Source organism: Coregonus clupeaformis, chromosome 1 (assembly GCF_020615455.1).
Source record: "Coregonus clupeaformis isolate EN_2021a chromosome 1, ASM2061545v1, whole genome shotgun sequence".
Lineage (NCBI taxonomy): Eukaryota > Metazoa > Chordata > Actinopteri > Salmoniformes > Salmonidae > Coregonus > Coregonus clupeaformis.
Genome location: NC_059192.1, coordinates 23,077,298 through 23,221,476, shown reverse-complemented (window position 1 = coordinate 23,221,476; position 144,179 = coordinate 23,077,298). Strand labels below are relative to the sequence as shown.

The 144,179-nt window shown below is 44.3% G+C and overlaps 3 protein-coding genes, 1 long non-coding RNA gene and 1 pseudogene across 5 annotated transcripts; 3 read left to right on the top strand and 2 right to left on the bottom strand.

Moving 5' to 3' along the window:
- Window positions 1–29,427: 29,427 nt before the first annotated feature.
- LOC121547951 (homeobox protein MOX-1-like) lies at window positions 29,428–37,301 on the top strand. Its single transcript, XM_041859382.2, is given in 4 exon segments — window positions 29,428–30,264; window positions 30,266–30,401; window positions 34,747–34,913; window positions 36,474–37,301. Coding segments are annotated over 4 exon segments (777 nt in total). The 5' UTR covers window positions 29,428–29,913; the 3' UTR covers window positions 36,597–37,301.
- A 45,662-nt stretch (window positions 37,302–82,963) lies between these two features.
- LOC121547703 (ETS translocation variant 4) lies at window positions 82,964–111,067 on the top strand. Of its 2 annotated transcripts, XM_041859138.2 has the most exons (13): window positions 82,964–83,113; window positions 83,682–83,789; window positions 84,533–84,623; window positions 84,846–84,893; window positions 89,849–89,902; window positions 102,424–102,553; window positions 103,033–103,233; window positions 103,362–103,747; window positions 105,945–106,013; window positions 107,369–107,416; window positions 108,627–108,799; window positions 110,247–110,348; window positions 110,574–111,067. In XM_041859138.2, exons 2-13 carry the CDS (start codon window positions 83,733–83,735, stop codon window positions 110,799–110,801), a joined length of 1,587 nt encoding a protein of 528 aa, XP_041715072.1. In that variant the 5' UTR covers window positions 82,964–83,113; window positions 83,682–83,732; the 3' UTR covers window positions 110,802–111,067. The 2 variants fall into 2 exon arrangements, with proteins under 2 accessions (XP_041715072.1, XP_045068019.1); XM_045212084.1 differs by lacking the exon at window positions 82,964–83,113 and having other exon boundaries at window positions 83,616–83,789.
- Window positions 111,068–114,140: 3,073 nt separating this feature from the next.
- Window positions 114,141–119,304, bottom strand: LOC121581579 (annotated as a pseudogene).
- A 2,060-nt stretch (window positions 119,305–121,364) lies between these two features.
- Window positions 121,365–130,676, bottom strand: LOC121547628 (ATP-dependent RNA helicase DHX8-like). The gene is made up of 22 exons (XM_041859022.1): window positions 130,507–130,676; window positions 130,029–130,114; window positions 128,859–128,931; window positions 128,071–128,162; window positions 127,846–127,949; window positions 127,370–127,738; window positions 127,095–127,239; window positions 126,656–126,859; window positions 126,493–126,580; window positions 126,297–126,394; window positions 126,036–126,183; window positions 125,295–125,476; window positions 124,986–125,180; window positions 124,672–124,857; window positions 124,368–124,578; window positions 123,869–124,191; window positions 123,581–123,736; window positions 123,315–123,452; window positions 123,096–123,224; window positions 122,694–122,890; window positions 122,405–122,584; window positions 121,365–122,289 (listed from the first exon to the last, which is right to left on the bottom strand). Exons 1-22 carry the CDS (start codon window positions 130,655–130,657, stop codon window positions 122,070–122,072), a joined length of 3,675 nt encoding a protein of 1,224 aa, XP_041714956.1. The 5' UTR covers window positions 130,658–130,676; the 3' UTR covers window positions 121,365–122,069.
- A 3,584-nt stretch (window positions 130,677–134,260) lies between these two features.
- LOC121548274 lies at window positions 134,261–135,547 on the top strand. The gene is made up of 3 exons (XR_005996641.1): window positions 134,261–134,388; window positions 135,033–135,129; window positions 135,365–135,547. It is a non-coding gene; the product is annotated as an uncharacterized LOC121548274 (long non-coding RNA).
- The last annotated feature ends 8,632 nt before the right edge of the window (window positions 135,548–144,179 follow it).

The following is a 144,179-nucleotide window of genomic DNA, read 5'->3' as shown; positions in this document are numbered from 1 at the left end:
CCTGGTAAAAGATTAGAAAGCATCTACAGTATAAGTTAAGTGGAGATAATATACCGTTATTGAGCTATTTTTAAGCAATAAGGCCCAAGGGGGTGTGTATGTTTGTGTGTATGTATTGACATGTAGGCTACGTGTGCCTTTAAAAATGTTTTATGCCGTTCTGCTTATGCAACAGCTAATGGGGATCCTAATAAAATACCAAATACCAATACCAATATACCACGGCTAAGGGCTGTTCTTAAGCACAACGCAACGCGGAGTGCCTGGATACAGCTCTTAGCCGTGGTATATTGGCCATATACCACAAACCCCCGAGGTGCCTTATTGCTATTATAAACTGGTTACCAATGTAATTAGAGCAGTAAAAATACATGCTTTGTCATACCCGTGGTATACGTTCTGATATACCACGGCTGTCAGCCAATCAGCATTCAGGGCTCGAACCTCCCAGTTTAAAATGTCTAATAAACCATAGCCTCATTGAACATTGGCTCATAGTACATTGACGTCAATATTTTCCCCTCACTGCTATTGGCACTAATGGCACTTCCTGTTTCATGTGACAGACCTGGGAGGTGAACACTCAACTCAGAATGAGGGACCTCCTGAGGACCATCATTGGTCTGATAATTAATGTAGTCTTCAAAGGCCACCTAGAGGAAGACGTCAGCCTTCATTACTGGCCCCTCACAGATGACACAATCCACCAGCTGTCACTGTGTTGGGTCAAAGTCACGAAGAAAAGGGGCATGGCCAACTGGCATCTGGGCTGGGAACATATCCTTGAGATGGTGACAAACATCCATACCCATCTTCACCACTACAGTGGCACGGGGCTGGTACTTAAGTTTGCAACATCTGCCAGGGCCACCATGCTAATGAAGTACATGGTTGACCGTGTGGTCGAGGAGCTGGTGAAGCTGAAGGACATGGATAAAGGGACACCAGCTTCAGGGAGCAGTGAGGTAACAGTGATTACAAGTGTTTATCTTTATGAAAGTCTGCTAATCAAAAATGTTTTCTTGTCGATGTTGGTAAAAATGAGATCTGCAATGTTGCAAATGTCATGTTAAATATTGTGTCCTTGTTGCTTTCAGTCAGTGGACTTGAACATGGCAATCACAGACCACTTTGTCCCTAACCCTGTCAAAGTGGTAGATATCACAACACCCCGCACAAAATACTATAGTACACTATGGTATAAATGCTATAGTATTCACTGTAGTGTTTTTGAGGACATTACTGTAGTATTTACCATAGGGTTTTTGTTTCATTATCTTTGACATAGAAGTGCAGGCTTTCTCCTTCAGGAAATACTAAAAGAGCACATTTTCCATAACCTGTCGGTAGGTAGGACTGGGGTCTGAACAGATAGTTAAACACTTTTGCTACTTTCTATAACCTGTAGGGAACACAATATATGGTCTAAACTAGGCGTGTAGGTTTCTCACTTATTGGTGGCATAAATTGCAGTATGTGGGAGGGGAATGGGCAAGTTATATGCAAATTAAATACTGTAGTTTTTAGTATAGTTTAAAAAGTGTAGTGTTTTTGCAGACTGTAGTGTTTTTTGTTGTTGCTGATAATACTGTATTTACTATAGCATTCTACAGTATACTACAACACTCTATAGTAATTACTACACATGATCGAGGGATACTACAGTGTGTAGTATAGCATTCTACAGTATACTACAGTTTACTATAGAATTCTATAGTAAGTACTGTAGTATTCTATAGTAAACTTTAGTATTTTTTCATGTGGGCCCTGACTACTAATCCAGTCAGGTGAGTTACAAAACATTATCACAGATCACTTTGACAGGTTATTTCTCACTGTAATGTAACTTATTGGCTAATGTTTTATAACTAGACAGTTTCATAATTAAGTAACGTTTTTATGTAAGACTGATCTTTGTATGCCACAACCAGGCTTTGCCCCGGCACCCTGCACCCCACCACCAGGCTTTGCCGCCAATGCCATGCCATCCTGAAACAAATGGTCCTGCTATTCTTGGAGAGGATCCCTCCTGCATCAGAGGACCTTGTGTCCTAGTGCCTCACTATCGCCGATCGTATCTGCACGCTGTTTCAGAGCATCACTGCCAGATTCCGCAATGGGATTAATGAGGAGCTGGAGAAGTGTACCGACTCTGACAGTAAACAGTACTGGGTTTAAACTTTTTACCGGGAGTACATGAAGAGGTACCCATCACCCCAGTGTCTAGGGATTGAAGCCTTTACATGTGATGAGGATGTGATGAGGAGAGATGTTTAGTGGTGGCCAACTTGTTTGGAAAGAAAATGTACCCCGATGTGTTCCTCTCAGACTTCGACGAGGATGAGGATTTAGGGAGTAGTGGAGTAAGCAATGATTTGAGGTGTTTATCTTTATGAAAGTTATCTCTGATTCAAAAATGTATTGTTGTCGATGTATTTTTTTTTTTAAAGTACATCTGCAACTTTGCATATGTTATGTTAAATAATACATATGTTAAATATGAAATATTGTGTCCTTTTTGCTTTGAACCTGGCAATCTCTGACGAATTTGTCCCTAACCCTGTCAACGTGTTAGAGTGGCTTCGACCCCTTTCACAGGCATCACAAAGCCCTTGACCACTACCCATGACAAGGTGGTGGACGACACCACAACACCCCTGACCACTAACCCAGTCAACTTCGAGGTTAAGGATGAACTAGTTGACCTCCAGTCAGATGAGTTACATTAAACACTGATCACGTAGACAGGTTAGCATTTAATACTGTAATATAATGTATTAGCTAATGTTTTATAACTAGACAGTTTTGTAACTAATTTAAGCTATTGTGTAAGATTGATCTTCTCCTTATAATTTCCAGAAAATGTTGTGATCATCAAACCGAAGAAAAGCAGAATCATGCGATTATTCTGTAGACTTTTCTGCTTCTGCTGCGTGTCCAAAGATGATTTCATGGTGTGAACCTGAACAGCTTTTCAGCTGATGACTTACACACAAACACACATGCACATGTACACCCGCACGCGCAGACAGACACTCACACTTATACACACACACTTACTTATGGTAGTCTATCATGTACGATGATGAACTTCCACTTCTGCCTCTATTTGTGAGTCTTTGTGTGACTTTAAAGTCCAGTCCTTGACCCACATCATCTGTTGCAGACAGGGCATGTGAAGTCTACGATTGGGGGTGTAGGTGCATTTCTGGCTTCATGTCTCTTGAGACGCATTATTTTCCTAGCTCACTCCTGTCTTCCTCGTGCTTCTGGACTCCTTGCTGGCAGAGCTGGCGCCAGATGGGGCATTCAGCAGCAGTGTCCTCCAGCTGGGTAGGGTTAAGGCTTCACTTTTTCATGACAGTCTTTAGTTAGTCCTTGTAACGCCTTTTCTGACCCCCTGCAGAACGGCGGCCCATGTGAAGCTGGCCATAGAGGATCTTACTCCTTCGGCATCCTGGTTTTGCAGAGTATATCAGTATGGGTCACTCGGGCATGCCAGATTATCCCCAGGATGCACTGGAGGCACCTGATGAGAAAGGCCTCAAGCATCCTGATGTGGCGACTGTACATGGTCTCGCAGCTGTAGAGGAGAGTTGTGATGATCACTGTCTGGTTAACTGATATTTTCGGGTGAATGTTGAGGTCTTTGTTCTGGAAGACCCAGAACAAAGCCTGCCAAATGAGGATGATGCTTGCGTTATCCGGTTTGTAGTTCTCTTTCGATACTGCAGTCATCAGAGAGGAAGCTGCCCAGGTATTTGATGGATTCCACTATTGTAAGTGTCTTGTCGGAGATGGTGAAGGTTGGTGGATGAGGTGGAATAGCAGATTCCACTGACATACTACCTCGGTCTTCACGGTGTTCACCGAGAGACCCAGTCTGCTATAGGCGCTTGCAGCAGCTGCAAGGGTAGCTTGCAGGGCCTCTGGTGTGTGGGCCACAAGCGCACAATCATCTGCACACTGCAGCTCCAGGACATGCTCAGAAGTTATTTTAGTGGCCGATTGAAGCTTCCTGACGTTAAACAGGTTTCCGTCCAGTCTGAAGACTTTGCCAGCAACAGCCAGTCGTAAAACGCCAAAGCTGTTGCCACAGGTGGACTTGTCACCCTTGCCTTTGTAGATGGTGATTACGTTAGCGTCCCTCCACTGCTGGGGGACAGTGTCATGCTCCCAGACTTGAGCGATGAACAGATGTGGTCCTCGGGTGCACAGGTAGCCTCCCTGTTTGAAGATCTCAGCAGGGATCCTGTCAGGGCCGGGGGTATTGTTCTTCTTCAGGGATTTGACAGAGGAATGGATCTCTGAAAAGGTTGGTGGGAGATCCAGGTCTTGAATGGTGGGACGGTCAAGTAGTTCTTCCAGGACTGAGGGGTCAGATGGGGAGGGCTAGTTCAGAAGGGCTTCGAAGTGTTTGGCCCATCTTTGTGTGATGTGCTTCTGGTCCTTTATGAGTGTCAAGTAGATTTCAGGGGGGAGACAGAGCAGTTTATTGTGACGTAGATGGTTTTCAATGCATCGTAAAAGTTCTGCATATCGTTCTTATTCACATACAGTGGGGAAAAAAAGTATTTAGTCAGGCACCAATTGTGCAAGTTCTCCCACTTAAAAAGATGAGAGAGGCCTGTAATTTTCATCATAGGTACACGTCAACTATGACAGACAAAATGAGAAAAAAAAATCCAGAAAATCACATTGTAGGATTTTTTATGAATTTATTGGCATATGATGGTGGAAAATAAGTATTTGGTCAATAACAAAAGTTTCTCAATACTTTGTTATATACCCTTTGTTGGCAATGACACAGGTCAAACGTTTTCTGTAAGTCCTCACAAGGTTTTCACACACTGTTGCTGGTATTTTGGCCCATTCCTCCATGCAGATCTCCTCTAGAGCAGTGATGTTTTGGGGCTGTCGCTGGGCAACATGGACTTTCAACTCCCGCCAAAGATTTTCTATGGGGTTGAGATCTGGAGACTGGCTAGGCCACTCCAGGACCTTGAAATGCTTCTTACGAAGCCATTCCTTCGTTGCCCGGGCGGTGTGTTTGGGATCATTGTCATGCTGAAAGACCCAGCCACGTTTCATCTTCAATGCCCTTGCTGATGGAAGGAGGGTTTCACTCAAAATCTCACGATACATGGCCCCATTCATTCTTTCCTTTACACGGATCAGTCGTCCTGGTCCCTTTGCAGAAAAACAGCCCCAAAGCATGATGTTTCCAACCCCATGCTTCACAGTAGGTATGGTGTTCTTTGGATGCAACTCAGCATTCTTTGTCCTCCAAACATGACGAGTTGAGTTTTTACCAAAAAGTTATATTTTGGTTTCATCTGACCATATGACATTCTCCCAATCCTCTTCTGGATCATCCAAATGCACTTCAGACGGGCCTGGACATGTACTGGCTTAAGCAGGGGGACACGTCTCGCACTGCAGGATTTGAGTCCCTGGCGGCGTAGTGTGTTACTGATGGTTGGCTTTGTTACTTTGGTCCCAGCTCTCTGCAGCTCATTCACTAGGTCCCCCCGTGTGGTTCTGGGATTTTTGCTCACCGTTCTTGTGATCATTTTGACCCCACGGGGTGAGATCTTGCGTGGAGCCCCAGATCGAGGGGAGATTATCAGTGGTCTTGTATGTCTTCCATTTCCTAATAATTGCTCCCACAGTTGATTTCTTCAAACCAAGCTGCTTACCTATTGCAGATTCAGTCTTCCCAGCCTGGTGCAGGTCTACAATTTTGTTTTTGGTGTCCTTTGACAGCTCTTTGGTCTTGGCCATTGTGAAGTTTGGAGTGTGACTGTATGAGGTTGTGGACAGGTGTCTTTTATACTGATAACAAGTTCAAACAGGTGCCATTAATACAGGTAACGAGTGGAGGACAGAGGAGCCTCTTAAAGAAGAAGTTACAGGTCTGTGAGAGCCAGAAATCTTGCTTGTTTGTAGGTGACCAAATACTTATTTTTCACCATAATTTGCAAATAAATTCATTAAAAATCCTACAATGGGATTTTCTGGATTTTTTTTTCTCAATTTGTCTGTCATAGTTGACGTGTACCTATGATGAAAATTACAGGCCTCTCTCATCTTTTTAAGTGGGAGAACTTGCACAATTGGTGGCTGGCTAAATACTTTTTTTCCCCACTGTATGACTGTATTTAATTTGCCTTTGATACCCACCACTTGTTCTGCAGGGTATGCAATGTGGATTGCACCCCTCTCTGTGATGCTCACCATCACTGCCGATGTATGTCTGGTGTAGGTTTGTTGAGTGTAGTGCTGTGTGTTTTGTGAATGTCTTTGAGTAAGGTTGATATTGCGACCCACACATGCACACACACACACACACACAGATACACACACACACACAAACACACCACAGGTGTTACTCTTTTTTTTGTTTCCAATGTTCAAAATGTATCATGATTTTTTAAAGTTATTTTGTCTTACTATTTTTACTATTTACTGTACAGTATCAATCAATCAGTATTGTTATTTTTTAAATATTTACAGTATCAATTTACATTACAAATTTAAATGACAGATTATTCAACAACAGTGGTGGATTGAATGTGTGTTTAGATTTAGTTGACCCATTTCCTAAAGCTTGTTAACTGTATTTCTTTAGTTTTCCAGAAGAGGGCAGTCATGTCTAATATCTGAAGTCATGTAATACCACTTCACAGTAATTCTGATGGCCTTGTGTCTTGGTAAATGTGTTTTTAGTCATTGTCGTGCACTGTAAATAATAATTATATATAAATTGACAACCATTACCACAGTACAAGGAAGAAAGGTGTGTACTTGTATAGCTAGTAAGCTATTAGTCTGAAAGAATGGACCACATCCAATAAAGTATTTGGCATGCAGAATGAGTCATAAACATATTTGTATATGTTGCCTCTTTGTGGTTGTCTCTCTTTCTGTGATTGTAAAATATCTGTATGGGAAATCCACAGGGGCCCCTGTTGGACTAGATAGATTAGAGAAACCATAGAAAGCCTTACGGTCTACTCCACAGCAGGGATCAGGTTCATTTCAGTTTAAAGTGACTATGATGACCATGTTCCAACTTGACGGGTGGGGGCTGTGGTGAGACTGGGAGCAAGACCATTGGAAGAACTAGAAGGAAAACGTTGAGACTCATCAACTACAGTAACATGCAGTACATCCTTCGAGAGTGGTGCCTTTAAAAAAAGAACTGATCGAAGATGCTGTACTGCATTTAGACTTCAGTCAGATTCCCACACCTTTCAGCAACAACAACAACAACACGCCCAAGACCCATGTAGGTGCAGATCAAGAGCTCCCGCCAATGCCCTCGGTCCAGGTTTCCCACTTCTACTCTGTGATACACACAAACTCTATCTCTCGCTCTCGCTATCTCTCTCGCTTTCTTGCGCTCTCTCGCGCTCTCTTGTGCTCTCTCTGCTCTCTCTCTCTCTCTGTCTCTCTCTCTCTCTCTCTCTCTCTCTCTCTCTCTCTCTCTCTCTCTCTCTCTCTCTCTCTCTCTCTCTCTCTCTCTCTCTCTCTCTCTCTCTCGCACCTCTCCCTGTCAAATTAGCAGTTGTTCGCAAGGCTGGGGGAGAGAAAGGGAGAAGGGAGAAGAAGCCTGGCACGGAGCTCCAGTGAGAGACAGCGGAAGGACTGATTGAAAGGCTTCCGAGAATTCTCTGGTTTTGTTGTGTGGTTCCCTCCACAGTGTACAGGAGACGGGTAATGGCTTTAGCAGGGCCAGGTACACAAAGCTCCTGTGGCCACAGACCGGAGCTGGACAAACTTTACTGTTGACATCTGGAATTTCTTTCCTCCCTTCACTTTTTTTTCTTTGCTCCTCTCACCTCTTTATTTTGATTGAAGGGTGACTCACTGGTGTTCCAGCTCGTACTGTATCCATCATCGTAAAGGCATCAGCGGGCTAAATGTAGAATATTTTTTTTTTGTACTGTACTGTATGGCTTTATCAAATCAAATCCAATTTGATTTGTCACATACACGTGTTTAGCAGATGTTATTGCGGGTGTAGCAAAATGCTATCATGTCCTCTTGTATGTTTGACTGAGGAGAACAAATTGCAGCTGACTGTGTGAAATTCCTTCATGCTAATCCACTATAACATGTCTCTCTGTATACATGTGACTGTTATGGATGCTCTCATCATACAGAAAATGACTATGACCATTTCTATGGCTCTCATCCACTTTTCAGATTCTAATGTCTTTCCCGTGCGAACAGTGCTGCTGTACTCGTTCCAGCTTCTGTAATAATCATGGCTACTATATCAATGTACAGGCTTATAGGCCTATCGTACACTCTAAAAAGAAAAGGTTCCTGGAGGATCGTTCAGGATAATTTGAGGTTAAAAACCTGTACTCCGCCATCAGTTCGTTTTTGAACCTTTGTAGACTTAAAGGGTGCTTTGAAAAACCCTTTTCAAAAGAGGGGTTAGCAGTACGCTAGTGAGTAAAGGGTGCTCGTGCGTATAATTCAAATTGAGAACATTGGTCAAAAGACAACTGGAAGCGGGAAGCGCACAGATGGTTGGAGAGACGCGACAGATAAGAGATGGCTTGCAACGGATCGACGTGAAAGGTGAGTGAACCTTAGCTATTCGCTAGCTAAGATAATAATTCATCAAACTACTATCAAATAACTAAAAAACGATACATAATGTTATATATATATTCGTTTTTCATCAGCTAGCCAGGCTACATAGCCTGTATTGTTAGCTGGTAATTGTTGTATAAGTGTTGGTATGTTATCAAATCAAATCAAAATCAAATCAAATCAAAATCAAATCAAATCAAATTTGATTCGTCACATCCGCCAAATACAACAGGTGTAGACCATACCGTGAAATGCTTACTTACAAGCCCTTAACCAACAATGCAGTTTTAAGAAAATAGAGTTTTAAAATATTTACTAAGAAAACTAAAGTAAAAATATATAAAATAAGTAACACAATAAAATAACAATAATGAGGCTATATACAGGGGGTACCGGTACCAAGTCAATGTAGCTAGCTAGTTAAAGTTATTGTAACATTAGCTAACTTTAGCTAACTAGCTAGATTCAATATTGAGAATTTTTTGTCCTTATTTAAACCCATGATACACTCTCTCACCATCTCCTTCCATCCTCATTTACATTTACATTTTAGTCATTTAGCAGACGCTCTTATCCAGAGCGACTTACAGTTAGTGAGTGCATAATTTTTTTTTCTTCATACTCCTCCCTTTAGTCCCTCCCTTTAGTACCTGGCTCATCCTGCCCCTGTCCAGTTAAGTGGTGGAAAGTTTGGGAGCTGTGAGCTCTGATAGAGAAATATATCAACCTCCATGAACAGGTAAGACACACACACGACCCAATTTAGGCTATGTTAAACTTGACAAAAAGAAGAATACATAAAACAGTTCAGATTAGTTAGATGCATTTGATATCGAATACTCTTGTTGTTTATGTTGTATTTGTGTCTAATTGATGTCTTTCAGGTTGGTGTATTGGGGCGGATTGTTCTGTCCTCTGTATTTCAGACCAAAGCAAGACAATGTTTAAAGCTCACTATGGATCTACAAACAGGTTAGCCTCTATAAAGTCTTTGGATGTATTTACAGTATGATTATAGTGTGTTCTGTGTTATTTTTTTTGTCTTTTCCAATACTAACTGAATGGTGAATGAATGTATTTACAGTCAATCAATCAATCAATCAATACGGTGTGATTATTGTGTGTTCTGTGTAATTGCTTTTTTCTTTTCCAATGCTAAATGAATGGTGAATGTCTGGTGTCATTTTGTCTTATTTTTGTAGGTGAGAAGATACGTTTCTTCTTAGGGGAAGGGAAGGGAAATGTTTATTTTCCATTCTGTATATTTGAAAAAAATTCAACTCCAGTTTAAGAACTGAGATAAGCTACAAATCTCATTGTGGGGTAGGCTACATGTTATAAAGATGGTTAAAGCTCCTAAACTGAATTATGTCATCAGCATGTTTCCACATAGACAAAATGATTAGTCAGTTTATTTGGACTATTAAAAGGGCAAGGATTAACCTAGCTAGATTACAGGCAAATACTTAGAAGGGAGGATTAAAGCTCCCTAACATGTAATTATAGCAAGAAGCCTTTATAACTGCCCAAATAGGCTCTCTTTATTGAGAACTCTAATAGGCCAATTTGGGTTGACATGGAAGAAGAACTTAATGCCCCATTTGGAGCATCATATTATCTGAGTCAACACTTAAATGTGGGACTGCAGAATCCCATCATGTCCCATACTAAGAAATATGGCATCAGATAAATAAGAGAGAGACATCTTCACCTTTCCTGACAAGCTCTGCTTCATTATGGAACAACAATACATACAAATTAGGAGGAAAGGTGGTTGTCTGGAAAGAGTGGTATAGGTTTTGTTTAAGCCTCAACATTTCATTTTTGCTTTTAGTGTCAACTTGAATTTGAGTGTGGCTGTAGAAGACTGGTCCCTTGATGATGTCTGCAAGTGGCTGAGTACCAATGTCAATTTTTTACTTAACATTTATTTTTCTTAAAACTGCATTGTTGGTTAAGGGCTTGTAAGTAAGCATTTCACTGTAAGGTCTAATACACCTGTTGTATTCGGCGCATGTGGCAAATAACATTTAGATTTGATTCGAAGGTTCACAATCTGTCTGAAGAATGCCAACTCTATTCAATTGTCCACATAGCAACAAACATACTTTCTCTGTGTCCAGACTACTCACACATATGGCCTCTATTACCAGCATGAACCACATTTTCTAATTACCTGTGGACTTAATGGGTGTGGGAAAACAAATAGATGTTTCAGCGCCTATCGGTCACACATCAACTGAAACCACAGAGAGCTTTTAAGCGACAACTTAGATGAGAATTGCCCTCATGTTGAATTTGAGACTGGGACTGATCCCATTGAAGATGGTGTGAGCGATGTAGAGAGTCTGCCAGAGGCTGAACATGTTCAAGCCACAGACATCAACACTGAGCAGCTAATTTAAGGTCTCCAAAATAATATCAGTTTTTTTTATTTTGAAAATCAGGGAAGAACACTGCAGCCCAGCTACAGTACAGATTAGCATTGTTGAGGACCTCAGAACCATTCTTGATGCATTTATGACACACTAAAGTGATGCCCTCAGGTTTCACCTTACAAATAAGCAAATAAATGTGGATGAAGATGACGATCTCAGGAACTTGCTGAACAACTCTGCAGTATTTGAGGAATGCATTAGATGTATAAGCTCTGAGTGGATGCTGGAGCATTACTGTGTGGAAGAATTGGGCAAGGTCAGGCCAAGTGAAGTACCCCTGAGCAACAAAGAAGGTAATAAAACAAGGTAATTTCAATACATCCCATTGGTCAGCAAAACCTTCCAAGGCACAATCAAAACAATCTCAGCCAATAATCTCTCCGCACAGGCAGTTGCAGGGTTGAGCAAAAAGTTTTCCTCTGGTCGCATTTGTCGCTTCTGCTTGGCTACAAAGGGGGACATTTGCTACAAAATCACTGAAGAGGAATTCACCATGCGTGACCCAGACAACTACAAGTACCATCTGCAGGCTGTGGAAGAAAATCCAGACAATGCATCAATGTATGGCATCAAAAAAGCCTGTTGCTTCTCTCAGCTGAATCATGTGCCATCTCCAATTACCTATCTGTTTCCACCAGACGTATTGCATGACCTTCATGAGGGCATCATACTCACAGTGATCAGACTAGTGCTGCAACAACTGGTTCAAGAGAGGCAAATTACTCTTGCCCAGATTAACTTTGAGATTGATAACTTGTTTAATGGCAAACGAGATGTGTCCTCTAAACCTGTGCCACTATCCGAGAGAGTCCTAAGGAAGAATGGCCATCTATCCGGAAGTGCATCAGAAAGATTTACACTTTTCCATTTACTTCCCTAAATGATTGGTAGTCAAATACAAAATGGCAGTGCTTGGGATCTCTACCTCCTGCTTCGAGAGATATCCGACATCATCTTGGCCCCATATCTTGGACATCATCTTGGCCCCATATCTGGCCGAAAAAATCACTGAATTTCAAGCTCCTCTTCCAGGAGCTGTTTCTAGGGAAGGCAATCCCAAAGATGCACTACCTCGTCCACTACCCTAGCCTGCTACTTGCCTATGGACGTTTGATCCACCAGTCCAACATGCGATTTGAAACGAAACACCAATATTTCAAGAGGCTCTCAGCAGTTGTGGGAAACTTAAAGATATATAAGACCCTGGCAAAAAAGACATCAGCTCAGACAATGCTGGGAACAATTACAACCTTAAAATTCCCTGGAATTGTCCTCAGCTGCCTTGGCAACACAATAACACACAGTGCGGACACAAGAGACGTCCCACTGCAAGCACTTCCAAACTCTGCCTGTGCAGAAGCCATCAAAGCAAAATGTGTCACCAAGACAAAGTCCATTACATAGAACAACGCGCATTAAAACGTAGAAGACTATCTGGTCATCGACACTGCTCATTCAGAAGAAATACCTGTGTTCATGGAAGTGTGTGGAATATACAGTTTCCTTGGTGCTTGTGTGGTAAAGTACTACTACTACCAGCTAGTTTCAACAGTCATATATGGCTCAACACAGTCAACAATACATTTCTATAAGGCCTGCTGAGGAGATCGATTTCCATAGGTTAGATGGATACAGGGACCAAGAGGGAAGAGTGTCCATTCCACTCCGCCACTGGATTACAGTTAGTGAATATTAATTGATTTATTAACTTATTAAGCACAACACACGTTTGTTTCTATTCTGATATGCACTGACCAGAACACTGACATGTCATTTTTATTTTGGGTCTTCCCACTGAACACCAAATTGATGGAGAGACATTGATGTCATTGGACCAAAGAATGGTGGAGCGACTCGTTCCAATAACCTAAGTTCGAATCAAATTCACAAAATTAATAGAGAATTTAAAAACTAAATAATGTATGACTGTTATCTGCATCATTGATTCTATCACATTGATCATATTCCAATTCTCAGCTCTTTTCTTTTGCTTTCTGAGCCTGAAAGCACAAAACAACTGTATTATTGTTAGTTCACAGCTGCCGCAAACAGCCCAGCACAATGACCCAGCATCTTTCCTGCAAAATGACAAACCAATTGGCCTTCAGAATGACATATCAACTGGCCAGCAACAGGACACATCAATCAGCCAAAGAGTCTAGCCATCTGTGTTTAGACTTCCAGAATTTCCAGCCGTATTAAAATAAAAACTTGTGATGATGATCTTCATCGCCCTACTGTGGACTCGAAGTGGAGGTCTCAGATTGTGCAGGTGTTGTTCAACTTCATGTGTACCTACACTTGGTGAGTATAGTTACAGTTGAAGTCGGAAGTTTACATACACCTTAGCCAAATACATTTAAACTCAGTTTTTCACAATTCCTGACATTTAATCCTAGTAAAAATTCCATGTCTTAGGTCAGTTAGGATCACCACTTTATTTTAAGAATGTGAAATGTCAGAATGATAGTAGAGAGAATGATTTATTTCAGCTTTTATTTCTTTCATCACATTCCCAGTGGGTCAGAAGCTTACATACAGTCAATTAGTATTTGGTAGCATTGCCTTTAAATTGTTTAACTTTGTGCAAATGTTTTGGGTAGCCTTCCACAAGCTTCCCACAATAAGTTGGGTGAATTTTGGCCCATTCCTCCTAACAGAGCTGGTGTAACTGAGTCAGGTTTGTAGGCCTCCTTGCTCGCACACACTTTTTCAGTTCTGCCCACAAATGTTCTTTAGGTTTGAGGTCAGGGCTTTGTGATGGCCACTCCAATACCTTGACTTTGTTGTCCTTAAGCCATTTTGCCACAACTTTGGAAGTATGCTTGGGGTCATTTTCCATTTGGAAGACCCATTTGTGACAAAGCTTTAACTTCCTGACTGATGTCTTGAGATGTTGCTTCAATATATCCACATAATTTTCCTCATGATGCCATCTATTTTGTGAAGTGCACCAGTCCCTCGTGCAGCAAAGCACCCCCACAGCATGATGCTGCCACCCCCGTGCTTCACGGTTGTGATGGTGTTCTTCGGCTTGCAAGCCTGCCCCTTTTTCCTCCAAACATAATGATGGTCATTATGGCCAAACAGTTCTATTTTTGTTTCATCAGACAAGAGGACATTTCTCCAAAAAGTACGATCTTTGTCCCCATGTGCAGTTGCAAACCGTAGTCTGGCTTTTTTATGGCGGTTTTGGAGCAGTGGCTTCTTCCTTGCTGAGCGGCCTTTCAGGTTATGTCGAAATAGGACTCATTTTACTGTGGATATAGATACTTTTGTACCTGTTTCCTCCAGCATCTTCACAAGGTCCTTAGCTGTTGTTCTGGGATTGATTTGCACTTTTCGCACCAAAGTACGTTCATCTCTAGGAGACAGAACGCGTCTCCTTCCTGAGCGGTATGACGGCTGGGTGGTCCCATGGTGTTTATACTTGCGTACTATTGTTTGTACAGATGAACGTGGTACCTTCAGGCGTTTGGAAATTGCTCCCAAGAATGAACCAGACTTGTGGAGGTCTACAATTTTATTTCTGAGGTCTTGGCTGATTTCTTTTGATTTCCCCATGATGTCAAGCAAAGAGGCACTGAGTTTGAAGGTAGGCCTTGAAATACATCCACAGGTACACCTCCAATTGACTCAAATGATGTCAATTAGCCTATCAGAAGCTTCTAAAGCCATGACATCATTTTCTGGAATTTTCCAAGCTGTTTAAAGACACAGTCAACTTAGTGTATGTAAACTTCTGACCCTCTGTCACGGTTCCCTCAGACAGAACCCAGAAGCAGACCAGGACAAGGAGAGTTGAACGAAGGTGAGGGTTTATTACAGATTCAAAAAGGTGCAGAATAATCCAGGGACAGAGCGGGCGGCGTGGATGTGTTGTTGAGGGTGCAGTTATTGGTCCAGTGATGGCTCGGCAGCCGCCGACCATCAGGCAGAGGTAGGGTGACGGCTCCGGACGAGTGACTGCAGATGGGACAAAAACGGAGGTAAGTAAACAATAACCCAACAAGGTACAAAACAACAAAACTAACGCTAGACGCTCTAGGACTGATACTCTGACAAAACCTACTGTTCATGGCTAACGATCCGGCAGGAACTGGATGTTCGGCCAGAGCCTAAGAAGGGTGATGATCAGGACCAGGTGTGCAGATTGCTGATGGGATGCAGGTGCGGAAAACAAGAGCGCTCCCGGAGCGTTCCCCGAACCCCTCGGGAAACTGGAGCTTACGAACAGGAAAAACTAGTCACCAGACAGGACCCGACTCAGACAGCCGGGATCGTTACAGTACCCCCCCTCCGACGAACGCCACCGGGCGGACTCCCGGAGCGCCAGGATGGAGGCGGTAGAAGTCACTGATGAGGTCCGCGATCTAGGACCTGTCGCCGCGAATCCAACTCCTCTCCTCAGGGCCCATACCCTCCCAGTCCACGAGATACTGGAAACCCCGGCCCCGCCGTCTGGAATCCATGATGCGACGCACCGTGTAGGCAGGACCACCTCCGATCATCCAGGAGGAGGAGGAGGAGGCGGAGGAGGCAACAGAGGACTGAGGAAGACAGGCTTGAGGCAGGAGACATGAAAGGTGGGATGGACTCTGAGCGTCCTCGGTAGTTTGAGTCGAACTGCCACTGGATTGATCACCTTCTCCACCACAAACGGACCAATGAACTCGGTAACAACTTCCTAGACTCAGTCCGTAACGGAAGATCCCGTGTGGCCAACCAAACCCTATCTCCGATGGTATAGGTGGGAGCGGGGATCCGGCGACGATTCGCCTGGAGCTGATACCGGTCCGAAACTCTAAGGAGTGCCTTTCTGGCCCGATGCCAGGTCCGGTGGCAACGACGAATATGGGCCTGAACAGAAGGCACTGAGAGCTCCTTCTCCTGAGAAGGAAACAGGGGAGGTTGGTAGCCATACAGGCACTGGAAGGGAGACATCCCAGTGGCAGATGTAGGAAGAGTATTGTGGGCATACTCAACCCAAGGCAACTGAGAGACCCAGGAGGTGGGGTTGGAAGAGACCAGACAGCGTAGCGTGGATTCCATCTTCTGGTTGGCTCTCTCCGCCTGACCATTGGATTGGGGGTGAAAACCAGATGTGAGACTGACTGTAGCTCCAATGGCCAAACAGAAGGACCTCCAGACAGCAGAGGTAAACTGGGGGCCACGGTCGGAAGCGATATCACTGGGCAAACCGTGGACCCTGAAAACCTCCTAACCAGGATCTCGGACGTCTCCGAGGCAGAGGGAAGCTTGGCAATTGGCACAAAGTGGGCGAACTTGCTGAATCTGTCCACGATAGTCAGAACGACCGTGTTCCCCTCAGACGCGGGCAACCCAGTGACGAAGTCCAGGGCCAGATGCGACCATGGTCGCCGGGGAATAGGAAGGGGGTGAAGTAGTCCAGAGCTGGGCCGATTGGTACTCTTATTCTGCGCACACACTGGACAGGCAGCAACAAACCCCCGAGTATCCTCGGCCATGGCGGGCCACCAAAAACGTCTGCGAAGAAACGCCATCGTCCGAGCCACGCCAGGGTGACAAGCCATCTTGCTGGCGTGGGACCATTTGAGGACAGCCGGACGAACCGACTCAGGCACAAACAACCGACCGGGTGGACCGTTACCGGGACCGGGCTGAGTCCGAAGGGCCGCCAGCACCTCCTCCTCAATCTTCCACATAACTGCTCCCACGACGCAGTTCCGGGGGAAGAATTGTCTCGGTCTTGGACCCACTCTCCTCCGTCTTGGAGAACATCCGGGACAAGGCGTCCGCCTTGCCGTTCTTAGATCCAGGTCGGAACGTCAGGGAAAACCTGAATCGTCCGAAAAACAACGCCCACCTGGCCTGACGGAGTTGAGACGTTTAGCCGATTGCACGTAAGCAAGATTCTTGTGGTCAGTCCAGACAATAAACGGTTGCTCCGCCCCCTCCAACCAGTGGCGCCACTCCTCCAAGGCAAGTTTCACCGCGAGAAGCTCCCGGTTACCCACATTGTAATTCCTCTCCGCAGGCGAAAGGCGACGAGAGTAGTAGGCGCAGGGATGAAGTTTACTGTCCGTGGAGCATCGCTGCGACAGGATGGCGCCAACTCCCATATCAGACGCGTCCACTTCAACGACGAACTGACGACCCGTGTCCGGTTGAGAGAGAATCGGTGCGTTGGTGAATCGCCTCTTCAAATCCAGAAACGCACGATCCGCCTCCGGATTCCACTTGAAGGTCCTGATACTGGAAGTCAAGGCAGTTAATGGAGCGGCCACACGGCTGTAATCCCGGATGAATCTGCGGTAGAAATTCGCAAACCCCAAAAATCTCTGGAGCTGCAATCTCGTACCGGGCTGGGCCCATTCCAGAACCGCTCTAACCTTCTCCTGGTCCATCCTAATCTCTCCCCTGGAGATGATGTACCCGAGAAAGGATGTCGTGTGGGCGTGAAACTCGCACTTCTCGGCCTTCACGAACAGGCGATTCTCCAACAATCGCTGCAGAACCTGCCGGACATGCTGGACGTGGTCGGAAGGCTCCTTCGAGAAGATCAGAATGTCATCCAGGTAAACAAACACAAAGAGACCGATCATATCTCTCAGGACGTCGTTCACCATACTCTGGAATACCGCTGGAGCATTGGTCAGTCCAAACGGCATCACCTGATACTCGAGTGACCCATCGGTGTATTGAAACCCGTCAACCACTCGTCCCCCTCTCTGATCCGGACCAGGTGATACGCATTGCGTAGGTCTAGCTTGGTGAACACCGTAGCACCCTGTAAGGAGTCGAAGGCAGAACTCATCAAGGGCAGGGGATACTTGTTCTTGACCGTGATGTCATTCAACCCCCGATAATCAATACACGGTCGAAGAGAGCCATCCTTCTTACCCACAAAGAAGAATCCTGCCCCCAGGGGTGATGACGAGGGACGAACGAGACCAGCAGCTAGGGAATCCTTGATGTAGGTCTCCAACGCCTCACGTTCAGGTCGGGAGATACTGTATAACCTTCCCTTGGGGTAGACAGCTCCAGGGACCAGGTTGATGGCACAATCATATGGTCGGTGGGGAGGGAGTGACAGAGCCTTCTGTTTACTGAAAACTTCCCCCAAATCGTGATATGTCTCGGGAACCAGGGACAAGTCTGGGGGTTCAGCCTCAATCACCTGACTGGGAACCGAATGGGGGCAGGCAGTCTTGAGACAGTTAGCATGACAATCCAGGCTCCAACTCGTTACCTTGCCCGTCACCCAATCGAACGTGGGATTGTGTTCCTTCAGCCAGGGGTATCCAAGGACCAGAGGAACATGGGAAGACGGCAGAATGAAGAATGAAATCATCTCAGAATGATTCCCCGACAACCGCATCTTAACCGGTTCAGTCCTCATCGTGATACGTGCCCAGACTACTGCCGTTCAGAGTGGTCGCTTCAATGGCTTCCGGCAATTGCTCCTTGAAAGCCCCAGCTGTTCCACCAACTCGGCATCAAGAAAGCTTCCACCGGCACCTGAATCGATAAAAGCGTTAAGCGCTAAGCTCTGATTCCTGTTCACAAGGGTAGCCGGAAAACGGGTCTGACAGAGGTACTGAGAGGTTGAAACTGGCTCGCTAAAAGTCCTCCCAACTTTAGCGAGCCGGGCAGTTTGACGACCGCCGGGAACAAGTGGAGATGTAATGTCCCGAGCGACCACAGTAGAGGCAGCAGTTGGTCTTACGTCTATGTTGACGCTCCTCCTTGGTTAACCGTGCCGCCCCACTTGCATGGGTTCAGAATCGGGAGAGAGGTCCTCTCCACTAATCCTTTGTGGTGGAGAATGATCGACGTGTTCTGGTCCACCACCCGACCCGACTGGGAACTGAGAAGCTGATCGATTGGACGGACCCCATTGCTTCTCCCTCCTTCGCTCTCGGACTCGATTATCCACCCGAATAGACAAGGCTACCAAGCTGTCCAGGTCACTAGGCTCCGGATAGGAGATCAACTCATCCTTGAGCTGCTCCGACAGACCCTGGTAAAAGGCCGCTTGCAAAGACTCCTCGTTCCACCCACTCTCCACAGCCAACGTCTTGAACTCGATCACGAAGTCGGCCACGCTGCGAAGTTCCTTGGTGAAGAGAAAACAGGCGCCTAGCTGCGTCCCTCCCTCGGACGGAATGGTCGAAGAGCTTCCTCATCTCGGCCGTGAACCCCTGGTATGAAGCCATGCAGGGATCCTGTCGTTCCCAAACGGCTGAAGCCCACTCAGCGCTCGACCACGCAGCAACTCAATCACAAAGGCTATCCTAGCCTTGTCTGTGGCGGCATAAGAGTAGGGCTGTAGATCGAACACTAATCCACACTGCATAAGGAAGGAACGGCATCTTCCCAGCTCCCCCTCATATTTATCCGGCGTCGCAACCTTGGGCTCACGGAGGGACACAACTTCAGAAGCGGCAGGCGAGATGGGTGAAACCGGTAGTGGGTCCTCCACCGGACACTGGCGTTGGTTCTGGACCTCCGTCAGACCGGAAGAAAGGTTCCGAACTGACAACGCCGATCTCCTGTAGTACCGTGCTATGATGGCCCAACATCTTCTCCTGCTGGGTAATGGCATGGCGAACAGAGTCCAGGTCCGCTGGGTTCATTACTGGCCGGATCGTTCTGTCACGGTTCCCTCAGACAGAACCCAGAAGCAGACCAGGACAAGGAGAGTTGAACGAAGGTGAGGGTTTATTACAGATTCAAAAAGGTGCAGAATAATCCAGGGACAGAGCGGGCGGCGTGGATGAGTTGTTGAGGGTGCAGTTATTGGTCCAGTGATGGCTCGGCAGCCGCCACCATCAGGCAGAGGTAGGGTGACGGCTCCGGACGAGTGACTGCAGATGGGACAAAAACGGAGGTAAGTAAACAATAACCCAACAAGGTACAAAACAACAAAACTAACGCTAGACGCTCTAGGACTGATACTCTGACAAAACCTACTGTTCATGGCTAACGATCCGGCAGGAACTGGATGTTCGGCCAGAGCCTAAGAAGGGTGATGATCAGGACCAGGTGTGCAGATTGCTGATGGGATGCAGGTGCGGAAAACAAGAGCGCTCCCCGGAGCGTTCCCGAACCCTCGGGAAACTGGAGCTTACGAACAGGAAAAACTAGTCACCAGACAGGACCCGACTCAGACAGCCGGGATCGTTACACCACTGGAATTGTGATACAGTGAATTATAAGTGAAATAATCTGTCTGTAAAGAATTGTTTGAAAAATTACCTTTGTCATGCACAAAGTAGATGTCCTGACCGACTTGCCAAAACTATAGTTTGTTAACAAGACATTTGTGGAGTGGTTGAAAAATGAGTTTTAATGACTCCAACCTAAGTGTATGTAAACTTCCGACTTCAACTGTATGTAGTATACTGATCTTAGCTTAATGTTAATGAAATAAGTTCCTCAAATATGAATCATAATGCTTGTGTGTATGTGTGTGTGTGTGTGTGTGTGTGTGTGTGTGTGTGTGTGTGTGTGTGTGTGTGTGTGTGTGTGTGTGTGTGTGTGTGTGTGTGTGTGTGTGTGTGTGTGTGTGTGTGTGTGTGTGTGTGCGCGTACTCTCCTCCATAGTGTTGTCATAATCGCTGCAGCTGATAGCATAGCACATATTCAACTTTTACATGATGATAATCAACGCCATCAATCAATGTGATTTGTATTACAAACAGAATTGTTAGTCTAAATGTAATGTTGTATGTTTCTCGTTTGCTTTAGGTACCCCACTGCCCGGCAATACATTGATGTGTGCACAGCGCTCATTCAAAAGTACCCGTCGTTGAGAGACCAGACAGTTTTCCTACTCACATTACTTCACACTAATAACCTTTTTCCAGACCATAATGTGCATGGATCTCTTCTTCTCACACTGTTAAACCATCACAGCAGCATAACAAGACCATCTCTGGTCTGCTCCTCTGACCTCGGTCCCAATAATCCATCATGACATTTCTCCTCTCTACATTTGTATCATGGCACGGCATGATAAAGAATAAATACAACAAAGAACGGCAGCATTTTGCTCACGTTGCACAAGTACAGGAAATGCAGAAGAGGTTTGGGAGGCAAGGGAAAAAAATAAGGCCAGATCACACCAAAAATGAAGACCCGTCTAAAATAGCTAAGGTAACTGCATACAAATAATGGCCCATATTCAGTGTGTCAAAGTCAAACCGCTGATCCCTGATCCGTTTTTAAGATCATAAATAAGATCGTATGGACAGGTGGGGACCTGACCCTAGATCAGCACTCTGATATGCTTCGTGAATACGGGACATTTTGCCTTTTCTATGGACCTTGATCGTGTTTGATGATGTATGTACCAATATTTGATCATATTTATATTTGATTTTCAGATTGAGATTGGTGAGGATTCCTTCAGTCAGAAGTTACATGTTGAAAAGATGTAGGTGTGATGCAGAGTGACAAAAAAAAGGGACCGAACGTAAGTTCCCTACAAGACAAAATGAAAAGGACTGAAAAAGAGAGATAACTTTTTATAAAACAACAAGGCACCAAGGACATCTTAAAACAGTACCCAGCACTCCGTTTGCCAGCCATTGTAAGTAGACAAAAAGTCTGATTGAGAGAAATGGTAAAAAGCACAACTAATGTAACATAGCCAAGTACTGTCATCTGAATCCAAGAGATATTGATGATGCATTATAAACAAATTGACTCAGATTTTCTCAGAGATGAAAAGCAAATTCGGTATGGATGTGTACTGAAACATTGTGGACTGAAACATTGTGGACTGAAACATTGTGGACTAAAACATTGTGGACTGAAACATTCACTACAGCCATTTTGTTCCTCCCCAAGTGGGCTGTACGTCACAGACAGGGTATGTATTTCCCAGCAGACAAATAAATAAATTCAAAGTTAGAAGTACTGTGTAAGGTGTACTGTGCTCAGTTGTTAACCTACTGTTTGAAATATGACTTAATTTTACATTTTTTTCCCCTTCTTACAGTGTGTAAAGTTCCCACCACCTACCATAAGAATAGAGGGGAATCCCTTTGCGGATAAGAGCCACATCCAGCTCTTCCTTAATGGAGAGGAGCTACTCACTGAAGAGCCGGAGGACATCTTCGTGGGATTGGGAGTGGTAATGGGGTCCATTTCCTTTTTAATATTGAGTATGCAGCATCAGTGAAAAGCACTATGCTATTCATTCAGAAATGTGTTCTGGGAATTAATGAGGGGGGTAAATTACCAACAAATGTTGTACGAATGGTAAACTTTTTGTTGTAGGGAGACCAGAAATAAGGGAGACCAGAAATAAGGGAGACCAGACATTTCTGTGATGTCTGTAAGTGAGATTTCTGTGACGTTTAAAGTGAATCAAATAAATGTGTGACTTTACAAGTTCACCACTCGATGTTATTTGTATAATTATTGTTAATATAATAATAATAATTGTTAATATTATTATTATTATTATTATTACAATACATGGGACATAAAATGTTCCTATAGGAACCTTAACACCCTAATAGGTTCCTCGGGGAAAAGGTTCCTGGAAGCACCTTTACGGGTTCCACCGGTGTTGCAATCTGAGGAACCCCTAAAGGTGCCTCCAAGAACCTATTATTTTTAGAGTGTAGGCTATCATGTCTCTGTGTCAGGGAGTATGTATGGCCAGAGTTGATCAGGACAGATAGAAGAATGAGAGGCACAGAGCCAGTCTTAGAACTGAGAGAGAGAGAAAGAATTGAGAGAGAGAGATTTGAGAGAGAGAGAATTTAGAGAGAGAGAATTGAGAGAGAGAGAATTGAGAGAGAGAGAATTGAGAGAGAGAGATTTGAGAGAGAGAGAATTTAGAGAGAGAGAATTGAGAGAGAATTGACAGAGAGAGAGAGAGAGAGAGAGAGAGAGAGAGAGAGAGAGAGAGAGAGAGAGAGAGAGAGAGAGAGAGAGAGATTTGGTTGGGAATTGAGAAAGAGAAAGTGAGAGCGAGAGAGAGAATTGAGAGAGATAATTTAGAGATTTGAGAGAGAGAAAGAATTTAGAAAATTGAGAGACAATTGAGAGATGAAGCGATCCAATGCATACTGTCTCAAATGATTTGATAGGTATTTGACACATGCAGGATTTTCAAACAGAAAATCACCTAGTGGCACGCAATAACCTAACGTCCAATCATGTAGAATAAATGCATATACAGTAATCTCCTTCCCTTCAGCTTCAAACACCTTCTAGACCTAAAGAAGGACTCTATCTCCACCCGAACTAGTGACCCTTCAAGAGAAGGCTTTTACAGACACTGTTCCTGTTTCAGTAGATATCAAAACTATACCACTAAAGTGAAGCACTGACTGTCTACACAGAGCAGGAGATGTATCCCCCTGGACAGACACACAGACACACAGACCCAAGTCCACAGAGACATCAACAGGATGTTGCAGCTCTGACACGGCAGCCTCTTTACACAGCACTCAGATGTGGAGATAAAAATATGACATGTGCTGTTGCTACAGTAAACAATGAAGGAGGGGATTATTGGGAGTGGGAGGAGAAGGAGAGAGAGAGAGAAAGAGAGAGAGAGAGAGAGAGAGAGAGAGAGAGAGAGAGAGAGAGAGAGAGAGAGAGAGAGAGAGAGAGAGAGAGAGAGAGAGAGAGAGAGAGAGAGAGAGAGTTTGTGTGTGTGTGTGTGTGTGTGTGTGTGTAATTCTGTGTGTGTGTAATTCTGAGTGTGTGTGTGTTATTCTCTCTCTCTCTTTCTCTTTCTCTGTGTGTGTGTGTGTGTGTGTGTGTGTGTGTGTGTGTGTGTGTGTGTGTGTGTGTGTGTGTGTGTGTGTGTGTGTGTGTGTGTGTGTGTGTGTGTGTGTGTGTGTGTAATTCCGTGTGTGTAATTCCGTGTGCGCACAGAATTACAGCATAGCAGGAAACCTGCACTGAGGGCATTGGCCTGGGAGCTAGGCCAGCTCTTCCCATGCATGGGTCTCGTGGGGTGTAAACCCAACCCCACGTGTTTGTTAGTGTTTAAATTAAAGAAGTGTTTGACCCAGTGAGGGTGTTCCCTTTTGGGCTATTTGTTGGCCCAGGCTGATCCTGAGAACTCTCTGGGGAGCACTCTCAGTCCACCTCTTCAAAGTGTCCGGCCCCCAAGCAGGAAGTCCAGCCCGGTGCTGTTTGGAACATGACGAGAACAGACAGACACAGAGACAGGAAGGAAGGAAGGTATTCCATGAACACGTAATGCTACTGTCCACAACACCCTCGCACCCCCGCCAGCCAGGCCAATGGGGGGATTCCAAAGGGCCCACAGCAATTTATTGTGATTTATTTAGCATTTCAAGCTGTCCTACAGTCAATGTGATCAGAACCAGCTGAGGTGGGATGGCTCTTGTTTCCTGTGAGTGCATCCCAAATGGCACCCTATTCCGTACAGTACAGTGCACTCTCTCTTCCTCCACTCTCTGTCCTCATACTGCTCTATGGGCCCTGGTCAAATGTAGTGCATTAAATAAGGAATGGGGTGCCATTTGGTACGTAGCCTGTGTGTTGGAGGCTGGATGAAAGAGGTAGCGGAAACCACTGAACAGATCTGAGATCAGACTGACACTGACACCTACCCACACCATGACATGAAATAGAGCCAGAAATGTAAATACTTTTTGGTGTAGGTTGTAAAGTTTGATAAATGTGATTGTATGTTTTTTTGTATTTTGGACGATTTGTTCCATCTGCTTTAGATACAGGAGTGAGTATAGACACGATACTGTACATCTATATGTTTCCATTAACTCTATGTACAGGGTACCAGTTTCACAGACTTACTTTACATCATCCACTTTCATGTAAAATATTTGCATTATGAATAATATGCTGTTCAAGAAACAGCATCAACACTCAGCACTGCACATCCAACCAAGGATAATTCCTCCTGCCTTGGTTTGGCAAAGGCGCCCTTCATATCAAAGCATCCTTCAACGAACATTCAATATTACTGAGCTAATCAAGTTGCCTGGAATTGTCCCCATTTAAAAAGAGTTGAACTGTCAGTCTGTCCGCTGTACCAGCTATGACCAGTAGAGGACACTGTTCATTTGCTTTGCTCTGTGACGCTCTAACTTCCAAAGACGAAGGCCCTGTCCATTAACAACTCCTATCCCACTATCCACTTGGCACATGTATATTTCTGGGCCAGGTGGAACTAACATAACCTCTCAGCTCGAAATTGTCATAATTTTATGTTGTTTGGATATCATATTTGTTTGATATTCTCTAGGGTGGTTTGTTCCACTAGTATGTTTCCTCACTTTTTATTTGTCTGTCCTGAAGTAGCCAACTGTAGCAATGTGCTTAGACTCTCAAAGATGTTGTGTTGAATTGCGGACATACTTCTTAACCATTCTGAACTCTCATGTTATTCATTGTGTATGGTTTAGGTGACCTGTAGCATACCTGCTGTGTTGGATCTCTCGGCATGCAACCTCTGCGCCCTCTGGTAAGTGATCCTCTGGGACGTCAGTCAGTGTTGTAGACAGTGATAGGCTAATCTACTGTGTGTACGCTGTGGCTACCGTGTGAGCTGGCTTCACAGTGACAGTTTGGGTCAATATTCGAATGAGTTACAGGGTATGACATTATTACAATCTGATTTGATCTGATGCCTAACTCCACCCACTACCCACTTCATGTAGATATCAGGTATAAACCTGATTGTATTAGCTGATTGGTGTGACCACTACCAGTAGCCTAGATAAGGCCTCTCTCAGAGGGCCAGCAGCAGAGATAAGGCCTTGGCTCCCACAGCAGGAAGCCCAGAGAACCTAGTGTAGCATGGGTCAGTATGGGTCATCCTGTCAGCCAGCAGGGACTGATGGAGGGACTAATCCCACTGTTGTCATGACGATGGGTCAGATGAAAACACAAAAACAACTGCTCCGCCCCTAACTGGTTTCATTTTACATACGCTCCTATCCAGAGCGACTTACAGGAGCAATTAGAGTTATGTGCCTTGCTCAAGGGCACATTGACAGATTTTTCACCTAGTTGGCTTGGGGATTCCAACCAGCAACCTTTTGGTTAATGGCCCAATGCTCTTAACCGCTAGGCTACCTCCTCGAGTGACTTGAGTGACTCAAGTGACTTAGACATGAACGCACACACACATACACACAGGCACACACACACACAATACATTTGCATCATGGGAATAGGAATTACGGGAATTAGGGTTGAAGCATAGTAGTTGGTTGATTTGATTAATCCAAATGGTACAGATTTAAATGGCTGCTATCTTTACACTCTATAAACAGTAACTAAAACCAATAGCTAAACGTACTTATTACACACTCACAGACAACACACACACACACACACACACACACACAGATGGCACCTGGTCTGACCACAAATGCCGTCTAACCCTTGCACCCTGCGGTTCGCTATGGCCCAGATTGCCAGTAAAAAAGGGGAGGCTTCATGGCTCAACTATTCGCTGGGTAAATGGAAAGGGGTTGTATATGACCTAAAACACTTCACGGTCCCACTGAGGTGTGTGTGTGTGTGTGTGTGTGTGTGTGTGTGTGTGTGTGTGTGTGTGTGTGTGTCAGATGGTGGTGAGGTCTGCTGAGAAAGGTTGGGTCAGTATGAAGAGGAGGAAGAGAGAAGTCTCATCTCAAAACTATGAACACGTCAGGTTTACTGAGAAACATTCAGTTCTCTTCTGTGGACATGTGGTTGTGTTAGTGGCTTATGGAGAAGGTGAAATTGAAAGTGCAAATATGGTAGTTTGAGGTTGATTTGTTTTTAAATTTGATTAAATTAGTATTTCAATTACAATAATAACTCAGGAGATACAATACCATGATCAAGGGATTTGAGTGGTTTATAGATCTGGTTGAACTGATATTTAAATTGACTTTATTGAAAACAAACATACAGTACCAGTCAAAGTTTGGACACACCTACTCATTCAAGGTTTTTTCTTTATTTTGACTATTTTCTACATTGTAGAATACATTTACATTTTAGTCAACGCTCTTATCCAGAGCGACTTACAGTTAGTGAGTGCATACATTTTTCATACTGGCCCCCCGTGGGAAACGAACCCACAGCCCTGGCGTTGCAAGCACCATGCTCTACCAAGTGAGCTACAGGGGACCACATTAAATAATAATAGTGAAGACATCAAAACTATGAAATAACACATATGGAATCATGTAGTAACCAAAAAAGTGTTAAGCAAATCAAAATGTATTTTATATTTTATATTCTTCAAAGTAGCCACCCTTTGCCTTGATGACAGCTTTGCACACTCTTGGCATTCTCTCAACCAGCTTCATGAGGTAGTCACCTGGAATGCATTTCAATGAACAGGTGTGCCTTGTTAATAGTTAATTTGTGGAATTTCTTTCCTTCTTAATGCGTTTGAGCCAATCAGTTGTGTTGTGACAAGGTAGGGGTGGTATACAGAAAAGAGCCCTATTTGGTAAAATACCAAGTCCATATTATGGCAAGAACAGCTCAATAAGCAAAGAGAAACGACAGTCCATCATTACTTTAAGACATGAAGGTCAGTCAACACGGAACATTTCAAGAACTTTGAACGTTTCTTCAAGTGCAGTTGCAAAAACCATCAAGCGCTATGATGAAACTGGCTCTCATGAGGACCGCCACAGGAATGGAATACCCAGAGTTACCACTGCTGCAGAGGATAAGTTCATTAGAGTTAACTGCACCTCAGATTGTAGCCCAAATAAATGCTTCACAGAGTTCAACTAACAGACACATCTCAACATCAACTGTTCAGAGGAGACTGCATGAATCAGGCCTTCATGGTCGAATTGCAGCAAAGAAACCACTACCAAAGGACACCAATAAGAAAAAGAGACTTGCTTGGGCCAAAAAACACGAGCAATGGACATTAGACCGGTGGAAATCTGTCCTTTGGTCTGATGAGTCCAGATTTGAGATTTTTGGTTCCAACCGCTGTGTCTTTGTGAGACGCAGAGTAGGTGAACGGATGATCTCCGCAGGTGTGGTTCCCACCGTGAAGCATGGAGGAGGATGTGTGATGGTGTGGCGGTGCTTTGCTGGTGACACTGTCAGTGATTTATTTAGAATTCAAGGCACACTTAACCAGGACAATGACCTAAAACACACCTCCAGGCTGTGTAAGGGCTATTTGACCAAGGAGAGTGATGGAGTGCTGCATCAGATGACCTGGCCTCCACAATCACCCGGCCTCAACCCAATTGAAGGAAAATCAGCCAACAAGTGCTCAGCATATGTTGGAACTCCTTCAAGACTGTTGGAAAAGCATTCCTCATGAAGCTGGTTGAGAGAATGCCAAGAGTGTGCAAAGCTGTCATCAAGGCAAAGGGTGGCTACTTTTTTCATTTGTTTAACACTTTTTTGGTTGCTACATGATTCCATATGTGTTATTTCATAGTTTTGATATCTTCACTATTATTCTACAATGTAGAAAATAGTAAAAAATAAAGAAAACCCCTTGAATGAGTAGGTGTGTCCAAACTTTTGACTGGTACTGTATATCTTTTTTGTATATCATTCATTTTTATCTTTCACTCCTCAGAAAATACTGACCAAGTGTCACAGTGTGTCACAATTCTTTTTTTCATGTGTGACATATTGCACAGTGAAGCCACAATCAATCAGATGCCTTGAAAAAAATGAAACAAAAGCAAGTTGTAAAAAAGAAACCTACATCAATTACATTATTTTCCAAGGTAATACACAGTAAAAAAATTGTTTTATAGAAATAATTTGATAATTATCAATAATGGACCATTTAAAATCTAAAATACTGCTCTGAAATCCCTTATTCCATCTGACTACACTAAAGTATACTTAAGACGTGTGAGAGTTGTTAGCTACCAAATCCAACAAATGTATCACTCTAACACTAAGTGGAATCCTGCCAGGCCGATTAGGCTGCATAGTACACGCATCTCAAGGCTAAAGACATATACAGAAGCATGAAGCTAATTCTGAGAGAAAAGGTTTTTAGATTGTAGAAGACGGACTGGGACCAGGGGTGTAGAGTGAAGGGGTGGAGGTCAACTTTCGTCTAAAGAGTGTTGGGCTAAAATTATTAGTCAAAAAACGCTAAGGAGTAGAATGATTCGCCCGCCGGACCTTTACTCTTGTGTGTTTTACAGACAATGTCCCTTAAAAGAGCAGCACGTCTGGAAAGGCCATTAGATGTGCATATAACATTTCTACTGTGATTAATAGTTGATGAGGCACGGTTGGTGGGGTTGGTCGCAGGGTACCCACATGTGGCCACCAGGGCTCCGCCTCTTCAAGCTCAGGTTACACTCTTACCCACCTATGTGTTTAAAAGGGAGGAGGGACCACTTGTCAGGAATGTCTTAGAACTGTGAAAACAGCCAGCCCAGTCAGCAGTGTGTGTGTCAGTGTGTGTGTGTTTGCCGACGCAGGGGCTAACCTAACACCCCTCTAGCAGCACAGCTAGTCAGATCATTTGTCCACTCGCCGGTGTGTGTGAGAGTGTGCATGAGTGTGTGTGGAGACTTGAGGAGCCGCTCTCTACGACGTCACACACGCGAGAGGGAGACCCACTAAACAGGGGAAGGTGTCCAACCTTACACATTGGACTGAGGACAGTCAACAAGCCATGGTCAGTGACAGCCAGACAGACAGACAGACAGAGTGAGTAACTTCTTCCAGAGTTGGATGTGCTGGGGAGATGATGTGCTTTTAAAACCGAAACGCTGAAGTGGCTAACCCTGTATTGACAGAACCGGAGAACTCTCTGAAGGGACTTTCAGCTCTCAGCAAGGACTTCACTCCAGGAGAGTGTGTGTGTGTGTGTGTGTGTGTGAGGGAGCATTTATTGGTGTGTATCGTCATGGATCAGCCAGCCAGCAGCTGCATGCGGAGCGCCCACCCCGGCAGCCCCATTTGGGGGTGCGTGAGGAACCCTCACCCCGGAGCGGGGCTCCAGTCACCTTACCAGCAGGCCCCCTTCTCCCTGCACCAGAAGCCTGAGTTCCTGGCCTACACAGACTTCTCCACCTCCTGCCTGGTGCCCGCACCCCATGCCAGCTTCCCCCGCGACGACAGACTCTACCCAGAGCCCCATGCGGGCTTCCAGAGGGCCGACTGGCAGTTCCCCCCGTATGAGATGCGGGGCCGGGGGCAGGAGGTCTGTCCGGTGGAGCCCGTGGCGGTGGGTGGTGGAGGGGTGGTGGGGGGCGTGGGGGGGGATAGACAGCACAGGTGGGGACAGCCTGCCAGGGGCAGTGGCCGGGTGTCTGGAGGGGGAGTACTCGCCACAGAGCATGGCATCGGCCGACACAGAGAAGAAGAGCTCCAAGAGGAAGAGAGACATAGCAGGTGAGTCAATGATACGCCAAGACGGGATGGGTTGGGGTGTACTGCTGGTAAATACCATGACTGGAAAAATGTGGAAAAAGACATGGGGGACCACTTCAGTAGGCCTACATAGAATGCAAATACAAGTCAAATGCCGTGCAGAGACGGAAATTAAATCATGCTTCCCAGATTTGACACATCCATTTCTACAAACCCCTTTTTGTCATGAATACACAAAAGAGATGTGATATTCTGCAGGGAAACTCTCACCAGAGTACTCTATCAGTGGACCATGGTATTACATTCACTAATGCCCATGTCATTGCTGGCAATGGGACAGAATCTCTGTATCTGTTTCCTCACCAAAAGACAGTCTTGCCCTAGAGCCTGAACGCATAGGTATATAAAAGGTGACGCAACTTTGTGTTCAAGACACATTCCGACTGGTCCAGTTGCATCCTCTCATTGTTTTAAGGCTCTTAAAAATGTTGAAAAGACTAATGCAGCATCTACTGTAAATCTTTGTTGCATGTGTGTATCCTTTGTTTCATTGAGCCATGACAACTTTCAGGATGCTGCTGGTATAAATCAAATTTGATGTTTGTCAGCAAAAAACTTGCCATATCTCATATTCTTATGGATCACAGTCCATAACAGCAAATGTACCGTTAGATGTCTTTATAAGAAATATCAACATCAACAGGTAACTGTTTATTACTCGTAATTCCCCATTGATTATTGATTTACATTTCTCATCGGTATCAACTGGATACCACATTTCTAGTACAGTAACTGATATCCATGAAGTGCTAATTCCTTAAAGTCACACCATTTTTAATGACTGGCTGTTGAGTTAATAGCCATTGGAACTGTTGATATTTATCTTCTAGCTGTAGATGTGTTATTGAAATATACTCCCAATTTCATGCTAGCTGAATGAGAGGAAAAGCGAACCGGACTGTTTTCAGCACATCTGGTAAAAGCATTCCCTTCAGCTTTCAGCCACGCTATGGAAACCAAACCTGCCCTCTCTAGAATGGGGGAAATCTTTTGCAGATAAATGTATTACCTCCTCGATCAGTATTCCAGTGGCTATATTAGGATGGCCAAAACTGCGATGCAATACTCACGTTAGGAAAATCACGTAGGGCTTGGAGACATTCGATAAACGTGTCTAATATGAGATCTCCTTCTCAGGGAAGCAGCACAGGCCTTAGTTGCTTAATTGGGGGAAATATAGATTTTTTTCCCCTTTTCTTGGGTTACTGTATTGTAGCCCTCCCTCACTCCAGTGAAAACATGCCAGACCACGTCTGGTAAAATCTCTTGCCTGCAACCCCACTTTTACATTCTTATCCATTGACATTTTCCTGTCGTTAAGCTGTAACAGAATATCCCACTGAACACATGCAACACGGTTGACCACTGCATAGACCCAGTATTTAAAAGACGACCATTCAAACCTGCATTGAATACTTTGACCTAGTGTTAGGAAAATACCCTTAAGGCATTGATACAGGCTGCATTTCCGCTAAGGACTTACCACACACCAGGGTGTCACCAGTGTTTTATGTTAATATAAGCTCTAGTGTTATTGTGTTTCCATTAGGTGTGTGACACTAAAGACTTGTGGCGAGCAGAATCAACAACCTCTGCATCATCAAGCAGAGAAAGTGTTAAAGTTCAAAGTTAGCCATTGTTATGTCAATATCAACTGAAAAGTACCAGTGGCCTGGCCTTGGCTCCAAGTCAGAGCAGGTCCACCGGAGCCATGGCCCAGTGAGACACAGGTGCCGGCCCGCGTAGATGGAAACAGAAAAGTCTGAGCGTTTTGGGTAAAACGCCGGGGGAAATCTCTAGTGAAAATTCGACAACAGTGCGACCGTATTTAGGCATATAGCTCTATAATGATGATAGGTTCACCTTTATTCATACTTTCAACCATTTCAAAAACTACATGTTTTGACTGAAGGAATGTCAGTCCTATCTACAGGTTTAATACATTTTTATAAACCATTTGTAAGAACTAGTTCAGAGATGCTCTGTTTACACTAAATCACAAGGTGAGATATATCCAAATCCATTACAATAGCGATGCATTTTTAATGGTGGATAATTAAATGCTTTTAAAATGATACTTATCATAGCCAACCATTTAACTTTGTTGAGCCTTGTTGTAATAATACTGACACAGATATGAGCCTGTTTCGTAACTATATTTTTAGAACAGTTTTATAGTGCTGTTAAACCTATTAGCATTTCAGGGGGATTTTTATCCATTTGCCTGACCACCATCTGGTTATCATTGTTAATTTATCAACTTTATAACAAGTCGTCTGTAAACAATTTCAGTAAGAACTTCAATAAACATATTACCACTTTAATATAAAGCAAATTACAACACCATTTAGTTTTACTGTGAATAAAAACATCTTGGAGGTGTACACATTTATTTATGTACTTTTATAAACCTTGGCCCACACTTTAATACATTAAAGTGTGGGCCAAGCTCAGTATCTCAGTTGGTAGAGCATGGCGCTTGCAACGCCAGGGTTGTGGATTCGTTTCCCACGGGGGGCCAGTATGAAAATGTATGCACTCACTAACTGTAAGTCGCTCTGGGTAAGAGCGTCTGCTAAATGACTAAAAATTAAAATGTAAATAAATATGTAATTAATTAAATAGTCATTTTCATTTCTGCTTAAGTCTGAAAAAAAAAACACGTATTTACAACAGGCTTACTTCATTGTTAATTAAGACAAATTACTTTTGCACCATCTCCCCCCAAAATGCTAAATGCTGTTTGTGTTACGGAGTCCCGCTGGGTGCAGGAGTTGCTCCCCTCCAGTTTACGGGCTCTGGCTGTGCGGGATATTTATTGAGGCCTGTTTAGTGAGGGCCAGTGTGTGTGCCCACTAAATCTGTCATGCCAGGTGTTCAGCAAACTAAACCTGCTCTCACATCTACTCAGTTCCACCACACCACACCAGATCAAACCAGACCAGGCCAGAGCAGCACACTTGGAACACGTTGCCCTTAATGGGGTTTTAATTATAATAATTTGGAGTTCTCAACATGAGGCACTATAGGCCACAGGTTGGTCTCTCTGAATGGGAGTCTTTTGACTAAGTTGTATAGACACACACCTAGGCATGCAAACACACACGCATGCACGTAGGCAAGCACACGCAGAAGGACGCGAGCAAATATGCAAATGCACGCGCGCCACACACACACACACACACACACACACACACACACACACACACACACACACAGTGAGTCTGGATCTGCCCAGTTACATCTGGACCAGGCACTGCAGTCCATTTCACAATCTGGCTCCATGCTATGGCAGACACAATGCAGAACTTCTCACTTTGACAAATTAGAACAATTTTCTCGAGCTTACATCAGCAGCTAGTGTCACTACCAATGCACAAGTATTACCTAAAATCAATGAATTTAATATAAAGTTGAGATTTTTAACAAGGAATGATTAAGTGGCTTTCATGTAGTTTATATACATTTCATTTTCACCAAGGTTACTCAGAGGAAAATAACTCTACTATAACTCTACCAACCAAAAGCCTTTGTATTCCCTGACGTACACATTTGTCATACAAACTTTATTACCCTAAATAATCAAAGTGAACCAGTAAACACAATGCACACATATTTGAAATCCATAATATTTACAGCACATGATTTCATAATTCCTCTTTCCTCTGCTCTGCTATATCGGTAAGAATGCTTCCTATTTTCCAGAGGCTGGTGAGGCAAGGTGGCTGTCAGGTTGTGTGTGAGTTACTGTGCCATGGCCCTCAGCCTCCTCTCCTCTGGCCTAGAAGGGGAAGTCTTCCCATCTTCCCAGAGACACATACGTTTGAGCTGGACACATCCCCGCCTTTGTTCTTTTGTTAGAGGCTTTAACGATGTTCCGCTGCATTCCTCCCTAACTCAAGCCCTCTGCCGCCTGGTTTGGCGGCCCCCGTTGCAGGGCAGAGGACTTGACCGGGGCACTGGTCGTTAGATAGTGTAACTCAGGGTGCATGGGAGTTGGACTTCAGGTCAGGGTGGTCTCTCGTAGAGTGGTGGTTCGATTGCTCTGTGAGTGTATACGACTAGGACCTCGACAGATTTGTTGGTTGAGAGGAACTCTGACCTCTTCTTTGTGAAAATAACTTAATTCCAGACAGACAAACCACTCAACTTGTGTCCAAATTCAGTGCTAAACCAATATGCACACAAATACATTGTAGGCCTAAGTGTGTGGGAGCGTGAATTTTATGGAATTATTTCTCAACACTACTGTACATCATAGCATAGTCATGAAATAACAATGATCTCCTCTTCTTATGTTCTCCAGATATTCAGGACTTCAAGGTGGACTCTAACTGCAAAGCGAGGAAAGAGCGTACAGCGTTCACCAAAGAGCAGCTCCGGGAACTGGAGGCGGAGTTCACCCACCATAACTACCTGACCAGACTGCGTCGCTATGAGATCGCTGTCAACCTGGACCTCACAGAGAGACAGGTAATGGAGATGCATCAGTGCATCAGACACACTACACCTACACCAGAATGTTTCTACACAATGACAATATTTCATGATCTATAAGCATTCATTTTTTAAAGGTATAGAAATAATACCTGACAATTAACAGAAGAGCCTGGTCTGTTGATTGGATGAGAATATGTGATTTGAAGGCCAATACAATTAACCACAAATTATTTAAAAAAACGGACATATAATTAACAATGCTCTTGATATAGTGAGCTGGAACATAGTTGAAAACTTAGTTGAGTCTCTGCTAAAATTATGTTACCTACAACTACAGGTTCAGTTTGTTTCTCGTTGATACCACTCATCCTTATAGGTGTCCAACTGGTTTAATGTTTGAAGCCTTCTCTTGTGATTGGGCAGCAGATCTTAGAAACTGGTGAGACCAGGCTAACATTTGGAAGGGCTTGACAGTCTGTCCTTGTCACGGATTCTGCCGAGGCTGCCCCTCCTCCTTGCTCGGGCAGGTTTCGGCGTTCGTCGTCACCGGAGTACTAGCTGCTGCCGATCTATGTTCTATGTTTCTATGTTCCACCTGTTGTGTCAGATTGTTTCACACCTGTTGCCCATCTTGTGATTACTCCGCCCCTATTTAACCCTGTGGCTCCCATTGTGTTCTGTGCGTGTTTGTTGTTTGTTCGCGGATGTCGTGAGTGAGCGGGTTTATTCCTCCCTGCGTGGAGGCTTCTTGTTACTTTACGTGATTAAGTAAAGATATACGTTTTTCCCTTGAGTTCTGTGTCCTGTGCCTGACTTCAGTCTACCGCATACACTGACATCGTGACAGTCCTGTTCCTCTCCCTAGTTCCAGCCCTTGTACCCACTCCCTGCTCCGCCCAACGAGCCCATAGTTTCCCAGTGACCGCACATAGCCTGCTCTAAGATTAATTTCCCAGGCCTCTGGTGCTCAAAGCTAGCTAGGTCCCAGCCCTACACTCCGGGCTCTGAGTCCCACTGCAACTCTGGCTCGATAATTCTTTGTGATTTTTTCCGACGCATCCTACATTGCTTGGCAGTTTTCCGTTCCTTCAGTCACGAGTGGTAGACAGTATCAGACGAGGGGATAGTTTTCATAAAAATAGTGTGGGAACAGACTAGTCTGTCCCAGTGTTGCCGTGGGGAATGCTGAGAGGGATGCACGGAGGTCAGCCCTCCCTTGAGCTCGTATGTGGGTCCAGTCGACACAGGATGGCGGCAGACTGGGTCCAAGGAAATTATGTCAAGGGTCATATTCAATGTGGTTATACTGTAGACTCTAGTGATCTGCTGACATTTAGCTACTGCAACCCAAGGTCCAAAACCTTTACATCGAGACTGCAGTCTCTTCCACAAGCACCAAAAAACAAACAACTGACTGATGTAGCCTACGGTATTGAACAGTTGTAACAATAACAATAACAATATATTTTTTTATTAATTCACATTTCTTAGGGGGTGCTGCAGCACCCTCAGAACCCCTACTTCCTGTCACTATGCATACATACATGACTTGATGTAGGCATTGTAGTGACACCTCCTGTCTATGTCCTGTAGGTGAAGGTGTGGTTCCAGAACAGAAGGATGAAGTGGAAGAGGGTGAAAGGAGGACAGCCTGCTTCCCCTAACGACCTGGAGACAGACGACATAGACTCTGCTGCCTCACCCAGCTCAGAGTGAGCGGAAGCAGGCTGTCCTGAGAGGAGGCCCCCCAACACCAACATCCACAGAGAACACCAGCCGTGCTATAATATCCCTGGAGAGTCGGCTGCTGGAACAGAGCATTTCTAGGGACTTCTTAGTTAGTCTGAGCCCCAGTGTGTTCCCTTCTGTAAATACTGTAGTACTCGGTCTGTCAAGGTCCAAAGTCTTTTTTACACTTCTCTGTCGAATGAGGACTATCTTAGATCTAACTTGAAAGGGGTTGTAACATTTTCTGTACCCCCTACAATCTAAGCATTGACTGCAATGGGAGTATTGGAATAAATAAATGAAGGATTAATCTTAGCTAGTGTAGACTACATGTTGCAGTTTATCACCCTGCCCAAGTGAGCACTTGTAACTCAGTGATGACAAGTCTGTGATTTGATTTTGTTTGAGAACATCTCCTCAGTTCTCGCTCCGTAATCATGGCCCTCAACGCTTGACTGCAGCCACCTGTGGACACTCAAACCGTTTCAGCGTTGCCAAACCTTAAGTGCCTCAAAATCAGATTTTATTAAAAGTTGTGTTGTTAGGTTTTCCTAGAATACACTTTTTCTGTCAAACAAGTTTGTCTTATTTTGTGTACTTCAGCTTTTTTTTCTTTCTTTTTTAACATTTGAAAGATATTGATAAAACACAGATGTTGCCTATTGAAATTTGTTAAAATGAATAAATCATTAAAAAAATTGGAAAAATACTTCGATAATTTCTTCCAACCAGCCACATGTGAGTTATGAAGTGACAGTGTATGAAGCGTCTTGGCTAGACTATAGGACAGAACCAATGCTTGGCATTTACAGGCTATTTAGTCCAATTTCTATTACAACTGTCTGCAGACCATCTGTCGCTATGGCAACTGTCTTTTTCTTTATTTCCCTGTGTGTGTGTGTGAGTGTGTGTGTGTGTGTGAGAGAGAGAGAGAGAGAGAGAGAGAGAGAGAGAGAGAGAGAGAGAGAGAGAGAGAGAGAGAGAGAGAGAGAGAGAGAGAGAGAGAGAGAGAGAGAGAGAGAGAGAGAGAGAGAGAGAGAGAGAGAGAGAGGGAGAGAGAGAGAGAGAGAGAGAGAAGGGGGAGAGAGAGAGAGAGAGAGAAAGAGAGAGAGAGAGAGAGAGAGAGAGAGAGAGAGAGTGTAGAGAGAGAGAGAGAGAGAGAGAGAGAGAGAGAGAGAGAGAGAGAGAGAGAGAGAGAGAAAGGGAGAAAGGGAGAAAGAGAGAGAGAAAGGAGGAGGGAGAAAGAGAGTGAAATCCAAGGCCCTCATATGTGGAGCTAGCTTTATTATCTTCATTAATACCTCATGTGGTGTGGGGGACTTCCCTTAAGTAGGATCTGATTAAACTAATTTGTGCCCACACAAAACCTGGTATATATTTTAAAGAATCCTCTAGGATGTTTTTACACTGGGAAGTGGTTTGGTCTGGTGTTCTTCCTATAGCAATAAACCCTAAGAAGATCATTCTGATGGAAGGAAATTGATCTGACGTGGTACTGACATGGGTATAAGTGGGTCTGCATTAGACTGACGGCATTCACTTTGCACACCATCATCACTGCCATTCCAATCAGCTCACAAAGTGCCATTAACCTGACAAGGTGGAATCTGGCTCCTAAAGCCCTATTTGGGCCCCAAAACTATTTTCAACGGAAGCATCTGGCTGGGGCCAATTTGATCTCAACCCGAGTGGAACCCTCAGACAAGCCCACGCGAGGGCCCCTAGGAACCAGAAGTCTGCTGGCTGACCACTTGCGTATGATGGAAAGGGGAAATAATAGGTAGGTATGGGTGAAAAGACAGCTTCTCGAGTACAGGATGTTGTTGTAGCAGGTAGCCAGTCATCCAATTTCCTGCTTCCCAAAGAAAACAAGAGGTAAAGCATAGGAGTTCTGGGACATACAATGGCCGGCCTATGCTCGGCCTGGCCGGCCCAAACAAAGACTTTGGAGGTTACTGCCCTCTCTGTTCCACCGACTGGGGGAGCGGTTCCACACACCACCCACGGTAGGGGTTAAGTGTGACTGTAACGCTGACCCGGTGAGGCCGCGCAGCAGCTGCTAGGGGTGGAACATCTCAGAGCCGATCCCCTCATCACTTTTTCTTCATTGGGCCTCTATTAGGGACTATTATTGTATTAGTGGTAATAGTAGTGAAAATAAACTATGTCCAATTGTAATGATAGTATTAATACCACTAGTTTAAACCAATGAACTTGGAATGTTGTTCTTGTACCACTAAGGTTTCTTTAAAAGGTCCAGGGTGGCCAAATTTATGGATTACATTTAATTGGATGGTATTGTGTTCTGGGGGAGCTGTATGCTCGCCAAAACATTGAAATAAAGGTTTTCCTTTCACTTGTCAGGGTGAATTACTGCAACAAGAAAACAAGTTCTTAAATCCTGGTTTATTTTGTATATTGTATTAGATTGTATTAGTTTACCAGAAGCATACTCTTCTAGAAACGTCTAAATAACTGCAGCGGAGAAGTCATGCAACATTGAGTTCTAAGAATACCATCATTTCCCATCTCTGGCAAAATCCTAGTTGACAGTGGCACAGAAATAAATAATAAAGTTGTTGCGGCGGATTTCAAATATAAGGATAGGGCCGCTCCGTCAATATCCATCCAGCTCTGATTGTGAAAGCAGACTTTAGTCAAAGGACATTCTTTAAATAACTCCTGACTAGCTGCTTTGTGAATATGACCTTTTTCTGTGGGTAGCTCAGTAACGGCATTCATAAGAAAACATTTGGATGAGCAGCTGGTGACTTCACCCTGCAACGCAACAGGAACATTCTCTCAATGGCTTTTCAACACACAGAAGAGAAGGCTTCTGAAAACACAGATGAACTATGAAAGCAGCAAAACTGACCTAAATTCTCTATTTAACTAAAGAGATCAAGGCCAAACCACCACTGCTGCTAAAAGCAAAAAAGGATGTATTTGTGGTCTAGTGGTTGCCGCGCCATACATTACCATTATCAAAAAGTTTAGGATATGAGTCATTCACCTCATAACATAATAATGTACAGCACAAAGACTATCCATATAAGGCACGTTGTTAGTGCAACAGAGGAAGAAATCTACTCAAATGTAACTGAAAATGTATGCGCATAGCAAGACTGCCCTTTTGAGATAATCCACATGATTTTCAAGGAAATATGACGAATATAATCTGTCAGTAGCAGACTTCAGGCTGGGTGAAAGAGCCAAAGACTTTTGTTTTAACGCCGGCTGGCAGTGGGTCGGATGCAGGCAGAAGCTCTGGGCGGGAAGGAGAGTTTGATGAATCGCCTGAGGTGTGATGGTCAGCGCTAAGAAGCGTTAGTTGAAATTAAAACGTATCCTTCAGGCCCTGCTCAGGCCTCAGGGGCCAGACCCATCTGCATGATGTTATTGTTGACTGACTGAGGCAACATTTCACTGCTGACATCAAGGTACCTCTACTATACCCTGACACAGGGACACGGAAGGACACCATTGTGAGTATTTCGCCTATGGGGAGAGAAAGTTCAGATAACATAATAATAGGACAACGAAGTTCTGTGTGTGTAATATTAATAAACTACAAAATAAATGCAATGTTAACATTAAAGGCCTACTCCTTAATTCGAAAAACAACATAACAGCAGCATTGCAAATCAAGCTCAGAGATGGTGGTGGAGTAATGTAACAACTCTCAAATTAATTTACCATAATAATGTAGAAACACAGGTGAGTTTCACAAAGGCTGGTTCTCTTCCAAAGACTTTCACAAAGTTTTACTCTCGCTTTCCTTCCGTTCCACTACATTTTCATGTATTGCAACATTAGCACTGATCCATTCTCCACCATCTAGCTACCACTTATACACCGAAAAGAGTAACCCATCATCTGACAACATAGTTGAATTATCATTCAGTCTATGGTTGGTCTCGTCTTTTTCTCAACATATAAAGTGGGATGTATCCCAAACCCAGACATGCCTCATCTTGCTCTCTACCTCTTCCAAGGAGACAGAACTACACTGGGTTTCGTCAAGCCAAATGGACCCAGGAGAAACGTAACGTAACAAGACTGCCTCAAACCACCATCCCTTCTTCCTCTCTTTCTTTTCATCCTCAGTGTTATTTTAGGAAACCTGTTAATCTATTCCTCCATCCTTCTACCCTCTGCTGTGTCTGCTTTTCCCCCTCTCTCACATGCAACGCAGAGACAGGCCGCTGAATGGGAGAAGAAGAAGGAGGAAATGTGTGATGTCTTCCGCACTTCCTCCCAAGACAGCAGTTGTGTTGAAGGGGGGATACAAGGAAAAAGAGAGAGTGTGTGTGTGTCTACGTGTGTGTGTCTACGTGTGTGTGTCTATGTGTGTGTGTCTACGTGTGTGCGTGTGAGTGTATGTGCCCTAGGGGTAGCAGGGCAAGTCTGGCAAAAGCAGCCTGTATGTATCTAGTAGCATGTGGTCAGTGAAAGTCACTGGAGCAACCTCCTCCTCCCTCATCCCTCCATCCTTCCATCTCTCCATCCCCCCGTCTGCAGTGATTAGCGACCCCGGCAGGACAGATAAATCTTCTGTCTTCCATTGCGCAATCAGTCAAAGATGGAGCGCAACATTAAATTATCCGGGACTTCCTGCAAAGCTCTTTTGACGGTTCGGTAGCCAAGTGGAGAGTGGCGGTGCTGGCCTGGGACTCTCTCTATTGCTCCCTCTGGCTGGTAATGCTGACCTGCTCTTCCCTTGACCAACATGGAGGCAGGAAGGCCGGCAGCAGTTACACTCTCCCAATCATCACAGAGAGGAGCACTCAACTGTGTTGTTGCTCCCCAAGTCGGATGTGGCGGGTCCTATTCAGGACTGGCACGGAAGGAAATACATAATTCATTGAATGTGTTTTAGACACAGGAGTCTGAACTGGCATGGAGATTTAGCCTACAGTGTCTGAAATCCCATCTCATAATGTCTAGGCCTATAAAACAATGATCTTTACGATCTCTAACAAGATCTTTATGAGATATCATTTTTTAGTCAAATTGACAGCAAGAACAGTAGTCTTTGTTTCCAGGTAAGAAAATCCCTCATCTAGCACATTATTGTCCCCCACCATCCTCCTCAATCCCCATTATGTACAAAAGCCCATTGAGTCAGTCTACTCCCATCCAGAGACTAGAGGTCCCTCCTCCAAATAGCCCAGGGTCTTAGGGTCTGAGGAGTGGTAGGAAGTGGTGTTGGCAGTAATAGAGGTGGGTAGGAGAGGAGCCCTGGGATCAGTGCTTGCTGTCATAAAGGTGTCATAGCCACCAGACAGTAGCCATCTATAGAACAAAGAGCCTGGTGTCTCAGGCTGGGGAACTGATCTGCTGTCTGTGGGTGGAGGGGTTTCTCTCAGTTTAGTATAGCGTCTTACATATACAAAGATGGTTTGTCTTTAGATGGTCACTTGGCGTGACATGTCATTGGGTCATTTGGTGTATCATCAGTGGTGTATGGAACGACATCGTTGAGGAATCATCAATCTACTGGGTCTGGGTCATATGGTGTGTCAGTAGAGACGGTCTCAATAAAGCTCTTTGTGTTAGCGTGAGGATGGAAGCTGTACAGTGAGATGATCAATAAATATCGGAGATCACTGCGTGTCAGGCTCCGGTTTATTACTTCAGTAAAGTCCAAGGATTTAGGTTTCCAAAGTTTTAGATGGGAAATGGAAGGAACGTTTAAGTACAAATACGAATCATCAGGTGCTGTCATTAGAAACAAGCTTGACTTAGCCCTAAATAAGGTCAAAGTTGACATGCCACGAATACACCACAAACTAGATAATGCAACAAATCTGTGGTGCAGATTCTTCCCATAGAAGTGACAGAATTACTTCAACAGTTCATATTTTGTGTATAAGTAGGAACCATTGTGTATGTTTGTGCGTTTGAGGGGGCAGGTAGAGTGTGGGGCAGGCTTCAGGTTCCCAGTTCTTCCAGACACAAAAAAGCCATGGGAACCCTTGGGAAATGGGAAACAGGTTTTATGCATGACTGGCCATGTAGAAAGGCCAGTAGAGAAAATATCCACATACAAGGTACTCTCACTGAATGGGACTGTTTTAGTAGTTCAAATAACCCCGGCCTTGAGGTGTGTACTTGATGATATTACAACCAATAAAAACCTCAGAAAATCACAGATTAGTGGGGGGGTGGGGCTGGATGTCTCATTTCTTACCTACTGTATACTACTCAACCTGTCAATGTACACAAACTCTGTCCCACAGTCACTGACAGAACAAGATCTCCAGATGTATAACGTAAACGTAAACAAGTCATGAACATTTCGATTTCGGCCATGAAAAACATATGCTGTACACATCTTGAAATGTTTTCAACACTGACATGGATCAACAACATGAATATAATAGTGGTACTACTTCACAGGTTTCCATCTGGAAATGTGTTTTTTGCTCTACTACTCCAGACAAAACACAAACACCGGAGACTCACAGGGTCATCCGCAGTGCAGCGACTCTGGAGCCATGAGGAGGCAAGGTGCCAATCTCAAGGCCACAGATTCCCTCTAATAATAAGGGCACACATTTCAATGTGAAAAATGTACAGTCTCTTTCCAGATTGTTAGTTATGAGCACTCCGTCTTTCAACCTCTGCGACATCCAGCCCTGCTCTCCCCTAATTATGTAAACGTTAACGTTGTCTCACAATGATACATAATGTATGAAACCCACAAAAGTGAAACATTTCTCGTCTGCCCTCTCTTTCTCATCGCTTCCTTAGTCTAAAGTGAGAGCTCCAGTCAACAGTGTGACTATGTTCACCTGCGCCAGTGAACAGACCCCTGGCGTAAGGCCAATCAGCCATGCGCAGGAACAGCAGCGATCGGCGGGTCGTGCAGACACAGAACCAGTCCTCCACCCCTCCATCCATCCATCCACCCACTCACCCACCCCCGCACTCCAACTCCCATCAAGAGACGGAACCCGAGTCTGGGCTCGAGCCTGTGGCGTGACAGTTTGGAGGGGGTTTCTGGAGCTCCTAGCCTGTGTTATTCTCCATCCCTGCACTGTCTTTCATCAGGTCCTCCAGCCCACAGACTGCTCAGAGAGAAGGGAAGGGGCTGCTAGTGTACAGTTTCACCACCGGGCCTCTGTCTGCAGCACGTGGGAGGATGATTTCTAACACATGGAGCCCGGGGGCCGCCGAAAAAACAAAGGAGGACCTGTCAGTGTCCCAGCCGCCCAGCCACCTCGACGGGATGGGGGCTAGTGATGTCACACCCGTTCACCCCCCTACCAGATCCCTCCTCACCCTCGTCCCAGGCTCCAATTAGTAACACCTGTTTTTACACCACACCAGCCCCCCCCATTAGTATGTTATGGTCTGGAGCCGCCTGGGTCTGCAGGATTAGAGCTCTACCAGCGGTAAGGCTCCAGCTGCAGCTTCGCAGCTCCCTCACACGTCCTGAGGATACTGATCTGGCCTGTCGTGACACCTCCGGCCCAGCTCACTGAAACTGAGCTGCCACACAGACCGGCAACCGCAGCGCCATGTGGGCAGTAGATGTCTTAGCAAGCTGGCACATGTCCACAGGATTAGCTTGGTTGAGATGCAAGCTAGATTCATCATATCTACTGTACTAGGATTCAGGTGGCTATTGAGAATGATGGATATGGCTGTGGTCATGTCCCAAGAGTCTGTTCCCTGCCGTCTCTGGCCCTTCCTTTACCATTACGGTAATCAGAAAACATTGCAGCTCTTCCCACACGTTTCTATTGTTTGAAAGGAGAAACCTGAGAAATACCAGAAGCCAGAACCCAATGACAGCATTGGAAAAACAAAAAGAACACAATAAAAAAAACTACAAGTTGGTTCATGAGCTGTGTTGCTGACGGAGGTCAGGGAGGGAGGGAGGGTGGGAAGAGAGCGGGGCAGGTCCCGGTGGTCCACTGGGGTCCGGAGAGCCGCGGCACACGCCAGACAGAGCGAGTGAGGAAAGCCATCCATCACAGTGGGGCCAAGAGGAGGATCAAACCATAACAATATTTGTCTGTAGCCATTGTTAGCCCGGCCGAGGTCATTGTGTGAAACCGGGAGCCTCCACAGCCCACACCCTCTGGCCTCGGAGTGGGACTAAGCTCCTGGCGTCTCCCTGGAGGAAGGCGGGACTGGTGGGAATCTCCAAACACACCTTTCCCTATGACACACATAGACACACAGACACACAGACACACACACACAGACATACACAGACACACAGAGCTGTGGGAATGCTTTTCAGAATATTCTGGATTGCGGAGAAGGAAAGGGAGAAGGGGAAAGTGTAGTGTTTAGTGTTTTCTTCTGCTGTTAAAATAACCTGGCTCATAGTGATGGTGGTGATATACACTGCAGACAATCTGTCCCAACAGCTTTGGTTTCAGGTGACTTACCTACTTATTTTTTACTGGCTGAATATCATATTCCTCAAAGTCAAGCCAAAATAATTCACTCAAACAAGAAAAATGTGTGACTTAAATGATACATTTTGTTATTTTTCAATAAAGTACGCCTAAAATCCAAAGTATTCTAAGTGAGTGTGATTGACTAGCAGCAGTTCTGAGCCACTGTAGGGACAGTTTGTTGTGGTAGTCAGCACGCTGAATGAACACTACCAAAACAACCTTGTGGTCACTGTCCTGTTTGTTTGAGTGTTTACACTGTAGATCTATCAGACAGGGCCAAGCCAGTAACTTCTGAGACCATCTGTGTCAGTGTGGATATGAGTCAATATTCACTCTGTAAACACTAGTCTACACCATTCAGAGAGGAGCAGGGGAAAGACAGCATAACAGGTCCTTGAACAACAAGAGTAGCTTATTATGTTGATGGGGTAAGATCGTTAAGAAAGGCTGTGGTGTAGGAGAATGTAGGATAGGGTAGGGTAGGGTGAAGTAGGGTAGGGTAGGGTAAGTAGGGTGGAGTTGGGTAAAGTAGGGTAGGGTAGGGTAAGTAGGGTAGGGTAGGGTAAGTAGGGTGGAGTAGGGTAAAGTAGGGTAGGGTAGGGTAAGTAGGGTAGGGTAGGGTAAGTAGGGTGGAGTAGGGTAGGGTAAGTAGGGTGGGGAAGGGTGAAGAAGGGTAGGTATGGTAAAGTAGGGTAGGGTAGGGTAGGTAGGGTCAGGTAGGGTAAGTAGGGTGAGTGTAGGGTAAAGTAGGGTAGGGTAGGGTGAAGTAGGGTAAGTATGGTAAAGTAGGGTAGGGTAGGGTAAGTAGGGTCGGGTAGGGTAAAGTAAAGTAGGGTAGGGTAGGGTGAAGTAGGGTCGGTAGGGTAAGTAAGGTAGGGTAAAGTAGGGTTGGGTAAAGTAGGGTGGGGTCGGGCAGGGTAGGGTAAAGTAGGGTGGGGTAGGGTAGGTAGGGTAGGGTAAAGTAGGGTTGGTTAAAGTAGGGTGGGGTAAAGTAGGTTGGGGTAGGGTAAAGTTGGATAGGGTAGAGTAGGGTGGGGTAGGGTAAAGTATGGTAGGGTAGAGTAGGGTGGGGTAGGGTAGAGTAGGGTGGGGTAGGGTAAAGTAGGGTAGTGTAGAGTAGGGTGGGGTAGGGTAAAGTAGGGTAGGGTACAGTAGGGTAGGGTAGGGTCCAGTAGGGTAGGGTAGGGTAAAGTAGGGTGAGATTGGGTAGAGTAAGGTAGGGTAAAGTAGGGTAGGATTGGGTAGAGTAAGGTAGGGTAAAGTAGGGTAGGGTACTTTTTATCCACTACAGGTTTTTTTGATGTTGTACATAACTGACATAAAGACCTTTCAAAGTATAATGGATGTAGTGTTAATGGGTGTTGTAGCTTGCCTTCCAAAGGTTTTGGTCAAGGCATTTATCTATTGACGCTCACTGAATCTTATTCTGTAATCCCATCCCATAGAAGCACTGCACTTTGAAAGAAACTGACCCAACACACTTTGTTACTCCAGCAAAGCAGAGGTTAAAAGCACCATCTTCACCAAGTACAGTGGCTTGCAAAAGTATTCAACCCCCTTGGCATGTTTCCTATTTTGTTACAACTTGACTGTTAAAATTGATTTTTGGGGGGTTTGTATCATTTGATTTACACAACATGCCTACCACTTTGAAGATGCAAAATATTTTTTTTTGTGAAACAAACAAGAAATAAGACAAAATACACCCCCCCAAAGTCAATACTTTGCAGAGCCACCTTTTGCAGCAATTACAGCTGCAATTCTCTTGGGGTATGTCTCTATAAGCTTGGCTAATCTAGCCACTGGGATTTTTGCCCATTCTTCAAGGCAAAACTGCTCCAGCTCCTTCAAGTTGGATGGGTTCCGCTGGTGTACAGCAATCTTTAAGTCATACCACAGATTCTCAATTGGATTGAGGTCAGGGCTTTGACTAGGCCATTCCAAGACATTTAAATGTTTCCCCTTAAACCACTCGAGTGTTGCTTTAGCAGTATGCTTAGGGTCATTGTCCTGCTGGAAGGTGAACCTCCGTCCCAGTCTCAAATCTCTGGAAGACTGAAACAGGTTTCCCTCAAGAATTTCCCTGTATTTAGCGCCATCCATCATTCCTTCAATTCTGACCAGTTTCCCAGAACCCAGCTGATGAAAAACCTCCCCACAGCATGATGCTGCCACCACCATGCTTCACTGTGGGGATGGTGTTCTCGGAGTGATGAGAGGTGTTGGGTTTGCGCCAGACATAGCATTTTCCTTGATGGCCAAAAAACTCAATTTTAGTCTCATCTGACCAGAGTACCTTCTTCCATATGTTTGGGGAGTTTCTCACATGCCTTTTGGCGAACACCAAACGTGTTTGCTTATTTTTTCTTTAAGCAATGGCTTTTTTCTGGCCACTCTTTTGTAAAGCCCAGCTCTGTGGCGTGTACGGCTTATAGTGGTTCTATGGACAGCTCCTTCAGGGTTATCTTTGGTCTCTTTGTTGCTTCTCTGATTAATGCCCTCCTTGCCTGGTCTGGGAGTTTTGGTGGGCGGCCCTCTCTTGGCAGGTTTGTTGTGGTGCCATATTCTTTCAATTTTCTAATAATTGATTTAATGGTGCTCCGTGGGATGTTCAAAGTTTCGCATATTTTTTTATAACCCAACCCTGATCTGTACATTTCCACAACTTTGTCCCTGACCTGTTTGGAGAGCTCCTTGGTCTTCATGGTGCCGCATGCTTGATGGTGCCCCTTGCTTAGTGGTGTTGCAGACTCTGGGGCCTTTCAGAACAGGTGTATATATACTGAGATCATGTGACAGATCATGTGACACTTAGATTGCACACAGGTGGACTTTATTTAACTAATTATGTGACTTCTGAAGGTAATTGGTTGCACCAGATCTTATTTAGGGGCTTCATAGCAAAGGGGTGAATACATATGCACGCACCACTTTTCCGTTAATTATTTTTTAGAATTTTTTGAAACAAGTTATATTTTTCAAATCACTTCCCCAATTTGGACTATTTTGTGTATGTCCATTAGATTAAATCCAAATAAAAATCAATTTAAATTACAGGTTGTAATGCAATAAAATAGGAAAAACGCCAAGGGGGATGAATACTTTTGCAAGGCACTGTACATCATCATCACCAACTCTAACCAACTCTAACCAACTCTAACCAACTCATCACTCTATCCATTCCCATTCTCCACACAAACCCAAAGACAGGAAATCTAGTCTTACAGCGATCACGCTCAAATTTGCCTCTCTGTCTGGCTCTGGCGGTAGGGACGTGGCCAGGCCCAGCATCCAGGAGTGTCGGTCAGTGCTCTCTGGCTGTAAACCAACTCCTGCCAGGCTATCACCTTTCAGGCCCCTGGCCCCTGAGGCCTGTGAGTTATTACAGGGCGGCCCTTCACTGAGCAGACCAGCCCAGTGCAGAGCTCCACAGCAGAGAGCAGACGTACCACAGGCCCTAGGCAGGCTGGCTGGGGTTTTTTCCTCCACAGGTGTCAGAGCCTTTCTTCTCCTCCCTCCTGTCAATTCTTCTCGTTTTTGACGAGCGCTGTAATTCCCCGAGCCGTACACCCATCCCCCACCCCTTCTTCTCTCCCTCGTTCCTTCTCTGTCACTCTCTGGGTCCGACACACACAGGCAGTTCCAGATTGTTTTCATTTAGCCCTGGCGATGTTGGGGGAACTATCCCACACAGCCTCCGACCAGATCCAGACCAGACTAGCACTCTCTCTCTCTCTCTCTCTCTCTCTCTCTCTCGGTCTCTTTCTCTCTCTCTCTCTTTCTCTCTTTTACAAGTCCAAGCAGCTGGGCTCACCCACTAAATCCCCGGGGATTTGGGATCGTTAAAAAGATAAAGCTCCGAGGTAAGTGACAGAGGGAAAGTTTGGAGGCTCAACACCAAAGGTACATTAACATTTGGGCGGGGAGGGCTGAGGACAGGGGAGAGTGGGGTTGTGGGTAGTGTGTGACTTGTTCCCACCCCGTCTGCTCCTCATTTAAGTGTGGGATTTGACTTGGACAGACTGTGGTTAGTGCATAATAAAGGAACACTTCTAGAGTAAGGTTTATTCTATAGATAAATGGTAGTTGGTGAGTTTAGCATACTTGTGCTAACTTCGAACTATTCTGTCCCAAAAATACACTGTCTACAGTATATACAGTACAATATTGATACTTATTTGAAGGGTACATTGACAACTCTATTGAACGCATTTTTCTCTGAAAAGCTACAATTTCAAAATCAAAACATTGTCCAGCACAGTAGTTCTGCTGTATCACTAAGAGGGCGGCCATATTGTTTGTACTGTAACGGCTACCATTGAACCGAACCGAAGCACCACCACCAGTCAAACAGCCTTAAACTCACAGCCCTGATTGAATATTTACCCTGCACTAATCCAGGCATGTTTTCTATCATCTTTACTATGGTGCTGGATGGAGGCAGAGTAGCACCAGACATCTGACTGAGACAGAGGAGCCTGGGGGAAAGGGGAAGGGTAAAGGAACCCCGTGCTCAACGCTCACCCGCACCTCACTGTGACCTTTTGTGAAAAACAGTAGACACCTTGGAGGTAACACGATCGGCAAGCGAAAACAACAATGAAGTCAGATCTTTATTTAAGGGAGGCAGACCGCAAGATCTGTGATATCCAGAGGAGGGGTGTGGTGGAGGGGGGTTGTTTTCTGAACGCTTGCCAGGAAAGTTTAAGGGCTGTGGAATTTGGACAGGAAAAAAGCAGAGCTGCTGGAAGTTTCAGAGGAAGCAGGGATTTGTGCCTCACGCAGGCAGCACCTCTATTTGTCTTCTCCTCTCCTGGGCTGGAGGGAGGGAGGAAGGTGGAGGGGGAGAGAGAGAGAGAGAGCGAGAGAGAGAGAGAGAGAGAGAGAGAGAGAGAGAGAGAGAGAGAGAGAGAGAGAGAGAGAGAGAGAGAGAGAGAGAGAGAGAGAGAGAGAGAGAGAGAGAGAGAGAGAGAAGGAGAAAGAGAGAGCGAGAGCGAGAGAGCGAGAGAATGAATTAATTAATGAAAGAAAGAGAGGGAGAGGAAGAGCGTCAAAGCAGCTTTTCCAGTGAGCAGCCCAAGCCCTTGGGGGACAGACCTTAGACAGACAGGACAGGTCACAGTCCACCAACCTCACAAATACCTGCATACACACATACCAATGCCCAAAGAAACAGGACAGTTCCCACATGCACACACACATTTACACAAGCACAGAGCAATCATCTACAGTTGAAGTCGGAAGTTTACATACACTTAGGTTGGAGTCATTAAAACTCGTTTTTCAACCACTCCACACATTTCTTGTTAACAAACTATAGTTTTGGCAAGTTGACTGTGCCTTTAAACAGATTGGAAAATTACAGAAAATGATGTCATGGCTTTAGAAGCTTCTGATAGGCTAATTGACATCATTTGAGTCAATTGGAGGTGTACCTGTGGATGTATTTCAAGGCCTACCTTCAAACTCAGTGCCTCTTTGCTTGACATCATTGGAAAATCTAAAGAAATCAGCCAAGACCTCAGAAAGAAATGTGTAGACCTCCACAAGTCTGGTTCATCCTTGGGAGCAATTTCCAAATGCCTGAAGGAACCACGTTCATCTGTACAAACAATAGTACACAAGTATAAACACCATGGGACCACGCAGCCATCATACCGCTCAGGAAGGAGACGCGTTCTGTCTCCTAGAGATGAACATACTTTGGTGCGAAAAGTGCAAATCAATCCCAGAACAACAGCAAAGGACCTTGTGAAGATGCTGGAGGAAACAGGTACAAAAGTATCTATATCCACAGTAAAACGAGTCCTATATCGACATAACCTGAAAGGCCGCTCAGCAAGGAAGAAGCCACTGCTCAAAAACCGCCATAAAAAAGCCAGACTACGGTTTGCAACTGCACATGGAGACAAAGATCGTACTTTTTGGAGAAATGTCCTCTGGTCTGATGAAACAAAAATAGAGCTGTTTGGCCATAATGACCATCGTTATGTTTGGAGGAAAAAGGGGGACACTTGCAAGCCGAAGAATGGTGCACTTCACAAAATAGATGGCATCATGAGGAAGGAAAATTATGTGGATATATTGAAGCAACATCTCAAGACATCAGTCAGGAAGTTAAAGCTTGGTTGCAAATGGGTCTTCCAAATGGACAATGACCCCAAGCATACTTCCAAAGTTGTGGCAAAATGGCTTAATGACAACAAAGTCAAGGTATTGGAGTGGCCATCACAAAGCCCTGACCTCAATCCTATATAAAATGTGTGGGCAGAACTGAAAAAGCGTGTGCGAACAAGGAGGCCTACAAACCTGACTCAGTTACACCAGCTCTGTCAGGAGGAATGGGCCAAAATTCACCCAACTTATTGTGGGAAGCTTGTGGAAGGCTACCCGAAACGTTTCACCCAAGTTAAACAATTTAAAGGCAATGCTACCAACTTCTGACCCACTGGGAATGTGATGAAATAAATAAAAGCTGAAATAAATCATTCTCTCTACTATTTTTCTGACATTGCACATTCTTAAAATAAAGTGGTGATCCTAAATGACCTAAGAAAGGGAATTTTTACTAGGATTAAATGTCAGGAATTGTGAAAAACTGAGTTTAAATGTATTTGGCTTAGGTGTATGTAATCTTCCGACTTCAACTGTAGTTCCAAGCCACACACATACACAGGCAGACAGACAGATGGACAAGACAGACAGACAGACAGACAGACAGACAGACAGACAGACAGACAGACAGACAGACAGACAGACAGACAGACAGGGTACACAAAACACATTCTAGCTCTCTCTCACACCACACCATACACCTTCACATAGAGCCTTGCCCCAGCTGTTTCTCAGTCTCGTCTCAGACAGATCGGTTCCTCTCCTCTCGGTTCCCAGGCTGGGAGAGGAAGAGGATACAGTGATGAGGGTGATGAAGAGGGAGCCAGATGCCCCCCAGAACCCCATATCAGTGTGTGTCTGAGTGCGTCTACCCACATCTACCCACGTCTCCTGTAATGGCTGCACCTCGGCCTGCTCCCCATCCTTCATCCCACACCCCCGACCAGGCAGGGGCCCAGGGGCCAGGCAGACGGGATGACCAGGGGCAGACAGACGGGAGAGGGCCCCAACAGACAGACTGGAGAGGGCCCCAACAGACAGACTGGAGAGTGCCCCAATCAACCATGGGAAGAAGGGCCCTACTGCTGGAGACCACTGTATCCATTACACACGCAGACACACACACACACACACACACACACTCACACACTCACATACAAACACACAAACACACAAACACACAAACACACACACCACACGTAAACACACACACACCCATGCAAACACACCCACGCTCCTTCACCACACGCCATGCCTGCGGACATTAGGAATTCCCCCACCACCCACCACCCACACTGCCCCCCCGCGGCCAGGATGAAGACTGATAGGTACACATTCACCTCTCATCACTGAGATGTTTTCCAAAGGAAAAACCTGACAGACACAAATTCCTAGCAGTTACACACCACACTGCCTTGAGGGGGTAGCTCAAGACAATCAAACGGCCTTTAGTAAAAAATATCTCATCTTGACTGATTACTACAGCAAACAACTGAATTAGCCTCAGGATTAGGGAGCAGTCAATAAGTGCTTTAAATTGTAAAAGTTAACTCGAACATAATTTGAAAGCAAACTTGTCGGCACTGTCCTTTCAGTGTTTGTCCAACAGATGTCTACGGCAGCAGAATGAGTGTTTGACGACCACTATCCAACTCAACAGCAGCACTTCTGGGGGTGTCAGGTCCGACTCTTTTACCAGTAAAACACAAGCACGTGCAGTAGAGATAATGCCTGTGGACAAATGGGCCAAACGCAAAGTGACCACTGTATATGGCGCCCTTGTCACTTCTCCTGTGAAAGAGAGGAGGATAGCAGGCGTAAGGGCCGTTAAATGTAGTTCCTGTCAGTAACTGGGGAAACCCCCCTGCTGAGTTTAGAGCACAACTTTTGACACTGCAGCATCGCATGAGAAACAAACTTTTGGCACCGCTGTCTGCCCTAAACAAATAAACCGGGGGTTCGTGGAAAGCAACGCAAACAAATGCAAAAACTAAGAAATTAGAAAACAAATATCTAAGTCCCAAAGCACTGATCCAAACTTTACATTAGATTGGATACATAAGGCAGTTCCAAGCATGGAAGTTATTTTTGTTGAACAAATTCTGGGCAATTGTGATTCTGACTAGCCTAAATAAATCCAAATTCCATGTGCTATTGGCAATTAAGATGTTTTCTCTGCACAAGTAATGCTTTTTGTGACTCAATATCTATTTTTGTTAACCAGCCTGTCAAGACGGAGCGATTCAGAGATCAATCTTAAAGCTCGCTGCCAGAGAAAAGGCTTTAAAAGAATCTGGTCTTGCTCTACACAATACACATTGAATTAAAAGCGATAAATAACCCTACTATTTACATCCAGAATGTAATAATTTCCCCCATCATCAATTGATATGTCTTCAATATATGCCTTTCCACACTAATATATGTTGCGGATCAATTAAAACCAAGTGCCACAAAATACACATTGAAAGCAATCCTATAAGGATCTGCCTCTATCCTTGCTTCTTATGATTTGGTTTGACAATATGTCAGGTGTAGGTATGGTTGTGTAGCCTATGAATGAGCACGATGGGAGTGATTGGCTCTTGTTTAGCACTATAGAAATGGAATATTTTCGGTATGCACGTGGCTAGATGCATGATATGTGCTTGCTCTTATATGTACATACTTTTGTGTGTGTGTGTGTGTGTGTGTGTGTGTGTGTGTGTGTGTTTGTGTTTTCTCTGTTGGCTGGCTACCGGCAGGCAGGGTGGAATAAAGCCGGTTGGGAGGAGTAGAGGGTGAGTCGGGGGACAGAGGGAGGCTGTTTACTCAGCTGTAGGGCTCCCCAGGTCCAGCCAGGGGAAAAAGGATGTGTTTAGGGCCTCATTAATCATGGCCGTTTCGGAAAAGATAAACAGGCCTAGCTCAGCAGGGATGCTGCCTGCCGCATGATGGGGGGATAGGATGGAGGGGTGTAGGGGGATGGAGGAGTGTAGCGGGGATGGAGGGGTGGAGGGGGGATGGAGGGGTGGAGGGGGGATGGAGGGGCGTAGGGGGATGGAGGGGTGGAGGGGGGATGGAGGGGTGGAGGGGGGATGGAGGAGTGTAGGGGGGATGGAGGGGTGTAGCGGTGTAGGGGGGATGGAGGGGTGTAGGGGGGATGGAGGGGCGTAGGGGGGATGGAGGGGTGGACTCACACCAGGGGCACACGCCAAAACACTTGCTGTCCGGTCCACATCTGCATGGTCGCTCATAAATCTGCATTCCCAACTCGTCTGGACAAATGGACAAACTGGACACAGACGGACAGTACTAGCCTAGCCTAATGTAGTACAAGTTCATACTTCTTGTGTAATGTTGAATTGCTCTTTTCTTTCATTAGATTATACACAGGTAAATCCACTGAAAATGTTACAAAAACACATTTACTGGAAGAACTGCAGATGCAAAGTTTGGTAACAGAATTACGGTAAAATCTCCCTCAGTTTTTTATGCGGCCACGTTTTTACAAAACTCTCTTAAATATTAATTCAAAGATGTCTGCAGAAAGAATGGGTTGTCAGCTATGACATGACACCTTGAGTTTGAAAAAATCTATTTTGGTTATTGAACTACAGTAAGTGAAGTGGATTTACATCCATTCCCGTTAGCAGAATTATGGTCACTGGAGGACATCATGGGTCCCTGATCAGCACCATGCAGAAAAAGTTATGCATAATTATGGATATGAACGTCATTCTCTTCATGGTGATGTATCCTGAATAGGTACACATAGGTAGAAATATGCAATATCCTCCTTTGCATATTTGGGTATTATTCGAATGAGCTCCGCCCCCAAACAAGAACAAATGTGGTTGTTCCGGACTCGACCAAACCTGAACCAATCATAGACGTCTATGTTTCACAAGTTTGGACATCACAGTAATGCACAGTTGAGTACAGTACAGTAAATTATATTGTACTCTACTCTAGTGTGTTCTACTGTACTGTAATGTACTGAACTATATTTTACTCTACTATATTTTGTCTTTACTGTACTGTACTCTACTGTGCTCAACTGTACTGCACTGTACTGTGCTGTCCAAAGTTGTGAAAGATAGACTTCAATGATTGGTTCAGATTTGGTCCTGTCTGGACCGGACCAAATCTGAACCAATCATGGACATGTATGTTTGGGCAAAATCAAGGCCAGTCTGGACCAGACCAAAAAAACTAATCCAGGCCAAGGTAGACTGACAAAATGTCAACTACTTGTCAAAGTCCATGGACATCCGGTGTCAGTCGGTGCTTAGTGGGTGAGGATGCTGGTTAGAAAACAGTTATGAGCTGAACCGTTAAGAGCTGAACCTAACAGTATGCCAGTGGAAGGACAGTAGCAGGTGAACCAACTGTAGTTTGTGACTACTACTATGATTCCCCATCTTAGCCAATTCAATTGCAGGAATTCCATTTAAAAAATCTTTAATTCTGTTACTTATTTGGTAAAATAATTGAGTTTTAATCACTTAATAATTCATTAAAAAAACTGAAATAATTAAAAACACTATAACCTTTACTTATTTATTCTGTGAACTTTCATTATCCTCCCTCCTTATGAGGGAGAGAAATTAGAAAATATCTTAAAGATATGTGGGGTTTTGGTAACAGAATTACAAGGCAATGTTTCTTAAAGTTACATAAGGCAAATAATTTATCCAAATCTAAATATACTGTAAGTGTTTATGTTAGTTGGCAGGGGTCTTTACTTCAACATTGCTGTGTTTTGATGTATTTCTAATACCTTTAAATACTTTTTCTGGTAGATGTTTTCTAAGACCCCTTTTCCATCTGTTTGACCAGAAATCAAATCCTAAGATGGAGAATAGTTGAAAAATGTATCAATGCCTTCATTTCCCAAAAATATAGACTCTTAGCTTTCATTTGACACCCATTTGATATACTCCTATGAACATCATGCATGGAAATTCCCACAGGATTTCATGACGATTGGATGTATACCTCAATCGCACATTCAAACGTGAAGGTCTTGTGATTTGAATATCTCTTGTTTCAATCTCTTTACACCCTCTTTCTATGCGATCAGTGGACATGATGCACTGAGAACAATATTTAGTATGAAATAAGTGTCCAATGTTTTTCACAGATCTCCTATAAATAGCTATTTATTGCCTTTTTGCTAAAATTCATCACGGTATCGACCAATAGATAGGTGTTGCTCCTGCTCAAGTACTTTCAACCTGACAGCCAGTTGTGCTCAACGTAATGATTCAATTAAATGTTGCATGTCTAATAGACAGGCAGGATCAATGAAATACAAAATCTAAAATAATATAAATAAATAAAGATGACGAGACCGTGTTTTTTACTTCTTACATTTGTGTGTATTGTTTTGTATTGTTAGATATTACTGCGCTATTGGAGCTAGGAACACAAGCATTTCGCTACACCCGTAATAACATCTGCTAAATATGTGTATGCGACCAATATTTGATTTGTTATTCTATACCCCCAGACAGACCCTCTCTTCTGAAGGAGAAAAAATCAGGTCCGCTCTACTCCAAGAAGGATTCCATTATTACCTGCTGTACAGCCTGCTGCTGCAGCCCGTCTCTACATCCCCTCCAGACCTCTCCTCCAACAGCCCATGTGTTTCACAACAGGCAGACTTTCACTCATCTTCCTGCACCATATTTCATCAACGGTGGGAGACGGAAAGAGAGAAGGAGGGAGGAGAGGGGGAGAGCGAGAGGGAGGACAGAGAGAATGGACAATCAGTTTGAGAGACCTGACAGATGCAATAAGAGAAACGTTTATTTCACTGCTCCCCACTAAATGGGTTTTAAGATATTATATTTCTCTGTTTATGTAAGCTTTATTTCTTAATTATGGGCTCTGTGTGTGTGCGTGTGCGTGTGTGTGTGCTCCAAAAGGTGGATTCATGCCCAATATGTGCCCTGCGGCCTTGCCTGCTGTTCCACACCCTACCAGCACCAACTATCTATCATTGCCCTGTCTAACTAGTAACAGAAATAGGTTACAGGTGTTACTATACAATAGGCCAACTACAAAATAATGGACCCATTGCTGCATGCCCAGCTTACATTTACATCATTTAGCAGACGCTGTTATCAAGAGCAACTTACAGTTAGTGAGTGCATACATTTATTTTTTATTTATTTATTTTTCATACTGGCCCTCTGTGTGAATCGAACCCACAACCCTGGCGTTGCAGGTGCCATGCTCTACCAACTGAGCTGCACGGGGCTTACACCACTTACAATAAATCAAATGATCAACAAAAAGGCAAGTATTTTGCCTTCCGATATGCCCATCATTTGAGTTTGTTTACTTTTGTTAATCTGCTCTGCCCGATCCATTAAGCAGACCACTTGAGTTGCTTGCTCATTATGCCTACTTTTCAGGTGCATATTCAAAATGTTTGAATTCACTGCAAGGAGTTGATGGAGCGTTACCGTCTCCCGAGTGGCGCAGTGGTCTAAGGCACTGCATCGCAGTGCTAGCTGTGCCACTAGAGATCCTGGTTTGAATCCAGGCTCTGTCGTAGCCGGCCGCGACCGGGAGACCCATGGGGCGGCGCACAATTGGCCCGGCGTCGTCCAGGGTAGAGGAGGGAATGGCTGGCAGGGATGTAGCTTAGTTGGTAGAGCATGGCGTTTGCAACACCAGGGTTGTGGGTTCGATTCCCACGGGGGGCCAGTATGAAAATAAATTAATAATGTATGCACTAACTGTAAGTTGCTCTGGATAAGAGCGTCTGCTAAATGACTGAAATGTAAAGATAGGTAGGCTGTGTGGCTGCAGTCACAGGCAGGCAGTTGATATTAGAAAATGACTAATGATTATCGGGTTCAGTGACTTCAGTCAGATAACAACATCACATTGTAGTTTTGCCACAGCAGATTTGAGGTCTTTACTGCCACCTAGTGTAAACTGAGAGTCACTCAGTACTATGAACATTGTTTTCTGTTGTTGAGCTGTACCAAAAATAACCACACGGTGGCGTAGTTGACAACAAACTGACCATTTGCATCCCTGAAGCGATATTCTCTGTTTGAGTAGAAAAACAACTCTCAAGACATAATGAATAATGATCTATGACTCATTATAGTTCATTTGAGCTCCCTTACATAAACACAAACACATTTTAAAAGTAGTATCCTAGATTGAACAGCACTGATAAGGACCTATTTCACATGACTGCACCTCAATGTCTCTAGCTAGCTCTTAACATGGAGCCATTAGGTGCTTTCCAGCAAATCCCCTTCTAGGCCACCAAAATATTGACCTCCATTTCATCTATGTCATGTTGCTGAGAGATATCTCCATAAACCTTATCTGCTCCTCTCAGCTCCTCCACAGACCCATCCGTTGAGGGCCACATCCACCTACGGTATATTGGCACTCAACAGAAAGAAAAAGACAGAGAGAGAGCTGACAATGTGGATATATCTCTATCTATCTGCATGTATCCAACCTCTAATTTCCGGAAATGTCCATGAGGTGGCCTGATTTTGCTACACTATTTTCTATTCGGTTAATATGTGGCATATGGACATTTACAGTTATGACCTCATTGACCATTAGGAAAACAAAGAGGGTCCATGTGCTGAGATGCACTTTATCAAGGATGCTTGGCCTTTTGGTTTTGGCCTACAATAGAATAGTACTGAAATATGAGTTTGGCACAATACCCCATAATGTCAAAAAGCTGAAATGTCTTGAGTCAATAAGTATTCAACCCCTTTGTTATGGCAAGCCTAAATACGTTCAGGAGTAAAAAGTTGTTTAATAAGTCACATAATAAGTTGCATGGACTCACTGTGTGTGCAATAATAGTTTTTTAACATGATTTTTAAATGAGTACCTCATCTCTGTACCCCACACATACAATTATCTGTAAGATTCAACCACAAAGACCAGGGAGGTTTTCCAATGCCTAGCAAAGAAGGGCACCTATTGGTAGATTGGTTTAAAAAAAACAGCAGACATTGAATATCCCTTTGAGCATGGTGAATTTATTAATTACACTTTGAATGGTGTATCAATACAGCCAGTAACTACAAAGATACAGGCGTCTTTCCTAACTCAGTTGCCAGAGAGGATGGAAACCGCTCAGGGATTTCACCATCAGGCCAATGGTGACTTTAAAACAGTTACAGAGTTTAATGGCTGTGATAGGAGAAAACTGAGGATGGATCAACAACATTGTAGTTACTCCACAATACGAATTGACAAAGTGAAAAGAAGGAAGCCTGTATAGAATAAAAATATTCAAAAACATGCATCCTGTTTGCAACAAGGCACTAAAGTGCTTGAAGAATTTAGAAAATAATAATGGGAAAATGTTGCACAATCCAGGTGTGGAAAGCTCTTAGAGACTTACCCAGAAAGACTCATAGCTGTAATCACTGCCAAAGCTGATTCTACTTCTACTTATGTAAATGTGATATTTCTGTATTACATTTTCTATAAATTTGCAAAGATGTCTAAAAACATGTTTTCACTTTGTCATTATGCAGTATTACGTGTATATAGGTGAGAGAAAACATGTATATTTAATCCATTTTGAATTCAGGCTGTAACACAACAAAATGTGGAATAAGTCAAAGGGTAGGAATACTTTCTGAAGGCACTGTAGATCCTTGCCGAGATTGACTGAGATTGCTGCAGAGAGCTTAAGTAACAAGTGTCTGAATGTTCCATTTAGAACTCAAACATGATTATGCAACGGCATGTGTAACAGGATAGCATAGGGGAAATATTTTCATTTGTCCGGCCAGCCCCACCCATAACAGTGCACCGAGCGCCTCACCATAACATTTGAGCCCCGGGGACTAGCAGGTCTATTCACATGCAAGTCAAAGGGTGGGGGGTTAGAAGTGGGTTGATATGGCCATCTGTGATGCTACTTGACTAGGCACATACCTATAATGATACAGACCTCTTCAGTGGGCACATGCCTCGTTTCTCAGCCAGGGAGATAGAGAGTGGATCTACGAAGCACCTCCAAGAACAACGGTATCTATACAGTATCTATGATGTTGACTGCACCACCCTAGCTAGCTACCTCCCATGAGAACATTGAGAGAAATACAATCCACCTCTCAGCTCATGACACCCCTGTATGAGCATATGATAGGAATATGTGGGGACAACAAGTCAACACAACAGCATGCACAAAACCCAAACAATATACCCATTCGTAAGAGCCTTGAAGAGTACAGGATATATTTAGGCTTAAATGGCATTTAGCATCAAAGGGGAAAATGGCCAAGTAAAGGCCAAGTAATGTAAGATGCAAAATAAATACTGTTATGAGGTCTTTCAAACATTTTCACTATGAAAGTCAAATCTACACTTTCATCCAACTCCTCGTTTACAATTGTATATTCACCGCTTTACAGTGTGCGTTAGATTTCCTTGCATTCTTTCCGTGGTGTTGTTGTTCGCAGTAAGGTGATTACTTGGCTATCATTTCCTCTGTGGTGGGAGACCATTTTCTGGGTCAGTGAACCTCACCAAAGGATTGATTGAGTCTTAAACGGGGCTCCCTCAAGCATGTGCCCTCTCCCCTGTCCCCTTGTTCCCCAGACAAAGGGCCCAACACACCGGCACCACAACAACGCCTTCACAACATCCAGGAAATGTTACGGCAACATTAAAAAACGTTACACGTGTCTCGTGAGAGTAGCAGGAAGTGAACAAGGTACTATGGAATAACGTTAGATCATTACTAATCTCTATATGCTTTTACCACACTATCTCTCTCACCTCTCTAAGATCAGTGTTGTTGTGGACGGACCTGGTTTCCGCTCACCTGCCTGGGTTTATGGGCCTGCTCATGCAACTGTCAGTGAAGGCGGAGAGGAAGGGAGGGATCCATTGCTCCAGTGTAACGAGATTCCCAGATAATCAGTGACTTATCTCTGCCATCAGGACACTCAGGACGCCATGTAACCCAGGACGGATGATGTCATGCTGTGATGGGTAAGGTTGAGGGGGAGGGGGTGTGAGTATGTGTGTGGGGGAGGGGTATGTGCGTGTGTGTTTGTGTGTTTGTGTGTGTTTCATATCGCTTCTACAGTGAAGGAGAGGGGGTACAGGCAGAAAACCACATGGTGGTGACTAACTGTGGTGATTATATCCCTAGCCTAGACAATAGGCTACAGGATTAGGGGGGCTGGTTTGAGAGAGAGAGAGAGAGAGAGAGAGAGAGAGAGAGAGAGAGAGAGAGAGAGAGAGAGAGAGAGAGAGAGAGAGAGAGAGAGAGAGAGAGAGAGAGAGAGAGAGAGAGAGAGAGAGAGAGACTAAACAAACAACAACACAGAGAGTTATCTATCCAAAACGGAGATAATCTTTTTGGCCCTATAACAAAGAACAAACAGCAAAAACATATACATGATCAAATACAAATCTTAGAATCAACTATTACAGACTACCAGAACCCACTGGATTCTCCAATTACATTGAATGAACTACAGGACAAAATACAAACCCTCCAACCCAAAAAGGCCTGTGGTGTTGATGGTATCCTAAATGAAATGATAAAATATACAGACCACCTATTCCAATTGGCCATACTTAAACTCTTTAACATCATCCTTAGCTCTGGCATCTTCCCCAATATTTGGAACCAAGGACTGATCACCCCAATCCACAAAAGTGGAGACAAATTTGACCCCAATAACTACCGTAGGGATATGCGTCAACAGCAACCTTTGGAAAATCCTATGCGTTATCATTAACAGCAGACTCGCAACATTTCCTCAGTGAAAACAATGTACTGAGCAAATGTCAAATTGGCTTTTTACCAAATTACCGTACGACAGACCACATATTCACCCTGCACACCCTTATTGACAAACAAAAAACCAAAACAAAGGCAAAGTCTTCTCATGCTTTGTTGATTTCAAAAAAGCTTTTGACTCAATTTGGCATGAGGGTCTGCTATACAAATTGATGAAAAGTGGTGTTGAGGGAAAAACATACAACATTATAAAATCCATGTACACAAACAACAAGTGTTTGTGTTTTTCGACATTTCTTTCCACAAGGCCGTGGGGTGAGACAGGGATGCAGCTTAAGTCCCACCCTCTTCAACATATATATGAATGAATTGGCGAGGGCACTAGAACAGTCTGCAGCACCCGGCCTCACCCTCCTAGCATCTGAAGTCAAATGTCTACTGTTTGCTGATGATCTGGTGCTTCAGTCCCCAACCAAGGAAGGCCTACAGCAGCACCTAGATCTTCTGCACAGATTCTGTCAGATCTGGGCCCTGTCAGTAAATCTCAGTAAGACAAAAATAATGGTGTTCCAAAAAAGGTCCAGTTGCCAGGACCACAAATACAATTTCCCTCTAGAAACCATTGCCCTAGAGCAAACAAAAACTATACATACCTCGGCCTAAACATCCGCGCCACAGATAACTTCCACAAAGCTGTGAACGATCTGAGAGACAAAGCAAGAAGGGCCTTCTAAGCCATCAAAAGGAACATAAAATTCGACATACCAATTAGGATCTGGCTAAAAAATACTTGAATCAGTTATAGAACCCATTGCCCTTTATGGTTGTGAGATCCGGGGTCCGCTCACCAACCAAGAATTTACAAAATGGGACAAACAGCAAATTGAGACTCTGCATGCAGAATTCTGCAAAAATATCATCCGTTTACAACGTAAAACACCAAATAATGCATGCAGAGCAGAATTAGGCCGATACCCGCTAACTATCAAAATCAAGAAAAGAGCCGCTAAATTCTACAACCACCTAAAAGGAAGCGATTCCCAAACCTTCCATAACAAAGCCATCACCTACATATAGATTAACCTGGAGAAGAGTCCCCTAAGCAAGCTGGTCCTGGGGCTCTGTTCACAAACACAAACAGACCCCACAGAGCCCCAGGACAGCAACACAATTAGACCCAACCAAATCATGAGAAAACAAAAAGATAATTACTTGACACATTGGAAAGAATCAACAAAAAAACTGAGCAAACTAGAATGCTATTTGGCCCTAAACAGAGAGTACACAGTGACAGAATACCTGACCACTGTGACTGACCCAAACTTAAGGAAAGCTTTGACTATGTACAGACTCAGTGAGCATAGCCTTGCTATTGAGAAAGGACGCCGTAGGCAGACATGGCTCTAAAGAGAAGACAGGCTACGTGCACACTGCCCACAAAATGAGGTGGAAACTGAGCTGCACTTCCTAACCTCCTGCCAAATATATGACCATATCAGAGACACATATTTCCCTCAGATTACACAGACCCACAAAGAATTCGAAAACAAACCCAATTTTGATAAACTCCCATATCTATTGGGTGAAATACCACAGTGTGCCATCACAGCAGCAAGATTTGTGACCTGTTGCCACAAGAAAAGGGCAACCAGTGAAGAACAAACACCATTGTAAATACAACCCATATTTATGTTCATTTATTTTCCCTTTTGTATGTTACAACACTGTATATAGACATAATATGACATTTGAAATGTCTTTATTCTTTTGGAACTTTTGTGAGTGTAATGTGTACTGTTCATTTTTTATTATCTATTTCACTTGCTTTGGCAATGTAAATATATGTCTCCTATGCCAATAAAGCCCTTAAATTGAATTGAATTGAATTTAATTGAATTGAGAGAGAGAGAGAGAGAGAGGCCTGCATCCGTGCGCCTGTGAGTGTACTGCATGTGTGTATGGGGTTGGTTGATGAGGGTGAGAAAACATCAGCAGGCAGTGTTGGGCTCATCTAATGATCTAGAGTGAAGTGGACCTGCAGCATCTCGCTGATTGCTAAAGGTGTCCCTTACACACAGTCAATGGAAAAATGATCTCATGCCTTCAAATACCACTGACTTCATTCCCTGCCTGACGTTAGGCAGAGAGTGCTGACATCAGTGGGGCCATACCTGAAAAGAGCAAACCTACCATGGTATTAGCAAGGAGGGTTTTTCTGATACCTTTCATAAAGGCCTAGTATTATGAATGGTGTATTACTTTCATGTTATATAGTATATGACTATACCCTCATTGGTGCTTTTGACTTGAGCAGGCACGTGCAGAGATAGGTGTCACGCCCTGGCTCTGGGGACTCTTTTATGTTGAGCCAGGGTGTTAGTTTCTATGTTGTAGTTTCTATGTGTTTATTCTAGATCGTTTAGATCTATGTTGGCCAGGGTGGTTCCCGATCAGAGGCAGCTGTTGCTCATTGTCTCTGATTGGGAACCATACTTAGGCAGCCTGTGTTGCACAGTTCATTGTGGGATCTTGTTCCGGAAGGTTTGTGTATTTAACCTAGGACTTCACGTATCGTTTATTGTTTTGGTTCGTTGTGTGTACAAGTAATAAAGATGTACGCCTATCACGCTGCGCCTTGGTCCGCTTCCTGTAACGATTGTGACAGAAGATCCCACCAAAGAAGGACCAAGCAGCGTGTTCAGGAGCAAACACCGGGAAAGGAACTGGAGAAGTTGGCGATGTCCCAGGTGGGCGAATGGTGGTCTTGGGAGGACATGTTCGCGGGCAAAGGGCCATGGGCAAAAGTTAAAGCCCTGGCGAGAGAGGAGGTACGGCGCCAACCGTGCCGTCGTCGGACAGGCGAGAGGCAACCCCAATAATTTTTTTTTGGGGGGGGCACACGGCATGGACGACGGGGCTGCTGGAGGCAGCTACAGGGCGAGTTTGTGGACTAGGAGAGGAGGCCACCAGGTTACGGGGGCCATTGGTCATGAGGGGGAACGAGAGTGTAGAGGCACGGCGAGAGGTACTGGGGTGTGTTACCAGTCCGGTCCGGCCCGTTCCTGTCCCTCGCACCAAGCCTGTGGTGCGCGTCGCCAGCCCGGTCCGGCCTGTTCCTGCTCCCCGCACCAAGCCCATGGTGCGCGTCGCCAGCCCGGTCCGGCCTGTTCCTGCTCCCCGCACCAAGCCTGTGGTGCGCGTCGCCAGCCTGGTCCGGCCTGTTCCTGCTCCCCGCACCAAGCCCATGGTGCGCGTCGCCAACCCGGTCCGGCCTGTTCCTGCTCCCCGCACCAAGCCAATGGTGCGCGTCGCCAGCCCGGTCCGGCCTGTTCCTGCTCCCCGCACCAAGCCAGGGGTGCGCGTCGTCAGCCCGGTCCGGCCCGTTCCTGCTCCCCGCACCAAGCCAGTGGTGCGCGTCGTCAGCCCGGTCCGGCCCGTTCCTGCTCCCCGCACCAAGCCTGTGGTGCGCGTCGCCAGCCCGGCCTGGCCCGTTCCTGCTCCCCGCACCAAGCCAGTGGTGCGCGTCGTCAGCCCGGTCCGCCGGTTCCTGCTCCCCGCACCAAGCCAGTGGTGCGCGTCGTCAGCCCGGTCCGGCCCGTTCCTGCTCCCCGCACCAAGCCAGTGGTGCGCGTCGCCAGCCCGGTTCGGCCTGTTCCTGCTCCCCGCACCAAGCCAGTGGTGCGCGTCGTCAGCCCGGTCCGGCCCGTTCCTGCTCCCCGCACCAAGCCAGTGGTGCGCGTCGTCAGCCCGGTCCGGCCCGTTCCCGCTCCCCGCACCAAGCCAGTGGTGCGCGTCGTCAGTCCGGCACGGTCCGTGCCTGTTCCACCTGTACCTGGTCCGGCACCGGTCAGCTGCTCCACGCCGGAGCCAGAGCAATCCGCTCCACCGGTGTTCAGTCCAGCTCCGGCCAGCAGGGCCAGACCACGAGGGCGAGAGAGAGAGTGGTGGTCACGCCCGGAGCCGGATCCGCCTCCGAGGCGGAATGCCCACCCGGCCCCTCCCCTGTTGGGTTTAGTTGGCGCGGTCGCAGTCCGCGCCTTTGGGGGGGGGTACTGTCACGCCCTGGCTCTGGGGACTCTTTTATGTTGAGCCAGGGTGTTAGTTTCTATGTTGTAGTTTCAATGTGTTTATTCTAGAACGTTTAGATCTATGTTGGCCAGGGTGGTTCCCGATCAGAGGCAGCTGTTGCTCGTTGTCTCTGATTGGGAACCATACTTAGGCAGCCTGTGTTGCACAGTTCATTGTGGGATCTTGTTCCGGAAGGTTTGTGTATTTAACCTAGGACTTCACGTATCGTTTATTGTTTTGGTTCGTTGTGTGTACAAGTAATAAAGATGTACGCCTATCACGCTGCGCCTTGGTCCGCTTCCTGTAACGATCGTGACAATAGGAGTCTACCAGCCCTGAGCACGTGCTCCTTGGCCCTTCCACTCGCCAAGTGCCCTTTAGGCACGTCGTCAAGTTCGCCACTGATGTCAGTCATCTCTTTAGGAGGTGCTGTACCTAGCTTGCTTACAATTTGTGATGAATGTAGGCCCATGCTATTTTTTTTTTACAAAAATCGCTACAGAGGCTGTTTTTGTTTTGGGGAGCACCTGCGCCCTGAAAGGTCTGTGCATGGCCCTGGACTTGATCCAGTGATGAATGAAGTGGGATAGTGTAATGGTAATATGACAAAGTATGATCTTTTGATGCTTTTATCCAATGTATTATGCAGTATACAGCGTTTGACCCATGCTGGAATTACCAACGCCATGATTGTCCCAACCAACTCTGCCATCAAAGCTAGATAAATGCAGTGTACAGTCTGCTGCGCTCTAATATATTGGTACCCTTGCACTTTTCAATGGAGTGCAATGGAGCAGAATGTTCTGTTTCCTCTTTTCAAAACTGGTTGAATGGCTATTTTTACCCTGTAGGCACCTGTAACTTACTCTACATTACCAAATGTATGTGGACACCTGCTCATCGAACATCTCCTTCCAAAATCATGGGCATTAATATGGAGTTGGTCCCCCCTTTGCTGCTATAACAGCCTCCACTCTTCTGGGAAGGTTTTCCACTAGATGTTGGAACATTGCTGCGGGGACTTGCTTCTATTCAGCCACAAGAGCATTGGTGAGGTCGATCACTTATGTTGAGCGATTAGGCCTGGCTCGCAGTCGGCATTCCAATTCATCCCAAAGGTGTTCGATGGAGTTGAGGTCAGGGCTCTGTGCAGGCCAGTCAAGTTCTTCCACACCGATCTCAACAAACCATTTCTGTATGGACCTCGCTTTGTGCACGGGGGCATTGTCATGCTGAAACAGGAAAGGGCCTTCCCCAAACTGTTGTCACAAAGTTGGAAGCACAGAATCGTCTAGTATGTCATTGCATGCTGTAGCGTTAAGATTTACCTTCACTGTAACTAAGGGGCCTAGCACGAACCATGAAAAACAGCCCCAGACCATTATTCCTTCTCCACCAAACTTTACAGTTGGCACTATGCATTCGGGTAGGTAGCGGTCTCCTGGCATCTGCCAAACCCAGATTCGTCTGTCGGACTGCCTTTTGGTGAAGCGTGATTCAACACTCCAGCCGACGCTTGGCATTGCTCATGGTGATCTTAGGCTTGTGTGCGGCTGCTCGGCCATGGAGACCTATTTCATGAAGCTCCCGACGAACGGTTATTGTGCTGACATTGCTTCCAGAGGCAGTTTGGAACTTGGTAGTGAGTGTTGACAGATTATCGTTACGTGCTTCAGCACTCGGGCGGTACCGTTCTGTGAGCTTGTGTGGCCTACCACTTCGCGGCTGAGCCGTTGTTGCTCCTAGATGTTTCCACTTCACAATAACAGCACTTACAGTTGACCGGGGCAGCTCGAGCAGGGCAGAAATTTGACGAACTGACTTGTTGGAAAGGTGGCATCCTATGACAGTGCCACATTGAAAGTCATTGAGCTCTTCAGTAAGGCCATTCTACTGCCAATGTTTGTCTATGGAAATTGCATGGCGGTGTGCTCAATTTTATACACCTGTCAGCAATGGGTGTAGCTGAAATAGCCAAATCCACTAATTTGATGGGGTGTCCACTTACTTTTGGTGATGTAGTGTTTATGTGGCAGGATTTTTAAAAAACAGAAGATAAAATGGCATGTCAATTTGGTTATTTAGTCATAAAGACACAACAACGTATGCATAATATACACAAAGGAACACAATTTGGTCATCATCAATGGGTTAGAAGGGAATGCTCACAGAGGCACACAATCCATCAACCAGGATTTCACCTTTCTTTTAAAGCTACACAGAGTGGAAGTAGTCTTAACAGACCGAGGCAGACTATTCCACTCAGAGTCTCCTGAATATAAAGACGTACCATTACCTGTCAGGTTTCTGAATCTATACACACACACGTTAACTACAGTGCCTTCAGAAAGTAATCATACCCCTTGACTTATTTCACATTTTGTTGTGTTACAGCCTGAATTCAAAATGGATTAAATATGTATTTTTTCTCACCCATCTACACATAATACCCCATAATGACAAAGTGAAAATATGTTTTTAGATTCTTTTGCAGATGTATTGAAAATGAAATACGAAATATCTCATTTACATAAGTATTCACACCCCTTTGCTATGACACTCCAAATTGAGCTCAGGTGCATCCAATTTTCTTTGATCCTCCTTGAGATGTCACTACAACTTGATTGGAGTGCCCCTGTGGCAATTCAATTGTTTGGACATTATTTAAAAAGAAACACACCTGTCTATATAAGGTCCCACAGTTGACAGTGCGTGTCAGAGCAGAAACTATACCATGAAGTCCAAGGAACTGTCCGTAGATCTCCGAGATCTGTGATTGGGTATTTATCTGGGGAAAGGTATAAAACCATTTCTAGAGTGTTGAATGTTTTCAAGAGCACAGTGGTCTCCATCTTTGGGAAATTGAAAAATATGGAACTACATAGACTCTGCCTAGAGCTGGCCGTCCGACCAAACTGAGCAACCAGGCAAGAAGGACCTTGGTCAGTGAGGTGACCAAGAACCCAATGACCACTCTGACAGAACTACAGAGTTCATTGGCTGAGATGAGAGAACCTGCCAGAAGGGCAACAGTCTCTACAGCACTTCACCAATCTGGGCTTTTTGGGAGAGTGGCCAGACGGAAATCACTCCTGAGAAAAAGGCACATAACAGCATGCCTGGAATTTAGCAAAAAGGGTTGTTAAAGACTCTGAAAGCATAAGGCAAAATATTTGGTGTTCTGATGAGACAAGAATTTAACACTTTGGCCTGAATGCAAAGCGCTATGTCTGGAGAAAACCTGGCACAGCTCATCACCCATCTAACACCATCCCTACTGTGAAGCATGGTGGTGGCAGCATCATGCTGTGTTGTGGTCCTCTGTAGCTCAATTGGTAGAGCATGGCGCTTGTAACACCAGGGTAGTGGGTTTCGATCCCCGGGACCACCCATACGTAAAAATGTATACACACATGACTGTAAGTCGCTTTGGATAAAAGCGTCTGCTAAATGGCATATTATTATTATTATTATGCTATGGGGATGCTTTTCAGCAGCAGGAACTGGGAGACTGGTAAGGGAACAATGAATGGAGCCAAATAGAGGCAAATCCTTGATGAAAACCTGCTTCAAAGTGCAAATGGCCTTAGACCGGAGTAAAGATTTACATTCCAACAAGACAATGAACCCAAGCATACTACCAAAGCAACACTGGAATGGCTTCAGAACAAGAATGTGAAAGTCCTTGAGTGGCCCAGACAAAGCCCAGACTTAAATCCCATTGAAAATCTGTGGAAAGACTTGAAGATTGCTGTTCAACGCTGCTCCCAATGTAACATAACAGAGCTTGAAAAAATCTGCAAGGAAGAATGGGAGAAAATCCCCCAAATCCAGATGGTCAAAGCTGATACAGACATACCCAAAAGGACTCAAAGCTGTAAATGTGCTTCTACAAAGTATTGACTCAAGGTTGTAAATACTTATGTAAATGAACAAAACATTTTAAAACATGTTTTCACTTTGTCATTATGGGGTATTGTGTGTAGATTGGTGAGAAAAATCTATTTAATCCATTTCGAATTCAGGCTGTAACACAAGAAAATGTGGAGTAAGTCAAGGGGTATAATTTATTTCTGAAGGCACTGTACATACTGACGTCATACGCATACAGGATGTTAGATTGAGCGTAGTTGCTTTGCTTGAGTCCATACCTCTGTTTTCCTAAGAGTGGCTATCTAACAAACATGGGATTTCAAGATGCATAAACATAGAGAATTGAGACAACATGAACCACAGTAAAATATACAGTATGAAGAAACTAAAAACTACCAGCTGCAATAGCCCAAGCCAGAACTATTTCTTGACAGTCCAGTTTTATCAACTTTATGAGACTGCTCTGTCATACATTACATCTTCGGTCAAGCTGAGTGACCTTGTGTTATGAGGTTGGCCTAAACCGGATGAACCCAAACTAAACAATACTGAACAGTTGTTTGGAATCCCAACACAGGCCTGAGTCGTTTTGGGGGGTCTCAGGGCATTGTTTACGGGTACAGAGTTTGTAACGATCCAAACTAATTACCACAAGGATTTTGACTGAATTAGCGAGGCTCCCTTGTGAAATCAGAACCATGGAGTGTTGCGAAACCATGAAACCTCAAAAATGTTATTTAGGAAAAGAGAAGATGTGTGAGGGTGGGTGGGTGAGATGACTGGTTAACTCTGGGACACCATTGATCTGTGAATTAGTGAGAAGTCTCTTCTCTTCCCAGCATGCTCTAGGGTAAAGCTTTGATGACTGTCTGAGTAGCATTGAGAGTGGAAAGAGCCCAGCAGGGGGTTACTGTACATTACTCATTTCTTTGCTTTAAAATTCATCAGAAACATTCTACAATAACAGAATATGGAAAAATATGACCTTGACATCCTGCAATCCGAACCATCAATTTATACATTTTAAGTTTGTTCACTGACTGTATTTAACACCAAGGAAACGTTTTATGATGAATTTGGCCCCAATTCCCAACAGTTCACTGTGTCCCCTAAATCAGGTAAATGCTTCTGGGACAAAGTTATCAAATTCATTTCGAAGTGCATGAATGTAAATATTCAGTGCTTTGCATCTATTATGTTACTTAACAATGATAGCTCCTTGAATCTCTCAATCAATCAGAGAAGATTATTGCTGGCAGGCAGCACTGCCGCAAAAGATATGTTGGCTCTTAGATGGCAATCACCGCACTTTCTCCCAATTCGCCAATACAAAAGATAGCCCTATTTGGTAAAAGACCAAGTCCATATTATGGCAAGAACAGCTCAAATAAGCAAAGAGAAACGTCATTACTTTAAGACATGAAGGTCAGTCAATACGGAAAATATCAAGAACTTTAAAAGTTTCTTCAAGTGCAGTCGCAAAAACCATCAAGGGCTCTCATGAGGACCACCACAGGAATGGAACACCCAGACTTACCTCTGCTGCAGAGTATAAGTTCATTAGAGTTACCAGCCTCAGAAATTGCAGCCCAAATAAATGCTTCACAGAGTTCAAGTAACAGACACATCTCAACATCAACTGTTCAGAGGAGACTGCGTGAATAAGGCCTTCATGGTCAAATTGCTGCAAAGAAACCACTACTAAAGGACACCAATAAGAAGAAGAGACTTGCTTGGGCCAAAAAACATGAGCAGTGGAAATGTGTCCTTTGGTCTGGAGTCCAAATTGGAGATTTTTGGTTCCAACCGCCGTGTCTTTGTGAGACGCGTGTGGGTGAACAGATGATCTCCGCATGTGTATTTCCCACCGTAAAGCATGTAGGAGGAGGTGTTATGGTGTGGGGGTGCTTTGCTGGTGACACTGTCTGTGATTTATTTAGAATTCAAGGCACACTTAACCAGCATGGCTACCACAGCATTCTGCAGCGATACACCATCCCATCAAGAATGGGCTTAGTGGGACTATCATTTGTTTTTCAACAGGACAATGACCCAACACACCTCCAAGCTGTGTAAGGGCTATTTTACCAAGAACGAGAGTGATGGAGTGCTGCACAAGATGACCTGGCCTCCACAATCCAACGACCTCAACCAAATTGAGATATTTTGGGATGAGTAAGGACCGCAGAGTGAAGGAAAAGCAGCCAACAAGTGCTCAGCATATGTGGGAACTCCTTCAAGACTGTTGGAAAAGCATTCCAGGTGAAGCTGGTTGAGAGAATGCCAAGAGTGTGCAAAGCTGTCATCAAGGCAAAGGGTGGCTATTTGAAGAATCTAAAATATAAAATATATTTTGATTTGTTTGACACTTTTTTGGTTACTACATGATTCCATATGTGTTATTTCATAGTTTTGATATCTTCACTATTATTCTACAACCTAGAAAATAGTAAAAATAAAGAAAACCCCTTGAATGAGTAGGTGTTATAAAACTTTTGACAGTATGCTGCCTTCGGAAAGTATTCAGACCCCTTGACTTTTTCCACATTTTGTTACGTTGCAGACATATTCTAAAATTGATTAAATAGTTTTTTCCCCTCATCAATCTACACACAATACCCCATAATGACAAAGCAAAAACTGTTTTTTCGAAATCTTTGCGAATTTATAAAAAATTAAAAACTTTAATAACACATTTACATAAGTATTCAGACCCTTTACTCAGTACTTTGTTGAAGCACCTTTGGCAGCGATTACAGCCTTGAGTCTTCTTGGGTATGACGCTACAAGCTTGGCACAACTGTATTTGGGGAGTTTCTCCCATTCTTCTCTGCAGATCCTCTCAAGCTTTGTCAGGTTGGATGGGGAGCGTTGCTGCACAGCTATTTTCAGGTCTCTCCAGAGATGTTCGATCGATTTCAAGTCCGGGCTCTGGCTGGGCCACTCAAGGACATTCAGAGACTTGTCCCGAAGCCACTCCTGCATTGTCTTAGCTGTGTGCTTAGGGTTGTTATCCTGTTGGAAGGTGAACCTTCGCCCCAGTCTGAGGTCCTGAGCGCTCTGGAGCAGGTTTTCATTAAGGATCTCTCTGTACTTTGCTCCGTTCATCTTTGCCTCGATCCAAACAGGTCTCCCAGTCCCTGCCGCTGAAAACATCCCCACAGCATGATGCGGCCACCACCATGCTTCACCGTAGGGATGGTGCCAGGTTTCCTCCAGACATGACGCTTGGCATTCAGGCCAAAGAGTTCAATCTTGGTTTCATCAGACCAGAGAATGTTGTTTCTCATGGTCTGAGCATCTTTAGGTGCTGAGGAGTGGCTTCCGTCTGGCCACTCTACCATAAAGGCCTAATTGGTGGAGTGTAGCAGAGATGGTTGTCCTCTGGAAGGTCCTCCCATCTCCACAGAGGAACTCTAGAGCTCTGTCAGAGTGACCATCGGGTTCTTGGTCAACTACCTGACCAAGGCCCTTCTCCCCCGATTGCTCAGTTTTGCCGTGCGGCCAGCTCTAGGAAGAGTCTTGGTGGTTCCAAACTTCTTCCACTTCTTCCACAATGATGGAGGCCACTGTGTTCTTGGGGACCTTCAATGCTGCAGAAATGTTTTGGTACCCTTCCCCAGATCTGTGCCTCGACACAAACCTGTCTCGGAGCTCTACGGACAATTCCTTCGACCTCATGGCTTGATTTTAGCTCTGACATGCACTGTCAACTGTGGGACCTTATATAGACAGGTGTGTGCCTTTCCAAATCATGTCCAATCAATATAATTTACCACAGGTGGACTCCAATCAATTTGTAGAAACATCTCAAGGATGATCAATGGACACAGGATGCACCTGAGCTCAATTTCGAGTCTCATAGCAAAGGTTCTGAATACTTATGTAAATAAGGTATTTCTGTTTTTTGGTTTTAATACATTTGCAAAAATTTCCAAAATACGTTTTTCACTTTGTCATTATGGGCTATTGTGTGTAGATTGCTGAGGATATTGTTTTGTTTAATCAATTTTAGAACAAGGCCATAACGTAACATATTGTGGAAAAAGTCAAGTGGTATGAATATTTTCAGAAGGTACTGTATATGTACCTATTTTCATATTTTTGTACTTTTTTTGCCTGCAGGCCCATGGGGAAGCGGTGGTTGGGGGGAGGGGGGAGACTAACAAGCAACTCTAGTTGCTAGATGGGTGGGAAGAGGTGGAAAACATGGTTTCCGGGTGGTGGGGTGGGAGGTGTGTGGTTGGAGGAAGACGTTGGATGGGTGGGATTGGGGAAATCAAATCAAATCAAGTTTTATTTGTCACATGCGCCGTGAAAATGCTTACTTACAAGCCCTTAACCAACAATGCAGTTCAAGAAACAATGGGGGTGGGGGGGGGGGTCAATGTAAATAGTCTGGGTGACCATTTCATTAATTGTTCAGCAGTCTTATTGTTTGGGGGTAGAAGCAGTTAAGGAGCCTTTTGGACCTAGACTTGGCGCTCCGTTACCGCTTGCCGTGCGGTAGCAGAGAGAACAGTCTATGACTTGGGTGACTGGAGTCTTTGACAATTTTTTGGGCCTTCCTCTGACACCGCCTAGTATATAGGTCCTGGATGGCAGGAAGCTTGGCCCCAGTGATGTACTGGGCCGTACGCACTACCCTCTGTAGCGCCTTGTGGTCGGATGCCGAGCAGTTGCCATACCAGGCGGTGATGAAATAATGTATGCACTCACTAACTGTAAGTCGCTCTAGATAAGAGCGTCTGCTAAATGACTAAAATCTAAATCTGATGCAACCGGTCAGGATGTTCTCGATGGTGCAGCTGTAGAACTTTTTGAGGATCTGGGGACCCATGGCAAATCCTTTCAGTCTCCTGAGGGGGAAAGGTGTTGTCATGCCCTCTTCATGACTGTCTTGTTGGGTTTGGACCATGATAGTTTGTTGGTGATGTGGACACCAAGGAACTTGAAACTCTCGACCCGCTCCACTACAGCCACGTCGATGTTAATGGGGGCCTGTTCGGCCCTCCTTTTCCTGTAGTCCACGATCAGCTCCTTTGTCTTGCTCACATTGAGGGAGAGGTTGTTGTCCTGGCACCACACTGCCAGGTCTCTGACCTCCTCCCTATAGGCTGTCTCATCGTTGTCGGTGAGGAGGGGACTGAGCACGCACCCCTGAGGGGCCCCAGTGTTGAGGATCAGCGTGGCAGATGTGTTGTTGCCAACAAAAATCCAGAAAATCACATTGGATGATATTTAAGTAATTTAATTTGCATTTTATTGCATGACATAAGTATTTTATCACCTACCAACTAGTAAGAATTCCGGCTCTCACAGACCTGTTAGTTTATCTTTAAGAAGCCCTCCTGTTCTCCACTCATTACCTGTATTAACTGCACCTGTTTGAACTCGTTACCTGTATCAAAGACACCTGTCCACACACTCAATCAAACAGACTCCAACCTCTCCACAATGGCCAAGACCAGAGAGCTGTGTAAGGACATCAGGGATAAAATTGTAGACCTGCACAAGGATGGGATGGGCTACAGGACAATAGGCAAGCAGCTTGGTGAGAAGGCAACAACTGTTGGCGCAATTATTAGAAAATGGAAGAAGTTCAAGATGACGGTCAATCACCCTCGGTCTGGGGCTCCATGCAAGATCTCACCTCGTGGGGCATCAATGATCATGAGGAAGGTGAGGGATCAGCCCAGAACTACACGGCAGGACCTGGTCAATGACCTGAAGAGAGCTGGGACCACAGTCTCAAAGAAAACCATTAGTAACACACTACGCCGTCATGGATTAAAATCCTGCAGCGCACGCAAGGTCCCCCTGCTCAAGCCAGCGCATGTCCAGGCCCATCTGAAGTTTGCCAATGACCATCTGGATGATCCAGAGGAGGAATGGGAGAAGGTCATGTGGTCTGATGAGACAAAAATAGAGCTTTTTGGTCTAAACTCCACTCTCCGTGTTTGGAGGAAGAAGAAGGATGAGTACAACCCCAAGAACACCATCCCAACCGTGAAGCATGGGGGTGGAAACATCATTCTTTGGGGATGCTTTTCTGCAAAGGGGACAGGACGACTGCACCGTATTGAGGGGAGGATGGATGGGGCCATGTATCGCGAGATCTTGGCCAACAACCTCCTTCCTTCAGTAAGAGCATTGGAGATGGGTCGTGGCTGGGTCTTCCAGCATGACAACGACCCGAAACACACAGCCAGGGCAACTAAGGAGTGGCTCCGTAAGAAGCATCTCAAGGTCCTGGAGTGGCCTAGCCAGTCTCCAGACCTGAACCCAATAGAACATCTTTGGAGGGAGCTGAAAGTCTGTATTGCCCAGCGACAGCCCCGAAACCTGAAGGATCTGGAGAAGGTCTGTATTGAGGAGTGGGCCAAAATCCCTGCTGCAGTGTGTGCAAACCTGGTCAAGACCTACAGGAAACGTATGATCTCTGTAATTGCAAACAAAGGTTTCTGTACCAAATATTAAGTTCTGCTTTTCTGATGTATCAAATACTTATGTCATGCAATAAAATGCTAATTAATTACTTAAAAATCATACAATGTGATTTTCTGGATTTTTTGTTTTAGGTTCCGTCTCTCACAGTTGAAGTGTACCTATGATAAAGATTACAGATCTCTACATGCTTTGTAAGTAGGAAAACCTGCAAAATCGGAAGTGTATCAAATACTTGTTCTCCCCACTGTATATACCAGGCGGTGTCAGAGGAAGGCCCTAAGAATTGTCAAAGACTCCAGCCACCCTAGTCATAGACTGTTCTCTCTGCTAACGCACGGCAAGCGGTACTGGAGCGCCAAGGTCTACACCTGTTGTATTCGGAAAATAACATTTAATTTGATTTGATTTGACACTACAGATCTGTCTGAGAAAAAGCACAACAACTCTCAAGGATGTGGGTTCAAAACCCTGATGTGTATTTCTGTAAACACCCAAGGAAATGTTATTTCCATATAATTAAATCTTAGCTCTTGGCCTTAATTAACATAACTGGCTCAGCTTTTTCTTGAGTTATTTTCAGGTGAGCATTGTTTGCTGTCCAGGAGGATAGAGGAAGTCCTGGAGTCCTTTCCTTGACTCGGAATAGGCGCCCTGGTCTCAGGGCAGACAGGACATAATGTAGGGGAGGGCAGCCTGGATCCAAATTTGGCAGCCTGGCACAAAAAGGATGTGCGATAAGTCAAAGGCCAAATATGTAACCCGTATTTTTAGTAACACACACACACTTCCTCTCTCACCCAGGCCAGGCTGCACCTCTTTTCACACGACCACTGTTTGGACTGGGAATCATCTTCCAGTTGACATGGCACATGAGAGCAAGCTTCTCTTCATCGAACGCCCGTCCCCACAACCAGGGCTGCCTGTCTTGTCTGGCCTCTGCCCACTGCCTGAGAGAATATGTCCTGTTTGTTTTAATGGCGCGGAGATGCCCCCTCTATGGAAGCGAACCATGGATGTCATGCAAAGGTCAACTCAATGAATGGGCATCCTCATGTGCATTATGCTATAGATTAACCATTCTAAATTTTGCGTTATTAATTTGTCACTATTTGGGGGGAATGAAGATTGAAGAATGAAAGATACGACATATAAATGGTTAATAATCATCTTCATTAAAATCGTAAATGCTTAGCGTCAACTCAGGAATTATGAACGTAGAATGTATAGATATTATGGTTGTTATTACACAATAATATTATACATTACTCCTTGACATATGATCAAGGAAAGGGGGAGATAGGGTGTGGGAGTAGGATATTGTCAGAGATCTCTTGAGTAGCACACATGGTTTGGTTCTGGCATGGTCTGGTCTGGCATGGCTTGGCTCTGGTCTGGGAACTCATTAGATTCCCAGTGGGGGTAGGGGAAACCTGCCCCACCATGGAGCCACCGACGTGACCCAAGGCAAGCTGTCTCATAGACACAATAAAAATACATATCCAGGAACTGCTCGAATTAATAAAGATTTTTTAATTATTATTATCTGAAAAAAAGGGCAATAAAAATAAACGTTTTACAAGCACACCATTCCAGGACATCATCAATGTTCTATTGAGCATTTTCAACAATACTGGTGTGGTTGTGAGCTATTTTGAATTAAAAACAGCAGAGAGGTATTCATGCTTTTCCAGTAATGTGATGTCAGTGGGCTTCAGGGGTTTATCAGTCAACATCAGACTTGAGAGGAAGGAGGAGGGATGAGAGGAAGGAGGAGGGATGAGGAGGGAGGAGAGGAAGGAGGAGGGAGGAGAGGATGGAGGAGGGAGGAGAGGAAGGAGGAGGGAGGAGGAGGGAGGAGAGGAAGGAGGAGGGAGGAGAGGAAGGAGGGAGGGAGCAGAGGGAGGAGGAGGGAGGAGAGGAAGGAGGAGGGAGGAGAGGAAGGAAGAGGGAGCAGAGGAAGGAGGAGGGAGGAGAGGAAGGAGGAGGGAGGAGAGGAAGGAGGAGGGAGCAGAGGGAGGAGGAGGGAGGAGAGGGAGGAGTAGGGAGGAGGGAGGAGTAGGGAGGAGGGAGGAGGAGGGAGGAGAGGGAGGAGGAGGGAGGAGAGGGAGGAGGAGGGAGGAGATGAAGGAGGAAGGAGGAGGGAGGAGAGGAAGGAGGAGGGAGGAGAGGAAAGGCTGATAGAGCTCCAGAAAGAGGACGAGAGGGAGAGAGGGAAGAGGACAGCGGTGTTGGGGACGAGCCTTCCACACTAGACCATCCCCACCTCCTTCAAACAGAGACCCCCCCCCATGTCTCTCTCTGTTTTTCCCCCTTCTTCTTCCCCATCACTGTTCACAACAAGCACCATTGAAGTGGTGGTAACAGAAAAACAGTAATATTTTACCTTACAAACAAAGCCCCCTTTGATCAAAAAGCACTCTTATCTACCAGGTTCCATCTACTACCTCCTACAGAAAGCTTTATAGCATCTCTTTTAGCTCCCTGTGGACTCTTCTTAACCCTGCTGACACAGCTATCAGACTCAGGCAAACATACAGTACATGGCTATTAGTATATATTTTGGAAATGACGTATGTGTACTTTGAGTAAAATGAAACCACTCCATTAGTTTCAGAAATGAACAACGGAGATGCCCCCTCTATGGAAGCGAACCATGGATGTCATGCAAAGGTCAACTCAATGAATGGGCATCCTCATGTGCATTATGCTATAGATTAACCATTCTAAATTTTGCGTTATTAATTTGTCACTATTTGGGGGGAATGAAGATTGAAGAATGAAAGATACGACATATAAATGGTTAATAATCATCTTCATTAAAATCGTAAATGCTTAGCGTCAACTCAGGAATTATGAACGTAGAATGTATAGATATTATGGTTGTTATTACACAATAATATTATACATTACTCCTTGACATATGATCAAGGAAAGGGGGAGATAGGGTGTGGGAGTAGGATATTGTCAGAGATCTCTTGAGTAGCACACATGGTTTGGTTCTGGCATGGTCTGGTCTGGCATGGCTTGGCTCTGGTCTGGGAACTCATTAGATTCCCAGTGGGGGTAGGGGAAACCTGCCCCACCATGGAGCCACCGACGTGACCCAAGGCAAGCTGTCTCATAGACACAATAAAAATACATATCCAGGAACTGCTCGAATTAATAAAGATTTTTTAATTATTATTATCTGAAAAAAGGGCAATAAAAATAAACGTTTTACAAGCACACCATTCCAGGACATCATCAATGTTCTATTGAGCATTTTCAACAATACTGGTGTGGTTGTGAGCTATTTTGAATTAAAAACAGCAGAGAGGTATTCATGCTTTTCCAGTAATGTGATGTCAGTGGGCTTCAGGGGTTTATCAGTCAACATCAGACTTGAGAGGAAGGAGGAGGGATGAGAGGAAGGAGGAGGGATGAGGAGGGAGGAGAGGAAGGAGGAGGGAGGAGAGGATGGAGGAGGGAGGAGAGGAAGGAGGAGGGAGGAGGAGGGAGGAGAGGAAGGAGGAGGGAGGAGAGGAAGGAGGAGGGAGCAGAGGGAGGAGGAGGGAGGAGAGGAAGGAGGAGGGAGGAGAGGAAGGAAGAGGGAGCAGAGGAAGGAGGAGGGAGGAGAGGAAGGAGGAGGGAGGAGAGGAAGGAGGAGGGAGCAGAGGGAGGAGGAGGGAGGAGAGGGAGGAGTAGGGAGGAGGGAGGAGTAGGGAGGAGGGAGGAGGAGGGAGGAGAGGGAGGAGGAGGGAGGAGAGGGAGGAGGAGGGAGGAGAGGAAGGAGGAAGGAGGAGGGAGGAGAGGAAGGAGGAGGGAGGAGAGGAAAGGCTGATAGAGCTCCAGAAAGAGGACGAGAGGGAGAGAGGGGAAGAGGACAGCGGTGTTGAGGACCGAGCCTTCCACACTAGACCATCCCCACCTCCTTCAAACAGAGACCCCCCCCCATGTCTCTCTCTGTTTTTCCCCCTTCTTCTTCCCCATCACTGTTCACAACAAGCACCATTGAAGTGGTGGTAACAGAAAAACAGTAATATTTTACCTTACAAACAAAGCCCCCTTTGATCAAAAAGCACTCTTATCTACCAGGTTCCATCTACTACCTCCTACAGAAAGCTTTATAGCATCTCTTTTAGCTCCCTGTGGACTCTTCTTAACCCTGCTGACACAGCTATCAGACTCAGGCAAACATACAGTACATGGCTATTAGTATATATTTTGGAAATGACGTATGTGTACTTTGAGTAAAAATGAAACCACTCCATTAGTTTCAGAAATGAACAACGGAGATGCCCCCTCTATGGAAGCGAACCATGGATGTCATGCAAAGGTCAACTCAATGAATGGGCATCCTCATGTGCATTATGCTATAGATTAACCATTCTAAATTTTGCGTTATTAATTTGTCACTATTTGGGGGAATGAAGATTGAAGAATGAAAGATACGACATATAAATGGTTAATAATCATCTTCATTAAAATCGTAAATGCTTAGCGTCAACTCAGGAATTATGAACGTAGAATGTATAGATATTATGGTTGTTATTACACAATAATATTATACATTACTCCTTGACATATGATCAAGGAAAGGGGGAGATAGGGTGTGGGAGTAGGATATTGTCAGAGATCTCTTGAGTAGCACACATGGTTTGGTTCTGGCATGGTCTGGTCTGGCATGGATTGGCTCTGGTCTGGGAACTCATTAGATTCCCAGTGGGGGTAGGGGAAACCTGCCCCACCATGGAGCCACCGACGTGACCCAAGGCAAGCTGTCTCATAGACACAATAAAAATACATATCCAGGAACTACTCGAATTAATAAAGATTTTTTTATTATTATTATCTGAAAAAAAGGGCAATAAAAATAAACGTTTTACAAGCACACCATTCCAGGACATCATCAATGTTCTATTGAGCATTTTCAACAATACTGGTTTGGTTGTGAGCTATTTTGAATTAAAAACAGCAGAGAGGTATTCATGCTTTTCCAGTAATGTGATGTCAGTGGGCTTCAGGGGTTTATCAGTCAACATCAGACTTATCAGGAGAGAGGAAGGAGGAGGGAGGAGAGGAAGGAGGAGGGATGAGAGGAAGGAGGAGGGAGGAGGAGGGAGGAGAGGGAGGAGAGGAAGGAGAAGGGAGGAGAGGGAGGAGGAGGGAGGAGAGGAAGGAGGAGGGAGGAGAGGAAGGAGGAGGAGGGATGAGGAGGGAGCAGAGGAAGGAGGAGGGAGGAGAGGAAGGAGGAGGGAGGAGGAGAGTAAGGAGGAGGGAGGAGAGGAAGGAGGGAGGAGGAGGGAGGTGGAGGGAGCAGAGGAAGGAGGAGGGAGGAGAGGAAGGAGGAGGGAGGAGGAGGGAGGAGGGAGGAGGAGAGGAAGGAGGAGGGAGGAGGGGAAGGAGGAGGGAGCAGAGGGAGGAGGAGGGAGGAGAGGAAGGAGGAGGGAGGAGAGGAAGGAAGAGGGAGCAGAGGAAGGAGGAGGGAGGAGAGGAAGGAGTAGGGAGGAGAGGAAGGAGGAGGGAGGAGAGGAAGGAGGAGGGAGCAGAGGGAGGAGGAGGGAGGAGAGGGAGGAGTAGGGAGGAGGGAGGAGGAGGGAGCAGAGGAAGGAGGAGGGAGGAGAGGGAGGAGGAGGGAGGAGAGGAAGGAGGAGGGAGGAGAGGAAGGAGGAGGGAGGAGAGGGAGGAGGAGGGAGGAGAGGAAGGAGGAAGGAGGAGAGGAAGGAGGAAGGAGGAGGGAGGAGAGGAAGGAGGAGGGAGGAGAGGAAAGGCTGCTCCAGAAAGAGGACGAGAGGGAGAGAGGGAAGAGGACAGCGGTGTTGGAGACGAGCCTCACCTCCTTCAAACAGAGACCCCCCATGTCTCTCTCTGTTTTTCCCCCTTCTTCTTCCCCATCGTTGTTCACAACAAGCACCATTGAAGTGGTGGTAACAGAAAAACAGTAATATTTTACCTTACAAACAAAGCCCCATTTGATCAAAAAGCACTCTTATCTACCAGGTTCCATCTACTACCTACTACAGAAAGCTTTATAGCATCTCTTTTAGCTCCCTGTGGACTCTTCTTAACCCTGCTGACACAGCTATCAGACTCAGGCAAACATACAGTACATGGCTATTAGTATATATTTTGGAAATTACGTATGTGTACTTTGAGTAAAATGAAACTACTCCATTAGTTTCAGAAATGAACAACCACTTTAAGCCACAGGAAGCTTGCTTTTCGATCCAGTTTTTCCCTTCCATTTTCATTTTAGAGTGCATGTGATAGAACAGAACAGGATATAATTTATTTATTGTCATAAAACATAATAACAAGATAGTAACCTTTTCACTCCAACTCAGTATGTTTTGTTTAAAAACTAACTTGTTTGACAGAGTCTGGGCAGGCAGGAAAAAACAAGATGGGACATTCAAGCTAGTGCAGGTTTTTATGAATGGAGTTGTTTCCCCTAACTTTCCCCCTCTCTCTCTCTTTGTGAATGAAAAACAACTGGAAAATCTTGTATGAAGACTCTTTGAGTCCCAAACTCTGATTGGCTGCTGCTTTTCTAACTCCGCCCATGGTTGCTAGGTACCTGGACAGTCTCATAGCGGATTGGTTCAAAGAGAGAGTCTAGATTTCATTCATAAGTCAGGTCATTCATTAAGACAAAGGAAGAAATTCGAGCCCTTGAAAGAGGAAATCCACGAATCACCAAGTCATTTGGCCAAGCGAGCGCCAGAGAGCAAGAAAACACTCAAGTCTGGAAAATAATTGACAACAACATTGTTTTTGGGGCATTTCTGTCCCATACTTATATCACACGCATTAAGCTTTTAGTTTTCTTATTGTTGACTATTATAAGCAAGGTGAGGTTAAAACAGTTATTTAGTTGCCCTCTGTAGCCTATACAGTTGGTACGCGACATCTGTTTCTTTTCACATTATCCACAGTTCCATTTTCTCTCGGGGCATTGATGTAGCCTAAATGGAAAGTATAGGCCTATACTTTTTAGTAAGAAAAGCCAATACAATTTGTCTACTGTAGTTTTATAAGTGCATGTCCTATAAAATCACAATTTATTGGTTTGCCTGTCGATTTTACAAATTAAAATTCTACATGATTATTCTATTTAGCCTACATAAAAACCTATATGAGCCAAATTTCAAATAACATTTGATAACTATATAAGAGCAAATGGCACATTGCATAGGCTTGTTTATTGAGATAATTTTGTGCGGTGTCTGATGACTGTCTATCCCGAACCACAGACTACAGTCTAGCGGTAAAAGGGGCACCAGCCCGCTGGGTAATCGTACGCCATAGCTTACCCTCTCTGCATTTTTTTGTGAATGGAGCTCATTATGTATGCAGCTTTCTCCCAGCTCCATTCACAGCTATCGCTCCCCCTTGTCCCTTGTTCCTCTCTCCCTGCAGGCTGCGTGGATCACATTCAACTCAGCCTAAATGATCACAAACGGTTAACGGATGGATTATAAAATGGATGGATATTTGGACCAGCAAGTGCCTTACACTTTAGCAAATGTACGTATGTATAAAGTAATGTATTTTTTTATGCTTTGATCAGTTTTAGGACTTGGCTAACGGGCTTTCTCTTTCGATCGCACATTGCATGAGATTTGTTTGAATCAACTATGTGCGCAATGAAAACTATTTTCAGTTCGGTTCTAAACTATTGAAAGGTCTGCACAATTGTTTTACTAAATAAAATAAATTAAAGCTTTTATTTTACACTGTTTATTAACACATTGCTTGTCTCAAGACAGGAGATGTTGACAGTGTAACCGAATATGGGCTAACAATTTGAGATGGCAAATGGAACGATAAAGCGCGTTTGTGTTGCAAAACTGTTGCAATTCACAGAGACAAGCTGCATTGTTTTTCTGTTGTGGTTTGATGTTTGTGTTGATGTGTGCATTTTGTCATAATTGTAATAGGTTATATGAGAGTAGTTCTCAATGGTATTTGAAGGGGGAAATATTTGTTTAGTCTGGAATGAATAGAAAAAAGTAAAAAAAAAAACACACAAAGTAACAACTATATGATAATATTAAAATAATTAGGCTACTAAAAATAAGAGAATAATAGCCTTATAATATCCTAATTATAATGTAATATGTACTTATTTTAGAATTTATAGCCATATTGACTAATTAACTAAACCAATTAGTGACAGTGGGCATGTTCTATGTAGCCTGTGACATCAAAGGGTGTACTACACGTTTGACTGTATTTTCCACTTCTGTAATATTTCTGATGCTTTGCAGAAGTCACGAGGAAATGGACCCCTAAATAGACTGTTGATGGCAGCGAAAAGGAAATACATGGACACGGAATTACCCCCTCAGGAATCTGAAGGTAAAGTTTGAACTCCAAAGGAAGCTCGCAATGATCTGAAGTCCCTTTACATGACACAGGTTTACCTCGTCAATGCTCTGCCTACCAATCCGGGAAACAGATTTATGACTTCTATTTATGGATTGATACATATGATTTAACTTGCCTAAACCTGAACTAGCCAACATAACTTGTGTGTAATGATCTTTGATCTTGTCATTCTGTGGGTGTTTTTTTTTTTAGACCTCTTTCAGGATCTAAGCCAGCTTCAGGAGACATGGCTCACAGAAGGTAATTTTTTAATTTTTTATTAATTGTATATGTTTCAGTGGCATTGGCAATGAGGAAAATATATGAGTGGTATGACAAAATAGCAACATAGAAGGGGGAAATGTCAACAATATTTTAATATGCTAGATACCATGTTAGAATATGCATTTGATCTATTGAACATTAGTCATATTGATACCCTGGAGGACCAGCCTTGGTCAGACAGATATGAACATGGAATTTATCCATAACAAGGTCTATTGATATAGCTGGGTGTGTGAGTGGGTTTGATCTCAATTTCTCAGTTGATGACTGCTTGGTTGATGAGAACACTTAAGTATTAAAATACTTCAACTATGCTTATAAATGTGTTATGCCACCACTAAGCAGAAATGGCTCCAAACAATTATTGGTCAAGATAGAGCTAATTTCTCCAGAAGTATATTTATGAAAATATTTATTAAATCTCTACAGATGTATTAATGTAGAGTGGGACTGAAATACTCTACAGTATGATAATTACAATTAATTGGACTATTAGTTATGTGTCCCAAGTAGTCATAAGTCCACACCAGGAAAGGCCTAATACACAGGGTGAAGTACCAGGTGTTCATTTCTTAAAGTAAAACGAGGACCTTTAGGAGGTGAAGAAACGCTCTGGGAGTTAAAACATGCTGATGCAATACACATGGTCATGAGTGACAGAAAAATGTCCTCTGTGAACATAGACAGAACATGATTAGCTGTAAACATGCCCTATTTTGGCCATGCTGGCATGTAGTGTGCTTACGCGCCAATGCGCCCAGCCAATGCAAACAAGCAGCATGTTAGGCCCCTGTCCCTCAACACACATAGCGATAAAATGGACCCAGGCAGGCAGCAGCAATTGTCAGCAGTGTGGAGTTTAAAAGTACAACATGACGTACGCTCTGAAGGAGCAATTATATGTTAAGACGGGACAACAAAACTGAGGAATGACTCACGCCTGTTTGGTAATGTTTAGTAAATCTGGGGCCTAGAAGTGGCAAGGCAATATGTAACGGTTTAACAATCTCTAAACCAGAAATGCAGCCGGCTACAAAATGGTTGCCATCTTGAACCAGCCAAATTGATACCCTGTGATTTATAGCAGACCTGGGTCAAACATATGCTGGAACTGTGCCGGAAAGGTCAACGTGAAAAGAAAATACCTGAGGCAACACAGTACAGTTCAGGTCGGCACGGTAGTGTGAAAAAGGTCAAATGGGTAAGAAAAACGACTGTTTATGAAGCCCGACAAACAATCCTCTCACTGTATCTCGGCCTCGTGTCTATTCTCATGCAGCGTCTAACTGGCAAGTTCACACCACCACGCTCCACAGACAAAGACAATACCAATAAAAGAGACAACAATGAGCACCACTCCAAAGTCGGATCCCTTTGATGGACATTTTATTTGCATTCAGTCAGCCATTAAGGTAACATGCATAGCAGAGCAGTAGATATGGGGTGCTGTTGTACTTCCTTAACAGATTGGCTAGAAGAGCAGGGTCACTGGGCCATAGAGAGAATTAAAAAGCCAGAGCTGCCTGGGTGGAAGTTGGTGGTGTAACTATCAATGTGTTTTTTAACCCTAAATAGTATCTTGTTTTTGAGCTCTTCTGGCAGAACTCCTCTTTCCTTTTACATTAATTACAGGCCTGTCATTGTGACTGATTGTGGTTACAAGGGATTCACCCGTGTTGTAAAAACTTGGTAGCTGGAGGGAGTTTTCTACTAGAGAGAGCGGGAGAAAGAGAGGGGAGACAGGAAAGTTGAGAGAGAGAGTTCAGGAGCTTGTCTCGTCTTGTCGTTGGCCTTTACCTTTATGACTGAGAGTTCTACGCTCCTCTCAGGATCTCCCATTGAGAAAAAAAGTCCTTCAAGGTGTCTGGAAGAAAAAAGGGAAACATGCATCTGTGCTCATATAAACACACTTTCTGTCTTGTGCTGACATGCATCTCAAAGACTTTTGACAAAGTGTTCCTGGAAGCAAATCGGATACACACACAAACACTCTCCCTCTGTCTGCCTAAGCACAGGGGTTGTGCTCTTGTCTGCGAGCCAGTCGCACTGACGCTCAGACATCCTTAATGTGTTTTTTCTCTCTTCCCTTTCTGAGCTCGATCCAACGTGTTCCATTTTAGACATGTTGAAACTAGTGGAAATGATTTATTGTTTGGTCTGGTGGACTAAATATTGGCCTCTGTTCTTTCTCATAAAACAGCTTTATCCCTCTCCTTAGGGCAAAAGACTGCAAAGTTAAAAGGGGGTAATAGTATTACTGTATAGCAACAAGGCACAGTATTATATAAGAAATCAATGTCATTTATCTGAACATGCTCCAAGACGCCTTCATCCGGTTTCCTCCTCACAGGAAGCGGGGCAGAAATACGTGAAAGTGAATTTTGAAGTTCTTATTTTCTCTTTTTGCTCTGTTTTGGTTTCCAAGCTAGGTTTTATGGTCTGGTAGCTGGTGGATGAACCTTTCGGATAGGTTTGGGTCTTTACTTGACTGGGTGATGTCACAGGCGCTGGCACTTACTCACTCTCTCTTTCTGGGTTCTATGGACTTACCCATGCTCTGTGTTTGAGGGGGAAAAAGCAAAGTGGAAGTAATTTTGCTTATGCCATAGTTTCAATTTGAGAGACTTTTTAATGTCCATTGTAAATGAAACTTCAGATTTGGTTTCCTATGATACTATACAATCTCATGTTCCATATTCTGGTTATTTAAAACAATTTCAGAGTGGAGAGGGGATATGTGCTTCCCATGTGGTGGCATTTTGTTTTCGCTGGCCATTACGGACAGATTGTTGTCTCGATATTTAACGATAACCATCAACTTTTCCTAAGTGTACCATTACGTAAGTGCAAGACCAAAGCAATGGAAAAAGCAGGAACCTTTCAAATTGGACTGATCCTAGTTGTAAAGGTTTCTAGCCCTGGCTGCAGGCGAAGTTTAGGGTTAGGCCATTCAGCCGCATGTAGCGAATCAGATGCCAGTGTGCTCATGCATGGCTCACTGGGTAAATTTGACCTTTTCACCCTTTTGGGCATTGGCAGTCAACTAATCTGGTTTTCCTAACCTGTTTGTGTGTGGTTCAATGTCCAGTGCTTGGGAAGACAATTGATATCGGAAATGTATTTGGATCTGAACATCTCAGCAAACAGGATAGTACAATACTACCAAGCCCCATTGCACCTGTTCCCAATGGGCTGGGTTTGCATAAAGACAATTCAGTATTTTAGGGCCTAGATGGTAGGATCCGGTTCATTTCACTATAATGTTCAATAATAAGATTGTCAATTAAACTGACTCCAACTTAAGATATAGCATGAATGGATTCATATATTTTCCACCAGGTCCAGTTTTTGGATTCATTTGGATAACTTCTGGTGTTTTTGTGTTTGAATTATTCAACAAAACATCACTCATTCATAGTAGATAGTGGCATTGTGATAAAGATCTAACCCTAAATAGTGCTAACCTAAACTTGTTCTCAGCTCCCCCTAATTCTCTCTCAGTTCCTCGTCCTCCTACAACCTCTAGCTTGACCTTTGAACCCGCTTCAAAGCAGGTGACGAATTCCAGAACACTTCGCTAGCCGCAGAGCATCTATATTGTCAAAGAATGTCCTTCAGCTCCACTAACTGGGTGTAGGACAGAAAGAAGACGTCTGATTTCCTCCCTTGTTTAAAATAGCCTGTTTAGTCTGTCTGTGATCTGTGATGAAAAGCACACACAAACAAGTACACAAAATGCACACAATTTACATGTTACTGACGTCTTCCTGACACGATCACAATCAGGTCAATGAGGGCTAAAGATATCTTTGTGGTTCTTTGGCCAGGGTTTGGACAGAGAATACGATTCCAACATAATATCTTGACATGGGATCCATGGGTGGAGAAAGAGAAGGCAGCTCCACCTCTGTATTGATCCATCTATCACCAGTATGGTTCGATAGCTAGCCTACGTGAGTGACAGTAACCCTGTCTCCACTGTAAGTGCACCTCTTAAGGTCATAAATCACCCTGTGCTGCCATCGTTAGGCCTCAAGTCAGAGCATCGTCCATTCATACCGAAAGACAGCTTCACAAGCCAGTCTGAAGTTATCAGAAGGGACCCTGAGTTGTTCCTGGTCAGCTCATGTGGTCAGGAAAAGCTCCTGACCCTAGTTGAGATCAGTCCAGAGACGGAAGAGGAAGTGAAACACCCCACTCCCACATTTTTTCTGGTTACATTAGTCAATGAACTAAGTAGACCAGACCCAGCTGCTGTCGCACTGGTGTCTATGGGAGAGCCTCATGCTTAAGCAGACCGGAACTGACCATTCTTCCCAATGGTAAACGATCTGAGTGAACTATCTTCATTTTCCACAGTTTTTGATTGGACCAGAATAAAACACAGTCAATAATCACAGTTACGATGTTTGACTGCGGTCAAGGCATGTCTTGAGGTTAAACCCTCCCAAGCTGCAGCTCAAAGGGTTAACTAATAAATCAGTGTTTGTGCCGTCAAGATGTTGAATGCCACATGAAACAAGGAGCTAAGCTTCCTTCCCCCCTTGACTATGTGGTATTGATAAAGTGCTGGCACGCTGGCAAGTGTGGAGGTCAAGGTCGCTTGGCTGGACCCAGGTAGTGACTCAGGTTTCATGGCCAAGGAGAGAGTCTGGCAAGGCCCAGCACCATGACCGCCAAAGCCCATGGACAGGGTGAGCCGAGCTTCCACACTGGCAAGGCTGCCGGACAGCATGAAACACCAAGACTCACTCAGTTAATAGGAAAAAGTAGCTAGCATTAGACAGGCTAAGCTAGCAGGCTAGCGTAGTGCTCACTGTCTAGGTAAATTTCAGACCACCAAGGCTAGCTAAGGTAGGTTAACTGACAGGCTTAGCATTCTGCTCAAACCATGACATGACTAACGGTTTCTCTTTCTTTTCTGATTTCAGCTCAAGTGCCTGACAGTGACGAGCAGTTTGTTCCTGATTTCCACACCGAAAACTGTAAGTTAAGACTGGATGCGTGTAACCTCTAAGAATTCTGTGTATGCGTGTTTGTTTTGTGTGCGTGTGTGTGTGTGTGTGATAGAGAGAGAGAAACTCAGATACGGGGTCAGCGCTGGGTTGTGAAACTGCTCAATGCTTGGGTGGAGCTACTGTACTTGTCGAAGTTACATTAATCTTTGCCTGGGAAAAAGCATTTCCGAGACACAAACTTAATACATTACCTACTCATCATGGGTGAATGTGGATTCTACTATTGTCCTTCTCTATCAATTTGCATGGTTTTGAAAAGCTGAATGGATCAGCCCAGGAAACCAGTAAAATATCATTCAAAGTCCAGGTACAAAGACTCCCTTTTGTGTATGTCTGAGGTGTAAGAGGGGAAAGCAAATTCCTATACTACACAACTGCACGGCTGCTATTTGAATGGGTTTCCCTTTTTGTTGTATGTCTAAACAATGGTGATTCACGGTCTGTAGGGTGTGCACTTTGCAAACAGCGTCCTCCGTGCCTTTTTCATTCTAACTCATTCATAGACTTATGGGTGAGTTCATACAATATGACGAATGGGACAATAATATATTTAACAGTAAATTTAATGCAAATTTAACATAGCAATTTTGATTGGTTAAGTATTAACTTGAACATGTTTTGAACATAATTTAACCATGAAAATAAATCAGAAGTTTTATAGTGTGAACTTTAAACTTAGCAATGGAGTTCCCCCTGGCACCATTCAAAACCCCACCGCTATTGTGGGTAAACACTGTGTCATTTATCCTCGTCCAAGTCACAACTCCTTAGCCCCAGTAACACATGCCCAGTGAAACATATTGTTCCTGTCTGTGGGCCAACAATGGTGAGGAGGATGTGGCGATGAACCCTAGGGCATGCAAGGGTCATGTCTACTTAACCCCGGGCCAGCCCAACCAATCGGCGGTCAGCCTGCTGCCCATGGTAGACCCTGATATGCTCCGTAGGGTCAGTGGGGCCTCACTTTGACAGGCAGCTCACTTATACACAGTAGTCTGAGCAGAGACGGGCTCAGGTTGACAGACAGCGCTCCTGCTAGCACCTGCTGTTCACACTCAATGGCCAGAAGACTCTCTATTCAACATGATTTGATGGGAAGCTCCAAGTTGACAGGCTGCCATAGACATAAAGTGAGTCTATTGAAGCACCCAGCGGGTAAGATGAAGGCCTTATCTGTTCCCATACCCGGTTATGCATTATTCCATCAAACTCATCACTCTTCATAGTTCTAAACAGGTGACGTGTTATGGAAACTCAGAGTACAGGGCGTAAAGCCGGTAAACAATCCCTTGTGCCAAAAAATAATTGAGGCCGTATTGAAAAGGCGCCACAGCAAATCAAACATTGTTGTTTTCTGAGTCAGGTTGTTACCTGTATGGGTGTGGGAAATAGAGAGAGATAGAGGGAAAGAGAGAGAGAGAGGGAAAGAGAGAGAGAGAGAGGGAAAGAGAGAGAGGGGGGAAGAGAGAGAGAGGGAAAGAGAGAGAGAGAGGGAAAGAGAGAGAGAGAGGGAAAGAGAGATAGAGAGAGGGAAAGAGAGAGAGAGAGAGGGAAAGAGAGAGAGAGAGGGAAAGAGAGATAGAGAGAATGAGAGAGAGAGGGATGAAGAGAGTGAAAACAGAGCGCCAGACTTTGGGACACTCCGGAATGCTAGATTAAGGAGATGGGAGGAGGGGGACAAGAAGTGATTGTGCAATACCTGGACATCTGCTAAATCTATGTAATCTCGTTCCCTTTTCTCTCAATAACAGCTAACGAGCATGCTCTGTCTCCAGAGTTCCACTGAGGGAAGGTTATGTAAACACGACCTTTGCCTCTTTACCTCTGACCTATACTGTGTATTTTAAGGAGTTTCAAGCTTTAATACAACACATGTTAGTTCCTTAACGTATGATTCACTGAACACCGTTATGAAATGAGGTCAATGGTAAACGAAAGGGATGACATTCAGCTTGTGATAGCTAAAAGGGAGGGGGAATGTTGTTGACTTTTGGGGGTTTGACAGAACTTTTGAAGGGGGTATCTGTCAATCTGATCTGTAATGAGGCTGTTGGATACTGACAGTCCCTTTTGTTTTCAATCTATCTGCCTGCCGGGAGGGAACTCAGTCAAATGTCAATCAAATCTTCCACGCACTGAAAGTTTACCTAGTTTCAACTTTTTAAGGTTTTTAGAATTGTCAGAGACTAAATACGCCATTGATAAATGTGTTGTTACTGAAATACAAATTGTGTGGAAAGTAGGAGTTCTTTATGTTCTGTTAGACGGAGAGCAGCCCAAGAGACGTGTCCCATTCATACATTTTCTCCTGCATGTAAGAGGAAGCGTGTCTCCCCCTCTCCCCTAGTCTTCATTCATAAAAAAGTGCTACAGTACTGTTACCCCGTTTCGTGACCCCCCCTCTCTTTGAGTGGAATCTCTGACCCCTCCCTCTTCCTGTTTCTGTACAAACTAAGCAGAATTTTAAATCTGGACACCCCTAGCCTCTCTCTCTCTCCTTTTCACCCTTCTACCCTCTCGCTTTCTCTACGTTGAGCGTTCCAAGATGTGAGCTAATCCAACTATTTCAGAGCTGTGTGGGCCGATTGTTTAGTTTTGGACCTTGTAGTAATTATATAGGAAGTTGTGGCTGTAGATGCCGTTCCAGTCCTTTAGAGAGAAAAGGGGAGACGGAGAGAGAGAGAACGAGAGAGACTGAAAGAGAGATAGAGAGAGTGCATTTGAGTGCGAACGCTCACGGCAGTTCGTCTCTTCGGTAGGAAGCATTCTGCCTCGTCATGAATTTATGACCTTCTCTCTTGTTTGTGTTGTTGTGTTCCCCTGATCACTGGTTCGCTCAGAGCTGGCCCAATCAGTCCCCATTTGGAGCAGAGGGAGAGTGAATTGGCGAGCTCCTACCTCTCTTTGCTCTCTCTCCATTTGAACAAAAATAAATATGTTCTCAACTTTCCAAAATACAGCTGCTATGCAACAAGTTTGCAAAAACATCCAGGTGACTGCCAGATATGCAGGGATACCATTCGCCCCCAGGGAGGACGATTCCTCTTCAATGTGTGTGTGTGTGCGCACGTTTGTGCGTCCATGTGAGTATATGACTGAATGGGTCATTTCTCTCCAGAAACACATGCATCCTGCCCACCTACAGACACAAACACACACACTATGCACACGTGCACACACACACTTCAGCCCCACAGTTTTATGAATGGGCTAGTTGTGAGAGACTGGCTGAGGCAGCACATTGGGTTAAGGGGAGGGAATCTCCATTCATGAATTGGAGGGCCGTTATTCTACTACTAACACTACAAAAAGAGAAGGAGAACTATTGAAATGCTTTATCTCGCACCATTTGGTTTCTGCATTTGGTAATCTTTCAGTTATACATTCAGATATGTTGTCTTCTAAACAGTTGTTTTTCCCTCTTATAATGCACACACTGTTATAATACTTATTAACTTTTCTAACTTTTCTAACTCACATAATACTCACACAAAAACGTACTTCCGTGGGTGATGTAAATGTTGTACGTAATGTGTGAGGGGGGAAGTGCGTGCGTGTGCATGTACAGGGAGAGGAAAGGGGGGTTTGAGGAACGTCTGTGCTTTAACGTTCTCCACAGCTGGAATGTTTTCTCTTTCTAAGGCGAGAGCAGGGGAAAACCAGGGGCAACAGATGCAGGCAGGCCTGAGAGGTGAGACCTAAAAATAATAGGCCAGTTCCACATTAAGCAATAATACACCGACGCACGAGAAACCAGGAGATCACATCAACAAACCAAGCATGGTATCACTAAATAGCGTCAGAGTTAATTACCCTTGGTGCCGTTATTGTTTTGGGCAAGACAGGCAGCTAGGGATATCCCTAGACTGAGTCAGTCATAGCTGGGTCCTGTTCAGTAGGGAGAAAACGTTTTCCTCCGGTGTGTCTTACTAAACATCGCCCTGGTTTGCTCAGTGTTTACAACCACCACATGTGACTTTAAGAGGGGATCACTGATGGTTGAGGCTGCGGTCTTGTTATAGCCATAGTGACTTGCTGACACAGGACAGGCCGTGTGTGTGGTGTGAGCCTAGTAGAGCTGTATTGATCCTAAAGATTCCCCAGAGAGGGGGCGGAAGGGAGGCATGGGGAGGGGTAGATGGATAGATAAAGATAAAGTGTAGATAAATCAGGAAAGGGGGGGGGGTCACGCAGCACGCTTGCCTGTGCCTCGGAGCATCATGTTGAGATCCCAATCGCTAAAAAGAGAGAGAGAGAGAGAGAGAGAGAGAGAGAGAGAGAGAGAGAGAGAGAGAGAGAGAGAGAGAGAGAGAGAGAGAGAGAGAGAGAGAGGGAAGAGAGAGAGAGAGAGAGAGAGAGAGAGGAAGAGGAAGAGGAAGAAATAGAGAGATTGAAGGGAGTGATAGAGTGAGAGGATCTATGGATGTGGCATGTGCTCTGATATTTACGGGGAGGAGTTCGACCAGGCTTTCTACTAGGGCTTGATGGGAACTCAGTGCAGCACGTATTATCTATCTCCTTCAGTCAAGATAAGCCTGGTCCACCCCTATATCTCCTCCCCTCCCTCTGTCACTTCTCCACTTGATGGATATTAGCCGGGTCAGTGGGAGCTCTTTATATCATTTCAGTAACGGCAGGTGGGGGGGTGGAATCGATTGACACATTAAACATTAAGAGGGGACAGCTATATTGGGGCTGAGGGATCGAGAGTGAAGGGTCAATACACCCCCCGCTTTCTGTGATGGAACGCCCCACTCGCTGCCCGTGTCCTGGGATGAGGATGTATTGTATTGTGCCCACTAAACGGCAATGGGGAAGAAAGATTTATAGACGGTCACTGGCCACTTAAAAAATACCACCACAATGCACTGGGGATGAAATGGACAATAGATCAAGTGGGATTAATCAAAATATATATATATATTAAAGTCATGTTTTTTGTCAATACAAAGGCTATGGCCAACTTTGATTCAACTTAGATTTTAGTGCTGCTACGTGCACTTTGATTCTGTATCACTGTACAGTGCTGTTATTCACCATGCTATAAAACATTAATCAAGAATATACTATTCCCATAATCCATAACACGTGACATGCCTGTGTTAGTGCTAAGAGCTGACTTTGCTAAATCCTGTGTCCACTCCTCCTTGTCTTGTCCATGGGATGGACATGACACAGTCACATGATGCGCACACACCCACACACTTTTTGATTTACAGTAATATCTCCATGTTCACTGTCAAATTGTGAAGTCATTTAATTTAACATATAGGGCACACAAGATATGAAAAGGGAATAAGGTCCAAAAAGTCGACCTGATATCAAATGTTCTAGAAGTGAGAAGTGAAACTTGGATGACGGCAACGCGTGCCACTCCATTCTCCGGTCACATGCACTGAGTTTCATTCAAGTCCATTACATCCTCGTACCCAACACAACATCAAGCTACACCTAATAATATGAAACCAAAATACATGAAACACTTCCGTTTGTCTTAAAGCGTCTTGATATCTCTCACATAGTTGATCTGTTTTGAATCGACAAAGCCGAGGGAAATAAAAGGAGGTGCCACGTCGCTTTACCGTCCAATCGTTTTCTACAGTGCTCTCTATCAATCTTGTCAGGCTCGTTTGGCAGGTATCTGACAACAATGCTTTAAATATTCAAAGAAGCCAAGTCGCAAAGGCATTAGCCAATCAGAAAGGGTGACCGGTAAATCAGATAGGAGACACTAATGGTTAAATGGACCAAGCGATGGTATTTGGAATAGACACTGAGACCACTCTGGAGCCCAGCGTTGGCTTTAAAAGAACTCTAGTTGTCAGTTCGCCCCTCGCTTCTCTCTGAGAAGCACACATGTCCTGCACATGTTTCAGTTCGCCAGTGGCATTGCTGCTGGATTGTCTCTCCAGTCTCAATGATGTGGAACAGATTGAATCGCCGTCGTTGACTCACCATCCCACTGGATTTTCCACTGACCACACTTTTACATGCAGTACTTTCAATGTGTGGGCCAATATACTTGGAATAAAAATGTCAGCATTTCAATATCACCTAAATGTTTACAGTAAGTGAAATTGAAGGCTATTCTTCTGTACTTGATAGGGTTGAAAGTTACAGCAGTGGCAACAAGCCCAGTTGAAAATAAGTTATATGAATCACTACAACAAAAAAGGTGCCACAATGCGGTGTAGATGAAGCAGCATGTGTTAATATACCATTTTTGATCTCCACTATCATAACATATAAAAAACTATTGTCTATCCCTCATGTCCCCTACTTTCTACAGTTGAGCCAGGCCACAGAGTCAGAGAGAGGAATGCTATATGGCATGTCCCAGAAATCAATAAGTTCCTTTGAAATCTTTAGACCCACATAATTGGGCATGCCTGTTGTTTTTATTGAACTGTCTGTCATTGTTGGCATTAATTTGCCAGTGAGGAACCATCTCTCTCTCTCTGACTCTCAAGAAACCCTCCATGGGCTCTACTAAAGCTGTTCTAGGGTGTACAGTACATGTGTAGTTTATATAACTTATGTACTAATACAGGAAACTGTATATCATCTAACATTCAAGGAAAAATCATGTGACAGTTGCCCATATTTGAAATAGACTATAGCTACTATGGATGTTTCCTTCTATACACCTCCTTTCATTCTCATGGTTTACCTATGGCAAAAAGCCTAGTGGTTAGAGCGCTGGGCCAGGAACTGAATGGTTGGGGACATTGCCCTGTGTAAGGTGCCATCTTTCGGATGGGATGTTAAATGGGTGTCCTAACGCTCTGTGGTCACTAAAGATCTTATGTCACTTATCGTAAGAGTAGGGGTGTTAACCCTCATACCATCATACCCAGCTTCCAATTGGCTCATTCCTCTCCCCTGTAACTATTCCCCAGGTCGATGATGTACATGAGAATGTGTTCTCAGTCTACTTACCTGGTAAAATAAGGCCCCAAAAAAAGAAGCTGTCATGGCCTGCAGACTTCCAGAGACTGAGACTTCCCATACCAGAGATAAACACTCCAATGTAAAGCTCTCCATATCCTCTATCACTGAGTTCAGGTTTGATTACTAAAGAACCTTTAATGGTAGGAAATGCTCTGTATAAAATAAACTGAGGAGATTACAGAGGGGGTTTCCTACCTGGCATTCAATCCTGGCTGCTACTCGTTTGATAATTGCCATTAGCTACCAAACTATAATTGGAATCCTGTACAAACTGAAGATCACAAGAGAATAGTAAGAAGAGGTATATACCCTATTTAGGGGTTCACAGCGATTTTGCTCCATCTTGGACATTTTTTAAAACAGATTTTTTTTTGGATCTCTTAACATAGTTTGAGAGAAGCTAAGGGATTGGTTAAGAGATGTCTGAGTTATTGACAAATCAGGAAATCAGATTTTACGTGTCAATTTATATCCTTTGTAAATCTACTTACATTTACATCATTTAGCAGACGCTCTTATCCAGAGCGACTTACTTCACAATGGCCTATCAACTTGAAAATGTTTAGGGTCATCAAAGACATTACCACGATGATCCATGTTAAGTTCAGCATTGATATCTTAACAAATAAGGAAACTATTAACAATTCACTTTTTTGAATGGGGATGTAGCTCAGTTGGTAGAGCATGGCGTTTGCAACGCCAGGGTTGTGGGTTTGATTCCCACGGGGGGCCAGTATGAAAAATAATGTATGCACTCACTAACTGTAAGTCGCTCTGGATAAGAGCGTCTGCTAAATGACTAAAATGTAAATGTAAATGACTATGTAACGCTTATGCTTAAAATAATCATAAAAAATCTTCTTCTCATGTACTAAAAAGTCAGATTCACTCCAAATCTGGTCTTTGGACTCATCACAATATTCCCTTAAGAGTTTGAGAAAAGAACGTTGATGGATTCAAAGATGGCCACACTATACCAGTAGATGCATATTAGCACATACGCTAATATTCTAAAATATGCTAATATGCTTTTTCTCATATACCATAGGACCAAATTAAACCAAATTTGGAATGTAGGCCCATGATACAAGGGATTGGTCAAAAGATGTCTGAGTTATTGACTCTTGATGTCACAACACTCTGAATCCTGAATTCCTCTTTGCATTACACAATGTAGTAGCATGGCTATGACAAGGTATTTCTTTAGCACGTGATATATTAAGCTGCAGAAGAATGTCCCATTTCAGACAAGCTTCTGGTGGTCCTTAGTCCTGAGGAGTTCCCACTAGTACCTTATGTCCCAGCCGAGGACACTTTTGTGTGGACGAGGATAGAGGTGTGGGGGTCTCAGGTCCTGAGATTTGTTTGTGGTGGGTGTGAGACTGAATAGCACCCCACTTCCTAAAGCACTCAACCATGACAATCATCTTTCACCCTGCATCCTCCCCCAAAGCTTCACTATTTACATATGTAAAGTCCCCCTGCTCCTCCCTCCATCCCCATCCCCAACCTGGGTCATCCTGTGATCAGAATGGGAGTGAGAAAAAATGAATCAGAAAGAGGAGCAAACACAAGATGAAAACATTCAACTTTCATAACAAGAAGGAGCCTTTCCACATGCTCTATATCCCTCAATACTCCATGTATTTTGTGGGGAGAATAAGAAAAGCATTTCAGCAGTAAACGTCTCTAAAGTTAACAAACTCTACTTTGTTGAGATCATCATTTTACACCAGGTTAGGATGTGTTCACATTTCCGCTCCCCCCAACACCCATTCCAAATAAAAGGAGAGGACACTCTCTCTCTCTCGCTCTCTCTGCCTTAACACTGTGTACCTATTGTGTACAGTATCTGTCCAGAAAGATCTAAACACTTCTCTCTCTACCATTATACATTATGTTTAAGTTCACAACACCCCATTCCCATACTAGAAAAAAACTCCTTGAAATATGAGGATCTTGGTGGAGAAAAGTGTAACTACTAACAGAGTTGTAGAGAGGGAAACCAGAGCCTGTGAGTTGGGGTCAAATGGCCCCTAAATAAAACCAATAGGGAAGAGCCATGCTGTCCAAACTCTGTTTATGTGACTGCCACTACTTTATAAACTTTGGGGGCAAATTTGATGTCATTTGGACTTTGGATTTACCTCGATAATGTAACTTTTTTCAAGGATTTGTTAAGCCATTATTTGTTAAGCCCTTTTTAAACTCCTGAGTGGCGCAGTGGTCTAAGGCACTGCATCGCAGTGCTAACTGTGCCACTAGAGATCCTGGTTCGAATCCAGGCTCTGTCGCCGCCGGCCGCGACCGGGAGACTCATGGGCGGCGCACAATTGGCCCAGCGTCGTCCAGGGTAGGGGAGGGAATGGCCGGCAGGGATGTAGCTCAGTTGATAGAGCATGGCGTTTGCAACGCCAGGGTTGTGGGTTCGATTCCCACGGGGGGCCAGTATAAAAAAAAATATGTATTCACTAACTGTAAGTCGCTCTGGATAAGAGCGTCTGCTAAATGACTAAAATGTAAAATGTAAACTGTACATTTTAAGAATCCCTTTTTCTAATTGAAATAAATCATAATTTTTCTGATTTCATAGTTTACTCTGATCAAATACAACTGAAACAATTCATATGCTCAAAGTGTTTGGACATTTCTATTAGGATCAAGGGATATCCAATGTCTCCCAAAATCCTTTGATGTTGGGCTTGAGAAATCCGTTGATTCATTAGGGCTTCGTTAACGGGGATGTCCGCCAACCCCTGCTAATAGGGGAAGCATGCCAGACAACAGCACCAATCACACACACTCACAGCCGTCCTACGCTCATATACAAGAGTAATTAATATTGTAGATCCTGACACACAAATCTCCACCCACTTACTATTGAACAGTGCTGTGCTTCATTCTCAAACAGCGGCCCATGCTCTTGACTTGATGCCGTTCACAGAGCAGTATGCTGTGTTTCGAAATTAAACAGAAGCAGGGCCACATCAAAAGGAAGTATGTCTGCCAATCGTATTAGCTGCTCCACTTGGGTTGCATAGTGACTGGACTTGTGTACACATTACACACCATGGAGTGTGTGTAGTGAGAGGGTCACTATGTGGGACAAACACATTCCACACTCTCATAGCCATATTGGAAACAAATTCAGTCATGTGCCACCCTGGGTATGATGAGAAAGGAAGAGGGCAGAGGGATTTGGAGGGCTGGAATCCTATTGTGTCTGTGTGGGAAATCTGGGTAAATACTTTTCTAATCCTTTTTGATCGCACTCTAAAGCCAACACTTCCTCACCTGCCCAGGTGTGTCATGGGAAAGAAAAGGCTAAAATAATAGGGGGGTTCCCAGTTTTCAACTGTTCCACAAACTGCATCTGTCTGTCTGTCTGTCTGTCTGTCTGTCTGTCTCTCTTTCTCAGTCTCTTTCATTCTGTCTTTATTTCCCTCTGATTGTCTGTCAGGGTTTTTTTACTCCCCCCATTCCTCTCTAGCCTTCTTTTCTTTCTCTGTTGCTCTCTTTGACTAGCTGTAGACGTTCCCTTTGCAGCCTTTTACAGTATGTCTCTGCATTTCTTCTCCTCCCTTTTTGTGAATGGGATACAGACAGTATGTAATTACCTGGTCTCAGGTTTCAGTGGGGCCTGTTCCGTCAACTCCACACCCACTGCAGTCACACGCACACACACACACACACACACGTATAAACACAGTCGTCCCCAGCTGAAAGTGCACAGCTGCTGCTGTTTACCCTCTCAGGCCCAGAAAAACATCCTGTGCTGTACAGTCAGTCAGATCTCCCCTCACATAATAAACACAGCCTCAGCAGTTTGAAGCTCCACTTTGGGTGGTTTGTGTGGCCTTCAAGGCAAAGGTCCCCACCAAGGGAAGAGCTTGAAAGAAAGTAGATGTCTTCTGTAGAGTTTGGATTGAACATGGGGTAAGAATATAGGCTGTGCGGAGGAGGAGGATCTAGTAAACAGCTCAGAATGTTTGCAGATGAAGAACGAAACCAAGACAGGAAATATCAATATGTTAGGAATTGGAAACTGGTCACGGTGTGGAGAAATGCGAGATGCAAAATATAAGACGAATAACTTCTATATTTAAAGGTTTAATAGACAGACATAGACAGACGTATGCATATGGGAAGACAGACACGTTCCTCTAAGAGGTTTGCAGAAAATCTCTCTTCCTCCAGTGGGGAGGGCAGACTTAAATACTCCTCCTTATCTGTTCATTGTCTCATCCTTCTCTGCCCTGGGTCAAAACATTAAATCAAGGCTGAGACCTAGGGGTTGAATAGACTATACATTTGAAACATTTTAATTGCGTAAGGACACCCATGGCTGATTTTATGGCTCAAGGGCCAGATATCACTTACTAAGACATGCTTTATAGTAACCTCTGGCCTTAGAGAGGGTACCTGGAGGCCAAATTCCAGTAGGGAATAATCATCAGAATATTGTTCTTAACAAATAATATGACCCTGTGAGGTCAAACGTAAAATGTTCTCTGGCCGTCTCCCTTTGGAAAATAAAATAAAATTATATAACATTGTTTGCCAAGGAAATAAATAGTGCATTATGTTTCACTCAAACATCATACTGACCAAAGTGTTGCATTGCCTTTTGCAACAAGCTCTCACAATCTCACTGCAGAGCTAGACATTTATCCATGATTTTCCAAAACGTCAAATTTCGAAGTTGCTCCCAATGTCAAATTTCTAAGTGTTTTTGACACTCTAGGTTGCTCCTCCTGCTCAGTATAGTTCTGTTTCTCAAAACGTCAAATTTCGAAGTTGCTCCAAACGTCAAATTTAGAAGGTTAAGAGTTCGATTAGGATAGAACACGCAACCTTCTGATCCAGAGTCACATTAAGTTTAGGCACCCATTCCAAATGGTTAAGATAAGAGTTAAGGTTTGGGATAGGGTAAAAAATTACTTAATATATAAAGGAGTGTCCACCACTGGGATCGAACACGCAACTTTCTGATCCAAAGTCATGGGATTATAGAGTCATGGGACTACGCCCATCCGCCACTGTCGTCCAAAATGCCCTAGCAAAACCCAAGCCTACTTGATGGTAATAGTGCTCACTGTTGCCCCTAGTGGCCGGTTTTGAAGGCATTTCCCACCTCCTCAGGACGTCCAATTTCGAAGTCACTTTTGAGCGACCTGCCTGGCCTTTTGTTCATCGAAAGACAGTTTCTTGGCCAGTGCCGTTGTTTAGGTTGGGGTATACTTTGTGTTGGGTGCATAGAAAGTTGTGTTGTGTCTGGAGGAGAGGAGAAAAAGTGGGCGCGGACACCAATGGCTTCCAAATGAACTGCAGGAATGTGTGTACGCACATGTGTGTTTATGTGTGTCTGTCTGCTTCCCTTGTTTTCAATTGACTGTCACTTAAGCGGTCTGGCACATATTAGGGATTCCTGTGTGGACAGGAGTATTTGCTCTGCCTTTGAACTTGATGACATCATAGAGGGTAAAAAGAACGATCCATATGTGCCAACATGCTCTTCTGTCTCTGTCCTTCTACAGCAGTGGCATTCCACAGCCCGCCAGTCACCATCAAGAAGGAACCACCGAGCCCTGGGTCCGACCCCAGCCAGTCCTGTAGCCACAAGCAGACCTTCACCTACCCCAATGGAGAGCAGTGCCTTTATGCCAGGTACACATGTCAACAAGTACAGTATTCAGCTTATTATGGCCCATTTACAAACATTCTCGTCTTACGGATTCAGAGGTTCGGGGGTGTGTAGCTCAGTTGGTAGAGCATGGCACTTGCAACGCCAGGGTTGTGGGTTCGATTCCCACGGGGGCCAGTATGAAAATGTATGCACTCACTAACTGTAAGTCACTCTGGATAAGAGCGTCTGCTAAATGACTAAAATGTAAATGTTCCATAGCAAGTCACTAGTCAACCAATTCCAGTCAATTCTCATACATAAGGCAGTGCAACAAAGAGAGTGACCAGAACACAAGCTACTGAACACAATGTGAGTCACTACAAAACACCCATCCACCATAAGCCCACTTTGGCTTACTGACCTGTATTACTAATGTTAGGGCCTACTATTGATGCCAGAGTAGTACATGTACTCATACACCACATTGGGATTCATAAACCATGTTTGTGTGTGTTTCCAGTGCCTACGAGCAGAAGAGGGCTGCAGGACCCAATAAGAGCTCCTGCCCCCAAGGGACACCCATGTCTCCCATGCAGCAGCATTACTCCCCCAAGCCTGCCGGGGGCGCTGATGGACGGCCTGACAACACGGCCTACAACATGAACTCCCCTGCTGCCTCCCAGCCACTGCCTAGCCACAACAACTACCCCATGCACCCCAGGTATTACCCCCTGTACTGTACGAAATACTTAAAATTGTGCCAAAAAACAATATGCCTTTGGTTGGTGACATAATAATGTGCTGTCGGTACTGATAGTTTTTCATAACCTCTCTTTTCCCTTCTCTTAGTTCCAGGTATCAGGCCACCTCAGCAGACATGTGCCCCCAGGGGTTCCCCCCTCAAGGGCAGGCGTTCCAGCGCATGCACCCTGCCCCAGCCGGAGGCGGTGGTGGGGGAGGAGGAGGTGGAGGACCAGGTGGAGGTGGTGGCTATCATCGACAGCACTCAGACCACTGTCTACCCTACCTGCAGCAGAGCTTCAAGCAAGAGTACCTGGACCCTCTTTACGAGAGGGCCGCCCACATGGCAGGACCGGGGCATGGATCAGGGCACGGGCCTCACCCACCTCACCAACACCAACAACCCCACCCGCACTCTCACCACCATCCTCACAGGTTCCCCCCTGTCCACATGATGGTGAAGCAGGAGCCGACCGACTACACCTATGAGCCTGGTGAGTGATTAAAACACTGAGGGTCCAAGAGAAGAATGACAGAGATACAATATGAGTCTGTTTTGAATGGCAGTCTCCCTTTAGTAGAAAGAGTCTATACTGAATAGCTCATGGTTTTTTGGAGGGAAGCAAATCTCTCATGGAAGATACTGAGTGTCTTTCCTCCCTAACAAATCACAACACACTGAACCACGGAACACTGCAAAACATACCCGAACTAATCCCATATCACTCATGTAGGCCTATTCAACTTCTGTAGGACGTAGGATGTTTACAATTACTTACACATTGAAATGTTACGTGCCTATTGCTTTGTGGCTATTGCTCTCTGTCCTACAAAAGTTCATTTGAAATAAAAGTTGCTTTGAGTCATCCTGGTGTGTATGGATGACATTAGAACAAAATGTCCAAACGCAGACAGTTCAATATCCTCTAGAGACCTTGCCCTACCCCCTCCCTACCTCCAAACTCCTCCTTTCAACTCCCTGACACTTTGCAAAAAAAGGTATTGACTCTTGACTGTAATACTGTTTCTTTCCTCCTCTACACTCCTCCCCGCTCCGTCTCTCCGCGCTTGTCTCACTGAAAGGGAGGCAGAGGAATTTCATTGAGAAAATGGAGGGCACTGGAAAGACTAGAGTCCCCAGTGGAGCACTCTGGGGTGTCGGGTTGCAGCAGCGGCTCCTTTTTCTGCAGGCAGATGAACTCATAATGGAAAAATGAGCGTGGCCACAGTAACTCGAACCTCTCACTGTGGAGGGAGAGAGAAGGGGTGAGGGCAGGGGGGAGGAGAGGGTGGGGTAGCCAGGGGCCTTGGCAACAACAGAGAACCAGCCGTACCTCCACAGCACAGCAGCAGCAGCACAGTTCCAAGGTCCTGGCTGTTCCCTTTAAAGGAAAATTCCACCCAATAACTATCTTCTGGTATTTGTTTCATTAGTTCATTGTTGATATTGTCAAAAAAAATTTGCATGTCAGCAATCAAGTTTTCAAGATATATAACTTTCAAAATACAGAAATACAGATGATGCAAAATGCATCATACCGGCTGTATTTCTGTATTTTGAAAGTCATAGGAGGAGTTGAGGAGGCTGGTGGGCCTGCCTGAGAGGTGTGCCGCAGATAAAAGCTGGCAGCTGTTTTGCCTGCTCAGAAAGGCTATCACAAGGACCTCATAGGCCTACTGGCACAGAAATGTGACCCAAATTATAGATAGGCGCACCACTAGCACATAGGCAGTTATGTGGTTCAGGCTTGTGAATAAAGTTGTCTTTTTCACATTCAAATTTCCATCTAGTAAACTAATGTGTGTCATTGTGTTGTGTGAAAGACACATAATGGCTACAAAAGCTTGCGACACCAGCCAGCACACAATTGACCCTGGTGCTCTCGTCCCAAATCTGCCCATCACTCCCCAGTGGCAGGCTGCCCTGGCTGGCAGTGATATTATTTACAGTGTGATAGAGTGCTAGCCCGGAATGGAGGGTCTGATTTTCCCCAGTGACATCTTATCACAGCCACAGCACTGCAACTGCACTCCCCAGGAATGAGTCACCAGACTAACCACACCACTGAGAGGCAGGAGACTAGAGCTGCTGCACCTTTCACCCACTCTGGCCTCCTCTTGCCATTCAGCCACTCAAACAAGCACACTGACGCATGTGCATGCATTCACTCACACAGGCACACATACAGTACACTATATAGGCGATAAGAGCAGTTTGTCACCAACCGGACCACAGCCCTTAGCAACAGGGAGAAACATCTGAGGTTTTCAATTTATACAACTTTAGGAAATTGACATTTGATTAGGAATTTGATTCGGGATTGATAGAAATATGAAGATCCCATCCATTTGCAGTGTGGATGATTGAGTCACGTAGAGGTGTGTTCAGGTGGATGGACAAAGTGCTGACAATGCAGACTCACATTCTCTACCATTACACTAAACTATACTGCTGCTCATCACTAGGAGCTTACTCATGGCCTAAAAATACTGTTGGGAGACAATTGATATTAAGACAAATGAAGGTTGTGTCCTTGCAGGACCACATTAATGCTCTCTCTCCCCGTGGATATTGGCCTAGTATATATAGATTGAGGAAGGAAACCCATCTGTACACTGAAAAAGCTTTTACTGATTGTTTAAATACACTGCATTGACCAATAGGTGTCCGCTTGTGTTTCTGTCCTATAGATGTGCCTGGATGTCCATCCATGTATCACCACAACGAGGGGTACCCCAACCCCCAGCACAACAATGAAGGTAAGCAAAAACTTGTCTGATATAATTCATTATTACTTGTTACAAGCATGTATAAGACCGTAATAAATAATACATAGACACTTATGGCAAGTGTTATAATGCATTATGACTGCATAATCATGTTTTTTGTTTTTTTTTACATGCATGCTTTATTATCAAAAGTCTGTGCCAACGGTTCATGGCACTGAAGATGGGATGGGGATACTACATGTACCGAATCGCCCTATTCTTAATTGAAATGAGGCCTGGCTACTGGCTGTAGCTTTGCGGTCATTGGCTAACCAGCCCAGAGTGTCTGTATTTAAATTGGCTAACCGGTGGCGTGTCTATGTTTCCATTGGCATAGGCTCTGGCCTCTCCCCTGCCCCAAGAATCCCTTGATAAATATTACTCCTGGAAAAAGCCAGAGTATTTTTCCTTGAGAAAATAAAAACAATGCTCCTCTTCACTCCCTTTGTTTGTCACACCATTTAGGGTCATTCTAGTTCTTGTCCAGCATCATTTCCTAAATAAGTGAGAACTCAGGAATTGCTCTTGAATAGCCAATCATAAAACAGATTGTATTATTAAAGGGGGAATCTGCAGTTGCTTCATCCATTTTTCGCCTTTTAAATTAATTATATATACCCATTGATTCTTGAAGAATATAACTTATGAGCTTAATTTAACTGTCGTACCCCAACAGAACCCAAAATATAAACTTGTTCTACACTTTGTTTGTAAACAATGTAAATGTAAACAAACACTGTACAGCCTCAAAACAAAACTATAATTTTGATATCATGGATGGTCAGTCCTTGTATCCATAGCTCTGTCTATGCATGTGGTCCTCTGTAGCTCAGCTGGTAGAGCACGGCGCTTGTAACGCCAAGGTAGTGGGTTCGATCCCCGGGACCACCCATACACAAAAATGTATGCACGCATGACTGTAAGTCGCTTTGGATAAAAGCGTCTGCTAAATGGCATATTATTATTATTATTATGCATTTAAGAGTGGTTACATATATCCAGACCCATCCCTCAGCTTTTTACCATATCAGTGTTGGGATGCCCCTTTAAGAATCACTAGAGTATTACACACTTAAAATCAAAAGTATTATTAAAACAAAAGAAAGAGGGAAGATGGAGTCCTTTTGAGATATTTAGTGTGAGGAATCCTCCCCTACTCACTAAGTGCTCTACACATTCTTGTTGAAGTGTAAGAGATAAGTGCACCCAATAAACAGTTCACTTTTTCCCCATTTATATACTCATTCATTTTGTGAAAATGTGATTCAAGATTTGGCATAGTGAACAAGCTATAGTAACACAAGACCACTTTAAACACTAATAACAACCCCTGTCTTTTCTTACAGGTTATCTGTTTGAAAACGACTCCCGTGTCGTTCCAGAGAAATTAGAAGGTGAGTCTTACAGCTCCTTGCACACAATCCACTCCAATAGCTGTCACTGAGATAATAATGGTTATGGATGATGGCACTGAGGGTGTCCACTGTCAGTTCTCCATAGGAGAGACATAGAATCCATTCAATCACATCACATGGCTCTCCGTTTGGGATCGAATCCCTATTGCTCACAATAATCTTTCCCAGTACATGTATCGGTATCAGCCTTCTATCAGTGCCAATAGTATCAGATATAGTATTGCTGAACAATAAGCTTTAGAGTTTATTTTTTGCATAACAGGCTCCTGGTTGGAGCTGAGTTAGTGGGTTTCGTTTCCCGTGCGTGAGGTAGGGACTGGGCTCCTGTGTCATGGAGAGCAAGGTGACAGTCAGTTTCCCATGGTGCACTGGGGTGATTGATGTGAGGGGAGAGCCTGAGGGCTCCTGCACAGGTTGAACTGGCAAAACACACCGGGTTAGAGTGACAGCTACTTACAGTGACAGTCCCCATGTTCCCGCACTCATAGTACTGTATATCGGCATCATTCCCTGCTTCTCAAGATAATTAACCAATCAACTGTCACTCACAATGTAGCAGTTACTACAGTATCTTAAGCCTGTCAAGAAAGCTATTGATTGGACTCAACCAAAATTACAGTCTTATCCTTATCCTATTAGTAACGTTGAACAAACTTTGGCCACATTACCATACTTGTCATTAGCTGTCCTATGTCAATGGTAGGGCTGTGACGGTCATGGAATTTTGGATGACAGTTAATGGTCAACCAAATAACCACGCGCGGTCACTGTTATAATCGTTTGAATAGCAAAATAATTGTTTTATTTTTTATTATTAAGACGCACATTTTCTCCTCTCCTCCACTCCTGACTACATGTGCTGCTACTGCAGGGAGGGGGGCGTTGCCTAGGCAATCAAAGATTTGTTTGCTACAACACCTTGCTTGTTTCAGCAAGGAGCAACAAAGTTTCATCAGGTTGTAAAAAGTCCATGTTACCGCGGAAATGGACTGAATCGCACTAATGGACAGATTTTTAAAAAAAAAATTATGACGATTATCTTATTTTCATGACGGTCTTCATCTATAATCGTCCATTACACGATTATACAGTAATTTTACCAGCCCTAGTCAATGGTAGCTGCATACTTCCTCAAACCAGTCTGAGCCTACAGCCTAGTCCAACCTCCAGTATCCCTGTTCTTCTCCAGGTGAGGTGAAACAGGAGGGGGGTAGCGTGTTCCGTGATGGGGCCCCATACCAGCGCCGGGGATCCCTGCAGCTCTGGCAGTTCCTGGTGGCCCTGCTGGATGACCCTGGCAACGCACACTTCATCGCCTGGACCGGCCGCGGCATGGAGTTCAAACTCATCGAACCTGAGGAGGTAAAGCCCAACCTACAGTAACTAGATCTACAGTTACAGCATCTTCTAAGTCCATTTGGGATCTTTGCTCTGTGTTAAGAAAAGCGAGAAGTAGAGTTCAAACTCATCAAGCCAGAGGGGGTAAGGCCCAACCTTAACCCGAACACAACCAGGGTGTAGTCTAGTGAGATCTACAGCATTTCTGTTACGTCTCCGTTAAGTCCATTTGGGATCTTTGACCTTTGTTAAGAAACATTAGAAGTAGCTTAAGTTCGCTTGCTATATGCTGCGGGGTCAGAGTCAGACGTAAGAGGTATTTAATGCTGATTGTGTATTGTCTACAATAAGGTTTCAATGTTTGAGATTGCTCCGCCCTTCCCCTCCCTACTTCTATACAATCCCTCTTGGGCCATGCACTGATCTAAACTGCCAGGTGCCCATTAGCCTCCATGCATTATTTACCAATTGTAACAGTAGATACACAAACAAAATGGAGGATGAGCTTCATCACCTAATATTCACTCCTTACATCACATTACCTATAAGTCAATGGACTGTTTGAGAGATGCTATTAAAGTTGAGGGCCGTTGACTTAGAAGTTTATTCAAACAGGTAACTGAATTTCTAAGACATTTATTTCTAAGACATTTTGATACAATGATACTTCCATTATCTGGCTACTATACGTAAATAATGAATACTGCGAGTGTTTTAAAAGAGCAATTAAGGTTGAATGTGCACTCAGGATCAAAGAGAGGAATCTGCTCTGGGACACAAGCATTCCCTAAACCCCCAAGTCAGGAGTCAAATATGCCTTTTCTACACTCAACTCTTCCTAGTGACCAGAATGTTTGTCAACAACACAAAGCTCAGACACTGTGGTTTCATTTCACACTCGTTTGGAGATGTGAGACATTTCATAGGTATTGGAATTAACATGCTGTTCAACGGAAGGTTGAGACAAATTTCACGATGCTGCCTCAATGAGAACCAGGCACCAGCCTCTTATTTCACTGCACACATTGTGGGACTCTGTTTGCATTCAAGTGGTGACGGGTTACATAAAAAGGAAGTGAATCCACATGTGGGGACTCGCCCTGCTTTTGACATGATGAGCCAGTTAGCTCAGAGAGAAAGAGCATTTCAACTAGTCACTGAGGACCCCTAGTGGTAGCATTAGAAAGTTGCAGGCTGAAGCAAGAAAAATAGTGTTCTTCCCTCTAGGGCAAATTATTTGGAATTCATTCATATTGGTTCCAGAGAGAAAGTCATCACTCCATCTAACCTCAATCTATATAATAATATAATAGGAGTGTCCTTTGGCAGATGCTAAAAACGTTGTTCATTCACCTGTGAAGAGCAGAGGGCCTATCCATTGGAGCTGAACAGTCCCAGATGCATAACCACCCCTCTCTCCTCTCTCTTTCTCTTATCCCTCTCTCCTCTCTCGTTCCCTCTCTCCTCTCAGGTGGCCAGGCTGTGGGGCATGCAGAAGAACCGTCCAGCCATGAACTACGACAAGCTCAGTCGCTCTCTGCGCTATTACTACGAGAAGGGAATTATGCAGAAGGTACAAACTAAGGCTTTACTCAGCAGTTCAAATGTGTCTCTGAGAGTGGTGAGACTGCCTATCGGTTTGTTGGCTCTTCCATTTTATTTGGAAGCAACGTTTTATATTAAATGGCTTATGTGTGTATCTGATTTATTTGCTCAGATGTTTACCATACTTGCATTAGTATAACAACACCAACTAATGAACATATCTAACAGAGAAATCTCTTTCCTCTGTTTGCAGGTGGCAGGGGAGCGCTACGTTTACAAGTTTGTGTGCGAGCCCGAGGCCCTCATCTCCCTGGCCTTCCCCGACAATCATCGGCCCAGCATGAAGGCCGAGTTTGAGCGCTACGTCAATGAGGAGGACACGGTGCCCCTGTCCCACATGGACGAGGGGGCCTCCTACACCCAAGAACAAGCCCCACCAAACATGGGCGCCCAGTCCTACTCCAAAGGCTACATGTACTAATGCCACCACCCCATCCTCCAGATTCTCTGTCATATCCCATAATACCCACCTATTCCAACCCACCGGCCCCCTGCACCTATTGCACATGCCCACCCCATCCACTTGTATATAAGGCTATGGTGTTTTTTTGTTTTTGTTCAAATTAATCTCATTAGGGATTTTTGAGTTTTTAAGAGCTGCATTCCTCTCACTTCTGAGGCATATTCAATCCATACACATGACTGTGGTTAAAGAGATTGCTTAATAAAGACACAATATTACTACTACTCTATGTGCCAAGACGTTGTTTTATTCCTCTGATAACATTGTGACAGATTGGGAATGGCTACACAGAGAGAGAATGGGTGTTATCTCAAGGTATGGAGTAATATCTAAATCATGAACATCAAAATCAGTTAACCAAACTGAAGTCACAGTCAATGACAAAAGAGAACATGCATTTCCTACCTGCCATTTCCTTTCCTGACGTTATCAGTGGTCACACCTTATGTCAACTAGGAAACATGATTACTACGAAGGTTCTTAAAGGTCAGACTGTTCCTCTTTTAATATCTGCACACACAGCACACTCCAGCTACAATGGCACGCCTGAAAATGCATAAATTAAATGATCAGTTGAAATTAAAATTTTACATTTAAGTCATTTAGCAGACGCTCTTATCCAGAGTGACCTTTTATTTAGGCTTTATTTTATCAGGGAGTCATACTGAGACCAAGGTCTCTTTTACAGATGAGCCCTGAATTACAGAAATGACAGAAAATACACAGATCAAAATATAAATAGAAAATGCAAGCAGAAAGAAAAACACAGGTAATTAAAAACAAACACATTCATCAGTAATAAGGTCCTCAGTCAGCTTTCTGAATTTCCCTAGAGGCACCAAAATATCACATTTAAGAACATTTAGAAGATTGTTCCAAAATAAGGTGCATGAAAACTAAAAGCTGATTTACCTAACTCAGTAGAGACCAAAGGAATTTCCAGAGTTAACCATCCCTGAGACCGGGTGTGGTATCTTGTATGTCTAAAGTTTAGTAATGATGTTAGGTACAGTGGGACTTTTTGTAAAAGGGCTTTATAAATGAAAACATAAGCAATGTATCAACCTATGTGACATCAAAGTGGGCCAACCAACTTTCTGGTAGAGAATGCAGTAATGAGTACTAAACTGCATCTAATGTCTTTAATGAAGTGGCATTATAGATGATGTTGCCATAGTCTAGAACTGTCGACCGAATAATTAGCTTTCTACTATTTAGCGAGAGGCAGGACCTATTTCTATAGAAGTCCATTTTTATTCTCAGCTTCTTAACTAACTCATCAGTATGCTTTTTAAAAGACAGCTTTTCATCTATCCAGATGCCCAGATATTTGTAAGCAGGGACACGATAAATATGGAAAGCATTCAAAGTAAATCATCAGAGTTATTTTTATGCACTCTAGAGAACAATATATATTTAGTTTTACCTGCATTCAATACTAATTTCAGGTCAATAACGTTTTTCTGTAATACAATGAAGGCAGACTGTAGTTCAGATAGAGCCTGGTCAACCATGGGGGCAATAGCATACACAACAGTATGATCGGCATATTGTCGATATTGTCGATATTGTTAACGTAAACAGTAAAAAGTACAGGACCCAGAATCGACCCCTGCGTGAGACCATTCGTAATATCCAGGAAACCTGATTCAACACTATCAGTAGATACACATTGAGTTCTATCTGTCAATTAATTTTTTAACTAGTTACATGCAGCCTGGTCTAGGCCAGTTGAGGAAAGCCTTTGAATTAGTGATCAACAGTATCGAAGGCCTTTGACAGGTCAATGAAGAGGGCAGCACAATGTTGCCTTTTATCCATACAGTTAACCACATCATTTATAACTAGGGATTCAGCAGAGATAGTGCTATGACGTGGTATAAAACCCAATTGATGTACATTTAGAATACATTTCAAAGATAAGAAATATCTTAGCTGAGAATTAATCAAGGATTCTAATATTTTAGCTGGGCAAGAAAGTTTAGAAATAGGATGATCATTATTTAGGTCACAAGGGTCACCACCATTGTGAAGGGGGAGTACATGGGCCGCCTTCCAAACCTTGGGGACTGTACCAGATATAATCATCAGGTAAAAAATATTGGTTAATCGATTCAGCAATTAGAGGGGCAGAGAGCTGCAGCAAAAATGGATCAAGCATATCAGCCACAGTGGATTTTTTTCACACCAATCTTAAGCAAGGCATCTAGCACATCACAGACAGTAAATTGTTGAAATGAAAACAAAGATTCACTAGAAGTTGATGGGTTAACCGTCGAGTCAGCAAGAGGCTGGCAGAGGGAAGAGCAGTCGATTGTCTCACCAGCAGAGTCAGAGATAGAGCTTAAAAAGTAGCTTGATTTAGCTTTCTTAATCGAGACAATACATCTGTTTCTCAGTTGAAAAATTGCCAGTCCACTACAGAGTCAGTTTTCCATGCTTTGACCCAGGCCTGATTTCTCATCTGAATGAGCTCAGATAGCTCAGAAGAAAACCAAGGGTTAGATCTATCTTTGACTCTGAATTGTTTAAAAGGGGCGTGTTTATTTGCCAGATGAATAAATATGGAGGGAGAATTAGGGTTACGTGCCTTGCTCAAGGGCACATCGAAAGATTTTTCACCTAGTCGGCTCGGGGACTCAAACCAGTAACTGGTCTGTTCTATACTTTCCATTTCTATAATTGCCGGATCATGACAGTTTAATTATAACATAACAGCAACAACAAAAAAACAACAGACATGAGACCATCCAATATTTTATGAGGCTTATGTCATTTAGAAAAAGCTAGAATTTCACTGGTTAAAGGAATCACTCATAATTTCAGTCTGATTACATTTCCGTCATCTTAATGAAACGACAGATCTGGCAATTGCTGACCTACAATCAAAGTCCCATCCATTTCCCTTGATATAAACTATTTACATGAGATCACTAGACTAATCGAACTTTGAGCATTGTGTCCTCAAAAACAGACAGACTTCCACGGGCTGATCAGATTACTGCGCAGTCTCCTTCCTATTCACTTAATAGTTATTTTCTTTAAGGGAATCCTTGAGGTTCAGTTTTGAGGTAATTTATACATTGGACATCTTAAGTAAAACTAGCTTTTGGGTCATATCAGTTTTGATTTCTGTCTGAGGGGGGTAAGTTAACTGACATTGAACCATGAAAACAAATGACTCTGTAGGAACACAGAGAGGAACCATGGCCTGGTATTTATCAACCAGTTAATGACGGTCTCCTTCTCTCTCTTGCTGTGGTCTGAACCTGCGTGTAAGGGCAAAGGGATACACATCTACTTCCTGCGAAAGGTGCGGGAGATTCTCTATATGCTCTTCGTAGCGGTTATAGAGGGGCTTGAGGAGCTGCTGCTTCTTCTGTTTGCTGAGGAGCTGCTGCTTCTTCTGTTTGCTGAGGAGCTGCTGCTTCTTCTGTTTGCTGAGGCGCGTGGGGTCGGACACTTTGAAGATGGCCTCCAACAGCCAGCGTGGGTCAATGGTGTTCACCTCCCGCATGTACTCCTTCATAGTCAGCACCAACTCATTTACCAACCTGGTGATAAGGTGAGTGGGGGAAATTAGGGTATAGAAGAGTATGTTTTTAATCTTTCTGGAGCTTTATTCCCTGATTATACATATTAAAAAGTAGCACAATCTACACACTTATACTCTTTACTTCCAAAAATGGGTGTCCAACACGGAACACTCGTGCCTTTCAAGACATGTATGGTATATACAAGGATTCTACTACATAGAGGCAAAGATGTCAAAACGTTTTTTTTTTTACTAGCCCCAGTAACAATTGATGACAGTGGCTCGTGACTATGCTTATAGCCCCCATGGTTATAGACTCACAACTCAGGCTGGCGGTTGAACAGAGAACTGGAGGGGTGAACATACACTACCTGCTGGTCAATGAGGGTACGATAGCCTTCCTAGGGATCCTCTTTGGCTGGGTTCTGGAAGAAACCACTGCAGATGACCTTTTGTATGCACACTGTGGCCTTTCCACGAGGCACCATGTCCAGTTTATGCCTGAAAACAGGTCAAAGTAACACTCCAATAATTCACCCTATGTCCAAAATATTGATACAAGTAGGCATATAGATTTTCTATGAAATCCATAAATGGGAAGTAGATGCGGTTAAATTTAGGCCACAGAGATTGTGTCTTTTGGGCCTCCCGAGTGGCGCAGCGGTCTAATGCACTGCATCGCAGTGCTTGAGGCATCACTACAGACCCGGGTTCGATCCCAGGCTGTGTAACAGCCGGCTGTGACCGGGAGACCCATGAGGCGGCGCACAATTGGCCCAACATCGTCCGGGTTAGGGGAGGGTTTGGCCAGCTGGGATGTCCTTGTCCCATCGCGATCTAGCGACTCCTTATGGGAGGCCGGGCGCCTGCAAGCTGACTTCGGTTGCCAGTTGTACAGTGTTTCGTCCGACACATTGGTGTGGCTGGCTTCCGGGTTAAGCGAGCATTGTGTCAAGAAGCAGTGCGGCTTGGCAGGGTCGTGTTTTGGAGGACGCATGGCTCTCGACCTTCGCCTCTCCCGAGTCCATACGGGAGTTGCCACGATGGGACAAGACTGTAACTACCAATTGGATATCACGAAAAAGGGGTAAAAGTAAATAAAAAATTTGAGTCACAGGATTAATACAACGCACAAGTAATGCTACCAGTTGAGAACATTACCGGATATAGAATGAATTAGAAATGCTTATGATGAGTGTCCTAGTTGTCCATGATGCCCAGCATCTTTTTGCGTAAATGCTGTGCTCTGCGCAAGGAGCGGGCCTGGATAAAGTTCTCAAAGCACCAATGGTCGGTGATCTTGTTCTTCCATCCAGGAGTTATAGACAGCCAGCAGGGCAAGGTGGGCTCCCTCGGCCTGGTGGAACTTGGCCTTCTTCTGGTCAGCCACCTGCTGCTTGTCCTGGGGAGGCACAGAATAAAATGGCAAAAGCTATGACTGGCCATCAACTGATCAACATCAAGCCATCAACTGTCTCATTATGGTCTGAGGTTTCCACCAACATATGACAAGTTAGGGAAGTAAGTCAACAATAGTCCACCACCATCAACAAATGTGATAGCTGCGACAGCAGTTGATTCTGGTAGTAAACCCAAAGTAACCTGCCCTGCACACGGGTATCCAAATCCTACAGAGGGCACATGTGCACAACGGCTCGAGCCTTTGCGCGTAAAGGTGTACACACGGGTATCCAAATTCTACAGAGGGCACATGTGCGGACATTTCAATTTAGAAAACGATTAGAATTTTTGTAAGCTAGTAAACCTACTAGCTATGTCTACAAGTGGTAATATTATATTTTGTTAGCCAACGAGACAAGCAAGAACAGTTTTGTCCAACGAATTTAGTCAGAAACTGCAGTGAGTTAAAATTTCCTTTGATGCTAGCTTGTCTTCTGCTAGCTAGCTCCCTAACGTCTGTAGAGATTAGCTAATATGTGTGCTGTATAACAAAGTTGAGATGTGCACATCTGAAACCAATTTGAGAGACATCTGGCAATCTAAGTAATGTATCAATACATTTCTTAGCAGCCAAAACTAGCAGAATGTGGGGCTGAAGTTCAGGTAATTTTGATAGCTAGCTAGCTCGAAAGCTAAAAACATTGAACATGATGTTGACGTCAATGTTTTATGACCAAACAGTATTTGCAGACACAGCAGAGAAATTGATTCTAATTTGAATAGCTTCTACCATTGTAAAGCTCCAGAAGGTTATATATTTTAACCTTTTTTACACCACTCACTGGCCTGGAGGACATTACTAATAGTATGAAAAAAATATATGAACTCACTAACTGTAAGTCGCTCTGGATAAGAGCGTCTGCTAATTAACTAAAATGTAAAATGTAAAAATGTAATAGCCATGGTTACACAGTATTTATGGACCTATGATCTGTGGTGCCTTGGGCCTGTAGAAGATGTTCTGCACAGGCAGCATGGACACAATGCTGAGCATCTCCTCACTGCAGGCCGGGTGGACGGACATGATCAGCATCTTACACAGCATGGGCACCAGAGGGAACTCGGGCCATCTGATACAAACAAAGAGACAGACAGAGGGAGAGAAGTGGGGAAGAGTGTATAACATGTAATCACAAAAATATTATGGTTGGGGTCAAGTCAATTTGAACTCAGACAATTCACTGACCAATTGTAAGATAGCTTGTTGTTCCATACTCCATTTTACCCTGAGTCCAAGGTGAGTGAGTAACCCTTTGTCAATCCAGAGCCCCTAAAGTGTAGAGCATCTCCATGGCTGTGATAACTGTCTCCATGGGAGGAGCGTCCATGAACTCAAACGATAGCAGGTCATTGATGCCCATGGCCTTAAGGAAGTAAGGAGAGAGGAAAGTGAGTGGATGGCATTGGAAGAACAGGTCTGAGCAAATAAACCTGTACTGATGCAGGGTACTCTGTGGTTTTGCAGTGTTAATGAGGGCCTATAGTCAGTAACTTTTAGGACATGTCAGTTAGTGTCTGTCTGTGTTAGGACATGTCAGTTAGTGTCTGTATGTGTTAGGACATGTCAGTTAGCGTCTGTATGTGTTAGGATATGTTAGTTAGTGTCTGTCTGCGTTAGGACATGCCAGTTAGTGTCTGTATGTGTTAGGACATGTCAGTTAGTGTCTGTATGTGTTAGGACATGTTAGTTAGTGTCTGTATGTGTTAGGACATGCCAGTTAGTGTCTGTATGTGTTAGGACATGCCAGTTAGTGTCTGTATGTGTTAGGACATGTCAGTTAGTGTATGTATGTGTTAGGACATGCCAGTTAGTGTCTGTATGTGTTAGGACATGTCAGTTAGTGTCTGTCTGTGTTAGGTACCTTGAGAGACAGCATGGTGCTGGACAGGTTAGTTATCTGGATCTCAGGCACATTGCTGGTGAGCACCTCGTCTCTGTATGCTCTCTCTGTAAATAGCCGGTAGCATTTCCCAGGGCTAGTTCTTCCAGCTTTACCAGACTGCTGCTTAGCTTGGGCCTTAGAAAGATAGGGATAGCAATCGAGGATTTGCATCTTAACGCAGGAGCTGAAGTGTAGATATTGTGGATGTACAGTTGAAGTCGGAAGTTTACATACACATAGGTTGGAGTCATTAAAACTTGTTTTTCAACCACTCCACACATTTCTTGTTAACAAACTATAGTTTTGGCAAGTTGGTTAGGACATCTACTTTGTGCATGACACAAGTAATTTTTCCAACAATTGTTTACAGACACTTATAATTCACTGTATCACAATTCCAGTGGGTCAGAAGTTTACATACACTAGTTGATTGTGCCTTTAAACAGCTTGGAAAATTCTAGAAAATGATGTCATGGCTTTAGAAGCATCTGATAGGCTAATTGACATCATTTGAGTCAATTGGAGGTGTACCTGTGGATGTATTTCAAGGCCTACCTTCAAACTCAGTGCCTCTTTGCTTGACATCATGGGAAAATCAAAAGAAATCAGCCAAGACCTCAGAAAATACATTGTAGACCTCCACAAGTCTGGTTCATACTTGGGAGCAATTTCCAAATGCCTGAAGGTACCACATTCATCTGTACAAACAATAGTACGCAAGTATAAACACCATGGGACCACGCAGCCGTCATACCGCTCAGGAAGGAGACCATGTGTCATGTACTTACTTGATTACCGTCTCAGGGCTGGTGCAGAACGAATGGTGTAGTCCACCTGCTGTGGAAAATAATTGAGAGGTGAGAGGTCCCTCATAAACGAAGTCAATGACTAAAAGCAAATCAAAAAGGTATACCAAGGTAAAACTTCTCATCCAACTCCTGGCCCAGACAGCAACCATACTTTTGAGAGGCTCTCTTGGCCACGGACATGGCTGCCACAAGACTGGGCTGAGTGCAGCCGATCTTCCCCTGAGTGGTGTAGCCCATCTCAGCCAGGTACTGGGTTATCTGGGTGGTTTTCCCAGAGCCACTCTCTCCAACCACAATCAGGATCTGAATATCGTGGACAGCCTGTAATAATGGAAAAGAGAGGTGACCAAAGTTCATGTATCATTGAATCTGTTGAAGTATTATTGAAGTCAGGTAACATTACAAATAAAGCAATGTCTGACAATAACTTTATTTCTCCCTATAGGGCAATGACTATTATTGACTTGTATGAACTTCTCCTTTAGCTTGTAAATGTGCAGGCTCTCTCTCTGCTCCAGGATGAAAAGCTCTGTCTTCTTGCCATAAGAGGCCTGGTTGCCGCCAAAGGCATGCTTCTTCCACTCCGGGAAGCCGTCTGGCATCATGCCAATGACTCTCATGTTGGCTGCAATCTGCCTTCCATCAATTGTGTAAGAGGGAAGTGTGTTTAATTGAGATGAACTGGCATGATATTTAATCTCCACCCCTTCAGATGACTGTTCTACTGGCAGGAACCTTCCACCCTCACAACCTCCCCTACCACCCTGGGCCATGTAGGACACAGCACACTAGAGCGGGCCACTCTATCCGGCCTGTTAGGATGCTAAAGGAAACCAGATAACCATCTCCAGCCCTGCTAACCCTGAGGACTACTGCTGCTACACTGGAGGAAGTCTGACGTAGACGGCGGTGGCTCAGACTGGTTCGTCACTATTTACCACAGCGACAAAGTCATAAAACCCAATTTCTACAATTGAGCTTCTTACAATTAGATTTTAAACCTAACTCTAACCTTAACCACACTGCTAACGTTATGCCTAACCCTAAAATAAAAGAAAGTAAGGAAACTCTGTGGCTGTGGCAACTAGTGGAAACTATCAGACTGGACTTTGTTTTACTATTGAGGGCAGAAAGAATCACATTTTGGGAAAGCATACTGTATGTCTACATCTTTAATGCAATGTTTGTGTGTGGTATAGGCCCTTGCTTGTTGAGGTCAACAGGTATGCATCCATCTCAACCATTTGCTGAGCCTGCTTTACCTCCCTCCTCTCCTTAGCCTAAGCACTCTGCATCATGGCTGCCTGGGACAGCGAGCCGTCTGGATTCTGACAGAGGGAAACCGAGAGAGATGTATTTGTTCACACTACGAAACAGGAAGAAAACAGTTAGGCCTAAAAGGTAGGGTGAAACTAGGGTGGTGCAGAGGAAACTAAAACATGTCCAAATCATCCTGATTGCGAAGCTCAACAAAGTTGATGCGCGAAAAATGCTAATATCGCTACCATGACATGAATGGCATTTGTCCCCACAATGTTAAAATGTTAGCATTTGGAAACAGTGCCAGGGAAACTAAACAAAAGTATGGATTGCTGTCATACCTTGTCCATAGACTGCCTACAGGGCAAGCAAACCAATATGTAATTTTGTATTTGTGTGAACTATCCCTTTAAGTACCTTACTGTGATTGTTTTAAATTCAAATGAGCTTCTTAACAAAGAGCAATTTCTCAATAAATAATTTTGCTAGTACTGTCTGGGAGTGGTCTGAGCAGGGAGGGGGAAATTGAAAAATAGCTGTTAATGGCAGAGAGGTTTGGAACTCTCGTTCTTATTGGTCTGTTAACTAATTTACCACCTGGTGATGTCACCAGGCAGGCCGAAACTCCATCCCACCAAAACAGGCTGACATTTCAGGCAGTCGTTTCAAACAGCTCTTACACTAAATGGGCATTATCATTTTCACAATCTTATTCCAACCTCATGGTGTGGAAATATAAAACACAGCAAAATCACGTTTTTGAATGCACTGGGCCCTTAAGCTCCTCCACTCAGAAGTCTGCCATTTTCTATGGCACAGGTGTCAAACTCATTCCACGGAGGGCAAAGTGTCTGCAGGTTTTTGCTCCTCCCTTGTACTTGATTGATGAATTAAGGTCACTAATTAGTAAGGAACTCCCCACATCTGGTTGTCTAGGGCTTAATTGAAAGCAAAAAGCTGCAGACACTAGGCCAGGGTTCTTCAATTCCGGTCCTGGAGGGCCAAAACACTTCTGTTTCTTATTTCTACCTGGTAGTTAATTGCACTCACCTGGTGTCCCAGGTCTGAATTAGCCCCTGATTAGAAGGAGATTATGAAAAACAGAGGTGTCTCGGCCCTCCAGGACCGGAATTGAAGAACCCTGCACTAGGCCCTCCATGGAATGAGTTTGACACCACTGCTCTACAGCATTTGTTTTGTTTTCAGAAAACGCTGGCTTTGGTCGCGTTCCCCTTCTCTGATGGTGCATGTATCAACCAATGGTCACGTGCCACGTCATCGACTATGCCGTCAGGCACCGGATTGCTATAAAACATGTGGTTAGCTGATACGTAAAATACCTATCCAGGCATTGTAAGATCGGGCATGTGTCAGCAACACCTGGGCAGAAGAACGCGCCCATTGGTAACAAGCGCGTTACATAATGAACTTTAAACTTAGATCACACTTCCGGGTTCTGTGTGTAATACTTTGTGTCACCAGGTGGGGCTAAAATCATTGTCAATATGACCATTTTACCCTACACCAGTGTGGCTGCCAATAAAATGTTCTAAATTAAACATTGACAACAAAGTAAGAGAGCAATACAATATTTAATGAGTGCAGAAAGTGTTAGGATTACAATAGCACAGTAAAGTACAGTAAAGCAATCACTCAATGCTAAACAAAGACAATGCCCAAGTACATAGTCCCATCCATTTCCCTTCGTTTTATAAAAGATAGCCTGCTATAAAAAATAACCTCTGTTTTAGGAGCACAGTGCTCTGAGACAAAGACATTCACTGACTTTTCAAATTACTGCCCAGTACCGTTCCTATTCAATTTGTCATTTTCTGAAGTTTTCACCACAGGTCAGATGTGACATTCAAGTAAAACAAACAAATAAAACAGTTTCGCTGTCCTTGATGCTCAGACAGAAGATTGATTCTCCTCAGGGGATGAGACATTGATTCACATTACCCAAATAAGTCTGTAAGGACAGGGAAGCAATGACCTGGCCCCTCAACCGCCTCACTTTGCTAGTCGTCTTCTATACAGATCAAGAGAGAGAATTAGGCCTACCGCTACCTCAGATCAAAATGACAGCAGTTTAATAAAAACAGCTGAGCAGACATAAAACACATAATTTACACATGTCCAAAAGAAGCAGACAATGCTTGATCAATAACATGTTACAGCTAACAGCTAGCGAGGCCTGTTGGCTCAGGCACAATGTCTCTCCACGGTATTTCTCAACCAGCTGATACAGGACTGTGTGTGGAGATACACGATAGAAATTCTAGCGCCGACGGAAGGCGCGGGAGATTCTCCATGCGTTGGGCTCTTCGTAGCGGTTATAGAGGGGCTCGAGGCGCTGCTGCTTCTTCTGTTTGCTGAGGCGTGTGGGGTCGGACACTTTGAAGAAGGCCGGCGAGAACTCTACCAGCCAGCGTGGGTCAATGGTGGTCACCTCCCGCATGTACTCCTTCGTGGTCAGCACCAGCTCATGGTACACCACCCTGTGGGGCAAGAGGACAAGGATGTCCAAGATGGCTCAGTAACAGTTGACATTCAATGTAAACTAGTGACTAATCCTTCAGTCCCCATGGTTATCAGAAAAGAGTGTTGACTCACCACTCAGGCTGGCGGTTGAACAGGGCACTGGAGGGGTGGATGTACACCACCTGCTGGTCAATAAGGGTACGGTAGCCTTCCTGGGGATCCTTTTTGGCTGCGTTCCGGAAGAAACCACTGCAGATGGCCTTCTGTACACGCACTGTGGCCTTTCCGCAAGTCACCACGTCCAGTTTATGTCTGAAAACAGGTCAAAGTGTTTGGATTTGTGTGAGAAGATGTCATGTAAGTGAGGTGTCTTTGCCAGATATACAATTAACTCCATTGTCAAATGGATAGTAGGTCCTACCTGTCCATGATACCCAACATCTGTTTGCGGATGTCCTGGGCTCTGCGCAAGGAGCGGGCCTGGATGAAGTTCTCATAGCACCAGGGGTTGGAGAACTTGTTGTTCTTCCAGGAGTTATAGACAGCCAGCAGGGTAAGGTGGTCTCCTTCGGCCTGGTGGAACTTGGCCTTCTTCTGGTCAGCCAGGGCCTGCTTGTCCTGAGACAGAGAATTAAAGGACTGTTAGCCACCAAATGATAAACAATGGCACACCATAGAACTGCATCATTGAGGTCTCCACCCATAACGGTAAACCTCAACACAACATTAACCTGTGCTGCAAAGAAAACAAAATCTAATCAGGATTCCCAGAGGAGTGATAGAACCCTATTTCAGTGTTAATGAGTCCTGTGATTTGCTGTACCTTGGGCCTGTAGAAGACGTTCTGCACAGACAGCATGGAGACGATGGTGAGCATCTCCTCACTGCAGCCCAGGTGGACGGACATGATCAGCATCTTACACAGCATGGGCTCCAGAGGGAACTCCGCCATCTGACAGAGAGAGATTCAAAGGATTCATGAATCCTCACTTTCACGTTTCCTAACAATCGTTTCCTTTTCATGCTCTTAACTCCATCTTACCCTGCGTCCAAGTCGAGTGAGCAACCCTTCATCGTCCAGAGACCCTAGAGTGTAGAGCTGCTCCATAGCTGTGATCAGCGTCTCCATGGGAGGAGCGTCCATGAAGTCAAACGACAGCAGGTCATTGATGCCCATGGCCTGAAGGAAGTAAGGAGAAAGGGAAAGTGACGGGATGACACCGGATGAGTAGGTCTGCGCAGACATATATATATATGACAGATGCGTGCACAGTGAAGGTTTTGCCACTTTTGTTACTGTGGGCATACCTTGAGAGACAGCACAGTGCTGGCTAAGTTAGTTCTCTGGATCTCGGGCACGTTGGTGGTGAGCATCTCGTCTCTGTAGGCTCTCTCGGTGTACAGCCTGTAGGTCTTCCCTGGACCTGTTCTTCCAGCTCTTCCAGCCCGCTGCTTGGCTTGTGCCTAACAGAGGTTACATTGAAGCCCTTAGCATACCAAATCCTAATTGCAAGGTATGCAAAGGGATTTAGACAGACCGAGGGGTTCCAATGTGGGTACAATTTAGAATATTAATTGAGTGATTAACCAGCCTACCTGTGAGATGGGGGTCACCACCAGCTGGTCGATACCAGTCTTGGAGTTGTACACCTTTTGCTTCACAAAGCCTGGGTCCACCACATAGTAGATACCGTCGATGGTCAGAGACGTCTCAGCAATGTTAGTGGCAATGACGACCTTTCTGCTGCCAGGAGGAGCAGGGTCAAAGATACGGGTCTGCATCTCGCTAGGCAGGGCAGAGTAGACCGGTAGAATGATGAGTTCAGGCACTTCAGGTCCCAGTGACTTCATCCGTTCATACAAGATCTCACAAGCTGTGTCAATCTCCTCCTGACCCGTCAGAAACACCAGGACATCACCTGCAAAGAAGGAGCGAGAGAGGACAAAGATAAGGTTGATATCTCTTGACAATCAAGGTTGAATCTCAACCGGACATTTTAGAGCAATGGATTTTCATTCCATGCAATGATTTAGGTCAATTACTTTGAATTACAGTTTGACTATAGACTGGATATAAACTTTGTTAAAACTGTACCTGGGGGCTCAGTCAGGTGGATCTGCATGACGGTGATGAGACTGGCGTCCAGGTAGTCTGTCTCAGGCTCTTTGGTGTAGAGCACCTCCACTGGATAGGTACGTCCTGGGATGGTGAAGATGGGTGCTTCATAGAAGTACTGAGAAAACTTGACGGCATCAAGTGTGGCCGAAGTCACAATGAGCTTCATGTCCGTGCGTTTCTGCACCGTCTGAAAGAAGGAGGAGGAGAAGTGTTTGTGTCTCCTTGACATTATAGTGATGTTTAGATCCTCAAGTCAAGGGGAAACGAGACCCTGGTATACCTTCTTGAGCAGACCGAAGAGTACGTCAGTATGAATGGTCCTCTCGTGGGCCTCATCCAACATGATGATGGCGTACTGGCCAAGGTCTGGATCTATCAGACACTCTCTCAGCAACATACCGTCTGTCATGTACTTAATCACCGTCTCAGGGCTGGTGCAGTCCTCAAAACGAATGGTGTATCCAACCTGGAGCGGGAAAATGAAGACAGAAGTTAGAGATCACTACAATCAGCATTGTTCTGCGATCAGATGTGTTAGACATCACCTCATGGTCACGTGTGTTAAGATATATGCAGTATGGAGCGATCACTCACCTCCTGGCCCAGACAGCAACCGTACTCTTCAGAGACTCTCTTGGCCACGGACATGGCAGCCACACGACGTGGCTGAGTGCAGCCAATCTTCCCCCGAGTGGTGTAGCCTGCCTCGGCCAGGTACTGGGTAATCTGGGTGGTTTTCCCAGAGCCAGTCTCTCCAATAACAATCAGGATCTGGTTATCGTGGACAGCCTGTAATAGTGGAGTACAGATGTGAGCAAAATCAGATGTCATGAATTATTAAAAATGGTTGATGTTGACGTAAAAATAACTAGCGAGGTAACATATGCTAACTGTTGCACAAACCTGTATGAGCTGCTCTTTGAGCTTGTAGATGGGTAGGCTCTCTCTCTGCTCCAGGATTGACATCGCCGTCTTCTTGCCATAAGAAGCCTTGTTGCCCCCAAAGGCATGCTTCTTCCACTCCGGGATGTCAGTTGGCATCATGCCAATGCCTCTCATGTTGGCTGCAATCTGTCTCCCATCAACTGTGTAAAAGGAAAGTGTGTTCAATTGAGATGAACTGGCATGAAAATCTAACTTTTAAAAGATAATATTCTGTTACCTCATACCCACATAATGTTGTTGACTCCTCCTATACTTGTATTTGTGGACAAAGCATACATTGGAGGAAAAAGAAACACTTGAAAAACCCCACCTCGAACTTGTATCTCAAACAGACTGTTTCAAAAATTGAGGGAAAACTATTTCAATCAAATTGTAAGTCATTATGCGTCATTTCATAGAAATCTGGAAACACTGGACATTCACTTTAACATCCATCCCTTCAGATGACCAGTCTAGGGCCCTGGCAGCTACCTTCCACCCACACAACCTCCCCTACCACCCTGGATCATGTAGGACCCAGCACACTACAGCAGGCCACTCTATCCAGCCTGTTAGGATGCTAAAGGAAACTAGACAACCATCTCCAGCCCTGCTAACCCTGAGGGCTACTGCTGCTACACTGGAGGAAGTCTGACGTAGGCGGCGGTGGCTCAGACCGGACTGTGTTTTGGATTACTGTATGCTTCCACACTGACTTACCGTCAGGCAGGGGGTCTACCCAGTGTTTGTTCAGGCCCATGGGGATGGAGTCCATCTCGGCCTCTCGCTGACACTGCTTCACCTCCCTCCTCTCCTTAGCCAAAGCACTCTGCATCATGGCCGCCTGGGACAGCGAGCCGTCTGGATTCTGACAGAGGGAAACAGAGAGAGATGCATTTGTTCACACTCCTAAAAAGGATGAAATCAGTCAAACAAAATTACCTTAAAAAGTAGGATGGTCAAGAGGACACAGGAACATACCTTGACAATCTTGACAGGGCTCATGTCCATACTCTGTTTAGTGTGTCCTCTCAGGAACGGAGGCTCCTCCTCCACCAGCTCAATCTCCAGGTCCTCATCTGAAAGACAGACATGCGGCAAATCAGCATCCAATGCATTGATGTGAATCTCAGCCAACAGTGTTTTTCTATACACAATAACAAAAGTCATCTTTTACCTTCTTCGTCATCCACTTTGGGGAGGATACCGGTCTCCTCGTCAAAGTCAGGGAACTCCTCTTTAGAAAGAACATTAGCAGCAATCATCTGAGGGCAGATAGAAAAGAGCATGATTAGATGAAGATCACATTAATAACAGCCAAGATGTCTTGATACACATACCTGTTTAATCTCCCACTTTTCGGGGTCTGATATCTTGGTGAGCCTCTTGCGCTCCAGTGTGTCGTCCTCCAACTCAGGGGCGTGGCCCAGGTTGAGGTTGGTTGGGCGGTCGGGGTTTCTCATGACTTTCTCCTCCTCACCATCAGGGCCCTGGTTCCTCCTCCTGTTGGGGTTCAGGTCCTCCCCTGTTTCCTGGTCTACATCCTGGCAACCAAGGGAAGAACAAATGAAGTGTTTCATTAATCATTCAGAAGTCTTTCATAGTGCTTTCCAAAAGTTTCAAATTCCTGTTTGTTTTGCCCACATGATTAGCAGAGCTTGTTGAGAGATGAGATGAAACCATGTCACTCTCTATACAATCATATTGGCTCTATATAGTAGAACACACTCAAAGGACAGTAGGCTTTGACTTCATTCCCGCTCTGTGTTGCCGTCTCACCTTCATGCTGAGGCTGGTCTTGGAGCCAGTGAAGGACAGCACCTTGATCTTGACCCTTTGACCTTTCTGGACCACGTCAGCCACATTGGCAACGCGTCCCTCTCTGCGTAGCTCGGAGATGTGGACCAAGCCCTCCCAGCGTTTCCTACAATCCAAAACAAATAAGGCTTTCAACATTGGCCACTCAAAAGTGAACCAAGTTCAAACACAAACTAGGGTAATTGCTATTGAACTAATGACCTTTGACATAGCATTAACCCAACTACTTTACTGACCTCAGCCCTTCCAGTTGCACGAAGCAGCCAAACTGCATGATGCTGGTGATTTTGCCATTGAAGATGTCCCCCACAGTAGGCTCCTCTGGTGGAGGGCGGTCCACGTGTTTGTCCTTCCACCGGTCAGAGCCTTCCTTTGTGTCCTTGTCTCTGTGGGGGCTGGGGGTGCGACTGCGCTCACTCCAGCGAGACGCACGTTTCTTACCACGGTCGCGGTCCCTCTCACGGTCTCGGTTTCTCTGACGGTCACGGTCCCTAGAGCGAGATCTAGAGCGTGAGCGGGACCGAGAACGGTGACGCCGCCTCCTGTCCCGGTCTCTGCTTCGGCTTCGGCTCCGACTTCTGCTGTGCCGCCTCTTTTTGTCCGACCTGAGAAATACAAACAGGTAACATAAGAAAGAGCTACAACCTATGTAACAACTGAGCAAAATGTGCACTTGAAGCTAATAAGAGTTGAATTGGTGAAATGTCTTTACCTGCTCTTGCTCTTTGAGTCTGATCTGCTCACACTCGGCATGAACATCTCCAACTCTTTCATGGCGGCGTTGGCGATCTTCACATCGTCTTCATCCAATATGTCCTGGGGGGGTCAGGAAATGGTAGGCCAAATGTCAGCAGGTCAAAGTCAACCACAAAGTATAGCCAATACAATATATTTCACCTGCGATTTAACTAGGTCATAACAGCAACATCAAATGTACCTTGGGAGCAGGATCGTCTGGCCTGCATAATGCAGGAAACAATTCCTTCAGTTTGTCCTTGTCACTCTTCTGCTTGACCACAGGCTCAAAGGCTAAAATCACAGAGTAAAGGATCAGCAACTCAGCATATCATCAAGTCTACAACATTGTAACAATAGCATATACACTGAGTGTACAAATCATTAAGAACACCTGCTCTTTCCATGACATAGACTGACCAGGTGAATCCAGGTGAAAGCTATGATCCCTTATTGATGTCACTTGTTAAATCCACTTCAAATCAGGGTAGATGAAGGGGAGGAGACAGGTTAAAGATGGAATTTTAAGCCTTGAGACAATTGAGACATGGATTGTGTATGTGTGCCATTCAGAGGGTGAATGGGCAAGACAAAAGATTTAAGTGCATTTTAACAGGGTATGGTAGTAGTTGCCAGGTGCACCGGTTTGTGTCAAGAACTACAACGCTGCTGGGTTTTTTCACACAAAACAGTTTCCTGTGTATATCAAGAATGGTCCACCACCCAAAGGACATCTAGCCAACGCGACAACTGTGGGAAGCATTGGAGTCAACATGGGCCAGCATCCCTATGGGATGCTTGACACCTTGTAGAGTCCACACCCTGATGAATTGAGGCTGTTCTGAGGGTGAGGTGCAACTCAATATTAGGAAGGTGCTCTTAATGTTTTGTACACTCAGTGCCCATACCTTTACAATTTGCACTAAGTAAGTGAAAAGCACACATCACTATAAATTATTAGAGGATATAGGTGGAATATAGCTCACATACCTTTGCTTGTAGATGCCTTTGGTGGAGGCCGCATCGTTTGAATAAGTCTGAGCAAATTGCCGACGAGTGAATCCTGAAAGATGGAAAATAAATGTTATGTCTTCATATCAAATCCATAAACATCTAGATCATGGGTCTCCAACAGGTCCATCGCGAGCTACCAGAAGCTCCCAGCCCACCTATGAGTAGCTCGCCAAACAATTCTGATGCAATTTTCACGTGTTCCACCGCAAACTGTCATAAACAAATCTCACAAGGATCAGACACAGCAAGCTCCCAGCTACTATCTAATCAACGCAACATTGACATTATCCCACCCCTGGTTAGCCACTATTGGCTTAAAAAGCCAAATCTAACACAATATCTACCAATTAATATTCAGCAATATTGCCCGTCTGTCTGTGTGGTGCGTGCATTTGTCTATCACTCCATGTGTAGCCAGTTGATGTGGGTTGACAGAAATACTTTCCCCAAAGCCTTCTCAATTAAATGTTAACTGCAAAGTAGGCCTACCTGGCAGATGTATAATTTGTATGGCAGAAGTATATCAAATCAAATTTTATTTGTCACATACACGTGTTTAGCAGATGTTATTGCGGGTGTAGCGAAATGCTTGTATATCATGAGTAAGTATATCGTTTGTATCTATTACTTGTTATTTGCAAACTTTGCCATGAAATTAGCAGCAGCTGTACAGAACCTGCTAGACCTGCACATTAGATGGCACATTCCTCACTCGCTAGATGCACAATTAAATGGCCAGATGCTCAATTAAAGGGGAATTATACACAAAAATCAGACCTAAAACATTATTTAACCATTGACATGGACTCAGAACATCCAATTTTGTTGTTTCTCTACGAACAATTGTACTTTTGAGGGGGGGAATCACAGATTTTACAGAGCCCCCCTTAGTTGTTTATTACCCATTATTTTACCAGGTATATTACCAGGAAACATACCGCACTCATTTATCTTGTACACTAAGGACCCGGGGAAGAGTTGCAGGGGAAATGAGAATGTGCCTATTTGAAAGCAAGATTTTAAAAAATTAGTAGCTCGCTACATGTTTCATTTTTAAAAAGTAGCTCTCATTCTAGAAAAGGTCGGAGACCCCTGATCTAGATAGCTACAGTAGATAGCAGTAGACAGTAGGAAGTCTGTACTTACTGTGAATTCCGCTCCATTTTTCAGCAGAAGTGATTTGAAGCCATCAAATGTTGGTTGCTTTTCAGCAAGGCTGATGACAAACTCGGCTGTAAAACAGCAAAGAAAACCACTACATTAGCTAATTCTGGATGTATCTTATTAGCCAAGTAACGTTAGCTAGTCCTAAACATTTTGAGTGTAGGTTTGATTTGCTCGCTAAAATGACTAACACGTCAACTAGGGGCAGCGATAAAGTTGGCATCGTTGTTAGTAACGTTCGCTGACTAAACTCAACTCCACGGTTTACTAGTTAGTTACCTAACTTAGCTACGTTGGTGAAATCATTAGCTAGTTTAATAGCTAAATGGTTTACTCGGGCAGATAACAACCTGACTGGACAGATGATCTCGAGTTGCTAGCTAACGCGTCGCTAGCTGTTAGCCATTGCATTGCCAACTAACAAATATTATATTGAAAGTTCACTTTCAGTTTTACATACCTAGATCTTTATCGCTTATCCCCAAATGGTTGTCGAGTTCTGTGCACACCTTGGATACCAACGAGAGGTATTCCAGCTGTTCTAGCTCGTTATCGCCGATGTGTGACATTATCCAAGAGATTGTTTTGTGTTCAGAAGAAAACAGCAGCATACATTTTGGGCAAGTGTCTCATCAGCAGCACTAAAAAAGTTATTCCGGGTCACCGAATTTGGAAACGTTCCAAATAAAAGTCCCCCTCCTAATAGTAGAAAAGTGTGAAATACCTGTATTTATTCATGATACATTAACAGTGATTCATATTTGCTCATATTTAAGTGACATTTGCATTAAATGTGGGTTTTAAAACATGTTCCAAGGTCAAATAAATGCCTCCAATGCAAATCACTGTATAGGAAATATAATAATATATTGTGTTCCCTGCAATACTTGTACAGTGGCACCTAGAATAGTTTTTGCTCTATTAGCCAAAATGTATTCCATATACAGTGATTCGCATTATGGCCAATGGAATGGGTGGAGTAAAAAGCCAGCAACACTCCATTCAGTGCCCCATGAAATGACACCACTGAGTTCAGTGCCCCATGAAATGACACCACTGAGTATTCCCTACAATACTTTTACTGCAGCACCTAGAATAGTTTTCTTCTTCTTCTATAAGCCCATATGTAATGCATATACAGTGATTTGCATTGTACCATATTGTCCAGGCACCCAGTGGCGGCTCCTGAAAAAATTCTCAGGAGGGGCAATTTTTCTGATGATTTAGGTGACCTACACACATTTAAAAAAAGATATGTCCAGCAACAACATGAAGACAGGGGCAGCATATAAGTCAATACCAGAAGCATTTATTGACTGATCTCAAAAGTGTTGGCTTACCAGGGTTGGTGGAGCCCTCAGTTTCATCTTTGCCTCGCAAAGCTAACTCAAACACTCCGCAAAAACTTCACACACTGGATTAGCCGGCTGAGGATGTGGCGGTTCTTGCTAATGTCGTAGTAAATATATTTGTTATAGTGAATATGGAATATGATATGTTGAGTAAAATGTTGTGCTAAGATCTATTTAGGTCAGGAGCTGGTTATAAGTTCTGTTCCTATCCAATAACAATGGACAAAAGGGTCCTATCTTGTCAGCCTTGTCAGCAGGTGGCCAAGGACAACACCCACGCCATAGGCCTCTCAGTTCTTCCAACTCACGAGTTCTTGCTCTGAGGACACACACACACACAAACACACACACACACACATCATCACTGTTAAACACACACACACACACACACACACACAAAAATCCCCTCTCTTAGGCTGAACATTTGAAGACAGAGAACCCGACTCAGAGCCAATGCAACAGTGACAGTAGCCTGGAGGGGACCTCGCCCAACTCATCAGGACCAATCAGAAGATCAGAACTACTAGATTGAACCTACTTCATTTATTGCATAAAATGTCTGCACACAATGTTTCGGGGCTCTCTTCAGATAATAATAATAATAATAATAATATGCCATTTAGCAGACGCTTTTATCCAAAGCGACTTACAGTCATGCGTGCATACATTTTTGTGTATGGGTGGTCCCGGGATCGAACCCACTACCTTGGCGTTACAAGCACCATGCTCTACCAGCTGAGCTACAGAAAGTGGATACTCATGGATGCGCATTGCAATTGTAAAATGTCAACACAATTGGAGACACCACGTCATTTTTGGAGACATGTTATTGACAGTAAACTATTGTAGATGCGACTGCTAACTAAATAAAACATTTTAGCTGGCTAGCTAATCATCTTAGCTAAATGTGGGGCAAACAATTCAGTTATTTACCGTTAATTTGAGGGATTGGGGTGAAAGAAATCGAGTTACATAGTGATACTTTACGATATACTGTATTGACAATATCGCAATATTTTAGCGCTAGTTGGCTGTACCTGCACCAAAACACCATTATTGTTCCTTCATAGCTTGTTCTCAATCTTTTCACATTGGGAGCCAATTTGTTTTCAGCACTTTTATTTCCATGACTGATCAAAACTCGTTCTCATGGCTTTCTGATCCCTCTGCAACAGACATATGGTGCGCAATAAAATCACAGTATCGAATCGCAATACGTATAGAATCATGAGACTCGCAATGCTGATGCATATATCTTATCGTGAGGTTCCTGGCAATTCCCAGCCCAAGTTCATTTGCCACAACAAATCTCTTCGCTAGCAAACGCGATGTCTTCTCCAAAACGGCAATGTGTCTCCAGCAATGTTTACTTTTTTGACGTTCTATGGCATCTCCACTTTCCAAGCATATATGACCACATGTAATATTTTGGTAAGTGATGCAAATAGTGAACTATGTAGGGCCAGGATGTAAAATATATGTAGCTGCAGCAATTTCTCTTATCTGATATGGTAAGTAATGGGGCTTGATTTATAGCTCCCTAAGAGTTTGACGAACGGGTCCGTGAACGCGATTGCAGATATCTTTACCTCTGAATAAACTGCCTTATATTATACAATTATCCACCTTGTCCAAAAGTCTCTACTTTTTCTCCGTTCTCCAGTAAACTTGTTTTATCAACAATAGTAAGGTTCAATGACACAGAAAGCAGTTCAATGTCGGGGTACAGAGTCGCTCTCTTACCAGGATCGCGGTCCGCTCTGACCAGGGTGAAGGTGACCGGCTCCACCTCTCTGTCCGGGACTCTGTCATCCAGTCAAGTCTCCCAGCTGTATTGGGATTCCGCTGCCAGCAGCGTTTTCATTATTTAGTCCGTTCAGAAGCGGGTATGTACACGATCAACAAGATCAGTCCAAAACCGAAGATCAGTCCAAAGCAGAATGTTTGCAGAATGTTTGTAAACTAAGTCTACAAATTAAAAACATAAAATAACGCCACACTGCAGGTCGCAACATAGACGCTGATAGCCGCCATTGTCTTAGTTACGTTCAACGTTACGTCACGTATGACGAAAGCGCGTAAGTGCATGCACACAGACACCCATAGAGAATGTATTGAAAGCTTTGAAATGTGAAAAAAATAGATTTTACATGACAGGCTAGAGAGACTTCTGGGCGATTTTCAACCTGACTGAAATCGCCCAAAAAACGGGCGGGGCCATTTGAAGCACGACTTTAGCCTGATTTGACATTTAGTGGCTGGCAGATCAGACGTGAACACTGATAACTGCTGTTGCCGTGATATAATTTTTTATAAATTTATAAAAAAAAAATATTATTTTTTTATTTTTTTATTTTTTATAATTGATTAGAAAAAAAATCCCTTCCTTTTCCCGTTTGGCAGTGCGTCGCCCATATCGCCCTATTGAACAAGCCGTCCCTGCAGGCACCCCATTTTAAGCTGTTAGACCACAGTAAAGCCAGCAACACTTCCTATGACCTAGTTTTTTGTTCAAACTCATCTGATTTGTATTCTACGACCCTGGTTCTATGGGCAAACAATCAATCGTTTTTCCTGTACAGTGCAATTTGTTTGTGCAACACAACAAAAATACAATATTGATTTTGTATCATACGCATAGACTTTTATTTTGAAGGCAAAATTGATAACCGGAAGTCTTAATGTGGATAGCTGGTGCTGCTGCAATGACGCAAATAATTATTTTGACGATGGAGTATGACACCATTTCCGATTCTGCCGGAAATTAGTATGTGTGATGTAGTTCTTTAATTTTGTCGCCTGGTGGTGCTAAAACGATTCCCGAGCTGGACGGTCGTGGAGCATTTAAGCCCTGAACAGCGCCTGACAGGTAACACTGTCTCCAAGGCTGCGTGCGTCCCCCAAGACCAGAACCAATTGCTTGCAAGGAACAACGAGCCATCGAGCCACGTTCAAACAGATCCAGAAAGCTGAACCCTAGAGTAAAAAATGTAATATAGCATCTTTCAAAATTAAGGCAACTTTATACGGATATTTCACTGATTGTTTGTTAGCTAGCTTGCTTGCTAGCAGGGCTGCTAAGCAAGCTCACTTGGCTAGCTAGTCTTGTGAGCTAGCAGTTAGCTAGGTAGTCTTGTTAGCTAGCTACTGTAGCTAGCAAGCTAGCTAGTTATCTACGCTAGTTGTGAGCTTGCATAACTGATATGTGCATAATTATAAGGGACACTTCCTGTTTTATGGATAATATTTACATTTACAGAACTCAATTCCTGGCAGGCTGATTAGATTAGCTTTCAGAGCTTGAGCAGACTCAATAGCAGCTTTAGAGGTTGATAAATCAAGATGCTGCCTTGTAGGCTGTTTCATGAGAAAAGCTCCTTGCAGGCATATTAGCCGTCAAAGTGCCTTATAGGCTGATGCATATGATCCAGTGGGTAAGCTCTATTCCTGCCAGGCTGATCAGATGTAATAGCAGCCTCAGAGGCTCATAAGTCAGGATGTTTCATGAGCACATTTTTGGTCTATCGTTTTGAATGGAGTCAACACTGCTACCTGACCTTAATTGTAGTCATTCTTCAATCGATGATTGGATGTACAACTTTGTATCACTAATGTTCTTGTCTTTGTCTTATAGCTGTGTGATGGTTGACCGTGACATGAAATAAATAAAGGCAATCAAATCAGTCTTCCCACAGTCTGCAGTGTTACTTTGCTGGTTCCATGTACTACAAGTAAGTATCATGAAACTATCTGGCAGCCTCCTTTCAAAATTCAGTGTCACAATGATTAATTGACATATTTACTTATAAAGATGCTTGCCAGGCTAATTGGTTTACATAGAACTCCAATGATTGCATTTTGAAAGCAATTGAAGAGGTAATTCAGTAAAAAATAAAATATGTAGGCATAGCAAGAAATAGTAAGAAAGGTCTAAAATCCTAATTAAAATTAAATGTTCACTCTTAGGCTGTACACCAGTGGCTAATAAGTGGAGATGGGGGGAATCTTAGGGATCCCTCAGCAAGGACCGGTGTGGTAAGACGAATGGTGTCTGAAGCATTGCAGTACAGTAAGTTATGCATCTGATATTGTGTAACATAATATTGTTTAAACTTAATGGTGCACTCCTTAGTCGTAATGTAAACATAACAGTAGGCCTGCCACATAATTCTGAAGAATGAGGTTGGAGAAATGTTTACCTCGCTCAAATTCATGGTAGCCGCGCAAGACCATCCTGAACTAGCGAGCTTCCACTCTGTTTCACTCGCGGTTTCAAACCGTGAGCAGAACAGTGGAAGCTCAGACGATTTCAGGATGGTCTTATGTGGCTATAGTCATAGGTCTAGACGGCTCAGAATGGCCATCAGTGACAGCCCATTGGGAGTTTTGAATGTACTCTGAAGCCATAAAAGGTTTATCTGTCATGGAGAGGTTTGTGTGGGTTTGATACTTGCACAAAAGATTGTTGGAGAAATTCCCCCCAATGAGGAAACAGATACAGATGTCATTGTGACAAGATGCTGGAAACCAACTACATTAGGGCAGAGGGTTTTTTATATTAGTTTTATACAGAGCAGGGCCCGGTTTCCCAAAAGCATCTTAAGGCTAAGTTCATCGTTAGAACCTTCGTAGGCACATCGTTAAATCTCAGAGCTCTTCCCAAAACAATATTTACTACTAAGTTGCATTTGAAAACACTTTTTATTTACCGACTGCCTCAGACCACTCGTAGAACAGCTAAGTGCGTCCTTAGATGCGTTTTTTCCCTACCGCGTCACTTTATACACATACAGTGTGGAGAAGAAGGCAAAACAGTGCCCCTTCAACCTCAGGAGGCTGAAGAAATTTGTCTTGGCACCTAAAACCCTCACAAACCTTTACAGATGTACAATTGAGAGCGTCCTGTCGGGCTGTATCACCTCCTGGTACGGCAACTGCACCGCCCGCAACCACAGGGCTCTCCAGAGGGTGGTGCGGTGTGCCCAACACATCACCGAGGGCAAACTACAAGCCCTCCAGGACACCTACAGCACCCGATGTCACAGGAAGGCCAAAAAGATAATCAAGGACGACAACCATCCAAGCCACTGCCTGTTCACCCCGCTATCATCCATGTGCACAATGATGTGCCAAATCTTGATTTGATGTGCCAAATCTTGATTTAGTGTATTATAATAGGGTAAGCATTAGAATAAGCCGCCTCAATATTTGCAGCCATAGGTGATAATATCTTTCTAGGAGCTGATCCTCCGTCAGTATTGTGGAATAATTCAAATGTTAAGGTGAGATTTGGGAGAAAGCTGATCTGAGAACAGCGTTGCCTTTCTTTCGATCCTATCAGTATCGACACATGCCCCAACGACACACTTAGTGAACGTTCTCTCTGCGTGGTGTTTTGGGAAATGTATGTACATCTTCGGCTGTTGTAGGAAAGATGCATCATTAAAACACTCTTAAGCCAAATGCCATTGCTATTGGGAAACCGGGCCTTGAGCAGTTTTATTTTTAAGTGAACATTCCAGGCAACGGTTTTTGACCATTATTTTTTATTTAATGAAATACAGACAAGCCAATAACAACAATGACAAGACAACCCTTTTGAAGAAACCTCTCTTTCTAGAAGCATTAAATAATTCTGTATTTGGGGAGTTTTGCCCAATCTTCTCTGCAGATCATCTCAAGCTCTGTCAGGTTGGATGGGGAGTGTTGCTGCACAGCTGTTTTCAGGTCTCTCCAGAGATGCTTGATCGGGTTCAAATCCGGGCTCTGGCTGGGCCACTCAAGGACATTCAGATACTTGTCCCGAAGCCACTCCTGCATTGTCTTGCCTGTGTGCTTAGGGTCATTGTCCTGTTGGAAGGTGAACCTTATAATAATAAAAAATAATATGTCATTTAGCAGACGCTTTTATCCAAAGCGACTTACAGTCATGCGTGCATACATTTTTGTGTATAACCTTCACCCCAGTCGGAGGTCCTGAGCACTCTGGAGCAGGTTTTCATCAAGAATCTCTCTGTACTTTGCTCCGTTAATCTTTGCCTCGATCCTGACTAGTCTTCCAGTCCCTGCCGCTGAAAAACATCCCCACAGCATGATGCTACCACCACCCTGCTTCACCGTAGGGATGGTGCCAGGTTTCCTCCAGATGTGACGCTTGGCATTCAGGCCAAAGAGTTCAATCTTGGTTTCATCAGACCAGATAATCTTGTTTATCATGGTCTGAGAGTCTTTAGGTGCCTTTTGGCAAACTCCAAGCGGGCTGTCATGTGCCTTTTACTGAGGAGTGGCGTCCGTCTGGCCACTCTACCATAAAGGCCTGATTGGTGGAGTGCTGCAGAGATGGTTGTCCTTCTGGAAGGTTCTCCCATCTCCACAGAGGAACTCTGACCATCAGGTTCTTGGTCACCTCCCTGACCAAGGCCCTTCTCCCCCGATTGCTCAGTTTGGCCAGGCGGCGAGCTCTAGGAAGAGTCTTGGTGGTTCCAAACTTTTCTTCCATTTAAGAATGATGGAGGCCACTGTGTTCTTGGGGACCTTCAATGCTGCAGACATTTTTTGGTACCCTTCCCCAGATCTGTGCCTCGAAACAATCCTGTCTCTGAGCTTTACAGACAATTCCTTCGACCTCATGGCTTGGTTTTTGCTCTGACATGCACTGCCAACTGTGGGACCTTATATAGACAGGTGTGTGCCTTTCCAAATCATGTCCAGTCAATTGAATTTACCACAGGTGGACTCCAATCAAGTTGTAGAAACGGTCTGAATACTTATGTAAATAAGGTATTTCTGTTTTTAATTTGTTAATACTTTTGCAAAAATGTCTGTAAACCTGTTTTAGCTTTGTCATTATGGGGTATTGTGTGTAGATTGATGAGGGAAACAATTATTTAATCAATTTTAGAATAAGGCTGTAACGTAACAAAATGTGGAAAACGGCAAGGGGAAATGGAACTCTATTCCCACTCATTCTGGCCAGGACTAGTAGTGGACCATACAGGGAATGGTGTCATTTTAAGACACACAAACCTTTTATGTTATACTTTTGTTCTATTATATTAACAGTGAAATATAAAAAAGAAGTGTCTTGTGATAAATTTTTTTTGGCAAATTAATTCCAAACGAACCGAACAATGATTTACATCTTAGTTCTTCCCATTCACAATTAGAGACATCAGATTTCCTCATCAACATCATCCTTTAATCAACTATTGACTAGACTGGACTGGTTCAAGTAAAATAAACGCTTTTAAGAAATGAAAACAAAATCTCTATATTCAGGAGCTGTAGGTAGACTGGACTCCTGTAGAACCCCAGGCTCAGTGCAGTAGAGGAGCTCTAGCTTTGGGTATGGAGTGACTGAAGGGACAAAATGCAGTTACACCCAGGCAGAGAGAAATGGGGAATACAGATCATATACAGCAATACCTCAATAATACTACATTGTCTTCTTTTCAAGAATGACACAATATGCAAGAGTTTACTATGCATGCAGTCTGTCCATTCTAATCTTAATAAAGGACATATAGGGAACTAAGACAAGAGGATGAGTAGAGACAAACACAACAGCATAGAACAGAGCAGTGAGACATACAATGAAAGGGGAGAGAGAAGGGAAATAGATACCATAGTCTGGTAAGGGACATATCGAAATGTACCAGGGGGAGGGGCTGGTCAAACTAAAGGTGTCATAAAAAGAAATGCAACCCCCCCTCCCCAAAGTTACAAATATTTTCACGACCCTCCCCTTGTACTGTAAAATAAATTGAACACCCTCCCCCCTCATAGAATTAACTCAAAATAATGTTTACGACCACAAATAACAATAACTGTAGCGACCCTGTGTTTATAAACGTGGATATCGACTTTGCCACTTCAGCATGCTTTTGTGGCACAGTCGATGCCAGGCAGGGCTACGGACCAGAAGGATGAGGTAAAACTGCTAATTTCCTGCAATTCTACACATTTTGTCATAGGAGAACGAGCTCACCTTCAATGCAGAGGAATACTCTGATATCTCAGGTACGCTTCATCAGTTATACTGTCCTTTTAGACACCAATAGACTTTCATGGTACTGAAAGTATGAGTCTCATAATTTACTACCTAGCATATTTAAACTGTGCTTGTTTATAGCCATAGTAGTGTTGGATGACACAAGGAATCACCGCTCCATGGCAAAATTAGTAGAATTGCATGAAATGAGTTATAAAATAGCCAAATCTTCTCGCCGATCCATGGCAAAATGTGTATAAATGCAGGAAATTAACTTTTTTTCCCCCGCTGTCAACAGGGGGGCCGCTGTCACGAGGGGGAGGGGTGTGTGTTACACCATAGAGAATGATAGAGGCCTCTAGTGGCCAAAAGGCCAATTTAGCATGGGCAGCGCCATTGAGGGCTTCCACCATTTTAATGTAGTCAACAGGGTCGGACTTCCAACTTCATTGGCTGATGCCTCCTGGTGACTCTTTTGGAGTCATGTCCAACCGGGTCATCAGGTGGGATCAGCCAATCATGAAAAAGAAAATTGCCTACTTCAAAATGGAGATTGCCTCAATATACAAAGATGAGTCCTCTATCTATCTCTATGGTTTACACACTGTGTTGACCTACACAATGACATACACCTTGCGTTACACAGCAGTTCACACAGGGCCAGGGACCCAGTGAACTATGTGGGATTCATTGTAGTATTTGACAGCAGTTATGTTTTTCTTTGCGGCATCATGTCCTGATGACAAGAAAAAGCCCCAGAACATAGTCAATAGGAGAGACCTGCACTTTTATCTCTCTCTGCAGCTTTCTCTCCCTCTCCCTGTTATGTAATAGATGGCCAGGAGAGGTTGCAGGCGTGATGGAACCTGACAGACGCGACATCCCTCCTGCGTGTGCCGGCATTACCCACCCTCCTCCTCTCCTTCCTCTCTCTGCACGTCCACACTCACTGACCCAGTCCCAGGACCCCCTGCTTCCTCTCATCTGTCTGTCTGCTTACCCTCTCTCTCCCTGGGCCATCGGTGCTAGCTGAGTATAGCCTCACCTGGCTGCCCCCTGCTTGAGGCCCCCTGGTTCTAAGCTCCTTATGCCACGGCTAGCATCTTCCCATAACCCATTCATAAACACACAGCAGCACTGAATCACTGCTATCTAGGAAGAGCTGCAGCCACAAGTGCATCATCTCTCTTACGCTACACTCTCTTTTCAATGTGAGTTTTTACAACTCTAGAGATAGTTGAAGTGGTTTCCTTGTCTTACTTTGTTGTGCTGAGTTACCCAGCTGCCCCTGTTTTTCAAACCTTTTCTTTGCACTGCCATCTCTGAGAACTCTCCTTCCTTTCAGGAGACCCACTTGCTCCCCCTCCTTTTCTAAAGTCTCTTCCCTCCCTTCCTTCGTTAAGATTTGGCTATCCTTTATCCCCCCTAATTCTCTACACCCTGGCCCACTGCTCAGGCCCCAGCCAATGGCTTTTATAATTATCCCCACTCCCCTCTTCTCTTTTCCAGCGTGGTGTAGCCTACATGTTCCTATATGTCACCTGACCCGGCAGAGTGGAGCTGAGGACACCGAGGAGGGATGAAGTGGAGACTCTTGCGTAATGAACTTACACGTGTGCAGACGGGTGGGTTTAGCCTATGTGTATGCGAGTGAGAGGGATGGAGAGGGAGTAGAAAGGGATGGAGAGGGAGAGATGGAAAGTGACAAAAGGGCGGGAGAGTGGAGTGTAGGAGAGCGAGTGCGGGCAGAGCGAGAGAGAGGACCACTGTCAGAGTCAATTCATTGTTGCTTGTTTACAAGTGACGCGGGAGTGGAAGGGGTGCGGGCGACAGGTAGTCATGCCCCTGTGGTTGGCTTTACATTCCCCTGTTTAACCGTCATGGGAGTTTATCCACGGAATGCAGGGCTTTTTCCATGTTTATTTCTCGTCACTTCATCTGAGCGGTTTGCTGCATTAATAAGCCCGGGGCAAAAAAAGAGAAAGGAAAGATAGAGATCAAAACAAATCTGTGTCGTTGACTGACAGGCAGGAAGTACATTCACAATGCTGTTACATGTTCAGTATGACAATGGCCGTGTTCGAGAGCATCAAATCTATGATGCATTGTGGGTAAATGTTGACAGATCTACAAATAATAATGAGTAGTTATTTATGGTGCTAAATGATTTGTAGATCAGTCAGTCGGCAGCGCTGTCGGCTGCAATGTCGAACAAGCCCACAATGTGAGCTTTGGCTGCGTTTAGACAGGAAGCCCCATTCTGATATTTTTTCCACTAATTGGTCTTTTGACCAATAACATCAGATCTTTTCACATCGGATCTTTTTCAGAGCTGATCTGATTGGTCAAAAGACCAATTAGTGAAAAAATATCTGAATAAACACAGCCATAGTGTCGGGGAAAGAGTGCGTAAGAGAGAGATGGAAAGTTTCTGAATGCCCATACACGTGTGAGTATATACTTGAATTGACAGCACAGCTGGCTGCGATGTTTGCTGCTGAGTGGAAAATTCCTACAACGGAGTATGGAGAGAGGGAAAATAGGGAGGAGGAGGAGGGGGCCACTAAGGGGGAAGGCAGGTCTAGGGTCGGAAAAGCAGGGGAGGGATTGGTTGGTGGGAAAGCTGCCATTGTGAGATCACAACCCCCACAACAGCTTCCACCCACATGGTGATTGAGCGGGCTCCTTGCAAAAGATTAATAGCTGAGACAAAAGTATCAATGAGAAAACACTGCCTATCTGTTATAATATGTCATTATGTGACTCATTCAAATTGACTGGCTTTCACATTGATGAAAATATACGTTTTAGTAGAGCTAGGTTTTGTAAAAAAGAGAGGGAACATTTCAGCATATATTGTTCATCCCACTTCTGATTCTTGGTAAATCATGTCAGGTGTACATATGTGTGCAAAGGTGATAGCTTGCCCATGCTGACCTGAAGCTGTGAAGCTTGGGTAATGCAGTCTTGTTGCCGCCAGGGGGTGAACACAGTCAGCCGGGCCATGTCCTCACCTGAGGGAACCCTCACACTGTGCTGTCTGGGAATGTGAAAGCTTGGGATGATACCCTCCGCATCAATTGTTTATTGGAAAACGTAACATGCTAGATTTCACCGGCAATCTAGTGCATTAAATCATCCCTGTTTGTAAAAAAAACTACATGAAAACATTTTTTAAACCTTATACGGCACTTTGATGTATCTGTGTTAGATTTCAGAGTTGATCAGTTACCAAAGAAGAGAGAATTCAGTGTGACATGTAGCCTACTGATGTGACATGTACTGAACAGTGTTAGCAGCCGCATCCATTCAATCCCATAGTGACATGACAGGTTCTGTTTACTCATAATTTTCTGGAATTTCTGCATGACGCATTTCCCTCATTGGCTGACTGCAAACATAACTGAGTTTAGCAAGTGTACTTTTCCTACATAACATTTCCCCCAAAAAAGCCTCCACTTTTCCACAAACCCTTTCTGAAATCGTGAACATGTCAAACTATAAAGGGCTGTGAAACTGTTTGTTTATACGTGTTCTTATTGCAGTGGAAAGATATGGTGTATGGAAATACAGAGATGTGTGCCAATCTGTTTAGGGTTTATATACAGTACAAGTTTCAGTAAAGCAGTGCAGTGTCTGGGAGGGATGGATAGAGAGGTTAGGGGTTCTGATGGGGGGGACGCTGACAAACACTACTTGCTTTTGTTGCCAGGCCTTTCTTTGTGCGTTAGACAAACAATCAGTCTGCTCCAGAATTCCCCTGTTTACGTTCCCCTGGCGGTGTCTTTTCCTCAGGAGGGCGATGGGGTCACTGAATTGGGAAATGAAGACTGTTTCGATGTGTATATGTCAGGCAAACATGGGTGAAGTCAGTGAAGTCCACACAACCCATCTCCCTCCCTTCCCAAGCATTCTTTTATAGTGGTGCCTGTCAACAGATGTATCAGGTAAGGCCTGGATATAGCCTACTCAGTATACTGTATGTCTAGCCATCTGCAATAGGTTACATTAAACACGGTTGAAAATTACATTTCCCCATGTGAGTTTCACTTCTCCCCAACTCTCACAACTACTAATCATTCATTAAGATAATAATCAGTCATTTTTTTCTCGCCCCCCCTTATCATTACCATTATATAATACCCACGCTGCACTGGCACAGAAATAGCTTGCTAAGCTTCTTTTTTTTTCCTGATACATTTTCTTACACCATGATATTGGCAGGCTCAGCTAACCCACTGTTAACAAAGGGATGGCGGAGGAGGAGGCAATAACAGACCAGGGAGCGGGTGAATTTAAATTTAGTCACATATTTATTACATAAATATATAGTAAAATAGACCAGCGACAATTACCATAAAAATATCTTCCTTTAAAATCCTGACCATAAACAAAGATTTGAAAATCACACACTGACAATTACAAACACGCTGATTGTCTGGACCGGTCATAAGCAGCCCACCACAAAAACCTGACATCACACCACCCACTGGACTCTTATTGGAGGAGAGGGAGGGTTCTGAGAGAAGGGGATAGGACGAAGGTACAGGTTCAGGAGGAAGGGGGTGGAGTTTGGGGTGGGGTTAGTTGGTTGGTGGCGGTGGTAGGTGTGATGACGGTGTGGGTGGTGTGAGAGGAAATCACAGTATATATTCAGAGGTTGTGTGTGTAAGAGAGAGAGAGTATTTTGCCCAGAGCTTGCCTACGGCCTGCCTGTGTTTGACTACCTTGTATTTGTCCCTGTGCTTTGTGGGAATTGATCCTGAATACTGTTTGTCATGTCCTTGTAAC

Excerpts from the sequence above, each read along its gene's own strand:
- LOC121547628 (XM_041859022.1), bottom strand. The coding sequence starts at position 130,657 with ATGCTGCTGTTTTCTTCTGAACACAAAACAATCTCTTGGATAATGTCA. Across the intron at positions 127,950-128,070 it reads CAGACGATCCTGCTCCCAAG|GACATATTGGATGAAGACGA; the intron begins GTACATTTGATG and ends TGACCCCCCCAG. Across the intron at positions 123,225-123,314 it reads TCACTCGACTTGGACGCAGG|ATGGCGGAGTTCCCTCTGGA; the intron begins GTAAGATGGAGT and ends TCTCTCTGTCAG.
- LOC121547703 (XM_041859138.2), top strand. The coding sequence starts at position 83,733 with ATGGATTATAAAATGGATGGATATTTGGACCAGCAAGTGCCTTACACT. Across the intron at positions 89,903-102,423 it reads TGATTTCCACACCGAAAACT|CAGTGGCATTCCACAGCCCG; the intron begins GTAAGTTAAGAC and ends GTCCTTCTACAG. Across the intron at positions 110,349-110,573 it reads AGAAGGGAATTATGCAGAAG|GTGGCAGGGGAGCGCTACGT; the intron begins GTACAAACTAAG and ends CTCTGTTTGCAG.